The sequence below is a fragment of the Sus scrofa genome, chromosome 10 (genome assembly GCF_054392235.1).
Source record: "Sus scrofa isolate SSC_HxYL_T2T_F1_AM1 chromosome 10, Sscrofa_HxYL_maternal_Yorkshire_Landrace_v2.0, whole genome shotgun sequence".
Classification (NCBI taxonomy): domain Eukaryota; kingdom Metazoa; phylum Chordata; class Mammalia; order Artiodactyla; family Suidae; genus Sus; species Sus scrofa.
The window spans coordinates 66,822,235-66,966,413 of NC_139392.1; positions in this window are offsets into that span (position 1 = coordinate 66,822,235).

Genomic DNA, 144,179 nt, shown 5'->3' on the forward strand with positions numbered 1-144,179 from the left:
ATCTCTGCAGCATCAGGATGCAGGTTGCATCCCTGGCCCAGTACAGTGCATTAAAGGATCCAGCATTGCTCTAGCTGGGATGTAGGCTGAAACTGTAGCTTGGATCTCATCTCTGGTCCTGGAAACTCCATATGCCTCGAGGCAGCCAAAAGAGAAATAAAAGTCTTGGATGGGGCTGGGGGCTTCCTTGGTTCCATCAGAGTGGAATGTTCTGGTCCCTCTGCCTGGCTTCCCTTCGGCCTCTTCAAGAGCCCCACTGATCAACACGACTAGTATCCATGAAGATGAGGGTTCGATCCCTGGTCTCTCTCAGTGGGTTAAAGACCTGTCATTGCTGCAAGCTGGGGTGTAGGTGGTAGCTGCAGCTCTGATGGACCCCTGGCCTGGGAACTTCCATATGCCACAGGTGCAACCCTGAAAAAATAAAAAAGTCAGGTTTCCGGAGTTGATTGGAGTTAAGCGGGGGGTTTCTAGAATTTTGTTTTTTGGCTTTCAACAGCAAGTTAGGCCTGGAGTCAGGGTCCCAAGGCCCTGCTACAGCCCATGGTCCAGACCTTGGACAGGTTGTCACTGGGATGCTAGCTGGACCGATGTCAAAAGATGTTAGAAGCAGTAAATGTCAGATCTTGGCAGGAAGTCACTTGTGTTGACCTTCTCAGAAGAGTCAACAGGAAGGAGAGGGTGGGAAGGTGTGTCATGTCAAGGCTGCCTTGGGCAAGGGAGTGAGAACAGTGTTCCATAAACACTGAGGGGAGGCAGAGCTGCTAAGAGTCCAGGGCAGCTTCTGCTTTGTCCTGGCCTTGCTGCCCTCCTGGGTGTACTTAAGCATAAATCAAGCAGCCAACTGACACTCAAGAATTTTCTGAAGCTACCTAGCGGCGACCCTGTCAAGACCCACACTTAGCAGTTAATTTCCTATAATTTTAATTGCACATGTTAATTATGATAAAGATAATGAAAATGAGGTATCAGACAGACTTTGGAGTCTGTAGCTGCCTCATTTCTAATTTTTTTTTTCTTTTTGGCTGCCCCATGGCATATGGAGTTCCCAGGCCAGGGATCAGATCTGAGCCATGGTTGTGACCCATGTTGCAGCTGTAGCAATGCCAGATCCTTTAACCCACTGCACCGGGCTGGGGATTGAACCTGCTTCCTGGTGCTGCAGCAACACTGCCAATCCTGTTACACCACAGTAGGAACTCCCTTTTTTTTTTTTTTTTTTTTTTTGGAACTCTCTTTTTTCAGTTTCTGAGAATTGTGACATTGGTGATTACTATCTAAGATGGCCTTGGGAAGCTTCCATATGGATGCCTGGGGTAGAGCTTTCTGCAAGGCAGGACTAGGAAACTAGTGCTCTGAGACTGTCTTCCTTTTTTTTTTTTTTTTTTTTGCTGTTTCAGTACTGCATTTGCGGCATATGAAGTTCCCAGGCTAGGGGTTGAATTGGAGCTGCAGCTGCTGGCCTGCACCACAGCCACAGCAACACCAGATCCCAGTCGCCTCTGCAGTCTACACTACAACTCAAGGCAATGCCGGATCCTTAACCCACTGAGTGAGGCCTGGGATCGGACCTACATCCTCATGGATACTAGTCAGGTTCATAACCTGCTGAACCACAACAAGAACTCCGTGAATTTTTCCCTTTTAACTGGACTCAGACACAGTCGTTCACAGGGACTTTACTAAGCACTTATATTAGCCTCTTCTAAAGAGCATTCAAAGTGGTAGTCGAGTGACATAAGGGGGCCACGTGGAGGACTGTTCCAATTTTCTAAGAACAGAGGTTATCTATGGAGGTGAAAATGGGGGGCTGAAGATGGACAGGACTCTAGGCTCCTTCTTTGTGTTTCTGGATGTGTCTGTTGTAGATCTGCCGGCAAGTTTAATTTTGGGGACAGGGGACAGCACCTGCCATCCACGTCAAATTCCAAAGGGGATGATTACCTTCTGCCTCTTAAAATTCCCTTTGCAGTTTCATCTGGGGGCAGTGCTCTCCACGGCTGGGTGTCACCGCATAGTAGGGAGCAGCCACCATGCTTTACCCCCAAGTTGGCCTCAGTCATAGCTACTGTCAGCACCCCAGTTTGATTCTGGCCCCAGCCTATAGATCAGCCTGGGGTGTCTTGAGGTCAAAGGCCCTGAGCAGGGCTGCAAACACCTGCTTATTGGGGCACCGTGTGTCTGTGTCTGTGTCCTGTGAGTGGCTGGCACAACTGAGCCTGAAGAGTACAGTCAAATGTCCAAATTGTTTTTCAGAAAAGGAACTATTTTTGAGCAGTTTTTTGGACCAGTTAGCTATTGTCCAAGATCATGGTTTTGTGTTCAGGTAGAAAATACAGTTCGGGTATATTGTTCTGACCCTACAAAAAAATCATTAAAGTTAACTGAAATTCAATAGGTAAGACTTGAAATAATTCAGTTTGGTTTCCTGAAGGTAATTATTCTTTCCTCAATAGCAATGAGAGGCACTGTACATGGGATTAAAAAAAAAAAAAAATCCTTAGGGACAAAGAATAAATGTTGATTTAAATCCTTAGAACGGATCTTTGTAATATAAGGAAAATTAGCCAAGCCTGTTAGAATGAAACCCAGAGGAGTTCTCTTGTGGTGCAGTGGGTTAAGGATCTGGTGTTGTCACTACAGTGGCTTGGGTCGCTGCTGTAGCATGGGTTTGATTCCTGGCCTAGGAATTTCTGTATACTTCGGGCATGCACCCCTTCCCCCCACCCCAAAAAAGAAAAAAATAGACATAGAATGAAACCCGGGTGAAAATGTAATAACATGACTTTTCCAAATTTTTTGAAAAATAGATACTAAGATGATAATTACAATTCCCCAAGGGGACTAGGAAAACCTGGGCAAGATGTTGGTTTTATTAATGGTATTTCAAGCTGTTCCTGATCTTAATTGTGGCACAGAATGAAATGAAACCGTAGCCGTGAGTGGTGTGTTTAAAACCCACCGAGGGGTTTTAGCATGAGAGCGGAACCCGTGAAAGGAGGGAATCATTAATCATGGCAGTGACTGAAGTGGTTTAATAATTATGTCACTTCAGGGGAAAGAAAGGATCTGCCTAAAGTAGAAAGGGAAGAGAAGGACTGATAAATAGAATTTCTATCCTAGGTAGTCAGCTGGTGGAACTACTAGTGGGAAAGGTCTATTAACTAATTGATCTGCTAGACTTGATAGAGAAATCTAGCTGGAGATCAAAGGGAATTTTCTGCTACAAAGGCAGGCAGCAGCCTTGGACCAGATGTTTTCCTTCCAGCTCTGTCATGCTTGATAACTGTGGAGTGTGCTGAATCTGGCCATAGGCTTTGTCCACCCAACCATTGATCTGAAAAGCAAGGGCTATGTGTGCGTGCCCATATGCTTACAAAAGAGACAGGAACAGCTTCCATGTCACAAAGGTTCAGAGTTGAGGGTTGGTTTGAGAGCTAAGCAATTACTTTTCTCTTTATTTGCAAAGCAAAGGAGACCAAAGAATGCTGTCAACTGCCAACTTTTACAAAAGGGTCCTATACTTTAATTGTTCTATAGTTGCTGTTTATAATAACGTACATGAATGCTTTACAATAGACATCTGTTACAATCAAATCAAGGATATTTTGAATAATGGGTGAAATTACCAAGACTCAACGATTTCTCTTAGCTTACGCATTTCCTTTTATATTCAAAACAAAAGGGAGAGTTCAAAATCCAAACATGATTTTCCTTTCAGTCGCTGCCCTAGAATTGTTTGCTTACATCTGTTAGCTGCCTTTATCTTTTCCAATTCTAATTCTGTATTCTGGTTCTGGTTTTCTTCACATTTGGATGAGGTATTATTTATGAGGATGCAAAATACTAGATTTAGAAGTTTGTTTGAAATATATGTAGATTTCTCAGTATTTCTTTCCTATGCACTTTCAAAGATTCGTACAGTATTCGACATTTTGAAAAATGAGATGTCTAGAATTACCTTGGTATGGTTAGTTTGGTCTGGCCTATGGCCTGTCTTCAGATACCTCCTTGCTTCCTCTTGATCATAAATATCACCGAAAAGTCATTAGTTCATCTGATAGATGTATTGGGGTTCAGTGGGTGGGCAGACTATAGCCCTAAGTTCCAATAAACTTTTTTTGGAACCCAGTCATGTCTGTTTGTTTATATATCGTCTACGGCTGCTTTTGTATATGGTGAGCAATTCAAAATATTTACTATCTGGCCCTAAGGGGAAAAGTTTGCTGACTCTCTTGGTGCATCACGTTGACCTGAAACCTTGCTAACGCCCAGGTTGCTGGGCCCCCAACTCCAGGGCTTCTGGTTCAGTGAGTGAAAGTTTGCATTCCTAACAAGTCCCACGGGCTGCTGAGGCTACTGATGAAGGGACCACAGTGAGTAGCAAGGATGAAGACAAATCTGGATTTGCATTTTTGCTTTGTCCATTGCAGGTCTCTATGAGCTTGGACACATTGCTCCATTTTCCTAACTCTGGGTTGGTTCATTTGTGACCTGAGGGTGATCACAGCTCCTATTTTTTTTTTTTTTTTTGTCTTTTTTTTGCTATTTCTTGGGCTGCTCCCGCAGCATATGGAGGTTCCCAAGCTAGGGGTCGAATCGGAGCTGCAGCCACCGGCCTACGCCAGAGACACAGCAACGTGGGATCCGAGCTGCGTCTGCAACCTACACCACAGCTCAGGGCAACGCCGGATCGTTAACCCACTGAGCAAGGGCAGGGACTGAACCCGCAACCTCATGGTTCCTAGTCGGATTCGTTAACCACTGCGCCACGACGCGAACTCCACAATTCCTATTTTGGATCATGGTGAGACTTCAATGAGAAATGCATGTAAGCACTTGGTGTGGTACCAAGCACACAGAAATGAGTCAATGAAATGTTTACTATTTTTACGATAACTGCATACCTTGCCGAGGGGCTGATCAGGCATGAGAGATGAGGTTAGGATGTCAGCTGCTGGGAAAGTGAAATTGGAGTCCTGTCCCCACGTCTCTAGATCTCATACTTTGCATGAACCTTTCCCTAAATGGTGGAGCAGCAGAAAAAAATAAATGACTGACTTTAAATCAAGTTCCTTGAAATGAAGTACAGATTGAAAAGGATCACCAGCACTCTTGTCTTGATTGCTTACTCGTTTGCAGTAATTTCAAGTTTAGAAAGAAATATATTATTTTCCGCATGTGAAGGTACGTGGTAATCAATGGTGAGCCAGAGATGGGCAGAGGAAAGAGGTGGAAAATGAACACTTTTGTCCTCAAGGAATTTATAATCATCTAATTTCAGATAAGCTAGACCCTGAAGTTCCACGAAGTGCCAGGCACAGTCTAGCCAGACTCTGAAGAAGATGAAAGATGCGGGTAATGTGGACATCAGGGTATGGACAACAGGCTGGAAGAGTGAGGATTCACTTGAAGATCAGGTGTAGTTGGGTGAGGGGATCTCCCCCACGTGGCAGGAGAAATGCCTTGGAAAAGGCGTGACAGTGAGGAAGTGAACACAGAATGCTTTCATTTTAGCAGGAGTTGAGAAAATCAGTCACCGTTGAAAACTACGTAAGCAAGTAACTCAGAAGAGCAAATGCCATTTTTTTTTTCCTTTTTTATTTACGGCCTCACCCTCAGTAGGGGTCGAAACAGAGCTGTAGCCTCTGGCCTATACCACAGGCACAGCAAATCCAGATCCGAGAGGCGTCTGTGACCTACATCACAGCTCAAGGCAACGTCGGATCCTTAACCCATTGAGCAGGGCCAGGGATCAAACCTACATCCTCATGGATACTAGTGGAGTTCGTTACTCCTGAGCCACGAAGGGAATTCCCCCAAGAATGATTCTTACATTGTTAAATGAGTGAGAAAGATCCAACGAACTTTTGAGATGTGAAAATCATATGAAATTTAAATTCCCATAAATAGTGTATTACTGGACACAGACACACACAAAAATGTCATTTAAGGAGGGCTGGCAATATTCACTAAAATTTAACCCTGCTGGAGTTCCCATCATGGCTCAGTGGAAATGAATCTGACTAGGATCCATGAGGACACAGGTTTGATCCCTGGCCTCGCTCAGTGGGTGAAGGATCTGGTGTTGCCGTGAGCTGTGGTGTAGGTCACAGACGTGGCTCAGATCTGGCATGGCTGTGACTGTGGCTGTCAGCTGTAGCTCCGATTCGACCCCTAGCCTGGGAACCTACATATGCCGTGGGTGCAGCCCTAAAAACAAAAGCAAAAACAAAAATAAAATTAACCCAGCAATATCACTTTTTCCTGCAAAATGTTCTCACACACGTGTGTCCATATTTATGTACAGGGATGTTCCTTGCAGCATTATTTGTCATGGCAAGACGCAGAAACAACCTAAGTGTCCATAGGAAGTGGTCATTCACACAGGTGGTCACTATGTGAGCAGTGGAAGGGGGCGTGGATCTGAATAAACTGCTAAGGAGTAATCCTAGGTGTACTAGTTTCTTCTTGCTGTTCAAATGACCACACATTTAGCGGTTTAAAACAAACAACCTTGGAGTTCCCAATGTGGCGCCACAGGATTGGTGGCATCTCTGGATGCTGAAATGTGGGTTTGATCCCTGGCCCAGCACAGTGGATTAAGGATCTGGCATTGCTGCAGCTGCAGCTTAGATTACAACTGTGGCTCAGATCTGATCCCTGGCCTGGGAATTCCGTGTATGCTGCAAGGAGGCCAAAAAATAAAAATAAAATAAAATAAAATAAAACAAACAACCTTATTATGTTGAAGATCTAAGAAACCCATTTTGAGTTCCTTTTGTGCCTGAGCTGGTTAAGAACCTGACAGTGTCCATGAAGATGTAGGTTCAATCCCTGGTCTTGATCAGTGGGTTAAGGATCCAATGTTGCCATGAGCTGTGGTGTAGGTCGCAGGTGCAGCTCAGATCTGGTGTGGCTGTGGCTGTAGCAGAGGCTGGCCACTGCAGCTCCCATTGAACCCCCTAGCCTGGGAATGTCCATATGCTCTGGGTGAAGTGCCCCCCACCCCCAAATTCTATTTCTCACAGAATCATATCATTTTAGAGCAGTGAGGGTTGAAAAATAATTGGGTTCAAATCTCTCCTTTTAAAGATGAGAAAACAAAGACGGATATCGATAAGATGATGTCATCTTTGGTGACAAATAAAACAAATGAGATACAATCATTGTCCGTGGCAGGTCTGGTGCTGGGATCAAAGATGGTGGACGCGACCCACTTTCCAGGTGGGCGGGCCTCCAGCTACACGTCCCTGTCGAGAGGATGGATCACGTGACCTGGTTCCAGAGGTTGCATTTCTAAGTAAACCAGCAGCAGGGCTTCAGGTCTATGAGTGAAGCCTGATAGATGAGTTAGTGTTTTCCGGGCCGAAGGGACGGAACAGCAGGAGAACATTGGCGTCTTCCAGGGGCCCTGGATGTTTCTCTATCTGCAGAGGGTAGAAATTGAGGAGAGAGGTGGGGGGAGATTGAGAAGCAGGCAGGGCACGATCATGAGGGATCTTGGATATATTTAGACTTGGTTCTTTACCAGAGTTACGAGGGGAGACAAACTCCCTGCAAAGGGCCAGATAGGAAATATTTCGGGTTTGGCAGGCAATATACATCACTGCCATCTATTTCCTTTTCATTTTTCTTTTCTTTCTTTCTTTTCTTCCTTCCTTTCTTTTTCTTTCTTCCTTCCTTCCTCCCTACCTTCTTCCTTCTTTCCTTCCTTTCAGATAATTAGGGATGATGAGTGTCTTTTCATGTGCCTGTTGGCCATCTGTAAGTCACTGGAGACTTTTAAGCAGAAAAGGATATTATCAGATTTGAGCCTAGGAAGGAGTACTCAGGTGGCAGGCAGTGTGGCAGAGAAATTGGGGGTATAGGGAGAGTTAGGGCAGGGGGGATAACCATCACAGACCGGGGAGAAGTCATGAGGGCCAGGACCAGGGTGGTGGCGGTGATGTCACTTGCTTCTTGATGGCGCGGGGCTGGACCCGCATGTGCAGGAATGATGGCGCATGAAACGTGCTACCTTTCTCTCTTCCTTCTTCTCACCATCTCCACGAGACATCCTCTGTCCCCTTGGGGTGCCATCAGCTTAAGCTCTCTCTGTCCAGGCTTCAGCCTGGGGGACTGCGTACACCCCTTCCCATGGGCTCACCTTTCAGGTTCTCCTTCCTGCTGGTGGTAACCCCAGGGGATTGGAGCTATAGCAGCTGGTCTACACCACAGCCACAGCAACTCGGGATCCGAGCCACATCTGTGACCTACACCACAGCTCATGGCAATGCCAGATCCTTTACCCCACTGCACCCAGCTGGGGATTGAGCCCGCACCTCCGGAGCGACTGGAACCGCTGCAGTCAGATTCTTAACCCACTGTACCATGGAGGGAAATCCTTTTCTCTTCAAATAAGCATTTCTCTTGAGAATAAGCATTTTCCCAGAATATCTTATGACATCTGCCAGTTCCACTTTATTCTAATTGCCTGGAGTGCCAGGCAGCTCAATTGTGACCTGTTTCAGGTGTAAAAGATGGGGCAGGAGCAGAGGGACCCAGGGCAGGGTTTAACTAGGTCTTATCCCCAGCTGGGTGGCAGAGACAAGGTCCCTCCTTGTGGGAACAGGGCTGTTTCCCAACAGACACTTTATGTACATGGTCTTTGCATGTTTTTTGTCACTTAGAACCAGAAGCTTCTTAATGACATGCTGCCCTTTTATCCCAGCCTGGCCTCCCTCCCCTTATCTGCTGGCCCTCCTTTTTCTGTAAGTGCCTTTCATCTTCAGGGCTAGCTTTCTGCCCCCAGGACATGAATCTGTTGTTTGAAGATTTTCCTGCTGTTCCCAGAATAGAATACCTGCCCTTTTTACTTCAGTTTCTCGCTCAAATACTTTTTTGCAATTTCTTGAATTAGGACTTAAGCAGTGAGTGATTCATTTGGGTTAGGGTATGTTTTCAAATACTTCAAATATCGGTGACAACAGACTACATTTTCTCCTTTCCCTTTTTTCCCTGCGATTTTACTTGATAGAAATTTGCCATTGACTTTGGAGCTGTAAGTGGCTCCCCTTCAGCAGCACTTGATGGGGCTAGTTCTTATTTATGTAAATTAGTTCAAATGGGTGCTCTCATCTCTGCATGTTTTCACAGAGGAAGTTATTCCTTCTGCCATCACCGCTTTAGTCGGTGGCTCTGTTCTCTAGGCTTTTCTTTACTTTTTTAAAAAAAATCTTCTTATGGCTGCCCCCGCGGCATATGGAAGTTCCTGGGCTAGGGGTTGAATCAGAGCTGCAGCTGCTGGCCACAGCCACAGCAACGAAGGATCTAAGCTGCATCTGTGACCTATATATTGCAGCTTGTGGCCATGCCCCATCCTTAACTCACTGATCGAGGCCAGGAATAGAACCTGCATCCTCATGGAGACTATGTCAGGTTCTTAACCTGATGAGCCACAATAGGAACTCCTATTTTTTTTTTTTTGGCCACACCTGAGGCATTTAGAAGTTCCTGGGTCAGGGACTTGAGCCATAGCAGTGACTCAAGCCACACCAGTGACAACACCATATCCTTAACTGGAAGCCACCAAGGAACTTTATTTACTTAAAATTGTGTGCTTTGGGAGTTCCTGTCGTGGCTCAGTGGTTAATGACTCTGCCTAGGAACCATGAGGTTGCGGGTTCAATCCCTGGCCTTGCTCAGTGGCTTAAGGATCTGGCGTTGCCGTGAGCTGTGGTGTAGGTCGCAGATGCGGCTCAGATCCTGTGTTGCTGTGGCTCTGGCATAGGTCGGTGGTTACAGCACTGATTGGACCCCTAGCCTGGGAACCTCCATATGCCGTAGGAGTGGCCCTAGAAAAGGCAAAAAGACAAAAAACAATAAATAAATAAAATTGTGTGCTTTGTAAAAATCACTTCTATCACCTGTTTGTTGTTTTATGCATCTATCCAAATTTAGGACCCAGAGATTTATATTTGGACCTTAAACTCTTCACCTGAGATGTACAGGTGAGGTGGCGGACCTCTTACGTAGCCAGGTAAGTTCCACATTAAAATATTTTCCTCTACTGTTTTCATGGGGAGCAGCATTGGTGGTGGTCGTGGGGAAGTAGTGACTGTGATGAGGGTGGGGGTCATTGCCATTTTCTCTGACATTTGTCCCATGTCTACTCTGTGCCAGGAGCAGTGCTAACGTCCATTCATTTAATCCTCGCGGCAGCCTCCTGAATTACAGGCTTTTATCAGGTCATTTTATAAACAAGGAAGCAGAGATGAGTGAATTTACCCAGAGCTGGCTGACGGCACCAGTATGCAACAGTACTTATCAGGCCATTCGTCAGCACACAGGTCACCATGTATACAGATGCATTTTATTAAGGCATCCTCAAAGGATTTGCCGAGGCGTGTGGGTATTAGTTACGATGCTTGGATTTGCTTCGTTTTGTGTTCTCACCACTCACTGCTCCTAAGGAGCGGACAGACCTTGGAGATGGTTCCGGTTCGGTTCCAGACCATCACGATAAAGCAAATCCTGTAATAAAGTGAGCCACCTGGATTTTTTGGCTTTCCAGTGCATGGAAAATGCAAAGGATTACATTTAGAATGGATAAGCATTGAGGTCCTACTCAACAGCACAGGGAGCTATGTCTGCTCTCTTGAGAGAGAACATGATGGAAGATAATCTAAGAAAAGGAATGTTTGTGTGTGTGTATATATATGACTGGGTCACTTTGCTGAACAGTGGAAATTGGCACAACATTGTAAATCAACTGTCCTTCAACAAAAAAAATTGAAAAAATTATGTTTGAACTATACTGTAGTCTATTAAGTGTACAATAGCATTTATGTCTAAAAAAATCTCAATGGTCATAGCTTAATTAAAAAACTCTTGGAGTTCCTGTCATGGCTCAGTGGTTAATGAATCCGACTAGGAACCATGAGGTTGCAGGTTCGATCCCTGGCCTGGCTCAGTGGGTTGAGGATCCGGCATTGCGGTGAGCTGTGGTGTAGGTTGCAGACGGGCTCGGATCCCGAGTTGCTGTGGCTCTGGTGTAGGCCGGTGGCTACGGCTCCAATTAGACCCCTAGCCTGTGAATCTCCATATGCTGCGGGATCGGCCCTAGAAAAGGCAAAAAGACAAAAAAAAAAAAAAAAAATTCTTGGCTGCTAAGAAATGTTGACCATCGCTGAGCCTTCAGGGAATCGTAAAATTTTTGCAGTAGTAACATCAAAGATCACTGATCACAGATCCCTGTAGCAGATATAACAATAACGGAAAAGTTTGAATTGTCTCGAGAATTACCAAACGTGACACAGAGACCCAAGAGAGCAGGTGCTGTTAGAAAAATGGCCCCAAGAGACTTGCTTGAGGCAGGGTTGCCACAAACCTTCCAGTTTGTAATGAAGCCCGATAAAGTGAGGTCTGCCTGTCATTCAGGATTTCCACTGCTTCTGGGACTAGGCTTCTCTCTCTCTTTCTTCCTCTTTTTTTTTTTTTTTTTGTCTTTTTAGGGCCGCACCCGCAGCATATGGAAGTTCCCAGGTTAGGGGTCGAATCTGAGCTGCAGCTGCTGGTCTACACCACAGCCACAGCAATGTGGGATCTGAGCCTCGTCTACGACCTACACCCCAGCTCATGGCAACGCTGTATACTTAACCCACTGAGTGAGGCCAGGGACCGAACCCACATCCTCATGATTCCTGGTCGGGTTTGTTACCACTGAACCACAATGGGAACTCCTGGGATTAGGCTTCTCTTAAACTGAGGAGACAATGTAACCCTCTAAATGGATCACATGTACAACCAACAGCCAAGGCCAACATCTCCATCAGGAGGCAGAGTGCCCAGGGCCCGCTGTACTTTGAGGGGCCTGCAACAATGCTTACTAGTTTTTTAAAATCAGAAGGGAAAAAAATAAACTTTTAGGGCAAAAAAAATGTTTTAACATGCAGTGCTAATATATTTGCTCTTATGTCAATGCGATGGTTAACATAATGGTTATCAGAACCAGGCAAACAAAAATGTGCTTTCCAGGAGTTCCTATTGTGGCTCAGAGGTAGCGAACCCAATAGTACACGGGTTTGATCCCGGGCCTCACTCAGTGGGTCAAGGATCCTGCATTGCCAGAAGCTGTGGCATAGATCACAGATGCAGCTAGAATCTGGGGCTGCAGTGGCTGTGGTGTAGGCTGGCAGCTGCAGCTCTGATTTGTCCCCTAGCTTGGGAACTTCCATATGCTGCAAGCATGGCCCTAAAAAGACAAAAAATAAATAAATAAAAATAAATAAATAAATAAATAAATAAATAAATAAATAAATAAATAAAAATGTGCTTTATTTTCAGACAACACTGAACTCCTCCTGCCCATGAATTTTTAGCTTTGAGATCTTTAGAGCTCTGTGGGGTATGGATTTCAGATTGAGTAAACGGGTCTAGAATCAGGCTGCCCGGGTTTGGATTTTGAGTCAATCACTTACCAGCTTTGGGGCCTTGGGAAGTAAGTGGACCTCTCGGCTTCAACCTTCTCCTCTGTGCAGTGGGAGTATGCGTGGTCACTGCCCTCCCCGAGCTAAAGCAAGGAGAGCTTCTGGAATAGACCCAGCCTGTGTTGACCGCTCAGTGAATACCAGTTATACTGTTGCTATGATTTTGATCCACCAAGGAAAGAGCTGTGTTCAGAGGTTAGGCTTTCAGACCTTTCACTTTTCTTTCTACATCTGGTCATTTACCCATCACATGGGAGACATATGATGGTTTGTTTTCTCTGATATTGCTGATATCAGAGATCTGATTTCTTTTTATATCTCTGATAGTTCATTTTCAGTGACTTTCTTTGGAGAGCTTGAATCTAAAGACAAGTGCCTGGAGTTCCCACTGTGGTGCAGCAGGTTAATGATCCAGTGTTGCTGCAGCTGTGGCGTAGGTCATAGCTGCAGCTCAGATTCAATCCCTGGCCTGGCCTGGGAACTTCCACATGACTCAGATGTGGCCAAAAAAAAAAAAAAAAAAAAAAAAAAAAAAAGATGGGTGCCTTTTATCCAACAGAATTGCCATGCAATGCCCATGGGCCATCCCCCAACCTGGCTCTGAGTTGGAGCCACAGAGCAAGATTCTGGCTGACACAACCAGCAGGGGATTTAATGGATGATCTGGTCATGGAGGGTGGGGAAGTAGGAAACCACAGAGAACAAAAGGTCATAGGATCCATGGGATTTGCTTCTTGGAAAAGTTCAGGATCCACAGGTGCCTCAAAAGCCCAAGAAACAGGAAGATGCGTAACTATCTTATAAGTGGCACAGTGTGGCTGGACTTGGCCCCCTGTGTCCCCAGCTCTCCCTGCTGCAATAACCAGGCAGCCTTCCCCTTGCTCATGATTCTCTCGCTCACAATTCAGGAGCTGGTTGGCTGAGCTTGGGTCATCTCCATGCCTCTGCCTCCATCAGCTGTAGAAGGGAAAGTCAATTTCTATTCTCCCCAGCTTCTAGCTCCAAAGCGGGGCTCACTCTCCTTAATGCCCTCAAGAAGGGGAATGGATACTCAGGTTCCCTGCAGAAGAAGGGTCGCTCCTGTCTGCCAACATCATGTTGAGCTGGGTTTAAGAAAGAGGCACAGCATGTAGAAAACAGTATAGTTTTCTCAAGAAACTAAAAATAGACTTGCTCTATGATCCAGCAATCCCACTCTTGGGCATCTATCCACACAACAGTATAATTTGAAAAGATCCATGCGCCCCTATGTTCACTGCAGCACTATTCACAATAGCCAAGGCATGGAAGCAACCTAAATGTCCATCCACAGATGAATGGATTAAGAAGATGTGGTATATATACACAATAGAATATTACTCAGCCCTAAAAAAAGAATGAAATAATGCCATTTGCAGCAACATGGATGTATCTAGAGATTCTCATACTAAGTGAAGTAAGTCAGACAGAGAAAGACAAATGTCCTATGATATCACTTATATGTAGAATCTAAAATAGGACACAAAAGAACTTACCCACAAAACAGAAACATACTCACAGACCTAAAGACCAGACTTGTGGTTGCCAAGGGTAAAGGGGTGGGGAGGGAACAATTGGGACTTTAGGATTAGCAGATGCCAACTAGTATATTCAGGATGGATAAACAACAAGGTTCTACTGTGTAGCACAGGGAACTGTATTCAACATCCTATGATAAACCATAATAGAAAAGAATATGAAAAAAGAATGTATGCATAACTGAATCACTTTGCTATACTGCAGCAACGCAACATTGTAAATAATTATACAAAGAAAGGTGGGGGTTTCCTCCTCCTCGTTGACCCTGCTGTGCTGAGGGCTTGTGCCCTCCTAGCTATTGCCCAACTTCATTTGCTGGTTTTTGTTTTTTTCCATCTTCTTTTTTTTTTTTGGTCTTTTTTTGCTATTTCTTGGGCCGCTCCCATGGCGTATGGAGATTCGTGGCATATGGAGGTTCCCAGGCTAGGGGTCCAATCAGAGCTGTAGCCACCAGCCTACGCCAGAGCCACAGCAATGCGGGATCTGAGCCGCGTCTGCAACCTACACCACAGCTCATGGCAATGCTGGATCGTTAACCCACTGAGCAAGGGCAGGGACCGAACCCGCAACCTCCTGGTTCCTAGTCAGATTCGTTAACCACTGCGCCACGAGGGGAACTCCCCATTTGCTGGGTTTTGGTGGTAATGTAAGGAGGTCCCACCCCAGGCTCCCCAACCCCTCCCCCGGACACATGCAGGTTGACCCCAGATCTAAGAGGTCTTGAGAGTCACTGATCCTTTGTTCAGTGATTTTTGTCCTCAGGAAGCATAGTCACTCCATGGAGCATGAGTGCTTTCAGCTGCGGCTTCACACGGTCCCCTGTTCTGGCCTCACAGAAGGTCACCCCCTCCCTATTTCCAGAATCAATCTCTGTACAAACCATGTTTCCTGGCTACTTCCGAAGGGAGACTGGATTTAAGGGACGGAATCAGGGGAGCTGTAGTTCCTGCAAGGAGGGGATCAGAAGCTGGTTCTCTTTCTCCACTGGAAGCTGCAGGGGTGGGGGGGGTGTCTGCCTCTCTCCCCTCCCAACTTCTAGAGTGAGTGCTGGACCCCAGTGGGCTGGGGCTCCTGGACTACAAGCTTCTCTGAACCTTTCCTGTTGCTGTGAAAAAATTTGGCTTAGAGCCTACTGATTAGCGGCTTTTTTTTTTTAAAATAAAAGATTTATTTATTTATTTATTTATTTACTATGGTTGTGCCTATGGCATTCAGATGTTCCTGGGCCAGGGGTTGAACCCACGTCACAGAAGTGACAATGCTGGAACCTTAACCCCTAGGCCACCAGAGAACTCCAGGGGCTGTTTTTTTGGGTTTTTTTGTTTTTTAATTCCTCTTTTTAGGGGCATATCTGCGGCATATGGAAGTTCCCAGCCTAGGGGTCAAATCTGAAATGCAGCTGCTGGCTTACCCCACAGCCCAGCAATGCCAGATCCAGGCCGCATCTGCAACCTACACCACAGTTTGTGGCAATGCTGCATCCCAAACCCAGTGGGCAAGGCTAGGGGTCAAACCTGCATCCTCATGGATACTAGTTGGGTTTGTTTGTTACTGCTGTGCCACAATGGGAACTTCTCAGAGGCTGTTGTTTGGTCAGTGATTTTTCTTCTAGGAAAGATCTCCAAGCTAAGGAGAACGTGTGAATCCTAGCTTTGTTTGGATATGGTACTTTTTAGGGAAAATCATAGCATTTCATCTTAGTATTTGCATCCTTGGTCCCTTTCGGCTCCAGAGCAGCCCCTGTCTCTAAGTTTCAGGTACTTCCCTAGAATAGCTGAGCACCTGGGAGTCTAGGAAACACCCCAAGGGCTCCAGGTTAGAAGAAAGAGTAAATTTATCCTTTCTGGTTCTTTGCAAGGCTACAGGGGTTTGCATTTGAAATCTGGTCTTGGGAGTTCCCTTCATGGCTTAGGAGTTAATGAACTCGACTAGGATCCATGAGGATGCTGGTTCGATCCCTGGCCTCGCTCAGTGGGTTAAGGACCTGGTGTTGCCATGAGTTGTGCTGTGGGTTGCAGACACGGCTTGGATCCTGCATGGCTGTGGCTGTGGAGTAGGCCAGTGGCTACAGCTCTGATTCGACCCCTAGCCTGGGACTCTCCATATGCTGCAGGTGTGGCCCTAAAAGCAAAAAAAAAAAAAAAATCCGCTCTATTCCAGTCATTTAAGCAGTTGCCATTCCCCAAAGTGTTAGAACATGATCCTACTATAAGAAAGCAAAAATGTAGACCCCCAGATACACAAACATAAATGTCCTACGTTTCAAAGAAAAACACACGCAAAGTAGCAAGGGCTACATAATACTGGCCTGTGGACTCCATTTCTGGCTTCACTTAAATACTGTGGTATATATCTGGTCATCATTTAGCATATCGAGTCACCTCAAGCTACCAGGAAGAACCCTGTGGTCAAGGCAATTCAGTAAGAATGCAGGTGCCATAACCACATCATTCCGGACAATTAGGACAACTTGATCTTTAATGGGATTGACTGGCTCTCTTGGTTTCGTACTGAAACAGAAAAAATAAAATTCTATGTCAGTGTAAAAGGGTTTTTTTTTTTTTTTAAATCCAGTTTTCTACAGAACAATATAAATTTTAAGCAGAAGGGGAATTTTAGAGATCATCAAACTTAATGTCTATTTCATAGATGTGGAAATAGAACCCAGAGGGATTAAATTGCTTGTTCAAGGTCATAGATTGGCTGACTCCCAGAGCAGGACTTGAAGCCTGGGCCCCCTAAGGCCTAACCTAGTGCTTTTCATGCAGAGACATTCATATAATGACTTTTTTTTTTTCTTTTTTTGCCACCCCGCAGCATATGGAGTTTCCGGGGCCAGAGATCAGATCCAAGCTGCAGTTTTGACCTACACCGCAGCTGTGGCAACGCTGGATCCCTAACTCCCATATAATGACATTTAAGTTGTCCCCTCTTCTTTTTGCTTGTTGGATCATTCATTGTCTCTAATATTTTTTGGGGGGGAATTTTCCCTCTGTGTCTATTGCTGTTCCAGGCATCAGCTAGGATGTCTTTGAGATGTCACCTATGGTTAGTCATATTTAGTGGTATTTCGTCTGGTTTTATAGGTAAACTAAATCCCTAGAACCATAGTGTTTCCTCACTAGACTTTTTATAACAGTAAAATGTAATTTAAAAAAGTTCATGGGCATTCCCACTGTGACACAATGGGATTGGTGGTGTCTCTGCTGCATCAGGACATAGGTTAGATCCCTGGCCTGGCACAGTGTTGCTGCCGTGGTGGTTCGAATCAGATTCCTGGTGGCCAAAAAAAAAAAAAAAAATAGTTTGCATTTTTGAAAAGTTCTAGTTCTATTAAAAACTGCCCAAGATTAGATGCCTTTCCAGGGGATTTCCTTCCCCGTTTCCTGGGATATGCACAATGTGCTGAGTGCATCGCGGCCCTTGAGCTGTCAAATCTTCACTGCATACCCTTTGAACGTGACCTTGTCTTCCAGGCTGCTGGACATGGTCAAGGGGGAAGCTGCCAGCGGTGGCCTGCTTGTTTGAAGCTCCTCCCTCCCACCTGCCCGCTTCTCAGGCCCGTCCCAGGTACAAGAGTGTGTCAGTTCCATCCTGAGCTTCGGGACATAAAAGAAGGCAGAGGCCCAGGACCTTCAGATGGAAGCAAGAACTTGGGTGAAGCCCTAGTTCAGAGACTGGGTTTCTTATGTGTTGAAAGGGGACAGGGAGGACTAGCTGATGACTGACCACCATGCAGTCCTGGCCTCAAGGCCTTTCCCTTGTCTGGATACTGTATCTGGAGGTGTTTGGTTGTGGCGCATCTGGGACCTGGGTTTGCTGGGTTGGGATGTGGAGGTGCCTGAGAAACTAGCTGAAAACCTAATGAATGGATTGCAGGAATTTCCAGGAATACATATTCAATATGCCACTTTTTGTCGAGAAAGGAATAAATATAGCATGTGGGAATGAATGTAGCACTTAGCGGAGTGTTTCTCCTTTGGCAAAGAGTTTGTCCCGTATGTGTGCTTGGAGCCTTTGGGAAATAACAGGAACAAGGAAGGCTTTGTGAAAAACCGAGAACACGCTGCGATGCTTTCTGTGTATCACACGAGCGTCTGCATCATCGCTCTGAATTCGACACACAGATTGGGTTATTTCCAGGTTCTTTTTTTTTTTTTTTTAACTCGACATAGTCCTTTGACTTGATTTGAGACTTCAATTTCATGGCCAAAGCACACATCCTGGGGAAAATAGTGAACTTTTCTTTCCCCAAGACAAGGACGACACAGTATACTGGCTGCATCTTATATGTATAAAGGGACAGTTCCACATCTGTCCCTTTATACATATAAAGGTGGTTGTAAGGAAGGTGACGATAAAAACAAAAAGAAACGGGCGTATTTTAAGTAAAGAATAACTTCCTTTTTATTAGGTTTAACTTGAAACCAGGTATCACATTTATATAAATAGTGTGGAAAAGATTTAACCTGTTCATAGAGGTTAAGTAACTCACTGATAAGCTTTGTAGGGAAAGTCTGTTTAAATGCTCCCATTAGACTCAAACCATGCCAGGCAATTTTTCAAATTTTCAGATACACAGCCATCAGGAAAATGGAAAGACGTCTGAGGGAGGGGGAGAAAGAATTTCTGGTGAACAAATTCATTGCAGAAATTGTTGCTGCTTTATATATCAGAGAGTGCAGAGCAAGTTAACAAGTCAAAAGAACAGGATTTAGATGAAAGCCTTAATGATACAATTTAGTCTTCAGTAGAGGCTAAGATATAAATTCCTTCAACATCTGGCTAGCGGAAGTCAAAGGGTAAGCTATTTTAGCTGGTCTCTTTCTCCATAAATAATACATGAAATCATTAGAATAGCAAGGTTGAGAGGTCTGGAGGTATAAATGGAACTTCCGGGAACCTGGCAAAAGTGTTTATTAGGATAAAAATTAGGCAGTGTTACATTTGTAGATCTCTGAATAGAAGGATCTTATGGATAAGCAATGAGATTCTGCTGTGTAGCACTGAGAACTGTATCTAGTCACTTATGATGGAGCAGGATAATGTGAGAAAAAAGAATGTATATATGTATGTGAGACTGGGTCACCTTGCTATACAGTAGAAAATTGACAGAACACTGTAAACCAGTGGAAAAAATAAAAATCCTTATAAAGAAAAAAAAAAGAACAATCCTAAGTTTATCCTCCAACCAAGGAACTTTGAACCTGGACATGACTGGTTTTAATAACAGAATGGTGGGTGTAACTCAGGACCAGCCTTGGGACACCCGGCACAAACAGTCATCTTTCCTTTGAACCTGTCTTTATGGCTGACACTTGAAACAGAAAGAATTAAATAGGTTGTTATCTTTTGTTTTTGTTTCTTTGGGGAGCTAGGGGACTTTATGTCCATTTTAAAGGACTTGTGCTTTTTCTGCTGCATTGAGGAAAATAATCTTCTTGAAACCCTCAGACAATAAAACTTACAACTAAGGTGAAAATTTATGCACGTTCGCCAAGAAGTGAAAGACCACAGAAAAACTCATGACCCATGAGCAAAATTATTGCCTTTTTAAATCTACCAATTCCTCTCTCTTTTTCTTTCTTTTTTCTTCTTCTTTTTCTATCCCACGGCATTTGGAGTTCCCAGGCCAGGGATCAAATCTGAGCTGCACTTGCAGCATTGTCAGATCCTTAGTCCACTGTGCCGGGCTGGGTATCATACCTGCATCCTGGCGCTGCGGAGAGTCCGCTCATCCTGTTGAGCCACATCGGGAACCCCTAAATTCTTCTTTTCTTTTCAGTGATAGATCGATCGATCGATAGATCTATCGATCGATCTATCATCTATCTATATTTTAACATAAAGGGATCCTACTATACCAGTTGTTTAATAGCCTGATTTTTAGTCACTTTGATATTATTAATTTGTTAATATTATTAACAGTATGAATATCTTTCCATTCAGTAAATGTTATTTTTAGTAGCTGAATGCTTTTATATTAGTTCAAAAAGTATTGGAATTTATTTAACCAGTTCCCTATTTATGGACATTTGTTTCCAGTGTAAACAACACCATGTTAAATGTTTGAGGAGTTCCCGTCGTGCTGCAGTGGAAACGAATCTGACTAGGAACCATGAGGTTGCGGGTTCGATCCCTGGCCTCACTTGGTGGGTTGGGGAACCAGTGTTGCCGTGAGCTGTGGTGTAGGTCGAAGATTTGGCTTGGATCTGGCATTGCTGTGGCTCTGGCGTAGGCCGGGAGCAACAACTTCGATTCGACTTCTAGCCCAGGAACCTCCATATGCTGCGGGGATGCCCCTAAAAAGACAAAAGACCAAAAAAAAAAAAAAGCTTGGGACATGTATAAATTTTTTCATACTCATTTGATTATTTCCTTAGAATTTATTCCTTGAAGTGAAATTGCTGGATTACAGACATATATATGTTCCACATGCATACATATAAATATAGCACATATATATTTATATATATTATTTTGAATTTCAATTTTCTGTTTAGTAAGGTTTCACGAATTTATACCCAAAAAAGTAAGAGAATTGCTGTTTCATCATATCAGGGCTAACACTGGATATTAACAATTAAATTGTTTTGGCCAATATGAAATACACAAAAGAGCAGTTTTTTTACATTTGTAGGATTTTTTTACTTTTTAAATTAAAAAAGATTTTTTTGGAGTTCCCTGGTGGCTTAGCAGGTTAAGGATCCGGCATTGTCACTGCTGCCGCTCTAGTTGCTGCTGTCGTGTGGGTTTAATCCCTGGCCTGGGGAACTTCTGCATGCTGTAGGCATGGCCAAACACTCCCACCCCATTCTTTTTTTTTTTTTTTTTTTTGGCATTTTAAAAATTAAAGTATAGTTGATTTGCAATATTGTGCCAATTTCTGCTGTGCAGCAAAGTGACACTTTCATATATATATATATACATACATTCCCTTTGTTATATTATTTTCCCTCATGGTCTATCCCAAGAGACTGGATATCCATTCTGTATGTAATAGTTTGCATCGACTAACCAAAAACAATTTTTTTTAAAATTAAGGTATAGTTGATTTACAATGTAAAAAGCATTTTAATTTAATATCCATTTCTGAGATTATTAGTGAAGTGAAACATCTTTTATTTTTTATTTATTTTATTTTTTTGTCTTTTTGCCATTTCTTGGGCCGCTTCCGCGGCATATGGAGGTTCCCAGGCTAGGGTTCCAATCGGAGCTGTAGCTGCCAGCCTACGCCAGAGCCACAGCAACACAGGATCCGAGCCACGTCTGCAACCTACACCCACAGCTCACGGCAACGCCGGATCGTCAACCCACTGAGCAAGGGCAGAGATTGAACCCGCAACCTCATGGTTCCTAGTCGGATTCGCCACGACGGGAACTCCGTGAAACATCTTTTAAAATGTGTACTGGGAGTTCCCGTTATGGCTCAGTGGTAACGAACCCAACGAATATCCAATTGGATGAGGGTTCAATCCCTGGCCTCACTCAGTGAGTTAAGATTCCATGAGCTGTGGTGTAGGTTGCAGACTCAGCTTGGATCTGGTGTTGCTGTGGCTCTGGCGTAGGCTGGCAGCGGTAGCTCCAATTCAACCCCTAGCCTGGGAACTTCCATATGCTGTGAGTGCGTCCCTAAAAAGACAAAAAAAAAAAGTTTATTGGACATTGGCATTTCTTATGTGAGTTTCATGTGCTTATCCCATAGGAATCTCTGATTTTTCCAGGTCTCAAAAAGAAAAATTCGCAACACTCTAAGTCGGTGCCTCTCCTCAAGTCCTGGTTCTTAGCATTACCATCTCCTCAGAGCTGGCTTGCACTTTTCTCAGCTTCTCCCTCCCCTCTGACACCCAGTCTTGTTTATTTAATTTCCAAAATACTTCTCTAATTCGTCCCTCTTTTCCATTTCTTCAGCCATGGATCTAGTTCAGGACCTTCTCTTGCTTTACTTTAGTTGGCTCCTAACTGGTAATAAACGGCCATGGATGCTGCTGCAGATGTAGGCAGAGCCCTGAGGCTAGAGGTCAAGTTTTCCCTCATAAAAAGTCATTATTATGGGACTAGCTGGACTATTACTTATTCATTGTGATTTTCCTGGTGCCTGGTGGTGACACATAGTAGCTACTTGATACACAAAGACTGACGGAGGTCCCGTCGTGGCTCAGTGGTAATGAATCTGACTAGTATCCATGAGGATGCAGGTTCGATCCCTGGCCTCACTCAGTGGGTTAAGGATCCAGCATTGCTGTGAGCTGTGGTGTAGCTTGAAGATGGGGTTTGGATCTATGGCGTAGGCAGACTGCTGCAGCTCTGATTCAACCCCTAGCCTGGGAACTTCCATATGCCACGGGTGTGGCCTTGAAAAAGACAAAACCAAAAAAAAGAAAAAAAGACTGAAATGTCTTTTCTCCTGTCTGATGACTCTTCTAGGTTATTACCAGAATTCTCTCCCCAAAACACAAATATGATGGCCATCGTCTCGTCTGAGGTCCCGTTAGCTGTAGCTGGGTTTTTCCAGCTCAGTACTGTTTATATTTGGCCCAGATCATTCTTTCATGAAGGGGGCTGTCCTGTGCATTGCAAGATGTTTAGCAGTTTCCTTGGTGTCTACCTACCGATCTCAGTGGCAGCCCCTATCCCCATCCTCGTGTAGCAACTCAAAAATGTCTCCAGACTTTCACAAATATTTCCTGGGAGATGAGGATGAGAGTGGGGGGTAGGGGGGTTGGGGGAGGTGGGATTGTGCAAAATATCCCCTGGTTGAGAACCACCAGCCTGTAAGGAAAAGTCAAAAGTGAGTACGTGACATTTATGCTGTGTACCTGTCTAGCCTCTTTTACTGCCTTTCCTGAAAGTCCTTGGACTTGCTCTGTCCCTTAGCACCTGGGTGACTTCTGTGTTTTCAGCATTTTAGCAGTGAGGAAGCCCAACTGCTACCAGAAACAGACAAATGCATGTTGGCTCAGCCTTAAGAAAAGTTTATTTTTGTTCAGCAGCAGCACTGTGGGGCTGCAGCTCTGCCATCCTCCATGCACAGATTCCAAAATGGCCTGTGAAGCATCTCCAGTCTAGGAGATAAAGGAGAAAAGAGCACTGGGGAGGACATACCAGGAGGTGTTTGTGGCCAGAATTGAAAATAAGCCGCCTCCCTTTCACTCTCATCCTATTGGCTGGGACTCAGTCACATGGCCACACTTGATTGCAGAGGGTGCTGGGAAATGTAGTCTAGCCACATACTTAGGAAGAAGCAGATCCTGGATCTTTCCCTATGTACATGCTCTGCCACAGACAGCTTAGTTCAGCAAAATTACAGTTACCCTTGAAGGCTTCACTCACTCACTCCTAGAATGGTGAATTCTGATCTCTCCACCAGGACCTCTTTTATACACTAGTATACATTACAGTGTGATTGGTATGACATAAAAATCATTTTTTCTCATTAATATCTAGGATGGTTCCTGGTTCATGGAGGGTCTACATGTGTTGAAAAAGATGAATGGGTCATATGTAATTATATATTGTTTCATGTGATACCTCACCAACTTTTACTGAGGTTTTTTTCCTCTGTTTGTTTTCTGATCTCTGTTCCAGGAATCTGGTGCCAGCTGGAGCTTGGCACTTGCTGTCTGCCTCTACAAGGATTAAATCATGAACCGCTGCAGCTGCTGACCCTCAAAACTCTTCTGGAGGGAGCTCAGTGTGGAGATCAGGAGTGAGGCTCTCTGTGCTCTAGGAAAACTGGCAGAACAGGTCCTCAGACAGTTTGATATTTTCAGAAGATTTTATGAGCTTGATTCACGCATCTCCTCATATCTAGGAAAGCACTAAAACCCTTCATGGTGAGGTCTGTTCCTTGTGACCAGCTGTGATCCTCTGCAAAGTGTGTGCTTCTTGAGCGCACGTAACTCTTCTGCATCAAAATCACATATATGCTGACTTTCCCGCCTACCTCTTTGGAGCATTTTTCTCAGCACGCTCTGAAATGCTGTCTCCTGGGCTATAGTTCTCATTTTGCCCACAGGAAAATGTAACTCATAACTCTCACCTTGTGCATTGTTGTTGACACTGGAATACTAGTACAATTATGTCACTAAGACAAGGGGGAGACAAGATTATCTGCAATTTCATGTGGGACACTCGGCATCCCTTGAGGCTGAGGAAAAGGGAGTGAAAGATTTCTCTCTGATAATGCCTCATCCCTGGCCTCCCTGTGCCATTCACAGATCCTCTTTCCTCAGGCTTTCCCATGCTCTCTCACCCAATTCCTTGCGTTCAGTGACTTAATCCTCCCACCAGAGATTTGCATTTAAAAAGGGGTGATTGGGAAGTTCCCATCGTGGTTCAGCAGAAATGAATCTGACTAACATCCGTGAGGACACAGGTTTGATCCCTGGCCTTGCTCAGTGGGTTAAGGAGCCGGTGTTGCTGTGAGCTGTGGTGTAGATTGCAGACTCTGCTCAGATCCCGAGTTGCTATGGCGTAGGCTAGCAGCTACGGCTCTGATTTGACCCCTAGCCTGGGAACTTCCATATGCTGTGGTGTGGCCCTAAAATAGAATAAACTAAACTAAACTAAAATTAAATTAAATTAAATTTAAAAAAAGGGCAATTGGGAAGTTCCATGTGGCATAGTGGGTTAAGGATCCGGCATTGCTGCAGCTGTGGCACAGGTCACAACTGCAGCACCGGTTCGATCCCTGGCCCAGGAACTTCCAGATCCTCTGGGGATGGCCAAAAATAAAAATTAAAAAAAATTTTTTTTAAATAAATAAGAAGGGGTGATTGTTAATCATGAGGCATCATTGATGGATTCATTAGTTACATTGGAAAAAAACTTGGCATCCTGATTTTAAAAGGGCTACCGGGTTGTATTTATTTATAATCTATACTTTCAATGTGACATTTTCCGAGGAGACAAAAGTAAGAGTTAAAGGGAGAAAAATGCCTACCAGGTATAAATTCTAGAATGATTTTTTTACAAGTGGGAATTTTGTACCTGAGAAATAAACAAGTCTTCCTTTGAAGGCGGGCTATGTAATCGCCAAGGTAAACAGATGTCGAGGCCTGTGTGCCTTTGAAGCCTGTCATTCTTATGAACTAAAACTGGGGTAAGAATGAAAGCATTTCAGCAACGCATGTGCAAGGGGTTTGAGCACCCATTTAAGGCTGTCACCGAGCCAGAATTTTCCTTTTTGAGGCTACGCAGAATTTGGTCCACAAGCATGCACACAACAAGGAATGTTTCTCGTCATTTTTTTCTCAAATCCACCAGAGGGTTCCCACCGAATTTTCTGACACTTAGCCTCGCTGTTGCCTTTGGAGGACAAGGGAGCTTTTATGTAACATGCACGGCCCCCCGCCCCAAGTTCCTGACAATTCCAACCCTCACTTTCTCCTCTGCATCTGAGACGGGAGACCACAATTGCATAGCATTTTATAGATCCGCCTGATTAAAACCAGTTCTCCTTATAGGTCACATCATGTACGAGACACACGGTTTTCGTCAAGAGACCAGCTACCAGCAGAAAGGGTTTTGATGCTGTTGCAAGTAAGAAATTAGTAACTAGATCCCGGGTCTGTTTGAAGCCAACTTTCTAATTATACTGTTTCAGTGGTAAAACCAGACCTTTGAGCCAAGGGTAATTTAGAAATTCTAGATCTGTATTCTTTTCTCCCCCTTGCTTTAATGTTCATCTTTGCTGTCTCTCCATCTTCTGCCTTCAAACCTGTAATTTTCTTCCATTCCTTCCTCACCCCTGACTCCCTGTTTCTGTGACCCTCTGTCACAAAAGGACAGATACAGCCTGTACTCCTCGTGCTGGGATCTCCCAGGCCCACAGTCACGGCTGTGTTGGCACGCATCTCGTTCTGGAGATGCCCCTTTGGGGCGATGTCACCAGCGTGGCTCCCTGGTTTGCCCCTGGGATTGGAGATGAACTTGGGGCTTTATTCTGTGTGGCCCCGGGTAACCCTTCTTTTCTTTCTTTTTTAAAAACTTTTTTTAATTTTAAAATCTTCTTTTTCTTTTTTCGGGCCACATCCACGGCATGTGGAAGTTCCCAGGCTAGGGGTCCAATCAGAGCTGCCGCTGCCGGCCTACACCACAGCCACAGCAATTCAGGATCCGAACTGCCTCTGCTTCCTACACTGCAGCCTGTGGCAACGCCAGATCCTTAACCCACTGAGCGAGGCCAGGGATCGAACCCGAATCCTGATGGACATTAGGTCAGGTTCTTAACCTGCTGAGCCACAGTGGGAACTCCTTAACTCATCTTTTCTAAGACTAGGTCCACACTGGAGATGACTTCCTCCAGCTCTTGCATGCTTCCTGGTCCTGCCCACTTTTTTGTACTCAGAGCTCTTTTGATATAGGAAGAAGTATTAAATATTAGAAAATGAAAACCAGGGCTTCCCTGGGGACAATTTTGTAGTCTCGCTTGTGTTTACCATCGTGTTCTCTCTCCTTGTTTTCTCCCTTAACCCTCCTCTATTTTTTTTTTTTTTTTTTTCTGGTGCAGTTGTTTTTCTACTCTTTTAAGCTCTATTTTGGGATGGTTAAAAAATATCTCTTAAGTATACCTTGAAAGCCTAAATTTTCATTTTGGCTGAAAATCATCCAAACCATATGTGGTTCAGTTGAATACTCTTGCAGCTGGCTTCACTCTGTCCAGGACTACTTTTTTTTTTTTTTTAAATACCTGACTAAAGTTATGTGTGTATGTATGTATGTATGTATCTATCTCTTATTTGGGGCCAAACCTGGTGCATATGGAAGTTCCCAGGCTAGGGGTCGAATCAGAGTTGCAGCTGCTGGCCTGCACCACGGCCACTGCAGTGTGGGATCTGAGCCGAGACTGTGACCTACACCCCAGCTCACAGCAATGCTGAATCCAACTTGATAGTGTTTCTTCTCCAGAATTGTTGGCTTCTTCCTTTGACTCTGTCTCAGGCCCCCTCTGCTCTCCTACCAGGAGCCTGGCCAGCGGTTCAGTGTCTTTCAGTCTCTGTGTCTCTGTCTCACCAGCCGTGATCCTAGGCTGCCATGGGCTTGGGGGAGCAGCCAGAGTTCCCTTCAGAGACAGCTGCTTTCCCTTTTTTTTTTTTTTTAGTCTTTTTAGGGCCACACCAAAGGCACACAGATGTTCCCAGGCTAGGGGTCCAATCAGAGCTGCAGCTGCCGGCCTACACCACAGTCACAGCAGTGTGGCACTTGAGTAGCATATGCGACCCCATTGCACAGCTCACGGCCGTGCTGGATCCTTAACCCACTGAGTGAGGACGGGGATAGAACCTGCATCCTCCTGGGTACTAGTCAGGTTCATTAACCACTGAGCTGCGACAGGAACTCTGACAGCTGGTGTCCATTTCAGCAGTCTCAACACTGTGGCTTCATGGATGCCTTTTTACCTCCAGGTTTGGTCTCAATCGCAGCTGAAACATAAGCACATTCCCTGCGCCTCTAGGAGCCCTGCCTGAGCTCCACCGGCTGCAGCCTGAGCGCCCTGCCACTGAGATGCCACCAGAGTCCCCACAAGCCTCACGTCTTCCACCCAAGGGGAAGGGGGGAATGAAGGCCGTGTCACTGAGGCCCGCTGGGGAGGAACCTTGGTTGACTGAGTGATTACTAAATGTCTTTCCACATCTGCTCGTTCTTTTGGGGCTCGGGAGTTGGGTTGTCAGGGCCTTGCCCACAGATAAAGCCCAACCCACAGGCATCCTGTGAGCAGAGGGACCTGGAGGCTCTGCCTTGGAAACAAACCACTAGGCCTAACTCAGCAGGGCTGCCCTTTGGTGCCGAATGCAACCAATTCTTGCCTGTTTTAAGTGAAAACATTCAGGGATGGGAAAGTGTATTCTGAGAGTGGAATGCTTTGTAGTCACTTGTACTTGGGGGGCAGCGCAGCCTGTTAATAAATGAGAGTGCCACTTAAAAGCCTGCCCTTCCCGCTCCCAGGCTGCGTCTCCTCAGGGGGCCCAGTGATAAAGATCATTCCCGATTTTTCTGTAAGTAACGGAATCAAAGGAAGTGTCCTTATCTACATTGTCTGGATGCCAAATTAGGTCGTATACTTATGAACTCTTTGATCCTTTGAGCTACCAAGGAGCCTCTTGTATATATGCACACATATTTATATACACACACACATATGTGTATATACACATATATGTACACACACATAAATATACACATATATACATGTATATACGTATATGCTATACACACATATATGTATATAACATACACATATATGTACCACAAATATGTTACACAGACATATATACATGTATATACACAATATACATATACACACTTGTGTATATACACACATGTGTAAATACATGTATCTGTACACACCTTTGCACACATGTTTATGCATTCATGCACACACATATATGCATGTATATATGTACATACATATCTGTAAACACATATGTATATATGCATATACACACATACCGATGCACACATATACATGCATGTGTATATACATATATGTACACACATATACACAGGCACACGATACATGTGTATACATATATGTGCGCATGTATATACATATATGTACACATATACACATGTATGCACAATACATGTATATGTATACACATACATGTATATACACACATATACACATTATATAAAATATATATATAAGAAATAGGGAGGCTATGAATATACAGTCTCTCTGCTTTGTATATGTAAAAATGAAATCTCCTTGTGACTGTGCACCTGGCTGCATATGCAACCTGGCTCTGTAATAGCTGTATGATGACAGACATATCCGGTAATATCTCTGCACCCAGTTGGTTCATCTGTGAAATCAGGGAGTTGAACCAGAGGGTGTGTCCCGTGGGGGCAGAGAGGTGCTTCCGCTGTGATGCAGCACAGCTCTGGGCACATGCTGGCTCTCCGTGCAAAATGCTGTGCTGCTGTGCTGCAGGAGCCACTTGGTTGCTGAAGCTGTGTGCAGTCCTAACATTACAAGATTCTACTATTTTATATATATATACACATACATATATATGTATATATATTGTTCCTACTGGCTGGGTATTTCATATATATTTCTTTTTTTGGCTCTCCCGTGGCATATGGAGTTTCCAGGCCAGAGATCCGATCTGAGCCACAGTTGCAACCTCCACTGCAGCTGTCACATAGCTGGATTCTTAGCACACTGTGCCATGGCAGGGGATTGAACCTGCACCCTGGCTCTGCAGAGGTGCTGCAGATCCCACTGTGCCACAGTGGGAACTCCTTTACTAGTTTTAGGTGGTTTTGTTGGGAAGTTCCCAACAGTGGGTGGGGAAAGTGATTGTCAGATCCCGAGAGACCAGACAGGAGATTGGGTATCCCATCTCACCTGGCTTCATAAACAAGATGAGATCAGAAGGAATTTCTGTCTTCCTGGAAACCTAGGTTGGCCTGCGGGGTTCAAGGCTGTGGGCAGACTTCATCTAGCTTGACTTTAGTGAGACTTTTGACTCAGTCTTGGGCAACATGTTTATCGATAAACTTGGGTTGAGGCCCCTCCCCCTCACACCCAGATGGCTGTGTTCACACCCCCCTGTGCACCAGCAGCATCTTCAGACACAGGGGTCTCAGCTCAAGTATCTTCAATGTCATCCTCTTCTTTAAAATCCAAGCGTGGCCTCTCGATTGCCATCCTGATGATTTCCAAAGCCCTTGGCTTAGCATTGTAGCTTCCTTGGATTTCCGGCCACCCTTTCTTTCCCCCTTAATTTCTAGGACACACCCACAGCCCCACCTCTCCAGTGAAGAGTCTTATAATTGTTTCATTCCTCCCTGTGACAGCCCCACTCCAGTCCACCCTTGTTCTATCCTAGGGTGGTTGTGTCAAACCTGGAAGAATTTTTTTTTACAGCCTTGCTTGTGGCATATGGGAGTTCCCGGGGTAGGGTTTGAATTGGAGCTGCAGCTGCTGGCCTATGCCGCAGCAATGTCAGATCCGAGCCGCATCTGCAACCTAAACTACGGCTTGTACCAATGCTGGATCCTTAACCACCGAGCAAGGCCAGGGATTGCACCTGCAACTACATGGACACTATGTTGGCTTCTTCACCCACTGAGCCACAAGGGAACTCCTGGGAGACTTCTCTTATAATGCCAAGGTCTCCTCTCCCTATCCTAACCTTCTCTTTGAAGCCCAGATCAGGACCCACCTCCTCCACTGTGTACTCCCTGGTGGACTTTGGGGGAGGGAAGCGTCTTCCTCTGATTTCCCAGGTCATTTGTACCCTGCCTGCCACTGCCTGCCCTAGTTCCTACTGGCCGGGTACTTCACTGTGCTCCTGCAGGTGTCTGGTAGCACTGGAGGATGTCAGAGGAATCCAGGGGGCTGATACGAGGCTGGAAGCCGAGATGGCAGTAGGCTTAGAAGTCAAGATCCGGTGTTGTCACACCCTGTGGCGTAGGTCACAGATGTGGCTTGGATCCCGTGTTGCTGTGGCTGTGGTATATAGGCAGACAGCCGTAGCTCTGACTCCATTCCTAGCCTGGGAACCTATGTCAGAGGTGCGGCCCTAAAAAGGAAAAAAAAAAAAAGCATACCGATATTTAGATATCAGTTTCATAGCAGAAGTGAAAAATTCCTGCATTTCTCTTAATCAAGCTGGGAAATGAAAGCTTAACAGGTCTTGTGTGTGTGTATAGCGATTTATGGAATTTGTTATAAAAACAGAGAAGTGGAAGTGCTTGGCCAAGTCAATAAGGCTCCTTAAAAGGAGATCTTTTTATTATTGGAAATCACCTTTTTTGACTTGGATATTCTCTGGCTTAACCCTCAGGGAGGTTACAGTCTGTTGCTCGGAGAATATGTTGCGCTTTGGGTGGCATTTCTTTTTCTTTCTTTTTTTTTTTTTCCAAGGGCTGCACCCGGAGCATGTGGAAGTTCCCAGGCTAGGGATCGAATTGGAGCTATAGCCGCTGGCCTACACCACAGCCATGGCAACACTGGATCCGAGCGGCATCTGTGACCTATGCCGCAGCTTGTGGCAACCCTGGATCTTTAACCCACTGAGTGAGACCAGGAATCGACTCCTCATTCTCACGGATACTAGTGGGGTTTGTTACTGCTGAGCCACGATGGGAACTCCGTTGGGTGGCATTTCAAAGTGCTCCACCATCCTCTCTGACTGTCACCCGTTGAGACTCACCCACCTACATCTTCCATCTCTGGCATCTTCTTTCTAACTCAACTTGCTGCATGCTTGGGCCAAGTGTTCTCCATCTCAGTTACTTTGCCTTCTTTTTACAGGGAGCCCTCCTCTGAGATCAAAGACCATCTATAGCAATTTATGAGAAACAGAGGAAGTGGGGGAGGATGCTAAGCTGTTTTAAGTGGGGGGGGGGAATCTGAAATGGTGAATCAATGGTGAATCTCTCAGAATATCTGGCCTCTGCTGTACCTGCAGGAGCTGGGGCAAGACACTGCTCCCAGGTGTGGGGGGAGGGACAGACTTTCATCCCGTCTGATCTGTGGCCCTCATTCCTGACTGCATGTCCCTGCTGAGTCCCTGCCGTTCCTTTTGAATGAGGCAGATGCCTGGGCTCACGTAAATGATCTAGCAGGTCCCCAGGGAGTCCTATGCCTTACAGGTGCCTGAGGCTCAAACAGCAAAGGACAGCCACGGGCCCAGGTCTCATCCCTCGAAACACACTTATATTCTTCAAGAATCTGGTTAATCCCAACTCCAGTGCATTTACTGGTGAAGAACAAAGGGAAAATTCACCAAACACGAGAAAGTTTCAGAAATAAGACAACACGAATTATTTGGGAGACAATTTTTCCTTCTTGTACAATTTCCAGAGGGATTTTGGGAGTTGTGTGCTCTCGCACTCACACACACACACACACACACACACACACGCAGAGTCAGAGAGATGAGTAAACAGGAAGGAAAAGATTGACTTTTATTACTTGCTGGTTTAAACTTAAAATGATTTTTTCCTTTATATTTTGACTCCCTCTTTCTTCCTCCTTTAGAACTGCCTCTTTTCAAGAGGCACAGGTGGTTGGTTTGGGGGGGGGTGGCAATGAAAATCATGACATCACCTTGCTGGTTTGAAAGAAAGATGTCAGTTTTAGGTCAGCTTGGTCTGGTTGTGTATGAAGGCGCTGAACTGCGTCTTTTTCAAATTTGCCTTCACTTGGAAAGCTGTAGCCCCAAGCCATGGGGTACGATCTTATTTATTCAGAGCTAATTTGTAAACTTCATTTTCAGTTTAAGGTCTGGACGGGCTGGCTGTTCTTACAGGCAGCAACCCAGAGACTCTGCGGAGCATCTTAAAGGGGGTCAGATTTGCAGGCTTCTTCCCACGGGGTCCCAAGCCCCCCCATCCTCAAACCTCCAACTCCCACCCCCGCTTAATTTTAAGTCAGCTCTGGGCTATCAGCTTGGAAAGCAAATCCTTAACCTGGACTTGCTGCTGCTGATAAGGGCTCTGTGGAAGCCAAGAAGCAACTCACTCACTTATTTAGAATTCGCAGTGGAATCTTTTCCTGCATGGACGTTGTTGTCAGCAACCTCTCCCTGGAGAGGTTTTGAAATGTTCCCTCTGACCGCTAATATGTTTATAACATTTCTCCTCACTCCTGATAAACATTCAGCATTTTGAAAGGAGTCACCCCCCACCCCCCCGCACCTTTCCAACCCCGGAAACAAAAGCACACTTTCGAGCGCCTTATGGAAGAGGCTGCCGTTTTCTCAACAAACCCCGATATCATTGTTTTATTGTTAAAAGCAGCATTTCCCCCTGAGGTTCCTAACCTATTTATGGCTCTCTGATAGATGGTTCTTTTTTGGCAGCGGGAGATAAGTCCAGGTCAAGGAAACAGCTTGCACTTGTCTTTTCAAGTCTAGCTCGGCCTCGCCATATCATTTCATGATTTCCTCTCCTGTTATCTTCAAACATTCCCTCAGAACCGAGCTTGACAAGAACAGGAAGGTTGGCAAAGGTCTGGCAAGGAGGTTGTTTTTCTACGGGTTCGAAATGGATGCTTTCTTCCTCCCCGCATCCCCCCACCCCCACCCCATCCTCCCTCCTTTATTCCGGGCTGGGGGGTGGGGTGGAGTGGGCTGGGGGGGTCGCTCTCCAAAGCTGATGGAAAAAAAAAAAGTTAAGAACTCCTTTCCCTCTTTCAAAGGAGGGTCTCTAAGAGGTTTCTAATCAGCTCACTGTCAGCCTGTTTCCTCTGATCAGCTTAAATGCGTCCACTTAAAGTTCACAACTGCCAAAACCAGTGTTCAGACGGAAAGCACGGGGGCACTTGAGAAGCGCTTATGAATGTCCACCCAACATTATCCAGCAGGCTAAAGTCCCAGGGAGAGTGCGGTTTCCACAAACCCTTTCTTCTTGATTAAATTAGCGTTTCCCACTAACGGGAGAAGGCATGCCTCTTTCACAAGCTGATTTTTCTTTTCCACCCCCCCCCCCGCCCGCCTCCCCCGCCCCATTAACATGTAAACTTGATTCCTGCGTCCTGAGCAGGAGCCTGTGTGTGACCGAGGCTCCCCGGTAAGCCTGTCCTCAACATCTTGGTACAAATGAACCCTTGAACCTCTCGGGGATGGCTTTCCGTCGAACTTTATCCAGGAACAGAAAGCCCAAACAAAAGTCAGACACGTTATCTCAGCCCAGACACTGATGTGTGGGGGCAGGAAGCTGGTGGCTGCCCTGTGGGCAGCCCCAGGTCCTTTTCTGAGATTTTCCTGCTCCGTCTTCAGAAAAGAACAGCTTTGTTAACCATTAGCCACTGACAAGAGCGTGTCCACTGCACCAAAATTAATAAGAGATAGCATTTTTCTTCCTTCTCAATGGCCCATGTCGGTAATTAACATCGCCTTTCATGACTCAACTTGAAAGCTGCCTTCTCGGGCACCCTTGACCTTGCCCTGGCTTTGTTAAACTGTGGCCTCCAGCCCGTGAGAGACCTAAATGAAGAAAAAAAAAAAAAAACCAAAAAAACTGCCTGGGACCCTCACTGAGGTGCCTTGCAAGAATCATTTGACAAATATTTATTGAGTGCCCACTGCGAAGAGCTACCAAGCTGAATCAGACAGGGACCCTTGTGGAAGGAAACGGGGTGGGGGTGGGGGGGTAAAGAAGGGTTGTTGAAAATCACCCTAACCCAGCAGAAACTGATGATTTTGCGTCAAACAAGAGCAGAGCCAGTGAGGAGGGGGATGGGCTAAGAGGAGACCCAGGAGGCAGTTTTATGGAGGAGGTGACTTGGGGGGGGGGAGAGAGACCGTCAAATGTTAGTTTATTGCATTGAAAAGGGATGTAAAGTTTCAAGTGATCTTTCCTTGCACTTTCTTGGAGAAAAGGGACAAGAGTATTTTTATAGTGACTGTACCAGTTTAGAGCTCCAGAGAGAATTTTTTTCCCCCTTTGAAGGAAAATAACCCAGTTATTTCTCTGTATAGTTAGCCAATGAGCTGTTGACATTTTAAATACGGACATTGCCCTCTAATTTAGCCAACTCCCTCCAAAAGTGTAAAATATATTCCTGTCATTCTTTTCCCCTGTCATATCTGTGTCCCAGAAGCTTGCCTGGTCAGAGAGGTGGAAAGGTCACTTGGGGATGAGTTAGGATATGCTGTATACTGTTCACGTCTTTAACTGTGTCCTCCTTGCTTAACTGAGCCACCAGGAACAATTCAAAGGCTCCATGAGGGGGATGGTTTGAAAAAATTCTGTTGCATATGGGATGGGATCTAATTGCAACAATTATGGTGAGGCTTTTTAATGGTTTATGGAAAAGCAAGGGGCACGTTCTCATTTTTTGTGAAGAATACTAACATACACTGAGAAGTAAAGGCTAGAAAACCCAACCCTAAACTATTAATAGTGGTTATTGATGGGTGCTGGCAAAACAGATGATTTAAATTGTCTTCCCTGTGATTGTCAGTATTTTCCAAAATGCCTACAGTGTACAGGCATAACTTTTGTAGGCCGGTGAAATGCTATGCATGAATAAAGAGGCTGAGGGAAAAAGACATTCTTAAGGAGAGAGGATGAAAAGGGCTGACAGGTCTTCTTTCTCCCATCTTCTGCCACTTTGGACGTCGTCAGTGGCAAAAAAAAAAAAAAAAAAAAAAAAAAAAAAAAAAAAGGAAAAAGCATACTAATCCAGCAATCTGAGCCAAACGCAGGAATCCGTTTTAAATAATGATGCCTGGTATTCAATAAATCCAATGGAAGAGTTCTCCTTAGCTCCTTGGGTTGAAAATTGGTCAGTTGATTCCTTTAGAAATGTTTGCAGTTAAAGAACCATTTCTGTCCATCTGATGGAATTTAGCTCTTGTACACTCTGGGTTCTGAACGATTTAAGGGTCAAAAATCTGTGGCAAAGGTTGTCCCGATCGCTTTTTTGGGGAGGGGTGTGTATAAATCCTTTGTTATTTATTGTTCTCTTGTTCAAGCCTAATGAAATAAAAATCTAAAGGCCAGGTATTCACCTAGTGACGCCTTTCATAAACGCACAACGAACCTCTTTATTTTTAATCTATTATTTTGTAATTTTCCTTGACTCAAATTCCATGCGTCAGATAAGCTTATTTATTTCACAACTGGTGCTAAGGGTGCAGAGTATCTCAAGCAGGGATGCAGGTCTGGGAGCAGAGGAAATAGCTGCTGCTTTTATTCAAATCCGGTCTCTGATCATTTGCAATAGAAAAGCCTAGTTGGAGGGTGTGGGATGTGGGTGGCGGGGCTAGAGAGGAGGCAGGGAAATGGAAAAAAATGCAAACCTTTAGTTTAGGTTAAAAATGGGTTCCCAGCCTCTCTGGGCATTTTGTGTCATCCAAGCCTCACAATTTGAAGACTTAAAGCAACAACCCCCAAGGGGGCCCCTCCTCCAGAACTGAATTGTCTTTTAACGTCTGAGTCATTCAAAACTGTGGGGCCAAAACAGATAAACAGAACAAGAAAAGTTGTTTGCCCTGAGCACGCAACTTGAAAACTGTTTTGGGCCTTTGAGAGAAGGTTCCTCCCTCTTTTCCTCCTACAAACATTCAGGGGGAGGGAAAACAAAAAAACAAAAAAAACCAAAAAACCCCAAACCAAAAAACCCCCCAAAACAAAAACCTCCAGAAAATGCAGTCTTCGTGATGAAAGGCTTCAAGATCTCTCTGTCCTTTGTGGTCTAACAACAACCTAGTTGCCGGCTGAGAAGGGGAAAGCGGAACAGCCCCAGAACAGAGAGGCTGGTTCTCAGCACGGAAAGGCTGGCTCCGAACCTGGGCTGGGGGGCTGGGGGGCTGGAAGGTGGGGGGCGGGGGGCGGGCGGAGCTGAGGGACCTTGCCCTTCGGCGTCTCAGGCATTCAAAGGAAAGGTCCTTTTGAAATCTGTCATATACCGACTGGCGTCCTAGATGCTTTAGAAATATTTCCTCCTCTTCTGTGCCTTGCTTCTCAGGGGATCAAGCAATTTATTGCACATACAAATAAAGCATATAAAGAAAAGCAAACTCCGCATCGTGTAGGTGGGGAGAGACGAGCCAGAATAATGAAGTCGCTGTGGTTGACCGAGCAAGTTCACTCCCGAGTTTTCTGTCAACAGTTGCAGAATAAAGGCGGTGGGGGGAAGATACCAGGGGGGGGTGCCTATTTCCGGTTCCTGGTGAGGAAGAAGCACGTGACCGCAGGGACAGCACAACCCTCCCCACCCCTCAGTAGTGAAGAGGTTTCTCTCCTGTGACTTTGCAGAGAGGACCGTAGGAATGTGGCTCACAACGGACGCAAGCTCTTCTAAACCTTTTGCTTTTCCTTTAAAACTTCTGGCCTGTGTGGCCAGTTGCCTCCGTTATTAGGATTTCTTCACTGATAATTTCATCCTGGAGCTTTTCATGGAGATGATCAAAGCTACTAAATGGCTTAAACAAGCGGGCTCTGCGATTGAGGTGACTCTCAAACCTCAGCAGGTTAAGAAAGCAAATCCGAACCCAAGCTGGAAGATATTTCAAGGTCCAGAAACGTGTCCAAGGATACCTAACCCCAAACAGCCAATCAAAGAAGGCAAAACCTTGCCACAGCCAATCAAATAATTTGTTCACCTTGCCTCTGCATCTTCTCTGTAAAAGTCCTCCCTGGCTCCCCGGAGTGGAGCTCTCCTAAACCCTGCTGGTTTGGCAGCCTCATGAGAATTGATTTTGCTTAAAAACAAACAAACAAACAAACAAAAACAAAATAAAACAAAACAAAACCTCTGGAGTTCCCATTGTGACTCAGTGTATTAACCCTACCTAGTTTACATGAGGATGCCGATTGGATCTCTGGCCTAGCGCAGTGGGTTAAGGATTCAGTGTTGCATCCTGCAGTGTAGGTCGTGGATGTAGCTCAGATCCAGTGTTGCTGTAGCTGTAGCTGTGGCATAGGCCTGCAGCTGCAGCTCTGATTTGACCCCTGGCTAGGGAACTTCCCTATGCTGCAGGTGCGATCCTAAAAAGAAAAAACAAAACAAAACAAAACTCTTAAGAATTTTAATATGCCTCAGTTTATCCTTTAACAATACAAAAATCAATAATTTGTCTGCATACCTACAGTAGACAGAAGAGTGCCCCAAATAGTGAGCCCTACAGTAGACAGGGAGAATTGCAGGGTGCAATTAGTGAGCAGTTAGCAAGTTCTTGCTGAATGAATAGATGAAAAATTAGTAATCTAATGTGCTGTCAATAAATAGGGAATGCCATGAAAATATTCTAATTGCAATAGTAAAAAGAAATCTAGAAATAAACCTAATGTGAAGAAAATCATAACATTTTAATGAGGGACAAAAGAAAACTTGAATAAGCAGATACACACCACATTGGATGGTAGACCCCAAATTGTAAAGGTGTCAGTTCTTCCCCCGGATAATCCCTTAATTCAATGTGATCCTAAGAAAAATTGCAAGGGGATATTTTATAAAACTTGACAAGCTGAACCTCAAGTTTATATAGACTAGAAAATACACAGATTAATCAGAAGTTTATTGGAAAGGGGTGAACAGTGATAGGAGATTTATCTAATTTTATATCAAAACATACTTTAAAATGGTAGTAATTAAAACAATGTGTTCTTAACACAAGAATAGAAAAATAGATCCGTGGAACAAAGAGTCTATAAATGGTTCCATGTATGTTTATGTAGGAATTTAGTATTTAAAACAAAGCTAACGCTTCAAATTATGAATAAGTGAGGACCATTCAATAAACAGTGTCAGGATAATAAATGGTATGTCTTACCATATGTATAAAAACATATTTCACAAGGATTAGGGAGCTAACTTTAGAGAAAACCTATAAAAGTGTTAGAAAGAACAGCACTTTTGTTTTCTTTGTTAATTCTTAGATGGGTAATGTCTTTTTAATGTGAGATACAAAACCTAGAAACCATATAAGATAAAGTTTTTTTTAAAACTACATTAATTATTAAGCTTTAGTACAGTGAAATATATAAAACACAAAGAGCAATTTGCGGTAAAATATCTGTAAGGTACGTAATAAAGATGATAATTCATAATATATAAAGAACTCATACAAGTAAATAATAAAAAGAAAAAAGCAGAAACATAGGCAAAAATATAAACAGTTAAGTCACTGATCTAAATAAAAGTGACAGATTTACATGTCAAAAGATATTTAATCAGAAATAATGAATAAAGATCAAAATAACAATGATAGATCACGTTTTACCCATTAGATTAGAAATTATATTTTTATTTTTATTTTTTGTCTTTTTTTTTTTTCTTTTAGGGCCGCACCCATGGCATATGGAGGTTCCCAGGCTAGGAGTCCAATTGGAGCTATAGCTGCTGGCCTACACCACAGCCACAGCAAGACGGGATCCTGAGCCCCATCTGTGACATACACCATAGCTCACAGCAATGCCGGATCCCTAACCCACTGAGTGAGGCCAAGGATGGAACCTGCGTCCTCATGGATACCAGTCAGATTTGTTTCCCCTGAGCCATGATGGAAACTCCTAGATTATAAATTTTTAAAAAATTCTGTTGCTTTCCATGTTGAGGGAGTATAAGATGGTGTAGTCTTTTGGAGGTCAATTTGAAAGTACATGTCGAAAGTAAAAATCTCCTGCACTGTTGGTGGGAATATAAGCCGGTACAAGCACTATGGAAAACAGTATGGAGGTACCTTAGAAAACTATACATAGAACTACCATATGATCCAGCAGTCCCACTCTTGGGCATATATCCGGACAAAACTTTCCTTGAAAAAGACACATGCACCCGCATGTTCATTGAAGCACTATTCACAATGGCCAAGACATGGAAACAACCTAAATGTCCATTGACAGATGATTGGATTAGGAAGATGTGGTATAGATACACAGTGGAATACTACCCAGCCATAAAAAGAACAAAATAATGCCATTTGCAGCAACATGGATGGAACTAGAGACTCTCATCCCAAGTGAAGTAAGTCAGGAAGAGAAAGACAAACACCATATGATATCACTTCTATCTGGAATCTAATATACGGCACAAATGAACCTTTCCACAGAAAAGAAAATCATGGACTTAAGAGAATAGGCTTGTGGTTGCCGAGGGGGAAGGGGAGGGAGTGGGATGGATTGGGAACTTGGGGTTGATAGATGCAAACTATTGCCTTTGGAATGGATTAGCAGTGAGATCCTGCTGTGTAGCACTGGGAACTATGTCTAGTCACTTATGATGGAGCGTGATAATGGGAGAAAAAAGAATGTATACTTGTATGTGTGGCTGGGTCGCCATGCTGTACAGTAAAAAATTGACAGAACACTGAAAACTAGCTATAATGAAAAAAAAAAAAAAAACCCAAAAAACATTATTTAAGAAGTTAGAAAATAAAGTAAAAAATCTCCATATTCTTTGAACCATCACTTTCATTTCTGTGTTTCTGTCCAAAAGGATTCTTTCCACATGTGTATGGAGAAGCATCGATAAGGATTTTCAGGAGTTCCTTAACCCAGCATAGCGTCTGTGAGGATGCAGGTTTGATCCCTGACCTTGCTCAATGGATTAAGGATCAGGCTTTGCTTTAAGCTGTGGTACAGGTCACAGATGCAGCAACAATTTGAATCCTAGCCTAAGAACTTCCATATGCCACAGGTGTGGCCCTAAACAGAAAAAAAAAAAAAAAAAAAAAAAGGATAAAAAATTAGAAACCAGAGCATGATAATGTGAGAAAAAAGAACAATACATGTCTGTGTGATGGGGTCACCTTGCTGTACAGCTGAAAATCGACAGAACATTATAAACCAGCTATAATGGAAAAAATAAAAACCATTGTAAAAATAAATTTATGTGATTTTTACATAAAACAAAAAAACCCTCAAAAACCAAAAAACAAAACCGAACAACAACAAAAAGAAACCCTTGGAGTTCTTGTCGTGGCTCAGCAGAAATGAATCTTTTTTTTTTTTTTTTTTTTTTTTTTTTGCCATTTCTTGGGCTGCTTCCGTGGCATATGGAGGTTCCCAGGCGAGGGGTCGAATCGGAGCTGTAGCTGCCAGCCTACGCCAGAGCCACAGCAACGCAGGATCTGAGCCACGTCTGCAACCTACACCACAGCTCACGGCAATGCCGGATCGTTAACCCACTGAGCAAGGGGAGGGATCGAACCCTCAACTTCATGGTTCGTCGGATTCGTTAACCGCTGCGCCACGACGGGAACTCCAGAAATGAATCTTTCATCCATGAGGACCCAGGTTGGATCCCTGGCCTCACCTAGTGAGTTAAGGATCTGGCATTGCCATGAGCTGTGGTGTAGATCTCAGATGTGGCTTGGATCCCGAATAGCTTTGGCTGTGGTCTAGGCTGGTGGCTACAGCTCCAATTTGATCCCTAGCCTGGGAACCTCCAAATGCTGTGGGTGCGGCCCTAAAAAGACAAAAAAAATTTAGAAATCGTTTAATTATTATTATTACTATCATTATTAATATTAGCCTCACCTGCAGCATATGAAATTTCCTGGGCCAGGGATTGAATCTGGGTGGTAGCTGCAACCTATGCCACAGCTATAGCAGTGCAGGATCCTTTAACCTACTGCTCGGCCAGAGGATCAAACCTGAGCTTCTTCAATGACCTGAGTGGCTTCCATTGGATTCTTTTTTGGGGGGCGGTGGGGGCTGCAGGTGCAGCATATGGAAATTCCCAGGCTAGGGGGTTGAATCGGAGCTACAGCTGCTGGCCTACACTACAGCCACAGCAATGCCAGATCCGATCCAAGTCTGCAATCTACAGCACAGCTCATGGCAATGCAAGATCCTTAACCCACTGAGTGAGGCCAGGGATCAAACCCACATCCTCATGGGTCCTCAGTTGGGTTCATTACCACTGAGCCATGATGGGAACTCCCTGCAGTCAGATTCTTAATCCCACTGCGCCACTGCAGGAACTCCTAGAAACCATTTACATGTCCATAATGAGGGAAAAATTATGTTATATCTACTATTACATAATAATATGCAACAGTAAAAAAAAAGAATAAGGTAGAATTTGGTGCTCACATGGAAAGATTTATCAGATATATTTCTATGCGAAAAAAGGATAGACCACACAATGCATACACTTTAATCCTGGGCGCAGGCAGGCCTTGGAGCTGTTCCAAATCATTGCAAGAAAATGCATGTCACAATAAAGCAAGACCCATGAATTTTTTTAGTTTCCCAGTGTACAAAAAAGTTATGTTTAGAGTACTACTCTGTTAGGTGTGAAATGGGATTATGTCTAACAAAAAATAGTGGACATACCTTAATTAAGAAATACTTAGGGGGGAGGGAGTGGGATGGATACGGAGTTTGCGGTTGGCAGATGCAAAGTATTCCATGTAGAATGGATAAGCCATGAGGTCCTCCTGTACAGCACAGGGAACTCTCTCCAATCTCTTGAGATAGAACACGATGGAAGATAATATGAGAAAAAGAATATATATGTGTGTGTGTATATATAAAACTGGGTCATTTTGCTGTACAGCAGAAATGGGCACAGCATTATAAATCAACTATCCTTGAATAATAAAAAAAGAAATACCTTATTGCTAAGAAAAAATTGCTAACCATCAGTGAGTCACAGTTGTAATATTAAGCATCATAGATCACCATTACAAATGTAAGAATAATGAAAAAGTTTGAAATATTGCAAGAATTATGAAAATGTGACACTGAGACAGGAAGTGGAGAGATGCTGTTGAAAACATGGCCGGACAGAGATTTGCTTGATGCAGGGTCTCCGCCAACCTTCAATTTGTAAAAACTGATATTTTCACAATGCAGTAGAGGAAAATGCAATAAACGGAGGTATGCCTGTAATGCTGAATTATGCGAACATTTAAAAGACTGTATTCATGCTTAGCGAAGTAACTGAACATTGTTTTAAGAAGGTAACATATCATTAGCTGGTGCCCTTTTCATCAAGAAGACATTTTATGTAAACTAAATCGCTGTAAGGAATTCTTTGTCATGGGGTAAATGGAGAATTTTCTGCCCTCTTTTCTGGAAGGCACAACCTCTAGTCCTTCCTCCCTCCCTTTGTTCCTCCTTTTAAGGGTGAGACAGGCTCCCAGGAGAGGTCTTTCACAAACTCTGGAGTAAGGGAAGGATCAGGGGCCCCAGGAGAGTTTAAAATCCTCTGCTCACAGCTCCCATCTTGGCTGGCAGATTTCCGTCCTTGCTACCCAAGCTGATATTTGTATTTTATTTTATTTTATTACTCAAATGAATTTATCACATCTGTAGTTGTACAATGATCATTCACAGGATTTCCATCCCATAACCCAAGCACATCCCCCCACCCCCAAGCTGATATTTTAAAAACTGACATTCTTTCCTTTCCTCAGGGTGACATCGTGGTTCACAATGGGGGGAAAGGATTTAGGCAACTCACACCAGAACAGTTAGTTCCTGTGTGATTGAAAGTTGGCTAGTTGGATTTCGTTCTCCTGAAAAAAACACAACACAACACAGAAAGTGACATCTGGTGGTCTGTTACCTAAATCATTTTCCAACAAACCTCCCCCTCTAACAATGTGTAATGCTCAAAAAATGAGACACATTTGTAGGTCTCTTGGGTACCTCTGTTTGAATGACCCTCTTTTTTTCTTCCTGACCTGGACTCTCCACGCCATATATCAAAATCCAGAGGCTTTTTTCTTTCCCCCCACTTTGGGAAATTCATTTGGGTTTCCTTCATTCCATGGAAACCCTGCTTGTATGTCCTAAGTCGAAGAAAGAATGTAGTGTCTAAAACACGGCCCTTGGGCAGGACAGTGTGGAAGCCAATGCCCATCCCATCTGCCAGCCCGAGGTGTGTTGCTCTTACAGTTTATACACAGTTATTCAAAAGCAGAATGATCTGCTCTGAGAGCCAGTAAAGTCACACTTGATTTACTTTCCTGTGAAAATGCTTTCCCAACACCCCTTCAAATAAAATTTTAGGTCAACACTTTTGCTGGAGTTGGGGTATGTGTGTGTGTGTGTGTGTGTGTGTAATAGGGCAACTTCCTCGATTTTATTTTTTTGCTTTTTAGAGCTGCACCTGCGGCATATGGAAGCTCCTGGGCTAGGGGTTGAATCGGAGCTGCGGCTGCCAGCCACGGTCACAGCCACAGCCACGGTCACAGCAATGCCAGATCCAAGCCATGTCTATACTGCAGCTCCCAGTAGTTCTGTATCCTTAACCCACTGATTGAAGCCAGGGATCGAACCTGCATCCTCGTGGATACTAGTTGGGTTCTGTGACCCACTGAGCCATAATGGGAACTCCCTAGGGCAACTTCCTTTAAGCACATTGAAATAGCCATCATAGTTTGAGGCCATATGTGCGTAGATACATTATGAGGCCAACTGCATATCACAGAGAAAAGCCCATCTACTGTATCAGAATGAACACCTACATGCCTGATTATCTCTTGCTCTCTTGTCTGACTCACACTGTTCCTCCCTTTTAGGGCTTACTCTGGCCTTCTGTGTCATTTTGGTGGGTCAGTCAATTAAGTGCCTGCCACACCTCTCCCACCACAAGGTGACATGTGACCAGTCGAACCAGACAGAAACCTTTCTTGGAGACTGAGACGGATGCTGAGAGGGAGTGGTCTCTGTAAGGGAAACAAAATTGGAGCCAGCTTTCTGATCATGTGAGAATCTGCTTGAGAATGACCTAAACACAGAGGAAAGCAGAGCCAGGAGATACATAGACGGAAGGAAGGATGGATAGGTGAATGGATGGATGGATGGATGGGTGGAAAGACAACAGATGAATGGATGGATGGATGGATGGGTGGAAAGACAACAGATGAATGGATGGATGGATGGGTAGATAGATGATGGATGGATGGATAGACGGATGGGTAGATAGATGACGGATGAATGGATGGGTGGATAGATGATGGATGGATGGATAGATGGATGGATGGGTGGATAGATAGATAAATATAGAGCAATACCTGCTTCCCAGGTATCAAGTGATTTGTTCAGTATTCAGTGACTGAACCAAAGGTTCTAAATGAGGGAGATCAATCATGTAAGAAATTGTGCCCAGCAAGATAGTTCTTTACTGGATGAGACAAAGTGACCTCAACAGACTTCTCTTGGGCCAGCAAAGTCAAGCGCTATAGGTCTAGCACTCAGGGCGTTCTGCACAGCACCAACTCAATGCTATCTCAGTTGTCCCTGAAACTGAGGAACATCTCAGCCTTGGAAGCGCTGTGATTCTTATGCCATCTTGTTGCTGAGACTGCTTTTGAGTTGCCTCAGTCCCCAGTGTATTCCTAAAGGCAAGTCCTGTCACTAAAGATGATCTGTGTGTCTTATCCTTGCAACCTAACAAGCCTAACTTGGCAGATTTTTTTTTTAAATGTTTTATACGATTAGCAATAGTTTGTAGACATTGCCAAGTATGAATTTGGGAGAGATGAACGGTTAGCGGTGTAAGCAAATAGGGAGTCATTTGAGTACAGATCGTTACTGATGAAACACTATGGACACTTCCGCCACTTGAGAGAAGAAAAGTCAGCGGGGGAAGTTTTGAGTGAGAGGCGTGGGGTCAGGCTGAAGGAGCATAGAAAGAAACCCCAGAGGACCCAAGTTGTCCCATTCATGAGCTGTGGGACCTCTTGCTTGGCGCCAGCGTCAATTCTACTCTGAATTTCTGGAGTCCTTCTGCGGAGAGGCCCCTGTTTGATCAGGCCCTCCTGGAGGATACAGAGAGAATCAGGCTCTGCCCCTTCACTCAGGGTGGAGAGGCTGCTGCCGGCTTCCAAGATAAGCATGCAACTAAGTCGCCTTCAGGAAGGCAGGACTGAGATGCAGGCTCTGTTTGGGGATAAATTAAGGGCGACTGGGTGCCCATGATGACCGGTGGATCTTGAAGGGTTTCTCCAGCTCCCTGTGATATGGCAGCATTTTCTTTCTTCCTGCTGGAAGCAAGGGTTCTTTCCACCTGCTTCCTGACACTGTGGATGCAGAAGCCCCTCCAGGCAGAGGTCCCAGGACTGGAGTCTGTGAGATACAGTGAGTTTATGTTTGCATTCAGGCTAATAGAGCCTGAATGTGAAGGATGTACAGGAAGTTGGGGGGGGTGGGGAGGGGAGAAGAGGGGATGCGGGTAACGAGGATGCCCCTTTCAGAGGAGCTGACAGTCAGTGAAAGAACCCTCAGCAAGAACGCTGGAATCCTCCCTCGACTTAATGTGTTTAAAATGCTTTACGGCTTCCCTGGCCCTCTCATCTTCCGGTCTTCCTCCAGCCTCCTTATCTATTCTTCCCAGGGCTTAACAAAGAGAGACCAACAAACCTCAAAGATATAGGATTTCATCCCCTTTTCCTCCCGCACACTGGCTGGGTATACTTTTCTTCCCATACTGGCTCTACTGGAGTCTCTGCCTTCAGCTTCTGGCCTCTTCTCCCTCCCTCCCCTCCCCTCTCCCCGTTACCTCCCCTCCTCGCCCTCCCCGCCTCTATCTCTCCCTCCCTCCCCCATCCCTCCTCCCCCCTCCCTCTCCCCACCCTTTTCCTGCCCCTCCTCCTTTCTCCCCTCTTTCCTCCCTCCCTCCCTCCCTCTTTCCCTCTCTGTCTCCGATTCCCTCTATTTTTCTCTTCTCTCCTCCATTAGCCTTTGACTCTCTTTCCATGCACTGCCCCCTTTCCCTATAAATTACAAGATCTGAAAACCCAGATTATTTTAACTCTTAGATTTGCAAGATAGCAAAAGAATTTGATGCAAGAGAAAGAAAATGTTCTCATGTCATTTGTTTCAAGCTGCGCTGTATGTTCTCTAACATGCCTGGTACAGAGGAAGTTTTGATTTCTAACCAAGGGCAGCCTATATAACTTTTTTTTTTTTTTTTTGTCTTTTTACCTTTTCTAGGGCCACTCCCACAGCATATGGAGGTTCCCAGGCTAGGGGTCTAATTGGAGCTGTAGCCACCAGCCTGTGCCAGAGCCACAGCAACTTGGGATTCGAGCCACGTTGGCAACCTACACCACAGCTCATGGCAACGCTGGATCCTTAACCCACCAAGCAATGCCAGAGACTGATCCTGCAACCTTATGGTTCCTAGTCGGATTCGCTAACCACTGTGCCATAACGGGAACTCCCTATGTAACTTTTTTTTTTTTGTGACAATCCTTGTGTATTCCATCTAAATTTCAATCCATCCAAATGCTTCCTTTAAGCAAGAAAGCCAAGTTTCTCCTTAAAAGTCACCGTTTTTCAAGGGAGGGAGAGGATGCTTCTTCAATGGCATAGACTGATGGGAGAGATATTCTTGGTTCTGTTTTCTAGGTTATACCCTTGGGGTTTTGTTTGAGAATGAGAAAGGAAAAGCAAAACAGCAGTGAGACAACAGTTCCTTTCCTCTCCCAAAGCTGTGATAACTGGGTGTCTATCCCTTTAGGCAGATGGTGGGGCTGGTTCGCTGGATTCATCCATCCATTCATTAGCTGTTGGAACAATCATTTATTTAGTGACCGTGAAGGACAGGCTCTGGGGTACAGAGACATCCCCAATCACAAGGAGGCTCTTCTTGTTGGAGAGACAAATAATCAAATCAGAAAATGAATGGGGTGTTAGCATTGTGGCTCAGCGGGTTAAGAATCTGACAGAGTGTCCTCGAGGATGTGGGTTTGATCCCTGACCTCACTCAGTGGGTTGAAGATCTGGCATTGCTGTGGTGTAGGTGGCAGATGTGACTCAGATCTGGCATTGCTGTGGCTGTGGCTGTGGCTGATTGGACTCCTAGCCCGGGAACTTCTTTATGCCACAGGTGCGGCCCTAAAAAAGTAAAAAAGAAAAGAAAAAAGAGAGAAAATGAATGAACTGGATAGTCTTAAATGTGCTGAGAAGACAAGAAAAGAAGTGGATGAGACCTGAACGGGGAGTGGGATGTTATTTTAGAGGGAGGGGTAGGGGGCCTCTTGGCAGAGGAAACGGCACCCACTGAAAGCCTCTGGTGAGGGGGACCACTTACGTACCTTTATCTGGGTGAGGGATGGGTGATGGAGAAAACCAGGCATCCTTGAGAAAAAGTTCTAAGAGGAGTTGAAATGAATTTCACTTAAATTTCTTTGCTTTAGTAATGGTCCTTCTCTATCCTCCTTCTCCTTCCTTTTATGAGAGAGCCTCGCAAGCTGATAGTTACTCTCAGCCCCGACCGCAAAAGGCTGATTTCTGTTCTATTGCAACGTGGCCAGAGAGTCAGTTTCTGTTCCACGATCAGTGATCTTCCTGTTCTTTGCTTTCTTCCCAGGCGCCTGATAGCATCACAGTCCCTATCTTGAGGAAGAGACTGCAGTGGGTCTGGAGTGTACAGAAACCGAGTTTTCCCCCCAGGGTCAAGTGGATGTGATTTTCAAGATTATGGAGTGGAAAGAACTCCACATCATCTGTCTTGTTGACGTCTCGGAGGATTTTTTACATTTCTGTGTCTTTAATTGGCCTGAAAACATGTTGAGTGAAAAAGGCTTTTTCATAGGCTTTGAACCAGAATCAGAGCATTCCCTACACGTGGCTCTGAGAAGTTTATTTTGGGCTTCCAGCTGGCCAATGGTTAGCCTACGCCTGAACAATTTAATCTAAGAGGCACTTAAGTAATGGAGAGAGAATAAAAAACTAAAAGCAAATTACAGAGCATGGATATCAGGGCAGAGCTGGAAAAATGTGGCATTTTACCCTTCAAAGTTGGTGGAAAGCCTGGGATCAAGTTATAGGCTCTGTGTCCCTGCTGAATGGCTTAGAGTTCATGTATTAACCAGGTCAGTGTATCGGTCCTTAGTGATCACGTAGTTGGGACCTGATCTGACACACCAGACTTCAGGGCAAAACTAGAGTGTTTCAACATATGGGTAGAAGTTTCAGTCAAATAGGAAGTCTTGATTCTAAATATGTAGGTACTTAATCATATATAAAGCCACAAGTGACTGCTTTAGGGAGACATTTGATAATGTTTTAAAATAGGCCTCTTAGCAATTGATAGATCCAGTCAAACATTATCAAGGACGCAGGTGATCTGACAGCACCAAGCCGTAAATATACACACATACGTATATATGTATGTTTGTGTCTGTATGTGTGTATGTATAAACTGCACCTAGCTACTGGAAAATTACATTTTTTTTTTCAGGGCTGCACCCACAGAATATGGAAGTTCTCAAGCTAGGGGTCAAATCAGAGTTGCAGCTGCCGGCCTCACCACAGCCACAGCAATGCAGGATCCTAGCCACATCTATGACCCACACCACAGCCCACGGCAACACCGGATCCCTAACCCACTGAGTGAGGCCAGGGCCCTTGTCCTCATGGATACTAGCTGGGTTCATAGCTGCTGAGCCACATAGGAACTCTGGAAATTACACATTCTTTTTAAGCACACATGGACTCATGGAAAAATTTATGAATTCAAAGTTGTAAACCAAGCTTACAAATTTCAAAGTTCCTAAGCACAATACAAAAGAACTAGAAATTAACAAACGAAAAGATGAACTTACAAGGAAACTCATATATTTGGAAATTAACAACAAAAAAGGGCTTCAGTATTTTTATTATGGAAATTGAAAATAAAGTTGAATGATAATGAACCCAGGAACCCTATCTATAAGAACTTGGCAGGCATGGCTTTGACATGTAGCTTTAAATGCTTATGTTAGAAAAGAAGAAAGGGGAGTTCCTGCTGTGGCTCAGGGGATTAAGAACCTGCTATAGAATCCATGAGGATGCAGGTTTGATCCCTGGCCTCGCTCAGTGGGTTAAGTATTCGGCATTTCTGTGGCTGTGGTATAGATCCGCAACTGTAGCTCTGATTCAACCCCTAGCCTGGGAAATTCCATGTGCTGCAGGTGCACCTGTAAAAAGAAGAAGAAGAAGAAGAAGAAAAAGACAAGAGAGAAGACTGACAGGAAATTAGCTATGTGTCCATCTTTAGAAGACAGCAAAAGGACATAACTGAATAAGCCCCAAAATAATATATAGAAAAGAAATATGAGTAGAAATAGATAAAATGTTTTAAAAAACCCACAAAATTATCAAGGCCAAATTTGCTTGAAATGACAAACTTTGGACAGATCAAGGCAAAAAAAAGAAGTCACAAACAAAATCAGGATGAATTAAGGCCGTAAGAACCGATGCCACGGAGATTAAATTTTAAAGGGCGATTATGACCAAGTTGATGTCAAATACTTTAAAAAGTTCATGAAGCTGAAAAATGCCTAGACAAATATAAACTGTTAAAGCTGCCTGAAGAAGTAATAAACACCTGAAAGATCCTATAATTTTGAAAGAATTTGAGTCCGTAGTTAAAAATCTTTCCTCCAAATAAACCCCAGTTCCAGATGTTTTTATAGGTTGCTTCTACTGTATATCCGAGGCATGGATCATTCTAGGCTTACACAAACTCTTTCAAAGCTAGAAACAGAGGGAACCCTTATCACCCATAAGACTAATACCGTTTTGATGCCAAAACTAGACAAGGGCATTTAGCGGGAAGGAAAATCACAGACCAATCTGGCTGTGAATCTTGCCTCTAAGGCAAGAATCCTAAACAAAGTATGCGCTAACCAGAGCCAGAAACAATCAAGTCACATTTATTTCTGGAACGATTACTTTAATATTATAAAATATATTATGTAAAGCATCGTATTTATGGTTCAAAGGAGGAAAATCTTGTGATCAAAATAGATTCAGATAAACATTTGAAAACTCATCAACCACCCATGAAAAAAACCCAGCAAACTAGGTTTAGGATGGAACTTCCTTTATTTATAGCAAATACCTTTTCTTAGTGGGAAGTGATGAAAAGCCATGCTTTTAACATTAAGGATGGAACCGGGTGGTGGCTGCTTTTACCTCTGCTCATCAACATCGCTCCGGAGTACAAGCCAGGGCAGTAGGACAAGCAGTAACCATGTGAGGGTCAGAGAGGAAAAAACTAAATATCACTGTTTGCAATTTGCCGGTAACATGACTTTCTCTTTCCTTTCTTTTTCTTCCTTCCTTCCTTCCTTCCTTCCTTCCTTCCTTCCTTCCTTCCTTCCTTCCTTCCCTTCCTTCCTTCCCTCCTTCTTTCCCTCCTTCCTTCCTTCCTTCCTCTCTCTCTTTCTTGCCTTCCTTCCTTCCTTCTTTCTTTTCTTCCCAATGCCCCGGGAGCGGCCACGTGTTTAAAAAGAAAAAAGAAAAAGAAGCAAACAGTAAACACCCCAACTAAAAAAAGAGGCAGAAAATACGAACAGGTAAGACACAGAAGAGGTCTGAGTCACTGGTGAACACATGAAAAATGCTTGGCCTCTGTAGTTATCAGACAGCCTGCAATGAGCTGTCACCACGCATGCTCCAGTTAGCTCAAATTAAAACATCTCATGGTACCAAGTGTTGGTGGGAGAGGGGAACACAAGGAACCTTCAAACACTGCTGAGCCTGTGCAAGCTGGTGGGACTATTTTAGAAAACAATTTATTATAAATTAGTTCAGACACATGCATATCCTATAAGCCCATCACTTGAGCATGTCTTTCTTTTTTCTTTTTAGGGTTGCACCTGCAAGGCATATGGTGATTCCCATACTAGGAGTCCAATTGGAGCTGCAGCTGGGGCCTATGCCGCAGCCACAGCCGAGCAGCATCTGTAACCTACACCAAAGCTTGTGGCAACGCTGGATCCTTAACCCACTGAGCGAGGCCAGGAATCGAACCCACATCCTCACAGAGATGATGATGGGTTCTTAACCCACTGAGGCACAACAGGAACTCACGCAAATACTTTTGACTTACAAAAACAACAATTTCACGTGATTGGATCTAAGCCATAGCCTCAAGAAACTACTGTACTTCTTGATTGGAGCGTGTGTATAGGGTGATTCATAGCCACACTGCCTGTGACCACCTTGAAAGGAAAACGTCCTAAATCTCCAAGTCCAACGACAGCGTGATGGAGAAGCCTATTGGGGCGTGTTAGGTAATGGAAGACTTTAGATCTGCGGAAACGGTGAATCTGTACCCAACACCGATCAAGGCAAACACACAGTGTGTGCAAAAGCCAAAATAGAATAAGGCAAACAAAATACCAAAGTGTGGAAGAACTTTTAAACACAACTCAACACCAGGCAAAATTCAGCAGAATGTTATTGAGGAATGCCTTCACATCTGGGAAGATTTAGAAAGAAATCAAGGAGTGATTTCTCTAAAATGCACGAGTTAGGAGTTCCCGTTGTGGCGCAGTGGTTAACGAATCCTACTAGGAACCATGAGGTTGCGGATTTGATCCCTGGCCTTGCTCAGTGGGTTAGGGATCTGGTGTTGCCGTGAGCTGTGGTGTAGGTTGCAGACGTGGCTCGGATCCTGCGTTGCTGTGGCTGTGGTGTAGGCTGGTCGCTACAGCTCTGATTAGCCCCCTAGCCTGGGAACCTCCATATGCCGTGGGAAGGGGCCCTGGAAAAGGCAAAAAGACAAAAAAAAAAAAAAAAAAAAAAAAAAAGCAAGAGTTGCCTCTTGGAAGGCAGAAGGGGAAGGTGGAGGCATTCCTGGGGCTTCAGGATAATCAGTTTCTTAAGGTGGGTAATGGGTACATGGGCATTTGATACACGTGTTTTAAAATTATAGCTATTTATTTATTTATTTATTTTAGGGCTGCACCGCATGGACGTTCCCAGGCTAGGGGTTGAATAGGAGCTGCAGCTGTCAGCCTACACCACAGCCACAGCAACGTGGGATTGGAGCCTCGTCTGTGACCCACGCCAAAGTCTCCAACCTACACCACAGCTCACAGCAACGCTGAATCCTGAACTCACTGAGCGAGGCCAGGGATTGAACCTGCATCCTCATGGATACTAGTCAAGTTCTTAACCCACTGAGCCACAATGGGAACTCCAAAATTATAGTTCTTTAGAATGTGTTATATGTATTCTTTTGTAAATAGTATGTACACAAAACAAAAAGTGAAAAAAATAGCGATTACAAGAAGAAAAATAAACGCATCCATTTGCATTTCCTTTCTGTGTTGTAGTTCTTGAAAGGACTGTTCCTTCAAAGTCTTGTTTTCTTTGTGTTGTATTTTCTGGTATTTTATTATTCTTTACATGATTTGCCAAGATTTTGTCTTTCCCAGCACCTAGAACTGGGCTATAACATAGAAGACATTCAATAAGTGTCTTATTTATAAGTATCTTTTATTGTTGAATGAAGCAGCACGCTTGCCAAATGAGAAAAGTTTAATTTGCCTAATACTTCAAAGCACTGTAAGTCAAAATGAGGTGTCATTTTTACCTAGCAAACTGATGATTTTTGAAAAAGGATCTTTGGAAGAGTATGAGAAATCACATATCGTTGGTGGGAATGTAAAATGTCCGTAGTGGCTAATTTGATAATAAGTTTAGAAAGTTCTAAAAAAAAGTTTTTTTTTTTTTTTTTGTCTTTTGTCTTTTTAGAGCCATACCTGTAGCACATGGAGATTCCCAGGCTAGAGGTCTAATTGGAGCTACAGCTGCCAGCCTACACCACAGCCATAGCAATGTCAGATCCGAGCCGAATGTGCAACATACACCACAGCTCACGGCAACACTGGATCCTTAACCCACTGAAAGAGGCCAGGGATCGAACCTGAAACCTCATGGTTCTTAGTCAGATTCATTTCTGCTGCTCCAGGACGGGAACTCCAAAAATGTGTTCTTTGATGTAGTAGGTCTCTCTGTAAGGACTTACTATTGTAAAACCATCACGGATGTGTGTACAAATTTCTATTTAGTACAGTGCTTTATATAATTTACATCAAAGACATATGCTTGACAATCATAGTTTGTTTCAATAAGCTATGGTCTATCTGCACATTTATTTATTTATTTATTTATTTATTTGTCTTTTAGGGCCACACCAGTGGCATATGGAGGTTCCCAGGCTACGGGTTGAATTGGAGCTGTAGCTGCCAGCCTATACCACAGCCATAGCAATGTGGGATCTGAACCACATCTGTGACTTACACCACATCTCACGGCAATGCCGGATCCTTAAGCCACTAAGTGAGGCTAGGGATCGAACCCATATCCTCATGGATGCTAGTTGGGTTCGTTAACCACTGAGCCATGACGGGAACTCTGAGGATGGAAATTTTTAAAAGAAATGTGTTCACACTCAGATCCTGAAAGTGCCCCCCACCCTTTCTCTCTTTTGGCTGCACCTTCTGCATGTGGAAGTAAGTTCCCGAGCTGGGGATCAAATCTGAGCTGAAGCTGCCACCTATGCCACGGCTTTGGCAACTCTGGATCCTTAACCCTCTGAGCCATAATGGGAACTCCCAGTGCCTACTTTCAGGTTACTCTTTGACCAAAATTTAACTAGCTGTTTGCTCTTACAAGGCTGCAGACCCACATCGGCAGAGAGAGGATCTATAGATCCAGCTCTGAATTTCCAGCCAAAGGCTGTAACTGTCCCTTGGGACTGAGAATTTCATCGCAGGACACCCACTACCCCAACCCCACCCGAGGCTATGGGTCTCACTTAACAATTGGATGTTGCTGGGGTTGCCATCATGGCCTAGAGGAAATGAGTCTGACTAGTACCCATGAGGATTCAGGTTTGATCTCTGGCTCGCACAGTGGGTTAAGGATCCGGCATTGCCATGAGCTGTGGTGTAAGTCGCAGATGCGGTTCAGATCCCACATTGCTATGGCTGTGATGTAGGCCGGCAGCTATAGCTCCAATTCGACTCCTAGCCTGGGAACCTCCATATGCTGTGGGTGCAGCCCTAAAAGGACAAAAGACAGTAAAAAAATTAAAAAAAAAAAAAGAAAAAAAGGAAGCAGGAGTTCCTGTTGTGGAGTAGCAGAAATGAATCCCTCTAGGAACCATGAATTTGTGGGTTCGATCCCTGGCCTCCCTCAGTGGATTAAGGATCCAGCACTGCTGTGAGCTGTGCTATAGGTCGCAGATGCTGTTCAAGTGCTGCATTGCTGTGACTGTGGTGTATGTAGGCTGGCAGCTGCAGCTCTGATTGAAACCCTAGCCTGGGAGCCTCCATGTGCCTTTGGTGTGGCCCTAAAAAACCAAAAAAGAAAAAAAGAGAAAAGGAAAGCAGCTGTCTCTGAAGGGAACTCTGGCTGCTCCCCCAAGCCCATGGCAGCCTAGGATCACGGCTGGTGAGAGAGACACAGAGACTGAAAGACACTGAACCGCTGGCCAGGCTCCTGGTAGGAGAGCAGAGGGGGCCTGAGACAGAGTCAAAGGAAGAAGCCAACAATTCTGGAGAAGAAACACTATCAAGTTGGATTCAGCATTGCTGTGAGCTGGGGTGTAGGTCACAGTCTCGGCTCAGATCCCACATTGCAGTGGCTGTGGTGCAGGCCAGCAGCTGCAACTCTGATTCGACCCCTAGCCTAGGAACCTCCTTATGCCAAGGGTGCAGCCCTAAAAAAAAAAAAAAAGACAAAAACAAAACAATTGGCCATTCCTTTTTATGGCTGAATAGTATTCCATTGTATATATGCACAACATCTTCATTATCCATTCCTCTGTTGATGGACATGTAGGTTGCTGCCAAGTCTTGGCTATTTAAGTAGTGTTGCACTGCACATTGGGGTAATTGTATCTTTTAGAACTCAAGTAAACTCTTAGAGTCCAGTGATATATTTACTATTTATTAATTGTTTATTTATTTATTTGGTCTTTTGAGGGCTGCATCCATGGCATACCGAAGTTCCCAGGCTAGAGATTGAATGTGAGCTGCAGTTGCTGGCCTACACCACAGCCACAGTGACTTGGGATCCAAATTGTGGCTGCGACCGCAGCTCACGGCAACACCAGATCCTTGAACCACTGAGTAAGGCCAGGGATAGAACCCTTATCCTCCTAGATGCTAGTCAGGTTCACTACCCGTGAGCCACAATGGGAACTCCCAATGATAAATTTAAATTGGTGCCTCACAAATTCCTTTTAGAAGATCTATGAATTTTTAGTTATTTGCATAAGCATGGAATTACTTTGGATATTAAGGACATTTAGACAGCCTAGGGTAAAACACTAGCTGAAAAACACATTTGTCTTAGGAGTTCCCTGTGTGGTGCAGTGGGTTAATGGTCCGGCTTGTCTCTGTGGAGGCACGGTTCGATCCCTGGCCCAGAGCACTGGGTTAAGGATCTGTGCGGCTGTGGCGAGGGTCGAAGCTGCAGATTGGATTTGATCCCTGCCCTGGGAATTTCCATATGTGGCAGGTGTGGCCAAAACCAAAACAAAACACACTTGTCTTACAGGAAACACAAAGCAGTAGCACCAAGTAGCACCAGCACCCATGGCTGCGTCCACCGTGATAATTTGCTTTAGTGAGCTTTGGAAGATACGCTCTTGGAGTCTCACAGGATTCTGACAATCCGTGATAACAATTTTCAGGATGAGGAGTTCCTGCTTTGGCTCGACGGGATTGGCAGTGTCTCTGGAGCCCTGGCACACAGGTTTGATCCGCAGCCCCAAACAGTGGGTTATGGATCTGGCATTGCCACAGCTGCAGCAGAGGTCACAACTGCACCTTGGATCTGATCCTTGGTCTGGGAACTCCATATGCCTTGGCGTGGCCCAAAAAAGAAAAACATTTTTCCAGGATGAAAAACTGCATGGATGTGGCGAGGGGAGAACTTTCCAGTGGGTTTTAGTTAAAAAGCTAACAGTGAACAGATTATCTGAGCCCAGTCAAACATGTTGAAATACGGTTCCTACGGCGTCTCATATCTTTGTGACTCTTCGGGGGAATATAATTAAAGCCAGTTCATCCGATTACTGGGTGGGGCTCGCCAGAGGATGTTGGATGAGAAGACTGGCAACATGGAAACCTACAAGCAATCAACATTAGACCCAAGAAGTGCTGCTAAGGCATTAAGAAATGCGTATGTGCGCTCACGGGAGCCCTGCAAGGCGAGCAGTGATGCCTTGAGTAATCCATTTTCCTTTTCTGCAATGGGGCTATGTTTTGCTTCTTGTGGCCACGGATGGCTCATCAGAAAGGTGGGAGTCCAGGTTTTGCCTGTAGGCAGATATTTGCAGCCACATCTGGCTTTGCTTTGCCATATTGTTAACCCCCCTTTTCCCTGCCACATTTGTTTTCTTTTTATTAAATTTCCCGTCTGGATCCTTGCGTCTGCATTTCTAATGTCAACAACTGCTTTTATCACAGATAATAACTTCCTTTTACAAAAAGGCTGTATCATCCTACATGCATTTCAAATTACGTTTTATGAACAAACACTGAACTACAGTATTTGGCAGGGTGCGTAATTGAGAATATTTATAGTAATCTAAGTTTTGCGAGAGCCGAGAACCAAGTTGGTGGCAGTTTCCTTAATAATCTGATTTCTTGCGAGTGTTGCTACGTCTCACCAGAATTTAATTAAGTTCACATTGCGATGTTTATGAAGTAAATGATGCGGTATGCCCAAACATGCAGTAAAAACAATTATGCAAACAACAGCAATTCCTTAACACCCCAGAGTTTAACAACCACGGTCATAAAATGTTCCTAAATCCGTTTTTTGTTAATAGACAGGCCAGAATAAAATTATGAAAAAGCAAAACAAAACAAAGCCGAGGACGAGGAAAGAAAGCCTGACTTTTGCAGCTTTCAGGCACAGGACCAAACTAGTGTCAAGACGTCCGTTGTTTTGTCTGATTTATGGTCCCTTCATGATGTAGACACACACCGGGAAGGGTGCCAAGTTCAGGTTCTAGGCTCTGCCGCTGATCTGCTGTGGGTTATGCAAACCTGTCTGGTCCTTGTGGACCATTTGAAGACAAATAGGGGACAGTCAGGAAGCTGTTGGCCACGATGAGATTAAATGCATTTCCTGTTTCTTTTGCTGAAGGCGTGGAGTGTTTATCTATGACATAGCATCTTTAAACTAGTGAATAGTCCTCAAAACAGTGGGATGCTGCCTGGAGCCCACCCTGAAAACTGAGAATTAGATGGAAATCTCAAACAAGGAGTTTCAGATGTTTCCAGTTTCGAGCTGTGGTGTAGGTCTCAGAGGAGGCTTGGATCTGTGTGGCTGTGGCTGTGTTGTAGGCTGGCACCTGCAGCTCCGATTCAACTAGCCTGGGATATGGCTTGTGGGAACTTCCACAGGCCACGGGTGTGGCCCTAAAGAGACACAAACAAACAAACACACAAAATAAACCCCACAAACCCAAAACCTAACTGCCACTTCTGAAGAGCCAGGAGCAAAAGCAGGGTACTGTATATGACCCCCGCACCCCCAACATACACCACCACCAAAGGGGTGAGCAAACCACCCAAGCCACCCCTCTGGCCTGACCCCTGGACTCGCCTCTACTGTCACCCCGTGGATGGAACCAGGTCACTCTCCCTCAGGGAATGAGCAAGCAAGGGAACCTGTTACTTGTTTCTGCTCCTCCCACTGCAGCAGGGGCCCCAGGAAAGCCCTGCCTGAATTTCTTGTCTAGCCTCTTATCAATTTCTACTGATTAAGGAGGCCTAGAACTCTGGTCAGTAAAAAAAGGAGATGATTTATCCCATTTCGATAAAGAGTTTTGTTGAAGCTCCTAAATGTTGTTGGAGTTAAAAAGATGAACATGGCATGAAGCACTCTTGAGTCAAAGCTTCACAGGAGGGGCAGGCACTTAATGGATTTTAGCTCTTGGTTAGGAGCAGAGGAGGAAGTGATAGACTCTGGAGGTGATCTTATGCATCAAGAATATGAAATACGGAGTTCCCGTCGTGGTGCAGTGGTTAACGAATCCGACTAGGAACCATGAGGTTGCGGGTTCGGTCCCTGCCCTTGCTCAGTGGGTTAACGATCCAGCATTGCTGTGAGCTGTGGTGTAGGTTGCAGACAGACGAGGCTCGGATCCTGCGTTGCTGTGGCTCTGGCGTAAGCTGGCAGCTACAGTTCCGATTAGACCCCTAGCCTGGGAACCTCCATATGCCGCGGGAGCGGCCCAAAGAAATAGCAAAAAGACCAAAAATAAAGTAAAATAAAATAAAAAATAAAATAAAATAAAATAAAATAAAATAAAATCATGATCATTAAAAAAAAAAAGAATATGAAATACTATGAATGTGGGAGCTGCCATTGTGTGTTGGTTCTATTAGATTTTTTATGGAGTTCCCATCGTGGCTCAGTGGTTAACGAATCCAACTAGGAACCATGAGGTTGCGGGTTTGATCCCTGGCCTTGCTCAGTGGGTTAAGGATCTGGCGTTGCCGTGAGCTGTAGTATAGGTTGCAGACGCGGCTTGGATCCCGCGTTGCTGTGGCTCTGGCACAGGCCGGTGGCTACATCTCCGATTAGACCCCAAGCCTGGGAATTTCCATATGCTGTGGGAGCGGCCCAAGAAATGGCAAAAAGAGAGAGAGGAAAAAAAAGATTTTTTATAATAATAGAAATTATTCTTAACATCAAGAAGATGGGAAATTCTCAGGTGGGATAATGCCTATTTTCTATCAGATATTTATGAGGATTTGTGGATGTCCACAGACAGAGGAATGGATAAAAGAGGAATGGATAAAAGAGATACACACACACACACACACACACACACTAGAATATTACTCAGCCCTAAAAAAGAATGGAATAATGCCATTTGCAGCAACATGGATGGGCTTAAAGATGATCATATTAAGTGAAGTAAGTTGGGAAGAGAAAGATACATACCATATGATATCACATATATGTGGAATCTAATAAAAAATGATCCAAATGAACTTATTTACAAAACAGAAACAAACTCACAGATTTTGAGAACAGACTTACGGTTACCATGGAGTTCCCACGTGGCTCAGCAGAAATGAACCCAACCAGTATCCATGGGAGCATGTGGGTTCAGTCCCTGCCACCGCTCAGTGGTTTAAGGATCTGGAGTCACAGTGAGCTGTGGTGTAAGTCACAGACTTGGGTCAGATTTGGCATTGCTGTGGCTGTTGCTATGGTGTAGACTGGCAGCTGTAGCTCCAATTCAACCTCCAGCCTGGGAACCCCCATATTCTTCAGGTGCGGCCCTAAAAAGACAACCTCCCCCCAAAAAAACCAATTTATGGTTACCAAAGGGGAAATGTGGAGAGGGGTGGGATAAATTAGGAGTTTGGGATTAACATACACCCACTACTATATAAAAAATAGGTAATCAACAAGTACCTACTTTATAGCACAGGGAACTGTACCCAATATCCTGTAATAATCTATATGGGAAAAGAATCTGAAAAAAAATATACATGTGTATGTATATAGATTCACTTTGTGTACACAAAACTAACACAACATTGTAAATTGATTATAGTCCCCCCTTTTTTTTTTGTCTTTTCGCCTTTTCTAGGGCTGCTCCCACGGCATATGGAGGTTCCCAGGCTAGGGGTCTAATCAGAACTGTAGCCACCAGCCCACACCACAGCCACAGCAACGTGGGATCTGAGCCACATCTGCGACCTGCACCACAGCTCACGGCAACGCCAGATCCTTAACCCACTGAGCAAGGCCAGGGATCAAACCCGCAACCTCATGGTTCCTAGTCGGATTGGTGAGCCACTGAGCCACGACAGGAATGCCCCACTTCCTTTTTTAAAGGAATTTATGGAGTTATGAGTAACCTCATTCTCTGGTTATTTTAGATCAGAATCTGACCTTAGCTATTTTTAACCAATGAAATACCTTTACGAATGTGTGGGAGAAATCTCTCTTTTTAAATGTAGACACCATTTGAGGTTCTTGCAGTGGGTCTTTTTTTTTTTTTTTTAAGGTTAGGGCTAAAATGAAGAAAATAAAGTTGTGTTTTGAATTAGAAGATCTGAAGCAAGACCTGGGTGGTAGGTACCCACCCACACCCACACACACACACACGCACACGCACATGCACACACACATTTTAGCCAAGTTGTCAACACATTAATAGGATGATCTCTCAAAATGTTACATGGGTCCTCTTGTCAATCATCCAACAAGATTTATCAGTTTAGAAGACAGGCTTATTGATTGCCTTTGTGTTCATGGGGACACCGTGGACTCAGAACATTTCCTATGATGGGTTGGAGGTTGCCCCTTACAGAGCATTCGTCTCATGTTCTTGAGGCCATGTTAGAATAGGCGGTGAAGGCTCTTAAGGGCAGTCTGGGACAAGGTCTCTCACCAGGCCTGGGGACCATGGAGAAGCTGGTGCTTGTGTCTGATGAGAAGTGAGCATACTCTGGCTGCAGAGGGACACTAAGAGTGAAAACACCAATTTGGAATTGGCTGCTACTCCCGAGCTTCCCTGCTGGGCCAAGATGCAGGTGAAATTTGCTCCTTGTATTTGAAAAATGCAAAGGGAGACTGAGCAGTGGGAGCAGAGGAAGGATGGGGCCAGGAGATCCTGCATCTTCCTCTGATCTCTCCTGGGCTGATGTGAGTGCCTCAGCCTCATTTAATTAGAGAGGCAGCTGCCAAAATAAATAGTACTGGGCACACATGCAACTTCCTGATAAGAGCTGCCCTTATCTGAGAGCAAAGCTTCTCAGAGAAATGTGGTGACTTACTCACCGCTGGCGCTTGGGGCCCTGTGAGCCATGTCCAGTCTGCAGGGCCTTGTCCCTGCAAGCATTTTGAACTTGGTGCAAGTTCTGTTCTGTTTCTCTTCTCCCACGAAGGGCTGGGCAGGTGGTCTCCTGCATCCTAGGGTCACAATTTCTCAATATGCCTGGACTTGGATGGATCTGTGCTACAGTTTGTGTGGGTGTGGAATGCCATAACCACACTTATTTTATTTTATTTTTTCTTTAGGGCTGCACCTGTGGCATATAGAAGTTCCTGGGCGAGGGGCCGAATTGGAGATGCAGCTGCAGGTTTATGCCACAGCCACAGCATCACCAGATCCAGGCCGCATCTGTGACCTACAGCACAGCTTGCAGCTATGCTGGATCCTTAACCCACTGAGTGAGTCCTTGATACTAGTTGGGTTATTAACCCACTGAGCCACAATGGGAACTCCATTGTAGCTTTTAAAAAAAAATACATAATAGTCTTTACTTCTTCATCTTCTATACCTCTATTTCCCCCTGCCCTTCCCTCTCCCCACTAGTAACCACTCTGTGAGTCTGCTTCTTTTTTGTTGTATTCATTAGTTTGTTGTGGTTTTGGATTCCACATATAGGTGATATCATACAATATTTTTCTTTCTCTATCTGACTTATTTCACTTAGCATAGTGCTCTCCAAGTCCATCCACGTTGCTGCAAATGGCAAACTTTTATTCTTTTTAATGGCTGAGTAGTATTCCATTGTGTATATGTACTGCATCTTTATCCATTCATCTATTGATGGACACAAGTTGCTCTCATACCTTGGCAATTATAAATAACACTGCTATGAAGATTGGGGTGTATGTGACTTTTAAAATTGGTTGTTTTTTTTTTCTGGGACATATGCTACTTCTTTTTTTAGTTTTGTAAGGAACCTCTATATGGTTTTTCACAGTGGCTCATGTGAGGGGGAGATGGAGCATTGTCCTCAGGGAAGCATCAGTCTTTACCAGAACAAGGAGGAGCAAGGGGTATTTGGAGACTAGCTTGGGGATCTAGGGGATTCTGCTGTTAATGGTCCATGAATTTCAGGAGGCACAGTGGAAAGTTTGCAGGCATCAGGAATAGATGGGTCTTTGGGATGTGGGGTGGAGGGTGGGGTCACATGGGAAAGAAAGGGCAGGAATACAAAAGCAAAACACTTAGCCCGGTGTCTGCAAAGTAGTGAGTTCTCCATAAATGTTAACTTTGAATCATTTTGTCAGTGAATTATTAAGGAAGAATATATATCAGAAAAGGATCGATAGAATACTTCCAACTTGCAATCCGCATGCAATCGATGTTATCAAAGCCTGTGTTAGCTCAAAGGATTAGATAAAACTGTCTTCTGATCTACACGTTTCCCTTAAAAGAGCTGGGAGCTATAAAACGCAGGCAATATCGGTCTTTCCAATAATGCTTATATACTGACTTGCAAAAACAACATTAGAACATTTTAAAAAACTCACATTTTCCCATCAGGGTAAAGGAAAATGGTTTTATTTTTGCATTTCCCCTTGAGCAGATGTGATTTATTGATTTATTTTTATCAACCCACAACTTTATAAGGTTTTTGAGGAATACAAAAAAGACACGGCACTGTTATAATTCTTGGCTTCTGACATTATCTTCCTTTTGTACAGCGAACTGTGTCTTACCGTAGTTAATGTTATGAGGAGTAAATAACTCTCCAGAAATCTTTTCATATCCTTGACTCATAGCCCCTGGGCTCAGAATCTGATCTGGCATGTTTTACTACTTAAGTAAACCCTTAACCTCAAACTAAATAAGAGGGAAGTCTTTTGGATTTAAAACATGGATTGAAAGATCTTCAGGAGGGGATTAAGCTTCTCTCCATTGAGTAAAATTTCTGAGACATTTTCAGATCTTTAAGACACTGAAGCATTCTCTTTCTCCAATTAAGATTTCAGACTGCACATGAACATCCCAGCTAGTGTTTCTCAGAATAGGATGTCTGTCAATACTACCCAGCTCAGGGATGCAAAAGGTACTGCCCTAGTTAAGGGCATAGCATCTCTCTCTGGAAGGGCAAGTGACCCTTCATCTCACCTGACTTCTCTTCAGTACTGGGCACTGGGTACCACTTCTTCCTTCCTGGCCTTTGTGACATTAGTCTCTTGATTCTACTCTTATTTCTTCATTTTTCATCTTAGTTTCCTTCGTTGGACTTACTCTTCTTTTCCTTTTTGTCTTTTTAGGGCTGCACCCACAGCATATGGTAGTTCCCAGGCTAGGGGTCAAATCAGAGCTGTAGCCCCTGGCCTACACCACAGCCACAGCAATGCTGGATCTGAGCTGCTGGATTCTTAACCCACTGAGTGAGGTCAGGGATGAAACCCATGTCCTCATGGATCCTAGTTGGGTTCTTAACCGCTGAGGCATGATGGGAACTCCGGGCTTACTCTTCTTTAATTAACCCTTAGTCATTGCTGTTAGTCATTTCTTAATTAACCCTGTTAGTCATTGTTATGGGCTGAATTGTGTTCCCTCCACCACCAATTTCATACATTGGAGTCCTAACCCCCCAGTGCCTCAAATGTGATTGGATTTGGAGATGGGGGTCTTTCAGAAGGACAGTTACGTTGAAATGAGGTCATTAGGATGGGCTCAATCCAATAGGACTGGTATTCTTATAAGAAAAGAAGATGAGAACACAGACACCTACAGAAGGAGACCCTGTGAGGACACAGGGAGAAGGCTGGCCATCCACAAGCCAAGGAGAGAAGCCTCAGAAGAAGCCAACCCTGCCGGCCCCTTGATTTGGAGGTCCAGCCTCCAGATCCGTGAGACAATAAGTTTCTGTTATTAAAGCCCCCAGTCTGTGGCTCTTTGAGATGGCAGCTCTAGAAAATGAATACAGTCATTCATTTGAGAAATATTTATAAGGCCCTGATGAAAAGAGCCATGAGACATGGTGCATGGACAACATAAAAGTATTGTCTCCTGAGGGGAGACAGTTGTGTAAGGAGAGGGGTGTAATTCAAAGCTGCGGACCCTGGAGGCACAGAGAAGAGATGTGCTTTTCTGCTTTACCCTCCGCTCGGCTCGCCTCTCTGTATGTGTCTGTCTGTCCCATCTGTCTCTTTCTATCTATTATTTCTCTCTCTCATCTATCAATCATCTATCATCTATCAATCATCAGACTCCTAGTGGTCCTATTTCTGGCAAGAACCCTGACTGATACACCACCTGAATGACCAGTTCAAGGAAGAAGAGGAAACCCAAGTTTGGTTTCTAGCTAGGTTGGCACAGCATTTGGGTGCAAGCCAAAAACCGATGGTGGCAAGAGAAAATCTTCTCAGTGGGCAGAGCTTTGAGCACTGTATTTAATCTATCCACTTTGTGCTGAAGGAGAAGTGTCCTGAGGTGAGACTACATCCACATTCATCAGCAAAGGTCTAGAAAACAAAAAAGACTGGAAAGGTAGACAACGAAGTCTTGGTGAAGCCTGTAGATGGACATTGGAGGGGGGCATAAAGTCTGAATAGCTTTGACTCCGTGTTAATGGCCCTGAGAAAACATTCTCATGGAAGGGACGCAGAACAGCCAAGCAGACAAAATGACATGGCAAGTTGAAATTAGCCTGTCTTTGTTTTTTATTGAAGTCGAGTTGATGTACAAGGTCGTGTTCATTTCAAGTGTACAGCAAAGTGATTCATTTACAGATATTATATGTGTATATATATATATATATTCTTTTTCACTATATTTATTATAAGATATTGAATATTGTTCCCTGAGCAGTACAGTAGGACCTTGTCGTTTATCTCTTTTATCTGTAGTAGTGTGTATCTGCTGGCCTGTTTTTGGAATTGGTCACCCCAGAATGGCCAGTGGGGACATGGATGGGTGGCCATGGTGGCAGAGACAGAAGATACACATAAGCCCACCACCGTGGACTCCCACTTAACTAAGACTGATCTAGCTACTGCTGTCTCTGCCAGCAGCAGAGACCAACGCAGAGCTGGCAGGAAGGCCCAATTCTTTGAGAAAACCAGCCAACCACTTGGTGACAAGTTGTCTACATTAACTTTCTTCTTTCTTGGAAGGGCCGATGATTTTTTAGCACAAAAATAGGCACATATCTTGGGTATGAGGTTGCTTTTCCTTTTTATAAAAGTTCAGCCAACACCATTATCTGGTAGCTTATGGGATGGCTGATCTGCAGGCAAAGAATCCCATATAACATAACCTCTGTCAGGGAATAACTTCACAACAAAAGGAGCGCATGAGTGGGGCCCATGACATAGGATTCATTGGTCTCCTTCCATGGCACACTGTCTAAAGCTGCTGACTGGAGCTCCAGCTTGGAGGCTGTGCTCTGGGAGGATGGGGTACCATCCTTGCTGAGAATTCTAGGACCTACTGAGTTAGAGACCCTATCTGGCATCATGACCCCAGTAGGAAGAAAGCATGGGATCTGGACTTGAGGGGCAGGGAGCAGGAGCGGCCCCACTTGTCATCATTCATGAAGACCCACTGTGCTACTTTGTGTTTCTTATGCCCAGAAGTCTGGGCTCTTCAGAGTTAGAGGTTTCTCACTAGAGGAAACACCAGCGTTCTCATTAAACTATAGGCCATGGCTGTGCCTGGACCAAAAAAGGAGTTGCCATCTTGGTAGAGATCAGTGAGCCTGATAAAGACTGGTACCCAAAGGAGGCAGAGAAGAGCAGGTGTAGGACTCTGGTGAGTGACCTAGGTGCCTTTGGATTCTTCTTAGACCACTTGTGACCACGAATGGACAAGGGCAGTGATCCCAGTCTGGGAATCCTATGGTCCCCAAGGATGCCTCAGGAGATGACAGTGTGGCCCATACCAGCACGAAATCCACCAAGATCAGTGGAGGTAATAGTTGAGGATGAAGAGAATTCAAAGTGGATAATGAGGGAGTTCCTACTGTGGCTCAGTGGAAACGAATCTGACCAGTATCCATGAGGAGTCGGGTTTGATCCCTGGGTTTGCTGGGTAGGTTAAGGATCCGTTATTGCTATGGGATATGGTGGAGGTCACAGATGTGGCTTGATTCTGGTGAAGGCTGGCAGTTGTAGCTCTGATTTGACCTCTATCCTTGGAACTTCCATATGCTGCCCTAAAAGCAAACAAACAAACAAAAGTGGATAATGAAGGGGAGGAAGAAAGAGCAGAGGCCATCCTGAGGCCAACGGCAGTGATGGGACTGCAGCAGCTCCATTAACTCCCTCTTTTAAGTTTTCCCTTAAAAAGAGAGCTCCTCCTGGCGTAGGCCGGTGGCTACAGCTCCGATTCAACCCCTAGCCTGGGAATCTCCATGTGCCGCTGGAGCGGCCCAAGAAATAGCAACAACAACAACAACAAAAAGACAAAAAAAAAAAAAAAAAAAAAAAAAGAGAGCCCCTCTGGCCTTGTGGAGGCACTGTTCCTAAAAGGTATATGGAGAAGTAAATCCACACAATGCAGGGGTGTGCTGGGGCAGGCACTGGGGTGTGCTGCTCAGATATCCATTCAGGAAAGGGCATCCTGGTTGGATGCAGGCATGAAGGCAGCGGATGCTCCAGCCTCAGCAATTTTGAGGACCAAACTTCCTGGGCAGCAGCCAGGCAACATCTGAGCACAGACTGTCCAGTAGGTCACTTTACCCCAGGGGGTACCATTGAGTTGGTCAAAACTTTGTCAGTGCCCCAAGATCTGAGTCTCTCTTTTCTCCATCCTCTTTCCTGCACCCTTATGTTTGACAGGTGTCAGTTCTGAACCATGGTCTGAACCACAGGCCATCTTCAATCCGCCTTGGGTGTCTTTCCTAAGCATCACCCCACTCCCATTCTCTGGCCCTTCTGATTCAGCCTCAATGTCTGCTTTCCTGGGGCTGCATCAACATAACGCTCTAGTCAGTTGGTTGTTGTCTGTCAAGCCTCAGATGAAGGCAGTGCGATTGCAGTAAGCAGCTAGGAGAAGCATGCTAACACATGGAAATATTTATGGCCATTTAAACAGTTGATTCTCAAAGTAGTACCAGATTTCCTTATTACAAGTTTTTTTTTTTTTTCCTTAAATTCAGGGGCTTTTACAGTTAAAATATTCTGGAAGTTGAACAGGAAAACTAAATTGAAGATAAATCTAAGTTAATTACAGATGCACAATTTTTGATGAAATGCAAGTCCTCCCCCACTTCCTTCCAGAGTTAGATCTAGTGTGCCATGTGCTGCAGAACTCTTCTTGCTTATTATAAAATTTGCACTCTCTCTCTCTCTCTCTCTATATATATATATATATATATATATATATGTATGTATACATACATACATTTTTTTTTGTCTTTTTGCCATTTCTTGGGCTGCTCCTGCGGCATATGGAGGTCCCAAGGCTAGGGGTCTAATCGGAGCTGTAGCCACCAGCCTAAGCCAGAGCCACAGCAATGTGGGATCCCAGCCACATCTGCAACCTGCACTACAGCTCACAGCAACGCCAGATCCTCAACCCACTGAGCAAGGCCCGGGATCGAACCCGCAACCTCATGGTTCCTAGTCGGATTTGTTAACCACTGAGCCACGACGGGAACTCCTGCTTTTTATATTTTTGAATATAAATGCAGAGGCAACAAAACTAAACTGGCCTCACATTTAATTGACTATTTTATCTTTTTATTGAAGTAGAGTTGATTTACAACGTTGTGTTAATGTCTGCTGTACAGCACTGGGATCCAGTTACAAAAATATATATAGTCACACTTACTCTCATTTTTCTTCTTTTCTTTTTGCTCTCACATTTAGATTAAGCACCTTCTGTGGCTAAGCTACTTCGTCTTGAGTACTTGGTCATCACCACTAATTAAAGATGGTAGTGGATAAACTCGGCTTTCCATGGCAACCCTCTCTTGCCTTTCTGATTCCAGGTACTATTTGTGATCCCGCGGTCTTAAACATTGACTGGGTTCAGACAATGGCATTAAAAGTGGCTGCCACTTGCTGGGGTGTAGGTTATAGCTGAGGCTTGGATTCAGTCCCTAGGCTGGGAAATTCCATATGCTGTGGTTATGGCCATAAAAGAAAAAAAAAGTGGCTGCCACTTTTTTTTTCTATATTCCAGGTCCTTGCAATAGCTCTCAGAAGACTCTGCGTGGAGTTCCCGTGGGAGCACAGCAGTAATGAACCCGACTAGTATCCATGAAGACACGGGTTTGATCCATGGCCTCACTCAGTGGGTTAAGGATCCAGCTTTGCCATGAGCTGTGGTGTAGGCTGCAGATGCAGCTCGGATCCTGTGTTGCTGTGGCTGTGCTAAAGGCTAGCAGCTGCAGCTCTCATTGGACCGCTAGCCTGGGAACTTCCATATGCAGAGGGTGCCACCTTAAAAAAAAAGGACCGAAAAAAAGGACATTGCATGGCTGCTTATGGTAGAGACAAGAACGGGAAAGAACAGCTCTTTTTTCGGTTTCTTCTCAGACACTGGATGAAATCATTTTTCTAACATTACTTTCATGCAAAGAATCTTTTATCTCAGGTCCTTTCATTGACTTCCCATCACCTATTTTCTTTGTCCTTTAAATCTTCCAGCCATGGCATCTTGGTCCGTCCAGGCTGCTGTAATAAAATTCCATAGACCAGGTGGCTTATAAGTAATTGGAATTGATTTTTCACAGTCTGATGGCTGGAAGTCCAAGATCAAGGTGCCGGCAGAGTGGGATGAGGAGCCTCTTCCAGGTCTCAGACACCTTGCTGGGTCCTCACACAGTGGGAGAGGCAAAGGAGCTCTCTAGGGTCTTCTTTACAAAGGCACGGATCCCATTCAGGAGGCTCCACCCCTGTGGCCTCTCATTTCCCCAAGGCCTCATCTCTGAAAACCCTCACAATGGATGTTAGCGAAGGATACAGACATTTCAGCCCACAGCACAAGGGCTTTGAGATTTATTTCATTTTTATCCATCACACTCTTCCTTTTTTCTTTTTTTTTTTTATTCATTTCTTTATTTTTTGCTTTTTAGGGCTACACTCGTGGCATATGGAGCGTCCCAGGCCAGGGGTTCAAATCAGAGCTACAGCCACCAGCCTACACCACAGCCACAGCAACGTGGGATCTGAGCGGCATCTGCGACCTACTCCACGGCTCACGGCAATGCCGGATCCTTAACCCGCTGAGCGAGGACAGGGATTGAACCTGCATCCTCATGGATCCTAGTCCGGTTCATTAACTGCTGAGCCATGAAGGGAACCCCCCATTTTTTCTTTTTAAATGTTTTATTATGATTGATTTACAATGTTGCGTCAATTTCTGCTGTACAGCAAAAGACCTCATCATACATATATACACATTCTTTTTCTCATATTATCTTCCATCAGGTCCTATCACAAATGAGTGGCAACAGTACCCTGGGCTGTACAGAGGACCTCATTACTTCTCCATTCTAAAGTAATAGTTTGCTCTTCCTTTTTCCTTTTTTCTTTTTTAGGGCTGCACCTGCTGCATATAGAGTTTCCCATAGGGGTCGAATCAGAGCTTTAGCCAATGGCTGACACCTCAACCACAGCAACATCAGATCTGAGCTGCATCTCTGACCTACACCACAGCTCCTGGCAATGCTGGATCCTTAACCCACTGAGTGAGGCCAGGAATCGAACCTGCGTCCTCATGGATCCTAGCTGGGTTTGTTGACCACTGAGCCATGAAGGGAGCTCCTGTGAGTATTATACTGCTGTGGGGTGTCAGAATGAAGGGCTTTATTTAAGTTAACAAACAATTACATCTATCAGTAGTCAGAGTGCTGAGTCTAAGACATGCTAATATGACTTTGCTGAAGTGTTAACTGCAGTTTGTCCTGTAGTTAGGACACAGGGATGTGAATTTGGAAATCTCATTTATACCAAGCTGCTTGTATATGCCCACTTACTTATCTTCCACACCTCTAGCATGTTTTTTAGCCTCTTTTTTTTTTTTAAATTTTACAGTTCCACTCTCTCTTTTTTTTTTTTTTTCTTTTTTTTGGTTCTTTTGCCTTTTCTAGGGCCGCTCCCGTGGCATGTGGAGGTTCTCAGGCTAGGGGTCGAATTAGAGCTATAGCCACCGGCCTACACAGAGCCACAGCAACTTGGAATCCGAGCCGTGTCTGCAACCTACACCACAGCTCACAGCAACACCAGATCCTTAACCCACTGAGCAAGGCCAGGGATCGAACCCTCAACCTCATGGTTCCTAGTCGGATTCGTTAACTACTGCGCCATGAAGGGAACTTCCACTTCCACTCTTTACTGTATTTTATTTTTGGCCATGCCCAGGTGGAAGTTCCTGGGCCAGGGAGCGAACCTGAGCCACAGCAGTGACAACACTGAATCCTTAACTGTTAGGCCACCAGGAAATTCCCCTTTTCACCTTCCTTGTTCGTAGTTCTCAGTAGGGTTTGCCGTAGATTGAATATCTGCACCCTATCCCCCCCAAAAAAATAGTGTTAAAATAGAATCTTCAGGAGTTTCCTTCATGGCCTCCGGATGCCTGAGGGCCCTTCCTGGTTTGTTCTTCTTTTTTTTTTTTTTTTTTTTTCCTTTTTGCCTTTTTGCCATTTCTTGCATATGGCATATGGAGGTTCCCAGGCTAGGGGTCTAATCGGAGCTGTAGCCACCAGCCTACGCCAGAGACACAGCAACACGGGATCCGAGCCGCGTCTGCAACCTACACCACAGCTCACGGCAACGCCGGATCATTAACCCACTGAGCAAGGGCAGGGACCGAACCCGCAACCTCATGGTTCCTAGTCGGATTCGTTAACCACTGCGCCATGATGGGAACTCCCTTGTTTGTTCTTCTTTCAGTAAAGCGGTCCTAGTCAGCTCTGCACTAAACTGTTCTCTTTGCCTTTTGGCTATTGTGATAATCATGGCATTGGGTGAGGATTCCGTTGGACGAGTGTGCTGTGACATCTTTCTGAGCAGGGGAGGAAATGTTTCCGCCTTCCCTGGGAATCACCACTCTGTAAGTCACTTAAGGCTCTAGCAAAGTGAGGGAGAACCTTCTATAGAAGATTGTCTTAAACAGTGATCTTACTGTCCAGAGTATAATGTGGGTCTGTATTTTGCAGCCTTCAGGCTCCGGACTTTTTAAACTCTCAAGCCCCAAATCCTCATGAGACGAAATAGTCTTTTGTTTTTATACGTACGTAGAAGCTCTTCCAAATCTTTTAGATTTCATGCATCAGAAAATTTCCCAAAAAAATATTTTGAACATTTGCTTATGTTTTCTTTTGGTAGGGGGCAGGTTAGAACAGCTTAAAAAAAAAAAAAAATCACCAAACTTTTTTTTTTTTTTTTTTTCCTAGAAATATCTATTGTGGCAGATGTCGTTTCCTCCTTTCTGCTGGAAGAACTCCAGTTTTGTTTAGCAGTCTACCTCTCTCCCAGGTAAACCATCATTAAATCTTGACCAGTCAGTCTAGAGTCCTAAGTCCATATCCTTGACAGTGATTGGCTTAAGGACAGGACAGGCACATGACCCTATTTTGGACAGTGATTGGCTTAAGACCATTCTGTATAACCATGTGCATGAAGCCATTTTCCATTTGTTTCTCTCCATGCAGAACCATCCTTTTTTTTTTTTTTTGGTCTTTTTAGAGTCACACCCACGTAGTATGGAGGTTCCCAGGGTAGGGGTCAAAATGGAGCTGCAGCTGCTGGCCTATGTCATGGCCACAGCCACCTGGGATCTGCACTGCATCTTTGACCTACACCACAGCTCATGGTAACGCCGGATCCCTAACCCACTGAGGGAGACCAGGGACTAAACCTGAATCCTCATGGGGGCTAATCAGATTCATTTCTGCTGAGCCATGATGGTAACTCATCCTCTGTTTTCTTTCTGCCTTTCTAGCCTCTGATGGCTGCCCCACCACGCCTTTCTTGTCCACCAGCCTTCCCTGGGTCTGGCTAATGGAGGCATTGCTGGGAGACAAGAGTATTTCTTACTTTCCCACCTCTATGCCCTTCCTCCTGGCCACAACCCTGCCAGCAGCTTCCTTCCTCCTCTGAGGCACCTGTCCAGCTTCCTCTTCATCAGCAACAGTGCTCTGGATGGGCGTGGGAATTTCGTTTCTTCTTGTCCCTTTAGGATTGGAAGTAGTAATGGCTTCCTGCTATGACTATCCTTGGCACATCACCATCGTTTGTTGGTCTGTCTCCTTCAATCTTCTATTCATGGTATTTAGATAATTCTCCATCAAATTCACTTCAGTTACATTCTGTGCATGCGCCAGCTTGTGCTGACTGCTAAAGGGGACCCTTGGGAACAGTTCTTAAAAAGAGCTGTAGAGGAAGATCCAGACCTCTTGTACTGGGTTGGAGGGGGTGATTGTGTCAATTGGTGACCCAGAACCTTAATGACCACCATTCTGAACAGGGAACAGTGAGGGGAGCCAGGCTGAGGGAAACCAATGCTGACAGAGGGGAAGACCCCAGGGGCTTATCCTTGAAGTTGCTCTGCCTTTGAATGAACCAGTTCTGGAGCTACTTTGACTGCTATTGCATAAAGACGTTTCATTTCCTTATTTTATGTTTCAATTTATTTAAAACATTTTTTTTTTTTGTCTTTTGTCTTTTTGTTGTTGTTGTTGTTGTTGTTGCTATTTCTTGGGCCGCTCCCGCGGCATATGGAGGTTCCCAGGCTAGGGGTTGAATCGGAGCTGTAGCCACCGGCCTACGCCAGAGCCACAGCAACGCGGGATCCGAGCCGCGTCTGCAACCTACACCACAGCTCACGGCAACGCCGGATCGTTAACCCACTGAGCAAGGGCAGGGACCGAACCCGCAACCTCATGGTTCCTAGTCGGATTCGTTAACCACTGCGCCACGACGGGAACTCCTATTTAAAACATTTTTAATTACATTCTTTAAATTTAATTTTAGTTTTAATTTTAATTTTTTGTCTTTTTAGGGCTGCACCCACAGCCTATGGAGGTTCCCCAGCTAGGGGTCCAATCGGAGCTGCAGCTGCCAGCCTACATCACAACCACAGCAATGCCAGATCCGAGCCGTGTCTGTGACCTACACCACAGCTCATGACAACGCTGGATCCTGAACCCACGATTGAGACCAGGGATCAAACCTGCATCCTCGGAGTTCCTTTGGTGGCGCAGTGGTTAACGAATCCGACTAGGAACCATGAGGTTGCGGGTTCGGTCCCTGCCCTTGCTCAGTGGGTTAACGATCCGGCGTTGCCGTGAGCTGTGGTGCAGGTTGCAGATGTGGCTCGGATCCCGCGTTGCTGTGGCTCTGGCGTAGGCCAGTGGCTACAGCTCCGATTCAACCCCTAGCCTGGGAACCTCCATATGCCGCGGGAGCGGCCCAAGAAATAGCAACAACAACAACAACAAAAGACAAAAAAAAAAAAAAAAAAAACCTGCATCCTCATGGGTACTAATCAGATTAGTTTCCACTGAGCCATGACAGGAACTCCAAATTTTTATTTTATATTGGAGTATAGTTGATTTACAAAGTTGTGTTAGTTTCAAGTGTACAGCAAAGTGATTCAGTTACACATATATCCATTATTTTTCTGATTCTTTTCCCATATGGGTTATTACAGAATACTGAGTAGAGTTCCCTGTCTATACAGTAGGTCCTTGTTGATTGATTATCATATAATCCCAAACTCCTATTATTATTATCCCCTCTCCCCCCACATTTCCCCTTTGGTAACCGTAACTTTTTTTTTGAAGTCTGTTTCTGTTCTGTTAATAAGTTCATTTGTATCAGTTTTTTTAAAAGAGTCTACATATTGTTGATCTCATATGATATTAGTCTGTTCTCTCTCTGACTTCACTTAGCACGATACTCTCTAGTCCATCCATTTTGCTGCAAATAGCATGATTCCGTCCTTTTTTATGAAAGACATTTCCTTGTTGTTTATGCCACTTTGAGTTGTGGTCTTGTGTTCCAAGAGGCTGAAAATTTCCTTCAGTTTGATAAAGCAAATGAGTAGGTGCAATTACAAAATAATGGGGTGGGTGTGGGGAAGTCTACTTCAGTAGGATGAACAGAGATACATTTAGAATGATTTGAATGATCAAAAGGAAAGAGATGGTGAACAATGTTCATGAAGACTCTGCTCTCTGCCTCCCCTGCTCTCGGTCGCACTGTTGTGGTCCTGCTCAGGGCAGTGGCTTCTCCCCTGTCCGGCCCTCCAGGCTGGCTGGCTCTGTGCTCTCTGACCTGTGACTTTGGACTGGGGCTTCCCCCTTCTTCTCCCTATCCATCTGCCTGGCTTTGTCCCCTAGGCTTCTCTAGAGTGAAGATTCCCACCATCCTTGAATTTCCTTCTCAATCACTTTCATCTTGTTAAAGCCATTTTTTCAGAAAATATCAACATTCTAAAAGCCGTTCTTCTCCAATTTATTTCAACAATTTTCATGTCTAAAACTCTTGCCTAGTTATTGGTCCTTCTCTGTGAATGCTGTCACAGCTGCATAATGGCTTCAATTCCCTCTTCTTCTGGGCCCCCATCTTTTTGGTCCTTCCTTGTTTCTTTTCACTTCCTTGACTCCTTGCCTTCTCAACTCTGACTCCCTCCAACCTTTTCCTGCCAGCTCGCAGAAGGGAAGTGGGATGGAGAAACAAGAAAATAGAGGGATGCCAACATGCTTATTTTCCCATGAAAGCAGGAGGGACTTGAGAGAAGAGAGACGGTCTTTGAGGCCTGGTGTTTCTGTGATCCCATCAGCCTAATGTTGGATGGCAAGGAGGGCTTGTCATTTCTTCTTGGGTGAGCTATTTGCATGAGTGATGCTGGATTTGGAGGCTGTGGATGAAAATTATCCTATGAAAATGATAGAATAATCCCCTGATTTACCCAACCTAGTGGGTAAGTCAGGGAAAATGATCAGTTCATCCCTTGAAAATAAATTCTTTCCGTTGGATGATAGTAAAAGGCATAGGAAGACCCTGAATAAATGCTTTCTGATGGTGTGGGTGTGGGCCAAGAGCCACTGAGGTCTGGAAGCCTTTCCAGCTGTACAGTTGGAGCGTTTTTAAGCGAGAACACATGTGCTGAGAAGCCACAGAGTCAGATATTTTCACTGGGAGGAAAAGAAGTGAAAGGGTACAGCTCGAAAGTGATAAACTTGCGCCTTGCAATGTATTTGGCAAAATAAGGGACGGCCCTGAGGTCCTCAGTCAAAAGGGCTCCGATTTGGGTCCCTCCCTTTTTCCTGGCTTTGGAAAATGAGAGAATTCACTTAGCCTCTCTAAGCTTCCAGTATCTGTATAACCCTGAGCTTAATCAGTCCTGTTCTGCCCACCTCTGTTTTTACTTTTGTGTGTGACCCAGCTGCATGGCCGAGGAATGGGGGTTGGGGGTGGATTGTGAACTGTACTTGCCAGCGCCTCCTGCAGGGCTGGACTGGAACAGGTGCCTTCCTCCCCCCTGGGGAGCTTAACCTGGTGGGAAGAAACCATTTAACCAAAGCTATGCACCCAGCAGAGTTTAAGAAGGTGGTGGGGTGGGGAGCCTAAAGGCAGCTCAGCCAGGCCATTTATAGAGAGGCCTGCTTTTACTGACTTCCAGAGGACCCTAAATTGTATATATTTGGTAATACCTGGCCTTTTCAAATCAATGATGGCTTAAGAAAATGTTAAGCAGCTATCTTTTTGATTCAAAGTCTGTTGGTCCTTTTCAGTATTTCTTAAATTCGTCCACGTCTGTCCACCATCACCCCTGCTTATGCCAAACCCTCATCACCTCCCATCTTGATCCCTGCATCACCTTCTGGCCTTGTCTCTTTCCCTCCAGTCTTTTCCACCTACTGTCCGTGTCCCTCCAGCATCTTCTCTAAGATTCCAGTCTGATTGTGTCACTTCCTCATTTAACATCCTTCAGAATCTCCCTGTCACCTCCGGGATAAAGTCAGACTACCTTACCGTGTTTTACCGTGTAAAACTAAGCCCCTGCTTGCCTCTGCAGTCCCGGAGCTCACGAATGCCTCGTCCACATTCCAGCGGTCCTTAATATCCTCGGCCCCAGCCCTACCCTGCCTGGCTCCTCCCTGACCATCATGCAAGCCTCCTCTGCTCCGCTCTTCTTAGCCAGGTTTCACTCTTCCTTCCCAACCGAGTTCAGACTCCCTGCATCCCCGAGGCTTGGCTCGGCTGATCCTTTGTGCACCCCACGCCCCGACCCAATGCTCCCCAGGAGTTCCCCCTTCCCTCTCAGTGGACGCCTTGCTTCCGAGTTCTCTGAGGACAGTGTCTCTCAACTTCCTGCCAGATGGATGATCCAGGCTTTTGGTCTCCTCCTTCTTCCCTGTGGCTGCAGTTCTCAAAGGGTCCTTTCCCTGGCAAAGGTGGATGCCTCTGCTTCCGCGCCAGACATCAGCCCTCTCTGGTGCAAGGACTCCTGCCTTTATCCTCCTCTCCATCTTCAACCGCATCAAGTTCTCCCATCCTACTGGATCACCCCGAGTAGCATGTTCTTCTCCCGCCTTTTGAGGATTTCTAGCTACTAGTGCCTAGTTCTGTTTTCCATGCCTACAATTCTTCCAGAGTTGTCTGGGCATGCTGCCTCGCTGCCTCAGCTCATCCCCATGCCAGCCTCTGCTGTGTGGCGGCAGTGGCCCTGCCCGAGGTAAGTGGTGACCTTCCGCGCTGCACGCACAGGGCTCAGCTTCTGCCCTCCTCAGGCTCCTCCCTCCGAGGGGCTCATCACCTTGCCTGGACCACCTCTGGCTCCTGAGCATCTACCAGCCCCTCTAAGCCCTGTTCCCGTTCCCTTGTTCTTTCTTTCCAAGCTCTCTCTCTCTCTGTGTGTGTGGGGGGTCTCACCTGGACCCATAGCTTTAAATAACAGTTACTTGCTGATGATGCCTGAATTTATAGCCCGAGCTCAGGCCACTTCTATGAACTCCGGACTCGTGTATTCCACTGCTTGGTCCACATTCCCATGGAGCCGTTTCACAAGCAGCTCAAATTTACTCCGTCCCAGAATGGACTCTTCCTTCCTGCTGCTTCAGTCCCACCTTCCTCATCCCAGTGAATCACACCTTCACCCACCCAGGTACTCTGTCCCAAAACCTTGACCACCTATGTGTTTCTTTCCTTTTCCTTTTTTTTTTTTTTCCTTTGTATGGCTGCACCTGCAGCCTATCCAAGTTCCTGGGCTAGGGATTTAACTGGAGCTGCAGCCGCAGGCCTACAGCACAGCCACAGCAATGTCAGATCCCAGCCACGTCTTTGACCTGCCACAGCTTACGGCAATGCCAGATCCTTAACCCACTGAGCGAGGTCAGGGATCGAACCTGCATCTTCACAGACACTACGTTGGGTTCTTGACCTGCTGAGACATAGCAGGAACGCCTGCCTGTCTCTTCTTTTCAATTACCCTCAGAGTAATCTGTCAGACATCCCTGCCCAGCCCATCTCCCAAGCGCATCTTGAGCCTGTCACTTAGCTCCGCCCCTTCTTGGACCCACTGAAGCCCCCACCACGCTCAGCTTTGGAAGTGGTCTGACACTCCCATTTGGGGAAAGCAGCTCCAACCTATGACTACGTAGCATCCAGGGAAAGTGTGATGTCTGCGTAACAGCTTCAGTGGCTTCCAGCATGGTCTGGCTCTGGCCTTTCTTCGTGCCTCCTCTCGCCTGGTCCCCACCCTTCTTCAACACACACATCCTGTGGCCTCGCCCCTCGCGTCTGCTCCGTTGCTTCACTGCAGTGTACTCAGCCTCTGGTAACCGCCCCTGACACAGAGATGGCGCTGTCAAATATTTGCTTTGATTGCTAAATGTCTTGCTCTGTGCTAGATCCTGGAGTAACTCAGATGAACCAGAGAAAGTCGCTGCCAGACAGGAGCCCTCAGATAAGTGAATGACACAGCCGTGTACACAGAGAACATTTATCATTGGCTGGGATAGCCATGATGCTGAGGAGCAGCCAACTCTGGGGCCAGAGGAAGCTTAAGAAAGGCATCTGAGGGAGTTCCCGTCGTGGCGCAACAGAAACGAATCTGACTGGGAACCATGAGGTTGTGGGTTCGATCCCTGGCCTCACTCAGTGGGTTAAGGATCCGGCGTTGCCGGGAGCTGTGGTGTAGGTCACAGACGAGGCTCAGATCTGGCGTGGCTATGGCTGTGGCTGTGGTGTAGGCTGGTGGCTACAGCTCTGATTAGACCTCTAGCCTGGGAAACTCCATGTGCCACCAGTGCAGCCCTAAAAAGGACAACAGACAGAAAAGCAAAAACAAAAACAAAAAACCCCCCACAAAAACAAAGAAAGGCATCTCGGGAAGGGAATATTTGAAGCGACTTGATGAGCCTCTACAGAAATCTGAAACAGCATAACAAAATGATAACTTGGGAAGTAGGATAACAGAAAAAATAGGCTGAAATATTAATATAGGTGGCCTCTGGCTTTTAGTTGGGCGAAAATTTTTTTCTATTTTGATATTTCCAAATATCCCATCATGAATATATTATTATTATTATTATTATTATTATTATTATATTACTTTGCTTTTTAGGGCCGCACCTGTGGCACTTGGAGGTTCCCAGGCTAGGGGTCAAATCAGAGCTATAGCTGCCAGCCTACACCACAGCCACAGCAATGCCGGATCCTTAACTCACCGAGCCAGGCCAGGGATCGAACGTGCAACCTCATGGTTCCTAGTCGGATTCGTTTCTGCTGCGCCACAATGGGAACTCCAATGTATTATTTTTTTGTAATAAAAAAAGTTAAAAAAAAACGACTTGGCGGCAAACTTCAAAAATGAGCTTATGGTTACCAAAGTGGAAAAGTGGGGGTGAGAGATAAATTAGGAATTGGGGATTAACACATACACACTACTATATAAAAATAGACAACCAACCAGGGACCTTCTATATAGCACAGAGTGCTCTACTCAATATTCTGTAATAACCTATGTGGGAAAAGAATCCAAAAAAGAATGGATAGATGTATATGTATAATTGATTCAAAAAGAATGGATGGATGGATATGTATAATTGATTCAAAAAGAACGGATGGATGAATAATTGATTCACTTTGCTGTATACCTGAAACTAACACAACACTATAAATCAGCTATAGTCCAATATAAAATAAAAGGTGTTCTAGGCTCCCCCCCAAAAAAACCTTGGTGGGAAATAGTTCTTTGACACCAGTACAAGTACCGGTATCGTAACACAAGACAGCCTGGGTATCTCGCTCTCGGTTTTCTCATCTGTTTTTGGATGTCAGCTACATGTATTGGAAGTAAAACTTCTTCTCTGAAATAACATTTCCCCAAAGAAAAAAAAAAAGTAGAGGAAAAAAAAATCAGAAAAAGGATGAAATCCTTTCCCTCCATTTATGAGTTGAGCAGGGAGCTGCCAAGGAAGAGGCGGAGAAGAGAAAATAGGATTTTCTTGTCATGTTCCACTTGTAAAACGTCAGTGGATATTTTTACAGGTACTAGCTAGTCCTTCCTGACAATCCTCTAATGCGGACAGGCTGTGAAGCAGCAATAGGAAAGATAAATGCTTTTCTGCGGAGTAATTTTAGTGCAGGGTGGAAAATGTGAAGAGAAAAAAAAAGATCAAATGGAAAATCCATCCGCAGGCCAACCCACACCACAGAAGCGCTGAAGACTGTGTGTCCTAATTAGTCCCTGCCCCAGGCAGGGGCCTCTCTCGGCGAACGCCCCTCCCCTCGTGGCTGACCGCCTGGGGGATGGGGGGCGTGTGTGTTGGGACTGCCTGCCTTGAGAGTGGCTGTCCTTGCACCGGGAGCGGAAGTGGAAGCCTTGGAAAGTCTGAAAAACCAAGCCCAGGACGCTGTGACCTTCCTTCTCCCCGCCCCGCCCCCGTCCCCTCCCCCATTCAACAATGCAAGTGTATTTTTCTATAAGAAGTGTTCACAAGTTTTACATGGAGCATTCAGGATGCAGGCACTAGTGTGTGTGTGTGTGTGTGTGTGTGTGTGTGTGTGTGTTGGAGGGAGCTGCTTTGGATCTCTGAAAGCTTTCCAACTCGGCTCCTTTTTCTACTCCAGTCAACTCTTTCCTAGAGACTCCAAAGGTAGACGCTCTAGACTTGGGTCTCCTCCTCCTCCTGTTTTTTCCTCTGGGCTGAAATGATCCCCATGGAGTGCCCTTCTGATATTTAGAGTTTGCCGTGGCCCTCATGGCAAGTTTCTTGTGTTTCCAGTTGCCCTGACGTGGAATCCCCTGTAACTACTCCGCCTTGGGAAGCTGGAAGAGAAATGGTGCTCTGATGAGATAAACCCCTCGAGATTTGGGGTTCAGTGCTTTCTGCCCTCCCCCTTGTTCGCAAAGCTACTCTTCTCTCCCTAGGGCTTTCAGAGTTCCGGTTGCGGCTCAGTGGGTTATGAACCTAAACCCGACTAGTATCCATGAGGATGCAAGTTCAATCTTGGCCTCGCTTGGTGGGCTACGGATCTGGTATTTCAGCAAGCTGCAGTGAGGGTTGCAGATGAAGCTCAAATCCCACATGGCTGTGGCATGGGCTGGCAGCTGCAGCTCTGATTCAACCCCTAGCCTGGGAACTTCCATATGCTGCAGGTGTGGTCCTAAAAAGACAAAAAAAAAAAAAAAAAAAAAAAAAAAAAGGAGAGAGCCCGAGAACTGGAAATGACAAGACCATTCTGAAGATTTGCTGAGGGCTCTGTACTTGCATTTCCTCTATAACCTAAGAGAAATCAGGGGAACCAGGATTTCCTTTCTGGGACCAGGTGGCTGGATGACAGTCCTGCTCCAGCAAGGGTGGCCCACAGCTGAAAACAAGAGTCACATACCCAGAGCTTGGCAATTTTGAGCACCGAGGTGTTTTTCTTCTGGTTGAAGGAAATTTCACTCCCACACAGGCAATGAGTTCATTCTTTTTTTTTTTTTTCTAAATAATTCAATGAATTTTATTATATTTATAGTTGTACAACCATCATCACAATCTAATTTTAGAACATTTCCATCCCAAACCCCCAGTCCACCCCCCCCAATTGTCCCCTTTGGTAACCATAAGTTTTTCAAAGTCTGTGAGTCTGTTTCTGTTCTGCAAATAAATTCATTTCTATCTTTTTGTAAGATTCCACCTAGGAGTTCCTGTTGTGGCTCAGGAGACATGAATCTGACTAGTATCCATGAGGACGCAGGTTCAATCCCTGGCCTTGCTCAGTGGGTTAAGGACTCGGCATTGGTGTGAGCTCTGGTGTAGGTCACAGACATGGCTCAGATCCCACATTGCTGTGCCTGTGGTGTAGGCCGCAGCTATAGCTCTGATTAGGACCCCTAGCTTGGGAACTTCCATATGCTGTGGCCCCCCCCAAAAAGACGAAATAAATAAATAAAAGATTCTACCTATAAGTGATAGCATATGATGCTTCTCTTTCACTGTCTGACTAATTTCACTTAGTATGATAGTTTCAAGGTCCATCCATGCTGCTGCAAATGGCATTATTTCATTCATCTTTATGGCTGAGTAATATTTATATATATTGATCAGTACATTCTATATGTCATGATCAATACATTCTAATGGTTGATTCTTAAGATGCTAAAATAATAGGATCCATGGGAGAAAAGCCAATCCCAAGGGACTTAACCATATAGGAGGTGGTCTCCAGTTTGGTCTTAAGCCCCTACAGTACTGCACGCCAAAGCTCTTTTTGGGTGAGATTGTCCAGGCAGTAACTGGGAGTGTTTACTCCCCTGGCTTTTAACCCCTAGCCTAAGGGTATGCCCGTGCCTTTGCTTTAATTGTCATCCTTTGACAGCTTTAGTTGGGTCTTGGTTAGATTTAGAATTAAGCTGGAATATGGGTTGGAGGGGTTTTATTTTTTCACCTTGGCTGTAAGTAAAAATGGTACAAGGGGGTCAAGGCAATGCACAAAGATTGCTATTTTGTCCTCTTGTTGCCAAGACCCAGACTTTATAAAGCAGTGATTTAAGGTAATTGCTTCTGAAATCATGAATTTAGGGGAGCTTCCTTATAGAAAGCAGGCATAAATCTCAAGATGCCCAGAACCTACACCTACCTGTCCAGCTGACTTAGGGTCATGCTCTTCCTTTGCCTGGGACTGTCTCGGTTTTAAAAATGAAAGTCTTGGTGCTGTGGGTTAAGGATCAGGCTTGTCACTGTAGCAGCTCTGGTCATCTACTTGGGATTAAAGTTTGAATGAATTAAAGCAATGAGACTGGCAGGAGATACACTTTGCCTGCTGATGAATTTCTTGTAAACTAGGAAAACATGACACCAAGCAATGACCTCAACCGTAAAAAAAAAATGATGAGACCTGTTACCCTTGACATGGGAAGTTCTGGGAAGGCTTGTTCTCAAGTTGGCTTAAAGATAATAAAAATATATTTGAGACTATTAGGCAGCAATTGCTTCCCTGATCCAAAGGAGAAAGAGAGGAGTAGTTTCTAGTGTTGAATGTGGTTTACAACACGGTATTGCTGTCGATCTGCTTGGACCAGTTATTTCAGATCCTTGGTCTACACTCCAGAAAATGAAGGGGTCTATTGCCTGAGAAGAGAACACAGCCTTCGGAGCTGGAGTGAATCTGATGTCAAGACAGACCGCAGCCAGAATAAGAGAAAAGTGCCCTAAGCCAGACACGTTTGACACACGAGGACTCCCTGTGGAACCACAATGCAGAGATCCAACAGGACCGTTCAGAGTCTCAACTGTGAAATCAGAGCTCTGACTTATGAGCAGACGTGGGACACAGTTGAAAGAGTAGGTTCATTAATCTGGCTGATGCCCAGTTTGAGCTGTGAAACAAGGTTCAAATGTTAGGATAGTTTGGAGGTATGAATGAACCGATGCTGAGTTTCCAAGAAATTGCTAGGAACACATTTTGTTTTCCCTGTTAAAAAATCCAGCTATTTCTTAAATATGGGTAGTCTCAAATTTGTGTTTGCTCTGGAAGCCACTGATGATTATAGAGCAATGTCAAACAACTCATTTCAAGGATAAATGCTATGGCCCAGAAATAGAGCATTGAGCTAACTACAGGATATATAATCTAAAAGTGGGAACTACCATGGGATCTTACTGGAATTGGGTAACCCATGACCTAGAGGTGGTTCAAAAATGAGTGTTACGAAGACTTCGTTATGTCTCGAAATAAAGATGCTGAAGTTCCTGCTGTGGCTCAGTGGGTTAACAACCCAACATAGTGTCTGTGAGGATGCAGGTTTAATACCTGGCTTCACTCTGTCGGTTAAGGATCTGGGGTTGCTGACACTTACGGCGTAGGTCACAGATGCGGCTCCAATTGGACCCCAAGCCCAGGAACTTCCACATGCTGCAGGTGCAGCCATAAAAAGAAAAAGAAAATGTTACAGATTATTTGAAAAACCGAAAAATGTGAAAAATGAAGAGTTTTTGTAATGATTTGGTGGAAATAAGGCAAAAACCCCTGCCTAATTGGATATTGATGTAAAAGAATCCACAGAATTAAAATGACAATAGTTATAATAATAACGATAATAACATAACATACTGGCAGAAGAAAATTACTTTAAAATGAGCTTGACTAACGTAAAGGAATTTTTTTGGTAGTCTTATTATTATGACACGGGCTTATTACCAAATCGTTGTTGTGATTATTATGGGGAAAATGGAAAATTCAAATATCAGATGTTCTAAAATTTAAGATGCCTTTTTATGTGTTTTGGATAAATTGTTAACATAGCACTATTTAAAATATTTGATTATTAAATATAGCCCTAGATTGTGCAATAATAATAGATGTAATATTTTTTATAATCTTCAGAGGACTACTATCAAAAATATTTAGTTTTACCCACACAAACCCTGTAAGATTGGTCATGCAGACTTATCCTCTTTCTAAAGACGATGGAAGAAATTCAAGCTCTTAACTTGCCTAAAGCCGGGAGGTGCTGGGACCAGGACCAGTTTCTCTGGCCCCTGGATCATTGCTCAGTGTGTTTTGAAGATTGAAGAAGACACGAGTGGTTTGGATTGCTCTTGAATAAGACCTAAATCATTAAAAATGTTCTTAGCTCAGTTCCAGGTTACAAAATAACACGTCCTTATTCTTTGGCATTTCTCGGTGAACGAATGACCGTAAATCTTCATTTTAATCTACGCTTCATTTTAATCTCTAAATTCTAGGCACCATTTTGGGTTCTCTCTGTGGAACTGTCTGGTTCATTCCATTTGCTGTATTTCAACATGAAAGAATACATACATTGCATTTATGAGCAATAAAATGTTATCTGTGGGAGTCCCCACTACGGTGCAGCATAAAATAATTCGACTAGTATCCATGAGGATGTGGGTTCAATCCCTGGCCTCTCTCAGTGGGTTAAGGATTCAGTGCCAAGAACTGTAGGGTAGGTCGCAGATGTAGCTCAGATCCCATGTGGCTGTGGCTGTGGCTGTGGCTGTAGGCTGGCAGCTATAGCTCTGATTTGAACCCTAGCCCTGGAATTTCCATATGCCCCGTGGGTGTGGCCCTAAAAAGAAAAAAAAAAAAAAAAAAAAAAAAAAAAAAAGAAGAAAGAAAAAGAAGGAAAGAAAGAAATCTCAGTCACCAGCATTAATTGAGCATAGGCTGAAAACAGGTAAAGCTAAAGCTGGCAAAGAATGGAGAATGAACTTCATGTATTTAAAAATCTTTTAGAATAATGTATTTAAAAATCTTTATTGTGAAAAGGGCTTTTGGGGGAATTATTTGTTCTTTTCTTTCTTTTTTTCTTTTTTTCTTTTTAGGGCTGCACCCTGAGCCTATGGCAGTTCCCAGGCTAGGGGTCTAATTGGAGCTGCAGCTGCCATCCTGCACCACAGCCACAGCAGTGCAGGATCCAAGCCATGTCTGCGACCTACACCACAGCTCACGGCAACGCCGGATCCTTCTCCCACTGAGCGAGGCCAAGAATTGAACCTGCATCCTAGTCAGGTTTGTTAACTGCTGAGCCATGATGGGAACTCCGGAATTATTTTTTCATTTAAGGAGGATTTGTCAAATAGGCAGTGAGGTAGATGGGAGTATGGGGTTTGGGAGATAGGTGAGGTGGCGGCGTTAACTGGGGAACCCTCGGCATGGGCTCGATCATCTAGGGGAAAGAATGAATGAAGCAGGCAAGAGGAGTCTGAGAACCCCCGTCTGGCGCATGCCCTTACCATCCTCTCTCCAGATGTGCAGAATCACCTTCAAGATTGAAAAACATGGGCTGGTATCCTGGCTTCCTCCCCAGGGCTCCTGGCTCAGTTATCCAAGCATCAGAATGTTGCAGGCACTTCCAGGTGGTTCTAATGTGCAGGTGGGGTTAGAGAAGTTAGGAAGAGAGGCGTTCCTGCTGTGGTGCAATGGGATTGGTAGTGTCTTTGCGGGTCAGGAGGTAGGTTCGATCCCCAGCCCTCACAGTGGGTTAAAGGATGCCTCGATGCCACCGCTGTAGTGCAGGTTGTAACAGCAATTCGGATCTGCTTCTGGCCTGGGAACTCCATGTGCCATAGGGTGGCCAAAAAAAAAAAAGAAAAAAAAAAAAAGAAAGAAAAAAAAAGTTGGAAAGAGGAAGGGGAACCCTCAAGGAGATAGGGGAGAAATTAAAAAAATGGCATTTTGGGGAGTTCCCCCCTGTGGCTAGGCAGAAACCAATCTGACTAGTATCCATGAGGATGCAGGTTCGGACCCTGGCCTCACTCAGTGGGTTAACTGATACAGTGTTGCCATGAGCTGTGGTGTAGGTCTCAGACGTGGCTTGGATCTGGCGTTGCTGTGATTGTGGCTGTGGCTGGCAGCTATTGCTCTGATTCGACTCCTAGCTCGGGAACTTCCATATGCTTGAGGGTATGGCAGTAAAAACCAAGCAAGCAAACAAACAAACGAACAAAACCATCTTGGAAGCCAGGTACAGAAAATATTCAGGAAAGGCAGATTGTTCAAAGGTTCCCAGCATGGCTGGCACAACAGATAGGATGCGAATGCTGATGGTTCATTCTGTCAACTTGGAGGCCATTGTTGACCAAGGGGATGGCAGCCCCTGTGGCGTGGAGGGGAATGAAAGGCCAAAATAGATTCCTGAGAGCTTGAGAAAGGACGATATAGGCAATTTTTCAGAGAAGTTTTATTTTTATTTTATTTTATTTTATTTTTTTAGGACTCATATGAAGTGTGTGGTCATGAAATTAAGTGAGGAGTTCCCATTGTGGCTCAGTGGTAACAAATGGGACTGGTATCCACGAGGATGTGAGTTCGATCCCTGGCTTCGCTCAGTGGGTTAAGGGTCCATTGTTGCCGTGAGCTGCTGTGTAGGTCAAAGATGTGGCTCAGATCCCCTATGGCTGTGGTGTAGGCTGGCAGCTGTAGCTCTGATTCGACCCCTAGCCTGGGAACTGCCACGTGCTGCAGGTGCAGCCCTAAAAAAGAAAAAAAGAAAAAAAGAAAAAAAAAGGTCCAGACAGATGATCTGCAAGGTTCTTGATCGCCTGTGATTACTGCACATTTATTCTGAAAAGTCCAAGCTGTGTCCTCCAGCTGCAAGATCCAGTACGGATGGGGAGAGGGCCCTAGTGGGAATCTTGTCTAACGTAGAGACATTGGCCTGTCACCCTGCTGTCACTCCCCAGCACCCAGTCCATTTCTTTGCGGTAAAGGGCACTTCTGAAACACTGGGCTTGTGGCTCTGTGGGAGCTGTAAAACGCACACTCAACACCTGATACTTTTCATGAAGATGAAAGAACTCTCACGTTCAAGTGACAGAGCAGGTTGATATATGTTGACAGTCCTAACATGGTGCTTTTTGGTCTTCAGAAGAATTTTCCCTGACATTCAAACAACAGAGCTCGCGGTTACATTTCATCAGAAAATTTAATGACATTTAATAACCCCCCCTTTTGAGTATTTTTGCAGCAGCCTGGATTAACCTTTAACAAATGATGCTTTAGTTGCCACCCAGCCTCAAGCAGTTTCTCCCCGTGATGAATGTCTAAGTCTGCGCATCCTTGCAGACGCTGGGGGCTGAGAGGTTACGTCCGTAGTGTCGAGAGATTTCTAGGGCTCAGAAATCCTAATCACCCTCTACCATTGAACTCCCAGATATGGACGAAATCTGTTTCTCCAGATAATTAAATATTAGACACATCTAAACAGAATCATCCCCCAAAAGATTTCTTTTAAAATGGCCATCTATTGAGGAATTGAACAATGGCTTAGGGTGGATCACAGCCATTGGGGAGGGGGAGGAGTGAGGATGTGACTGAGTGGTTGCTGTTGTCATGGAAACTAACCCACATCATAATGAGACAGGGAAAATTGGATCCAAAGTGTCCCTATTTCTTGTTATGACTCTTCCCATCAATGTTATAAAATGATGCTTGTTTACTCTTTCACTGAAGATGGTCCAGTTGAACAGGCTTGAGGAGAATTTGAAAGCAAACCTACAGCAAGAACAGAGTCTTTTCAAATTGCTGCTCCATTTATCTCCTCCCCGCCTTTTTTAGGGCTGCACCTGCGGCATGTGGAGGTTCCCAGGCTAAGGGCTGAATGGGAGTTGTAGCTGCTGGCCTACGCTGCAACTACAGCAACACCAGATCCGAGCCGCATCTGCAACCTACACCACAGCTTACAGCAACGCCAGATCCTTAACCCACTGAGCGAGGCCAGGGGTCGAACCCGAGGTCTCATGGATACTAGTGGGTTGGTTACTGGTGAACCACAACGGGAACTCCTTCCCTCTGGTTTTGTTAGATGCTATTACAACGAATCCTTTTGTGTGATTTTGCCAGACTTCCCTCTGGGGATCCAAGAAATTTTGATTTCCTATCATTTTCATTGTGATGGTTTTAAAGCTCTTTAAAGGAAATGAATGTGGAATGCAAATTTTTGTTTTTTTGTGGTTATATTGGATAAGTACAAAGTTTGAATTACTTTTAGTCTCTAATTTTGAATGCTATGACTTTTTTTTTTTTTTTTTTCATTTTCAGGTAAGCCAAGCCTAGAAATTTATGACTGACACAACATGACAGTAACTATTTATTATATGCATCCATGTATCTGCATGATACACCATGTACTTTTATTAAATAAGAAGCTTTCTAGGGAGTTCCTTTGTGGCTCAGGGGTAATGAACCCAGCTAGTATTCATGAGGACGAAGGTTCGATCCCTGGTCCCATTCAGTGGGTCAAGGATCTGTCATTGCTGTGAGCTGCAGTGGAGGTTGCACATGTGGCTTGATTCTGGTGTTGCTGTGGCTGTGGTATAGGCTTCAGCTACAGCTCTGATTGGACCCCTAGCCTGGGAACTTGCATCTGCTGCGGGTGGGGCCCTAAAAAGGCAAAAAACAAAAACAAAAATGTTTTCTAGTATATATTATATAGAGACATAGGATATATTATATATATTCTTAACACTTCTTCGTTCTACCACAATTTACATACTGGATCTTATTCGCTAACAGCTCTTTCCTACCGCTGTATCTGTTGGAAATCAAGACCTCTGGCTTCCAGATATATTTTTAATTGAGAACAGATGCGCCCCTGGACATTTTGAACAAATTATTTTTGACTGTGGTGTGTGCTTCTCTCGATTCTGCACCCAGATGCCTTTTTCCTGCTCCCTCAGGGAGGTGACTGGTGAGTCTGAGGGAGGGGCCAGCGCAAAGGTCCTGAGGCCCCGGGGACCACAGTGACAGTTCAAGCCAACCACCCAGGAAGGCCTGTCCTCACAGCTGAGCAGACACTGGGGAGAGACGGCCCGGCCCTCCAGGGATGTGTACTTGTGTGTCTGTCCCTGTCCCATCTACCAGCAACATTTGCTGTGATGTAGCAGGCAGATTCCAGGAAAATCAGTCCTTGGGAGCTCCAGTTGTGGCTCAGCAGGTTAGGAACCCAACTAGTATATCCACGAGGTTTTGGTTCGATCCCTGGCCTTACTCAGTGAGTTAAGGATCCAGCACCGCCACAAGCTGCGGTGTATAGGTCACAGATGCAGCTCAGATCCAGCGTTGCTGTGGCTGTGGTGTAGGCAGGCAGCTGCAGCTCCAATATGACCCCTAGCCTGGGAAACTCCATATGCCGTGGGTGCGCTGTAAAAAGGAAAAAAAAAAAAAAAAAAAATCCGTCCATGTGTTTCCACACACATGCGTTTGGAGACATTGATGGCATGGCCTATACCCCCTGTTTTTCTTCTGTCCAGCCCTGGCACATCCCCTAGAAGGAAGGAGAGGGAGTGGGTGATGCTCTGAGTCAGCTGACTGAGAAGCAAAGGAAAACATGATCCGTGGAGATAAATCCTGGGATAATCTTCCTTCCTTCCTTCCTTCCTTCCTCCTTTCCTTCTTTCTTTCTTTTGTATTATTGCTGTTGTTGTGGCTTTTTAGGGCCCCACCCAGGGCACATGTAAGTTTCCGGGCTAGGGGTCAAATCAGAGCTGTAGCTACCGGCCTACACCAGAGCCACAGCAACGCAGGATCTGAGTCACGTCTTGCACCTACACCACAGCTCACGGAAACGCTGGATCCGTAACCCACTGAGTGAGGGGCAGCGTGGGAAGGGAGCCCTGCGGGGCGCTCGGCCCAGGTGCTCCCAGGCTCCTTCCCAGCCGCCCTGCAGGTGGTTCAACAGCGAGGAAAGTAAGCGCGGAGAAGCCCTGGTCCGGTTCGGCGGGAGGCGGTCACAAGTTGCCACGGGGATCTGGTCTGAGAGCGTTTGGAAAAGCCAAAGGGGAGGTGGAGGTGGACAGGAAGCAGTGACCAACACTGATGTGCCTTTGTGCCAGGCTCCCTCATTGGTGGCAGGGACACTCCCCTTGACCTTGCTCAAGCTGAAGGCTCCAGGATTCCAGAGATGCTGAAAAACATCCTCTGTGCAAAGAGGAGTATTTTAAACTCACAGGACCGGGGCTGCAGTTTTCTTTCAATTTTCTTCCATGAGAGAAAGACCACACAGGTGAATGAAAATATCATACCATTAGGAGTTTAGCCATGAATACTGTGTGCTTGTGATGCATTCTGGTTGAAGCAATGGAAATATTAAAATAAAGAAAAACTTGTCAATAATTGCAAATCTATATACACGCATGTTCATAAGCATACATATCTCAGATTTTTCTATATGTCCAAAAGCAGCTGCATTTAAATAATTTTTTTTTTTTTTTTTTTTTTTTTACAGATTAGCTATTTGAATGGTCAAGGGCAGTTAAGCTTAATTAATGTGAACTTAGCCCTTGAAGTTAATAAACTCTCCCACGGGGGCTGTGAATTGAGAGGGAGAAAGGAAGTAGTTTATTTGATAGCTAATTGGATGTCTAATGCTTTCCTACTGTATGGTTTTCTAGATTTTTCATACTAACAATGAAGTCTTACTTTGATTTCTTCACTTTTTTTTGTTTTCTAATTGACATACATCCTTTATGGAAGATGTGAGCTTTTTTTTTTAATTAGCTATTAAGGCATTTTTCTTGTGCCTCTAACCCAGAAAGCAAATGTCTTGCTATCGGATTAAGAACACTTTGAGTCACATACAGATTTTGAGTTATTTCAGCTAAAATGAAGAAAAGCCTCATAAAAGCGCAGGGAAAGCCCAGGTTCCTGGGGGCCTAAGGCTATTTTTAGTAATAAGAGGTTAGAGACCTGTAGCTGGTGGCTCTGCTTCTGTGCTTAATATTTGACAGAATAAGAAGTTTCTTTCGGGACCTAATTTCCTGCCAAGGAGAAAGCTTAAGACTCAAAAACTTAGGCATTTAAAAGTATCGATTAAAATCCAGTTGTGGAAGAATTTTGAGGATTCTTTTCATGATCATGTGCCTGGTCAGAATAAAACTTTTTTATTTTATTTTTTTTGGTCACTAAACATTTTTTATAACATTTTACTGAGGGAAAATGAACAAGTCCAAGTATAAAAAACTCAAAGATCTCAGGGAAGTTCCCCCTGTGGTATAGTGGGTTAAGAATCTGATTGCAGTGGCTTGGGTCGCTGGGTTCAAGGCATGGGTTCAAGCCCTGGCCCAGCACAGAGGGTTAAAGGATCTGCCATTGCTATAGCTATGGTGTAGGTTACAGCTTCAGCTGGGATTCAATCCCTGGCCCAGGGAACTTCCTTATGCTGTGGGCGTGGTTGTCATAGGTAGGCAGGTAGACAGACAGATGACTGCCACTGAGATCAAGACTTGGAGCCTTTCAGGAGTTATGGTCGTGGCTCAGTGGTAATGAACCCGGCTTCCAAGAGGACAAATGTTTGATCCCTGGCCTCGATCAGCGGGGTCAAGGATCCAGCATTGCCATGAGATGTGGTGTAGGTCACAGATACAGCTCAGATCCTGTGTTGTTGTGGCTGTGGCTGTGGTGTTGGCTGGCAGCTGCAGCTCCAATTCGACCCCTAGCCTGGAAACTTCCGTATGCCGAGGGTAAAGCCCTAAAAAAACTAAAAAAAAAGGAAAGGAAAAAAAAAAAACCCACTTAGAACCTTTCTGTCACTGTGGGAAGTTCCTTTTCTCATTCCTATCACCACCCCAATGTAGCCCCTATTTCGCATGTTTTTCACCAGAGATGAATTTGGCCTGTTTTCCAGCTTTAGATAAAAGGAATAGTACACTATGTTTTCTTGCAGAAGTGTATCTGGCTTCTTTCAGGGATGTGAATGGTTTTAAGTTTACATATAGTTGCATTCATTTTTTTCTATGTCTATAGCTCTATGAGTTTCAACACATAGGCCTGGTCCGGATGCAGCCCCTCCACCTCCCTTTAGGCTCAGATGCTCCTCCCCATTCCTGGCAACCATCCCTGGAGTTTTGCCTTCCCCCACATGTCCTCTAAATCACACATCCGTAACCTTGGAGGCTGGCTTCTTTCACTTGGCATAATGCATTTGAGACTGTTCCATGTGTAGTTCTAGTTTGTTGCTTTGTATCGTGCAGTACCGTTCCTTCGTATCATCATTATTCATTCTGCTGTGGACAGTCGTTGTTTGTTTATAAAGAAAAGTGTGGTGAACATTTCTGTACTTTTTTTGGTGGGCATATAGACTAATTTCTCTTTGCCCTGTGTGAGGGCCATTGCTAAATCATAATTTGAATGTAAGTTCCACTTAATTAGCAACGGCAAACCAGTTTTCCAAACTCATTATACCATTTTACACTCTTGCCAGCGAAGTGCGAAAGTTTCAGCTCCTCTACATCCTAACATTTGGTATCACCAACTTTTAAAATTTTATTGCTCTGGTGAGGCCCTTTTAATATCTCACTGTGGTTTAATTCATGTTCTTTAATGATGAAAGATTGAGAATTTTTCATGTACTTACTAGCCATTCTTATATTTCTTATGATTATCTTTTCACTGTTGATTGATAGGAACTCTTTGTAAATTTTCCATGCAAACTCTTTGTTAAATATATGTATTGTGAATGTTTTATCCCAGTCTATAGATTGCCTTGTCTCTCTCTCTTTTTTTTGTGGGGGGGGGACAAACCTGCAGCATATGGAAGTTCCCAGGCTAGGGGTCAAATTGAAGCTGCAGCTGCCGGCCTACACCACAGCCGCAGCAACTCGGGATCTGAGCCTCGTCTGTGATCTACACCACAGCTCATGACAATGTTGGATCCTTAACCCACTGAGCGAGGCCAGGGATCGAACCCATAAAATCCTCACAGAGACTATGTTGGGTTCTTAACCTGCTGAGCCACAATGGGAACTCCCCCTTGTCACTCTCTTAAGGAGGTATTTGATGAGCAAAAGTTTTACATATTGGTGAAATCTATTTTATCATATTTTTTTCCCACTTTATAATTAGTCCTTTTCACATTAGCCAAGAAATCTTTGCCACAATTTCCAGACACATTGTTCTATGATTTCCTCCAAAAAGCTTGATAGTTTTAGCCCTCACATTTCCATGTCCATTGAGAATTAATTTGGGGAGTGCATGCAGTGTGGGGTAATAAAAATATCCAACTGCTTGTATACTATACTGAAAGAGTTTTCTTTCCCTGCTGAATTTCATTGGTGTCTTTGTTGAAAATCAAATGATCATTTTGGGTGGGTGTAGTTTTGAACTTTATATTCTGTTACATTGATCTATTGTCTATTCTGATGCCAGTTTCACACACTTTTTTTTTTTTTTTTTTGTCTTTTTGCCATTTTTTGGGCTGCTCCTGCGGCATATGGAGGTTCCCAGGCCAGGGGTTGAATCGGAGCTGTAGCCACCAGCCTATGCCAGAGCCACAGCAACACCAGATCTGAGCCACATCTGCAACCTGCACCACAGCTCACGGCAATGCCGGATCCTTAACCCAGTGAGCAAGGCCAGGGCTCGAACCTGCAACCTCATGGTTCCTAGTCAGATTTGTTAACACACTGCACCACGATGGGAACTTCAGTTTCACACACTTTTAATTAGTGTAGCTTTATAGTATATTTTGAAATATGGTAGTGTAAATCCTCCTCCTCTTATTTGACTTCTTATTCCTTTTCCTCGTCCTCCTTCTCTTCTTCTTCAAGATCATTTTGGCTCTTTGGATTTTTGCATTTCCTATACAAAAATTTGTATATTTATTTTATTTTCTTTTATTTTAAATTATTTTTATTTATTTATTTTAGGGCTGCATTTTTGGCACATGGAAGTTCCTGGGCTAAGAGTGGAATTGGAGCTGTAGCTGCCGGCCTACACCACAGCCGAAGCAACGTCAGATGTGAGCCACGTCTGCGACCTACACCACAGCTCATGGCAACGCTGGATCCTTAATTCACTGAGCGAGGCCAGGGATTGAAACCACAACCTCATGGATCCTAGTCGGGTTCTTAACCCACAGAGCCACAGTGGGAACTCCTCCTTTTTCTTCTTCCCAGGTGAATGATAACCTCTTTGGAAGGAGTGGAGCTGGTGTAATTCCGTCAGGAATTGGCATAGGGTTTCTGGGAACCCCAAGTCCAAAAACTTCTTTCCTCATGTGTTTGTCTAGCAATTGGAGCAAAAGAAGCTTGAGTTTTGGTTTATTTTATGTTCCATCTAAGAGTAATTGCATAAATACTGGAAATTTTGTAGAGGAAAAAAAGCCATTTATACTAAATGATTAATCCTCATAGGTAAAAGATATTTGAACCCGTAGAAATTAAATTCGGATTCTTTTGGTATTAATGATCATTTTCTTTATCCATGTTACTAGGTTAAACACCAGGGCTTAAAACAAACCAAACCATTATTTTGGAAATGTACAATTGGGCTCTTTGGACTTTTTGCATGCAGAACTTTTTTTTCCAGAACCCCTCCCCAAAGTTTGGCAATCTGTTTCTGGTAAGAAATCTAGTTTTCAGACTAATGTCATATCTGCCTTATTTAAAAACCCCACAATATAGGAGTTCTCATTGTGGTGCAGCAGAAACAAATCCGACTGTATCCATGAGGATGCAGGTTCCATCCCTGGCCTCGCTCAGTGGGCTCGGGATCTGGTATTGCAGTGAGCTGTGGTGTAGGGCGCAGATGCGGCTCAGATTCCATGTTGTTGTGGCTGTGGTGTAGGCCGGCAGCTGGAGCTTCTGTGCCGCAGGTGCGGCCATAAAAAGCAAAAAACAAAACAAACAACCCAACCCACAATATAAAACATGATGGAAGATAATATGACAAAAAGAATGTATATATGTGCATAACCGGGTCACTTTGCTGTACAACAGAGGTGACATGACATTGTAAATTGACTATATTTTAATTAAAAAAATTAAAAACCCAACAAACAAACAACTCCCTCTCCCTAGCTGGATGCTTGCTGCAGCTAAAGGGATGTTTTTCAAACCTGTATAGTCAGCCCCCTGTATCTGCAGTTCTGCATTCATGGATTCAATCAACCTGGGATTAAAAATAGGTAGAAAAAAGATTCTAGAAACGTCCAAAAAGCAAATGCTTCAGGCCAGCAATTATTTACACAGCATTTGCACAGTGTTTGGTGTTATAAGTGATTTAGAGATGAGATGAGGGTACACAGGTTATCAGCAAATGTTGTCATTACGTATAAGGGACTTGAGCTGCATTGGATTTTGGTGTCTATGGGGGTCTTTGAGCCGACTGTATACACCTGTGCAAGCCCGGCCAACCCAGGAATGGGGGTTTAACTGCCCAGGCACCTCTAGGCAAAGAGATCTCCAGATAGAAAAACTCACCGTTGTTTTATGGGGACAGGAAATTGCAATATATGATGTTCGAACCAATAAGCTAAATTTAAGATTAGGAAAATGAAATCGAAAAAGGCTTTGGCAAACAACTTGAACTTTTTTGCGTAGGGGAACCCCTTGCATCCCCGGGGGATGGGGTTGGGGGGGTGCGGCCCCTCCCTTGAAGAGGCCAGGTGAGAACCTCCGAGGATCCGCAGGGCAGGCCTGGGCCCTGAGAGGCCTGCAGGGCTGGGGCCTGGGCGTGGGGAGCACCATCCAGGTCCTGGAGGGGCGCCGCTGGTGACAGCGCCCGCGCGGGGCTCGCCCACCTGAGCCAGCATCTCCGGAACCGCATCCTGGTCCTCCCGCGAGTGAGGCCTGGAGACCGTTTCCAGGGGCAGTTCCGTTTCAGCTTGTTTCTATTTTAAAGCCTGGAGACAATTAAAGGCCAGTGTCTGGTGCCAGTATTTTTTTCCTTTTTTTCTTTTCCCTTTTTCCACAGTTCATGCTATTCTTAGAAACCTTTGAGCCAGTGGTGTGCCGTCTGAAGGCTCTGGAATCTTTTTCCTTCGTGTGGCAACAACGTATTTTTCCTGTGGAGGCTCTGCGGTGTTTTCTTGGGCTCGGCGGTGCGGCTGATGCGGCTTGGATTTGCTCCTTCTTCGGGATCGGACACACTGAACCCTTTGGAAACCAAGCAGGAAGGACGGGGATCGGCGTGGCAGGCGGAGGAAAAAGCAGAGCTGGCTTTCCGTAGGCAACCGCTTTATTTATAGCTCCTAAAATGGTGTTTGTCCAACTATCCTGAACTTTGGTGGAAGTTCAAATGGGGCGACTGTGAGCATAAAGATGCTAAGTATACTTTTCAAAGTATTTTCAACCCCCTCTGGAGCTAAGGCGGCCAGTTTTGGCAAAGGACACTGCTTTTTAATTTCATTTTTATTTTCGTGTTATTTTATTGGAGTATAGTTGCTTTATGAGGTTGAGTTTCAGGTGCACAGCAAAATGAATCCATTATACATAGAATCTATCCACTCTTTTCAGATGCTTTTCACATACACGTTATTACAGAGTATTGAGTAGAGTTTCCTGTGCTGGTACAGCAGGTACTTATTGGTTATCTTTTTTTTTTTTTTTTTTTTTTTTAGCTATTTCTTGGGCCGCTCCTGCGGCATATGGAGGTTCCCAGGCTAGGGGTCAAATCGGAGCTGTAGCTGCCGGCCTACGCCAGAGCCATAGCAACGCGGGATCCGAGCCGCGTCTGCAACCTACACCACAGCTCACGGCAACGCCGGATCGTTAACCCACTGAGCAAGGGCAGGGACCGAACCCGCAACCTCATGGTTCCTAGTCGGATTTGTTAACCACTGAGCCACGACGGGAACTCCCTATTTTATATATATAGTGGTGTTTATATGTTAACGCCAAAGTCCTAATGTATACTCCCCCCCCATGTTTCCCCTTTGGTAACCACAAGTTTGTTTTCAAAAGTCTGTGAGTATGTTTCTGTTTTGTAAATCAGTTCATTTGTATGATTTAAAAATCAAATTCCACTTATAAGTGATATGTGATTATTTGCGTTTTTCTGACTTGCTTCACTCAGTATGATCATCTCTAGGTCCATCCATGTTGCTGCAAATGGCATTATTTCATTCTTTTTGAAGGCTAAGTAATATTCCGTTGTATATATGTACAACTTCTTTATCCATTCCTCAGTGATGGACATTTAGTTTGCTTCCATGTCCTGGCTATTGTAAATGCGGCTGAAGTGAACATTAGAGTGCATGTGTATTTTTGAATTGGGGTTTTCTCTGGATTTTCTCAGGAGTGGGGTTGCTAAATCATATGGTAGTTCTATTTTTAGTGTTTTTAAGGAAATTCCATACTGTCGTTCACAGTGGTTGTACCAATTTACAGTCCCACCAGCAGTGTTGGAGGGTTCTCTTTCAAAGTAAAGGGCTTTTAATATAGTCCCCCAGAATTAAAAAAATTTCTGCCAGATTTCATTGAGGACTTACGATATATGACACACATTTATATAAGATATGGTTTTTGTCTTCATGGAGAAGAAATAAGACTCGCATGGGGATTTCTATAATATAAATAACCAGGGACCATTACTACCCCAAAGCCTATATTAGAAAGGCCACTTGCACAATTGAACTAGGAACATTCCAGGATGATTCACTGTGAAGCCATGTTTACTCCTGTGTATGTTTGCAATTCTCCATAATAAAAATGAAAAGCTATAAGAAGGAAAGAAAGAATAATATATATATTGAAATAATTAACCAGGAGGGGAAAAACCCTGTAGAGTAATCACGTAAGTGATACTTTAAAGGAATATTTATCTTTTTTTTCTTTTTATGGCTGCACCTGTGGCATATGGAAGTTCCTGGGTTGGGGTCTAATCGGAGCTGCAGCACAGGCCTACACCACAGTCACAGCAACTCCTGATCCAAGCTGCAACTGCAACCTACACCACAGCTTGCAGCAATGTTGGATCCTTAACCCAGTGAGAGAGGCCTGGGATCGAACCTGCATCCTCAGAGAGACAGTGTTGGATTCTTAACCCGATAAGCCACAATGGCAACTCCAATATTTATACTCTTAATTGTGTGTATTAGAAAAAAAGAAAGACTAAAATCTCATGAGCTAAGTATGGTACATAATGCAGTAAAAACACAACCACAGGAATAAAGTAGAAGGAAGGAAATCATAAAGATAAGGGTAGCAATTAATGGGCTAGAAAACAAAACAATAATAGAGAAAATTCACCAAACTAAAAGTCAGTTCCTTGAAAAGAGTGCTAAAGCTGACTCTGGTGAGAATGGCCAAAGGCAGGTGGAAGGAAGGCATGAAAGAGAAACAGAAAACATCACGGATGGAGATTTCAAAGCCTACAGACATACTCTGAATAAGTTCTTGATGACGTGTTTGGAAACTTAGAGAAATTGGATTGTTTCCTAGAAAAATGCCAAGTGCAAAATTTGATGACACAAAAAGATGGACTATACCTATAACCTCAAAAGAAGTGACTCGAGGAGTTCCCGTCGTGGCACAGTGGTTAATGAATCCAACTAGGAACCATGAGGTTGCGGGTTCGATCCCTGGCCTCGCTCAGTGGGTTAAGGATCTGGCGTTGCCGTGAGCTGTGGTAGGTTGCAGTCGAGGCTCGGATCCCGTGATGCCGTGGCTCTGGTGTAGGCTGGTGGCCACAGCTCCGATTCTACCCCTAGCCTGGGAACCTCCATATGCTGAGGGAGCGGCTCAAGAAAAGGCAAAAAGAAAAAAAAAATTAAAAAAAAAAAAAGAAAAGGCAAAAAGACCAAAAAAAAAAAAAAAAAAGTGACTCGAGTTAATAATCTATAGCTTTTCCCTGCCCCTGCTTCTCTCCAGAAAATAAGCCAGACGAAAATCTTCAAAGAACAGATAAGCACTAATTTGTATAAATTTTTTCAAAGAACAGAGAAAAGATACCTCCCCAAAGCATTTTATAAGTATAACCTTGATTAAAAAAATTGAACAAGGAGTTCCCATCGTGGCTCAGTGGTAATGAACCCGACTGGTATCCATGAGGACTCGGGTTTGATCCCTGGCCTTACTCAGTGAGTTAAGGATCCGGCGTTGCTGTGAGCTGTGGTGTGGGTCTGGGATGTGGCTCAGATCTGGTGTTGCTGTGGCTGTGGTGTAGGCCAGCAGCTGCAGCTCTGACTGGACCCCTAGCCTGGGAATTTCCAAATGCCAGGGGTGCAGCTCTAAAAAAGACAGAAACAACAACACAAAAGCTGAACAAAGTAAAATAAAGCAAAATCAGACGTCATTGACAATTATGAATATGAAGGTCATGATCTGAAATAAAATATTAGCAAAGTAAGTTCATCAAAATATTTTAAAAATTCATTTTTGCGCAATGCATGTTTATCCCAGTGTTGCAGGATAACTTGCCTTAGGAAATCTTTGAATGCAATTTGCCACATTTGTACATTCAAAACTATGCAAACATTACTATATATTGCTTAAAGTTTTCTGTCCGTGTAAAATATAAAACAGAGTCAGGTTATTTTCTGTCTCTCGTGAAGTAGGTTCAGGGGAGAAGTGGGTGCTTCAACTGTCACTAATGTTTTATTTCATTTTTCCTTTTATTTTCCTTTTTGTCTTTTTAGGGCCACACCTGCAGCATATGGAAATTCCCAGGCTAGGAGTCAAATTGGAGCTACAGTTGCAGGCCTACACCACAGCCACAGCAATGCTGGATCCAAGCCACATCTTCGACCTACACCACAGCTCACGGCAACACTGGATTCTTAACCCACTGAGCGAGGCCAGGGATTGAACCCACAGCCTCATAGTTCCTAGTCGAATTCACGGGAACTCCATGTTTTATTTCTTAAAAAAAGAAAAAGAAAACTGAAACAGAAGTTCGGTTAAAGCTTTCTTTGAACCAGTGGATGAGTCCATTTTTTTTCATTTTTTTCTGAATTGTTAAACTGTTACACAACCAGACCTTTTTAACTTAAGAAAAAAGGAAAAATTCAGAACTTAAATAAATAATAACCTGCACTATTCTATTTATATTTTCCATTTTTATTCACTAACGTACTAGAAAATGCACAGTTTATAACTTATTTTGCTTGTAAAACCAAGATCCTGAAGGGGAAGTCTTGGCTTAAAATGTTTAATAAAATGTTTAATAGCTTCTGTGGTTAATGTTTTATTTTACCTTATTAAAATTTTTTTTGGAGTTCTCATCGTGGCTCAGGGGTAGTGAACCTGACTAGAATCCATGAGGACGAGGGTTCAATACCTGGCCTTGCTTGGTGGGTCAAGGATCTGTCATTGCTGTGAGCTGTGGTGTAGGTCGCAGACTTGGCTCAGATCCGGGCTACTGTGGCTGTGGTGACGGCTGGCAGCTGCAGCTCCCATTAGATCCCTAGCCTGGGAACTTCCATATGCCACAGGTGCAGCCCTAAAAAGAAAAAAGGTTTTTTTTGTTATAGTTGATTTACAACATTCTGTCAATTTCTGCTAAACAGCAAAGGGACCCAGTCATATGTATATATGCATTCTTTTCCTCATATTACCTGCTATCATGTTGTGGTTAATATTTTAGAATTCTTGTTTTCCACCTATGAAAACCACAAAGGGATACAGATGGTTGAAACAGAAACAAGACTAATCCCCTCATCAATATCTACCAGAACTCTACGCCAGGCACAAACTGTCCACTCTCTCTGCATTTTTACTTCCTTTAAGGCCCCCTGGCTCATCAAAGTGCTTTTGAGGCTGGCATTTGCTTCTCGCTGCTTTCTGATCCCACCTCGGAGTTCATCTGCTCTGTCACATCGAGGGTCCCCTTTCCTAATTATCTCAATAGGAAGGACCGATAGATTAGATATTATCACATGTATTAGAATAGATTACCCAGTTGTAGAAATGAGGCTTCTGGCAGGTACCTTTGCACAGGCCAGTGTTTGTACATATATGAGTATTACATAAAAAAGAAAATGGGAGTTCCTGCTGTGGTTCAGTGGATTAAATACCTAATATAGTGTCTATGACGATGTGGGTTCAATCCCTGGACTCACTCAGTAGGTTGAAGATGTGGCATTGCCACAAGCTGCAGCGTAGTTCACAGATTTGGCTCGGATCTGGTGTTGCTGTGGCTGTGGTACAGTCTGGCAGCCGCAGCTCTGATTCGACGCTCTAAACCAGGAACTTCCATATATTGCAGGTGTGGCCCTAAAAAGAAAAAAGAAAAAAAGGAAAATGAGCAGTTGGCATTGGAGGGATATGGCGAATGATAGGATGCTATGAAGATGATACAGTTATAGGATGCAAAGACTGGGCAGCACCATCTTTCTGAATGAAGAAAGGAAGGAAGACCGAATGATGATGGGAAAGGCCTTTGGGCTCAAGAATGAGCACAGCTGGGCAGGCAAGATGGCCTGGAAGAAGTTTGCTTGGGGGAGTTGGCAGTGGAAATAACAGGAACGGAGAGGGAGTTCCTGTCGTGGCTCAGTGGTTAACGAATCCGACTAGGAACCATGAGGTTTCGGGTTCGATCCCTGGCCTCGCTCAGTGGGTTAAAGATCCAGCATTGCCGTGAGCTGTGGTGTAGGTTGCAGACGCAGCTCGGATCCTGCATGGCTGTGGCTCTGGTGTAGGCCGGCGGCTACAGCTCCGATTTGACCCCTAGCCTGGGAACCTCCATATGCTGTGGGAGCAGCCTTAGAAAGGGCGAAAAGACAAAAACAAACAAACAAACAAGAGCTGAGACCAGGAAACAAAAGCACGGTTTGATCAAGGCCCTGGAAATAGGAGACCTCAGTGTTCTCCCAGAAAGCCCATTCTGTCTTTAGGTTAAATAACTCAATCTATTGAGCCCAAATCATTTTTGTTTTTCTTTCTTTCTTTTTTTTTTTTTTCTTTCTTGCTTTTTAGAGCGGATACTTGCAGCATATGAAAATTCCCAATTGAGGGGTCCAATCCGAGCTGCACCTGAGGCCTATGCTGAAGCCACAGCAATTCAGGATTCGAGCTGCATCTGCAACCTACACCACAGCTCATGGCAATGCCAGATCCTTTACCCACGGAGCAAGGCCAGGGATCGAACCCTGTCCTCATGGATACTAGTCGGGTTGGTTACTGCTGAGCTACAATGGGAACTGCCCTTTTTTGTTTTTTTAAAGTTGTATTGAAGTAGAGTTCATTTAGAAGGCTGTGATCATTTTTGCTGTACAAGAAAGTGATTCAGTCATACATGCAAACACATCCATTCTCTCTCAGATTCTTTTCCCACATAGACAATCACAGAACACTGGGTAGAGTCCTCTGTGCTGTGCAGCAGGTCCCTGTTGGCCGATCATTACGTATCCGTACCTTAGTGTGCATGTGTCAGACCGAACCCCCAGTCCATTCCCCCTCCCCTACCTGTCCCCTTTGGTAACCGTAAGTTTGTTTTCTGCCTCTCTGGGTGCATACTGTTCTGCAAAGATGTAGAACAAAATACCTGTGTATCCTTTCTGGGGATTCCACATATACGTGATATCATATGATGTTTGTCTTTCGCTGATTCAGGTTTTTTTTTTTTTTTTTTTTCTTTTTTGGCTACTCTGTGGCATACGGAGTTCCTGGGCCAGGGATCAGACACAAGCTGCCATTTCAGCCTGTGGCGACACCTGATTCTCAATCCACTGTTTGATCCACCGGGATCAAACCTGTGTCCTGGCGTTGTAGAAATGCCGCCAATCTCTTTGCACCACAGTGGGAACTCTGAGCTCAAATCTGTTTTTCTGAAGCTTCCTGGATCTAGTTTTGGAGACCACGAAGAGCCAGCTCCTTCCACAGAGAATGTTTAAAGATAGCTATCATGGTTTGCTATTCTGCACACACCATATTCTCTTGTCCGGACCCATGTAGCTTCAATGCTTCCTCGGAAAATGCTGTTTTCTGGCTTTTTCTGAATGCTTTCCAGTTTGCCATTTCTCTTTGTTACATCTGTCTTTTTTTTTTTCTTTTTTGGTCACCCCATGGCACATGGAGGTTCCTGGCCAGGGATCAGATTTGAGCCCCAGTTGCGACCTAAGCCTCAGCTGCAGCAAACGCCAGATCTTTAACCCACTGTGCCCGGCTGGGGATGGAACCTGTGTCTCAGTGCTCCCAAGATGCTACTGGTCCCATTGCACTGCATCGGGAACTCCTGCTGCATCTGCCTTCGAAAACGTAACACCTTGAAATGAGCAGAACTCTCTAGGCACCGGAAGGCGGAGCCACGTGATGCCCACCTCCATTTTCCCAGATTTTAAATATCTGTAATGACAACTGGAGATTGTTTTGGCTTTGAAGTCAGTGACATCACACTGGGAAGCAGAGCGTTTCCTGTCAAAAGGTCTGTTGATCGTTACTCACTTATTTACGTGTGATGTCTGTGCTAGGCCATGGTTAGCGTATATGATGTTGGCGTGTGAATTAACAAAAGGCACCCTCTCTAGGGGAGACTATTAGGAAAAAAGCACCCCCTTTGGGCCAAAGTGGGCAATGGTCACCACTTGACAAGCAAAGCAGGGCTGGATATGGACCCCTGCTTGCTCCCTGGCATGTTTCTGTAGTTCAAACCCATTCCAATTGGTGCAGCTCCCTCTTAACGTGTTTGTAAAATTTTCTCCCTCCCTTTCCTCCTCTCCTTCCTTACTTCTTTCCTTCTCTTCATCTTTGCTTTTGAATAAAAGTCCTCATCTTTCTGGGCATTCATTATATTTCATTTTGCCATAGCAGTCTGTTCTGCCTTCTTATTTGCATATGTTCATATTTGCATATATTTGCATCTCTTCTTCATCCTGTTACCTGTAAACCTGATGAACCTTCCTTTTCGTTCTGCTTCTGAGCTTCCCCTCTTTTTTTAAATTAAAAATTTTTCTTTTTTCTTCTTCTTCTTTTTTTTTTTTTGCTTTTTAGGGCCTCATCCATGGCATATGAAAGTTCCCAAGCTAGGGGTCCAATTGGAGCTGCAGCTGCCAGCCTACACCACAGCCACAGCAACATGGGATCCGAGCCGCGTCTGTGACCTACACCACAGCTCATGGCAACGCCAGATCCTTAACCCACTGAGTGAAGCCAGGGATCAAACCTGCATCCTCATGGTTCCTAGTCGGGTTCATTAACCACTGAGCCATGAAAGGAACTCCTGCATCTGTTTTATCTTTTGAGCACTATCATAAGTTTCTTGAGCCCTGTTAGAATTTTGTGCTCAAAGCCATGATGGGCTTTCTGGGTCTCATTCATCACTGTGTCATTATATATCTAGCCTGCCTCTTGGTCTTGTTTTCCATTCAAAAACACAGACTCCCTAAGAAAACTTCTTGGCTGAATCCCTTCAGCGCCTGGTACAGTGTTGTGCAAAGGGGGTGATTAATGAACCTCAAGAGTGGTTGGGCATTTCAGGCTCTCCTCCATCATAAGCTCATGCTTTCTTTAAACATAATCTCTAGAATTACTTATGTGCACCATAATTCATCTTCCATAGCAATGTGCAGTTTGCATAAAGCATTCCTCAGAGAGCCTATTCGGATAATAACCTGCTTCCGAGTCGCTGTCATTTTATTCATTTGATATGTTCTTGAAGACTTTGCTCATGAGCTGTTGAAATTTAAGAACTTGCCATAATTGAATTTCAAATCTTATCTCTCTGTTATGATCTGATATGGATTCCTACTGTGCTTTGGCTTCAAATGTAATAAAAAAAAAATCACACTTCAGAAACCCAAGTTTTACCTCAAGGGATAGCTCTGCTCTTGTTAATGAACAGTTTGTGTACATTGAACTCTTCTGAAAAAGTTTCGCCAAATGGTCCTCAAACCTCTCATTCTTTGAAAGCTCATTAGAGTAGACACTAAATACAAAGCAAACAGCAAATCCTTTGTTAGCAGAAATTCTCCCTGAGACCAAACGAAAGAGTCGAATATTTAAAAAACGACAGTTTGCCATTGCTTGAAATTCTCTCAGTAACACATTATTCACCTACTGTTTTCCCAGACAGCAAATATGACAGCATTCCCTTATTTGTACTCACATAGTAAAAGGACTACTTCTTTAAATGCGATCTTATCCCGGTTAACAGTTTAGTTAATAAATAGTGAGTTTAAACTCCTTCTAGCACGTAGCACTTGAGTTAAGTAGGTCCTTGGCCCCTGGACGTCTCAAGGGTATATCTGGAGACTTTCTCCCCAAACCCTAAAGTTTAAAAATGTCTAGGAGAGTTCTGTCACACATAAGCTTTTCCCCCCGCCTTTTCTTTTTAAAAGAATAACTCAAAGTTTGAAAAATATACAACTATGTGTTACATCTCCAAATTGCCTCTGCTTGTGTCAAGGACGAATTCTAAATACTTTGGTGTCTACTGTCCATAGTTGATAGCTTAGAAAAATTGTGGTTCTTGGCTGTGTGTGTATGTGTGTGTGTGTGTGTGTGTGTGTGTGTGTGTGTGTGTGTGTACCATATATTAAAGCAAATGAATTTGTACTGAATAGCTTCTGAACTAGCTGGAGATGTTAAGGATTAACAGGGCCAGGGAGTGAATTGGAGCCAAAGCGAAAACCTACACCACAGCTGGATCCTTACCCACTGCCCCGGGCTGGGGATGGAACCCAAAACTCAATAGTGACTAGAGCCACTGCAGAGATGATGCCAGATCCTTAACCCACTGCACGACAGCAGGAACTCCTATAACCTGTTTATTTTACTGTAACAACATATTTTAGAGCTTTTCCCTGGTTAAATACAAAGCTTGGGCTTTATTATTTTTTTTAATCGTCACATGGTATTCTGTGTTATGGATAAACCCTGTAATATTCAATTGTTTCCACACTGACTTTTGGTGATTAGACTTTTATTTTTATTTTTTCAATTTTTATTTTTCATTTTGTTTTTTAGGCCTGCACCCGTGGCATATGGAAATTCCCAGGCAGGTTAGAGGTCAAATCAGAGGGACAGCTGCTGGTCTACACCACAGCCATAGCAACCCAGGATCCGAGCCAAGTCTACGACCTACACCACACCTCAGGGCCATGCCAGATCCTTAACACATTGAGCGAGGCCAGGGATGGAACTTGTATTCTCAAAGATACTAGTCCAGTTCGTTACCTCTGAGCCACTACAGGAACTCCTAGACTTTTATTTTTATTAACCTGAAGCACTGCAATAAGCATCTTGTGTAGCCGCTATGCATGCTTCTCGTTTTTTCTAAAGGATAAAATCATACTAACATTCTATAACGTGCTCCCTAGTACACTATTTGACCTTATCTTGTTCTCCAACCTAAGAGAAATTCAGGTAGAACTTTAGATAATTGTCTATACAGCTGATGTTTGATTAAAAAAAAAAAAATTCTTGTCCCTTAGTGTCTAAGGGGTCACCAGATGGTAGAGTGCCTTGGACCGAATATGAGAGTGATCACATGGCCACGACATGGAAGGAGGGGGTCCTTTGCATTGGCCCAGATTCTCCCTGCATTTTTTTTTTTTTTTTTTTTTTTTTTTTTTTTTTTTTTTTGCTTGGAGGAGAAAGAAGCCTGAGAAGGAATTTCCTCCAGCATGAAAGCTGTGGTCTCCCCTGAACGCTGGCCAGTGACCTTCCTCCTGCATGAACCACTTGAGCTTGGGAGAAAGTCCCTCTGGTCTGTATATCTTGTATATATTTCATATTTGCGAGGACAGTTGGTTTTTGAACTTCTCCCTCCAATTTGTAGATGGTTTGGTAATAGCACCAGTGGATTTGCTGCCTGTGATTTAGCCAAAATGTATGTACAGATCCTTGGCTTCCTGTGGAATCTCATTTCCATGGAGCATCCTGTGTGTCTGCTCCACATCGTCACATCTGAAAATTCTCCAACTTTTCAACTTTCGCTGAAATTTTCTCTTATCCAGCCAAAACTTTTCCCCACTGGTTGGACCGCTTATTCAAGCAGTTCCCTAAAGTACTTTTTCTTCTACAATATAAAGGACACACTGGACTCCTTGCTGTCCTAGATCTGAGTTAACTTCAGAGGTTTGTACCTACTCTTTAATTATTGAAAAATCCTTGTTAAGACCATGACTTTCTTAGGTATCTTCTTCTCTAATTATCACTAACAGATAAGAACAAATTTATTAAAACTAGCTATTCGGCCATGTTTCTTCTTTAAATGAGGACAGTTTTATTTGCTTTTATTCTACTTCTTAGGGCTTTGCCAATCTCTGTAAAATACATGCCAACGTCTTTCATGTGGTCTTTTTAAAGAGTCATAGAATTGGAGAGCTGGGCCTTCTTCAGCTGAATCTCTGAATCTATAAAGACCCACAGGACAGGTATGGGAGAGGGGCTTAAGGGTGAGCCCCGAGGGGGCACCCTGGAGGGGGCAGAAAAAGCTATCCAGGCTCCTCCGGAGGCAGGGCATGGAGTTCTCCTCCTGCTCTCCTTTCTCTTTGCGGAAACATTAGAAGGGTTGGTGCCTTTGATGCCTTCTGGTTCCCACCTCTTCCTGCACCTGCTGATCACCCCAGGGAGTTACGTCACTGGTTTCCAGCGCAACGTGGCAGACACTCTGAGGTCGGCCATTCCAACAGGACACGCCCACTCTTTGGCTCCGCTGACCCTGATTAGATCCTACTGCCAAGTAGATCCAGGCAGTCAGTCGCCTTGCTGATGAAGGTTGGAGGGGTGCGTGGGACGTTAGGCACTTGTGCTCTTCCCCGTGGCGGTGGGGAGGAGTGGAAGCAAGAGGTGCTGAGAAAAGGAGGTAGAAAACAGCAAAGGATCAGGGGACCCAAGCACTGCTGGGGGTCCTCACTTCAGCTCCATCCCAGCATCCTCAGGACCCTTCCTCTGAGTGGGTTCGAAGAAGCCCCACAACTAGGCGAAGCTCTGCTTTCAGCGCTTAATGCTAAGTTTAGGGAGAAATGCAACATCCAGGAGAACTGGAAAAAGAAACACATATGTGTGTATTAGTGTAGATGTATATAAACTTTAATCTGTCCTGGGAGTCACAGTATGTGTGCATTTCTAGTCGATAACGACAATATTATAATGGCCCTGAAAATTCATTTTTCTCCAGAATGACTGTGGAAGGAAATTATTACTGGTATGACCTGATGCAGCCTCTCCAGTACCCTTTGCTAGGATCCCTATTTATTGTCCAGGCTGTAATCATCTCCATTGCTCTTGGGCAGGGAAGAGCTATTTCCCTCAGCCTAGAGCAATGGTTTCGGTGCGAATGTGGGCTAAACTTCAATGTTTCTTTAACTAATCTCAAACCCAAGGTCAGATTGCAAAGCATGGCCTTGGCTCTGACTTCTTCATTACTGAGTCTGTTTCCTGTGGCTCTTTGGTCCAGAAATACTCTCCCCCCCATTTCTTGTTCCCATTGAGTCTTGATGTGCAGGAAATAGTGTATCCTGTATTCACCAGTTATGGCTTTTGAGATACTATTTAAAAGGGAAAACACGGCTTTTCTGAGACTCAGGGAAATTCAGTGTATGGATTTGCCTTTACCATGTGGTGCCAAGGCTTTGATTTCTTGACCTTCGTAATTTTCAAATCCTGGCCCCAGATGAAAGTGATGAGCTTTGAGAGAGATAGGGATGGATGAGCTTTGAGAGAGATAGGGATGGAGTAAGATAGTTACATAGGTAGTTATAGAAGTCCCAACAAGGGGAGTTCCCGTCGTGGCGCAGTGGTTAACGAATCCAACTAGGAACCATGAGGTTGCGGGTTCGATCCCTGCCCTTGCTCAGTGGGTTAACGATCCGGCGTTGCCGTGAGCTGTGGTGTAGGTTGCAGACGCGGCTCGGATCCCGTGTTGCTGTGGCTCTGGCGTAGGCCGGTGGCTACAGCTCCGATTCAACCCCTAGCCTGGGAACCTCCATATGCCGCGGGAGCGGCCCAAGAAATAGCAACAATAACAACAACAACAAAAAGACAAAAGACAAGAAGTCCCAACAAGGGACCACAGATAGAGGGAAACCTAGGGAATTTTGGGAGATCTCTGTAAGTTAATAATTGCTCAAGAGGGCCATTGGAACAAGGATGAAGTCATGCTTGACTAGTGGAGGTATGAGAGATGCCTCAGGTAGTTGGGTGGGGATGGGGTGGGGCCTGCATTCAGGTTTAGACCGAGGACAGGAGTTTAAGGACCACCCTGCTGCTGATTTGAATAAACACCATGACAGTCCTAGTTGGACCTTACAAGGTCAAAGGCTCTCTTACTAGATACCAAGGAGGAGCCATTATCCGAAGAAAGAGGAAAAGGTGGTCTTTTCCCACCCCTACTCCCCGTGGATGATAAAACTGTAGCCCACCTAATCCTCAGGGCAGAGCTTCCTTGCCAGCCCACTTGCATCTCTCACAAGCGTCCTATCTTAACAACTTAATTTCTTGCCTACTCTCAATAAAAGCAAACCAGATAACTCAGCTTACGAATGCTGTATGGAAAGATGCAACCTTCTAGACTCACTGAAATCATTGCTGCAATAAGCACCGCATCTCCCTGGGGCCAGTGTCCTGTGCTTTTCAAATCCTGAGGGCTCACCATCTGGAGTGGCCTCAGGGGGATGGTTGCTAGATGGCAGATATTCTGATTCCTTTTCTGAGTTCCCTCAGGGCCCCTCTGCTCACTTGGAGGCGGCTACATTCGCTGATGTCTGCGACATCCTATGTTTACTGACATACAGGCCCTATTTTATTTCTCACAGAATTCTGTTCAGCATGGTCATGATCTAATTTGTAAAAGTGACCCTGTTCTTCTTGTATTTGGATCTAAAAGCCACAGGCATTCTAGAAGTTTCCACCCATTTCATGACATCCACAATTCCTTGCTGGCCTCTTGGTAGGAGACACAGGCTCCCTGGACCATGAACTTGGAAAGGAGATGACTCCAGACTGCAATCTGAGAACCCTTGACTGCGGCCATAAGATGAGGGCAGCAAACTCTTCCAAAGAGGGTAATATTGACATCACTGGGGCTCAGAGCGAGCTGCTTCCCTGAGGGAGGTTTTCACAGGCTGGAGGGATCATTGCCCTTCGTCTTGGTAAAGCTTTGGCTCCTGCTAGATGCTGTGTGACATACTGAGAAGGGGGGAGACCTTGGGATGCTCCTCTGAGCTGATCTGAGCATCAGCACATTTCTTTCTTTTTTCTTTTTTCTTTTGCTTTTTACAGCTGCACCTGTGGCATGTGGATGTTCCCAGGCTAAGGGCTGAATTGGAGCTGCAGCTGCCAGCCTACACCACAGCCACAGCAACACTGGATCCAAGCCACACCTGCGACCTATACTGCTGCTTGTGGCAACGCTGGATCCTTCACCCACTGAGCAAGGCCAGGGATTGAACCCACGTCCTCACAGACAATATGTTGGGTTCTTAACCCAATGAGCCACAACGAGAACTCCAAGCATCATTTCTTTATTCGTTAGGGCCAATGGCTACATTTGCTGTCCAAAACAATCCAGCCGTGTGGTGGCTAAAAAGACCAAGAAGTTTTTCTTTCATACACAGTCCAAGGTGAATATTCCAGGGGCAGGTTGCTCGGATCCTCACTTAGTTAAGGACATGTGTTTCTTCCAAGTCTTTGCTCTGTCCTTCCTGGAAGAACGGTCATCTGCACGATTGAAGCTCGGGATAGGCATGACCAAGCATCCACTTGGGAAAAAGGGACAACGTACAGAGGGGCATGGCCAATCCCAAAGGCTAGTCCCAGCCATGTGAATCATGGCTCTGCTCAGGGCCCATGGGGTTGGACCAATGACCCCTAACTCAAGGGTGGCTGGGAAAGGAATTCTGGATGTATGCTTGGTAGATAGCTAGTGCTCTCCATGGAACTTCCCTCTTCTCAGTTCTTGATATCTTTTTCCTTTCAGACATCAAGTCTCCACCAGAGTTCCGGTTGTGGCTCAGTGGAAACAAATCCGACTGGTATCCATGAGGATGCAGGTTCGATATCTGGCCTCGCTCAGGGGATCAGGGACCTGGCATTGCCATGAGTGTGGTGTGGGTCACAGATACAGCTCAGATCCCATGCTGTTGTAGCTGTGGTGTAGATAGGCAGCTGTAGCTCCGATTCGACCCCCTCACCTGGGAAATTCCATATGCTGCTGGTGAAGCCCTAAAAAGACAAAAAAAAAAAAAAAAAAGTGTTGGATCTCTTCTTCTTTTCCCTATTTACCTCCTTTCTGCCCACCTTTTTATTATTGTTTCAAAAATGTCAAATCCCCACACATAGGTTGAGTTGAACCTTGATGACAATTCCTATAGGGAATGACCCCTTTCTGGAAATGCTGCCCTCGCCAAAATGAGAGCTATTGAAGGCTTCCCTGGAACAGGGGTGGGGTGGGACAACGAGCCCCCTCACCATATCTTCAACAGCCGGAAACAGAGACACAACTAGAATGTTCTTCAGAGCCAATCAGCTGCATGCAGGCCCTGGAGCCGCTCATTACTTTGTTCCTATCATTCCACCAGAGCGGCTCCGAGTCCTGACAGCCAGCGAGGGTAATTGACTTGGAAATGCCCAACTCCCAGTGCCCCCGCTTCCCCCAAACAATTGCTGGATTGTTCCCGGACCTGTTGATGCAACAAAGCTCACTCTGAGACGTTTGCCCGGTAATTAGCAAGCAGTGGCTGTCAAGCCCATCAAATGATTTTCTGTGATGAAGTGAAGGAGACAAAGCATTTCTTCTCTTTCTCTGGCAGGGAAGACAGTGCGTTTTTGAGTGGAGCTGACACTTGTGTAAAGGAAACTAAGTGAACTTGGCTTCCAGTTCACACTCGTGCTTTCCAGGCTGTTATCGAATCGATGAGGCTCATCTCTCCAGCCTGGTCCCCTGGTGCTTGGCTGATGGGGTGGCAAAGTCTTGATGGAGCTGAGGGAAAGGAGGAAGGGATGAAGGCTGTGAGCCCCTTCTGCTCCACGCCTGAACAACCCTTCATAACCTCTGGGAGTTTTTAAAACAGAGACAGTGGGGCCCTCTCTCAACACAGAAAGGAAGCTCAGTGCCTGAAAGCTTCAACCTTGACACTGAGTTTTTATATTGGGGGAAATTTCAAATGATGGAGGATGAGATCAAAGTTACTGCTTGGGAGTTCCTGTCGTGACGAAGTGGTTAATGAATCCGACTGAGAACCATGAGGTTGCAGGTTCGATCCCTGGCCTTGCTCAGTGGGTTAAGGATCTGTCAATTGCCATGAGCTGTGGTGTAGGTCACAGACGCAGCTCGGATCCCATGCTGTGTTGCTGTGGCTGTGGCATAGGCTGGCATCTACAGCTCCGTCTACAGCTCTGATTAGACCCCTAGCCTGGGAACCTCCATATACCGTGGGAGTGGCCCTAGAAAAGGCAAAAAGACAAAAAAAAAAAAAAAAAAAAAAGTTACTCACTGCTTCAATGGCAGGTCTACAGTGAATCAGGAAGATAATTGACTGGAGAGCTGGGATTAAAGGAATTTTAGCTAGGAATTTTATCTTTTATCTACATTGAGTGAATGAAATCATACAGTTGGAAAGAGACAGTGTGAAATGGTGGGAAGAGGAAGACTTGTCGAACTTCCGTGGGTTTCAGCTGCCTCGCTTATGAGTTCGGAATTTCACTGGATAATCTTTAGACTCTTATCCAACTCCAAATATGTATGGTGAGATGGGTGCTGTCCTTTATCAAATACTGCAATAACGTAGTTGTCAAAGCGGTTTTAGGTAAAATCTCTCTCTTTATGTACCTATGTTAATATTTATATATTTATATACTTACACGACCTCTGAGAAAGCTTAAAGGACATTCTGATGCCTTAGCTATTTCCCGTATATACACATGCCAGTTAGAAACACATGAGTTCAAAACGTAACTCTCAGGGTTCCCTCTGTGGCACAGCAGGTTGATGACCTAGTATTGTCTCTGTGGAGGTGCCGGGTAGATCCCCAGCACAGTGACTCAAGGATCCAGCGCTGTCACCGCTGTGGTGTAGGTTGAAGCTCCAGCCTGGATTCAGTCCCTGCCCTGGGAACATCCATATGCCTCAGCGATGGGGGTGGGGGAGAAATAATGTAACTCTTATGTTCCTGAATTAAACAAGAAGGGAAACACATAGTTACTTATTACTTAGCATTTTCTCTACATTGAAATCCATATAGACATTGTTATTAATATCATCACACTTTTTTGGCTGGTGTCCCCAGCATGGGGAAGTTCCCAGGCCAGGGACTGAACCCGTACCACAGCATCAACCTAAGCCACCGTAGTGACAATGCCAGATCCTTAACCCGCTGCACCACCAGGGAACTCCCGTGTCGTCAGAGTTGTCACCATGACGAGGGTTATAGCACCATGAATGCGATATCTGAAAAGCAGCAATTCTGTTGACACTTTATGTTCGCTGAAGGCCCTGTGATGGGAAAACTTTTAAAATGGAAACATTCCTATTTGCTGTAACTCTCACTGTAGATTTAATGCTGAAAACGCCTTCAGCCAATTGTGTCATTACAGAATTGGGGAAAAATACACAGCGCATAATTGTACATTGCTTATTATAGTTTCCAAACCATGCCATCTCTTGGTGGGCTTTAAATTGTAACCAGGTGAAATGAAATGAAAGTGCTGGCATCAAGCGTAGGGGGGCACCTGTGAAATTAATTGAATATGAAAGTGTATTTGGGAATTTTGTTCAATTTCAAATTATCTAAGAGCACACAAGGGCAGCTGCTACATGGTCTCTGAGATAATATAGGGGAAAAAATGTTATTCAAAGAGCGTGACCTAATTTGTAGGTTAAAGGAATAAAGTTTTAATTTATCGCTATTCATTTTATAATCTAGACCATGAAGAGTCTTAATGGCAGAGGTGGGATGAGTTAATAGTTAGGAAATAAGCCTTTCTATAATTCTTTCCCCTTCCTTCCTTCCTTCTTTTCTCTCTGTCTCTTTCTTTCTTTCTTTCTTTGTCTCTCTTTCTTTCTTTTCTTTCCTGCCTTCCCTCCATCCCTCCCTCCCTTTTTCCTTCTTCCATCCTTCCCTTCCTTCCTTTCTTTCTTTCTTTTTAATGGCCATACCTGGGGCATATGGAAATTCCTAGGCTAGGGGTCCAATTGGAGCTGCAGCTGAGACCTCCTCCAGCCCCAGTAATGCCAGATCCAAGCCGCATCTGTGACCTACACCAGAGCTTACAGCACCACCAGATTCTTAACCCGCCCAGCGGGGCAGGGATCGAAACTGCGTTCTCATGGATACTAGTTGTGTTCATTACCACCCAGCCACAATGGGAACTTCAAAACAGCCTCATCTTGATGCTACCTCTGTGACTTTTGGTACCTAATTCATGGCTTGTTGGAAATTTCTAAGATCCTTTCCTGTAGTTGCTGGAAACAAACTGAAGGAAGGCTTGCATGCACATGTGAGTGTTTAAAAGTTAGGTGGGAGACCAGGCTTCCTTTTGGGTTCTTTGTCTGGTCTTTTCCTAGTTTCATTTTTTTTTTTTCCCCTTTTTACACCCCACCTGTGGCATATGGAAATTCCCAAGCTAGGGGTCAAATCGGAGCTGCAGCTGCAGGTCTATATCACAGCCATGGCAATGCTGGATCTGAGCCACATCTGTGACTTACAGCTGCAGCAACACTGGATCCTTAGCCCACTGAGTGAGGCCAGGGATCGAACCCACAGCCCTATGGACCCTGTGTCGGGTTCCTAACCCACTGAGCCACAATGGGAACTCCATTTTCACTTTATTTCATTTAATTTATTTTTTTCATTTTTTGGGGTTTTTTTTTTTTTGTCTTTTTGCCTTTTCTAGGGCCACTTCTGAGGCATATGGAGGTTCCCAGGCTAGGGGTTGAATCAGAGCTGTAGCTGCCCACCTATGCCAGAGCCACAGCAATGCGGGATCCAAGCTGCGTCTGCGACCTACACCACAGCTCACGGCAATGCTGGATCCTTAACCCACTGAGTGAGGCCAGGGATCAAACCCGAAACCTCATGGTTCCTAGTCGGATCTGTTAACCACTGAGCCACGACGGGAACTCCCATTTTCACTTTTTTTAAGGCATATTTTTTGGGGTTATTTTGTACGAAAGAGAAAACTTTAGAGGTATTTCACAGAAATATAAGACATGAGGTGAGTGTCTGGGGTGAAGAGAAATTGTGTCTGTGTGTATGTGTCTGAGTGTGTATGTGTGTCTGGAGGATACATGAAGCGATGGATTTGAAGGGACTAAGTATATTGCCTTTAAGGGATAGTGGTTAAAAAAAGATTGCAAATTTCCTTACATTACCCCCTTGAGAACTGGGGGTCTATGTTCTCTCCCTAATTCTGGGTGGGCTTGTGACGTGCTTGTAGCCAATGCAACATTGCATGAAAGGTTTACGACTTGGATGGAGAAAATGGCACAGCTTTTGCTTTGTTGATCGAAGGACTTGCTATCAGAGCCCTGAGCTGGCCATGCTGTGCAGAAGCCCAGGCCATGTGGAGAGGACACATGCAAGTGCTAGAGGCCCCAACTGATGCCAGCACCAACCCCCAGACCTGGGAGTGCATGTGCTTCCAGAAAATTCCAGGCCCCACTCTGTCATGTCAGCCCTGGCTGTGAGTTTTTCCCGGTGAGGTTCTAAATATTGCTGAGCAGACACAAGCAACTTTCTTTGTACTCTGACCAAATTCCTGACCCACAATTTGTGAACATTAACGAAATGGTAGTCTGGGAGTTCCCGTCGTGGCTCAGCGGAAATGAATCTGACTAGTATCCATGAGGATGCAGGTTCAATCCCTGGCCTCACTCAGCGGGTTAAGGATCTGGCAAGGTTGTGAGCTGTGGGGTCGGTCACAGACACAGCTTGGATCTGGAGTTGCTGTGGCTGTGATGTAGGCTGGCAGCTGCAGCTGTGATTTGGCACTTAGCCTGGGAACTTCCGTATGCCTTAAAAAAAAAAAAAAAAAGAGACCAAAAAAAAAAAAAAAAAAGAAATTTGTGCTGTGGAGCTGTTCAGTTTGGGGGTAACTGGCTATGTGGTGATTGTAGCTGGGGGTTGGGATGGGGAGAAGGATGGGAAGCAGCAGGAGGGAGGGAGGGCTGAGGCATTAACCCTCCCCCTCTTTTTTTCCTTTGATACCATGGGTTCTGCCGGGGATGGTTTTGCTCTGAACAAATACTGGGGCAAAGGGAGAAGACTGGGCGTAAGGATCCAGGAGGCCTGAGCTTCGGTTTCAAGGGTAAAGAGAAGGAGAAAGAGAGGAAGTCCTTGGGGCCAACAGCTCCAGGCAGCCATTTGCAGGCAACCCAGCCCCAATCCAGTGTAAACATGTCAGCGAGTGCTTCTACAAAAGATCCTTTATAAGAACCCAAGTTTCAGCAATGGAGCTTCTGATTTTGCAAACTCAGATCTATATCAGTATGCCAGTTTCCTGGTCACAATTTTTTGAAAAGGAATATTTCTACATGGAAATGGGCAATGGGTAGGCTCTTGAGGCTCTGACGGTGGAGATGAAAAAGCACAGATGGAATAAAACCAGGGATGCTCTTCCCGGGCCAAGAGGTCCATGCGGCTACAGCAGGAAGAGCGTCCAGACCCAGGGCAAGGTCCAGCTGTTGAGACTCAGGGACTCTGCTCCAGAACCCCCACCCCCCGGGAGGAGTGGTTTCCACAAGGCATCCAGATACCCAGCTATGAAAATAAAGCCACCATAGAGATGTGGTGCTCACTGGACCCAGTCTGAAGGGTTCCCCTAAGATATAATTTCTAGATTAATCTATTTTTTAAAATAAATAAAATGATCTCAACTGGGGTAGGAAGGCTTCCAACCCAGAAGGTTTCTGAAAATGTTCTTCTGAATAGACTGTTTTTCTAATTTCTGCCCAAAGTTTGTATATGATATATTATTACACCAGAATGCGAAACCAGCCAAATGAGCCCCAGGAAAGAAATATCGCTCCAAAGTAAATAGAGGAACTTGGTTAATACCACATGATCAGATAGCTTGCAAATAAGACACTCAATTAAAATATCATTGTCTAGGAGACTGGGAGTTACAGAGGGTATTAGATAGTCCCACCATGCTGCAGGGGAAATTGGATACACTTACTGAGCCTTGAGAAGCATTCTGGGAAAAGGAAGCTTTGAACCTGAATGGGGAGGAGAGGATGATCATATAGGAATATGGCTGAAAACTAGAGGACACAGAGGAACCAAAAGCGGCTCATGAATCTTTCATGTAGAGCAAATGTTTAGCCAACCGTTGTAGCTGCGGGAAGGGATATCATGTTTGTGGGGCTGGGGCAATTCTCGACTCTTAGCACCCATCAGAGCAAAGCAAACAGGTTAAATTCTATTAAAGAATAGACATATTTGGAGTTCCTGTCGTGGTTCAGTGGTTAATGAATCTGACTAGGAACCACGAGGTTGTGGGTTCGATCCCTGGCCTTGCTCAGTGGGTTAAGGATCCGGTGTTGCTGTGAGCTGTGGTGTAGGTTGCAGATTCGGTTCGGATCCTGAGTTGCTGTGGCTGTGGCTCTGGGTGTAGGCCGGTGGCTACAGCTCCAATTTGACCCCAAGCCTGGGAACCTCCATATGCTGTGGGTGCGGCCCTGGAAAAGGCAAAAAGACAAAAAAAAAAAAAAAAGTATATACTTTCTTAAAAAAAGTATATTTAAAGAATATTCTTGTAGAAAGGATGTTCAAAGTGAAACAAGGGAACTACTTATTTTAAGCCCAATTGGTGAAATGCCACTAAATGAAGGAATTAAGGATGGGATGGTATTTTAAAAAACTCATTATAATGTGGTTTTACCTTGCCAAGCACATACTTTAAGAGAAAATTTACTGCACGTAAAAGGTAGGAAAATGGAAATGACAAACCAAGAGACAATAAAACAAACTCTTAGAAAACATAGCTTAAAATCAGTCATTGCTTGGAGCTGAAAATTTGTTACTGTAAAGACTTACGCTGTGATATTACTTTATGTCAACGAGGCAGCTTAGACCACTTGGGAAATATGCTTAGATAAAGTATCTTCAAATAAAGATTATTAGGCACACAAAGAGATTCAAAGATGGCCCTAGAAAACCAGCCTGGCCTTTTTCTTTCTTTCTTTCTTTCTTCTTCTTCTTTTTTTTTTTTTTTTTTTTTTTCTTTTGGGGGAAAGTTAATGTAAATACATTTTATGGATAATGAACAACCTCGTTCTTTGCTTAGTGCAGAAGGGACCCTGTTCTCCTGACGTTGTGTGTTTTTATATTTTTAAGGGGCATTTAAGAGTTTTCTCTCTGTAAGTTCTCAACAGACGATTGACACCAGCCCCGCAAATTTGCAGACCCTGGTTTTAAAGGATCAAAGACTGAAATGGAGCTAATTTCCTACAATGATTCTATAGCCGGGCAAGTTCACTAAGCAGGAGGAGCCTGCCTATCACTATTAATTGACCTAATTAAAAACAAAAGCAGCTTTCAGCAAAGAGTCTATCTCAGAGCATGATCCTAATTATTATTATTATTTTTGCCTGGGAAAAAAAAAAAAAGAAACAGACCCTTCTCTTTTGAAGGTTGACCAGTGCTCAGTAAATTTTGTTGATTGGTTTATTAACTTTTCCACTTCTGGGATCATTCACATTCAGGCTTTCTTATGTGAGCTCACGTTCACATCCGTGGGTGACTGATGATCTCAGATTGGGTTTGCTCACTCAAAGGAGGAGAACTGGTGTTGGATGAGACCTTGAGGTTATCTGGTCTAGCCTTTGAACAGGTGTATTCTAAGCTACTAAATGAAGACACGTGGTGTTATTTGAGGGGGGGGTTGTGTGTGTGTGTTTTTTGTCTTTTTTTCTTTTTCCTCTTTCTTGTTATGGCCACACCCACAGCAGATGGACGTTCCTGGCCTAGGGGTCAAATCATAGCTGCAGCTGAGGCCTACACCACAGCCACAGCAACACTGGATCAGAGCCACATCTGTTTTCTTTTTCCTTTTTTGTATTTTTAGGGTGCACCAGCAGCATAGGGAGGTTCCCAGGCTAGGGGTTGAATCAGAGCTGTAGCTGCTGGCCTGCACCACAGCCACAGCTACACAGGATCCGGGCCACATCTGTGACCTACACCATGGCTCACGGCAACGCAGCATCCTTAACCCACTGAGCAAGGCCAGGGATCGAACCTGCATCCTCAGGGGCACTCTGTTGTGTTCTTAACCTGCTGAGCCACAATGGGAACTCCCTTGGCACATGGTGTTTAGACAGGGAGGTGGTTAAGTTGAGACCACAGGCCACCAGTGAGGTCATGGTGGGGGCAGAATCTTCTTGCCAAGCTTCACAGTCCAGAAATGTAACATTCATCTCCTACAACCATGCTGTGGGGGACAGGCCACAGACCTAGGTGCATATTTCCATCAGAATGGCAATTACTAGAATTGCATCAATCTGGAGAGTGCATTTTCAGTGACCTTTGATTGTACATGCCTGCTCTACAGCAGTTCCACTCTGAGGTCTTACAGGCCTTCTACTCACCCTTGATAGGAGCTAGTAGAAGATGTTTGACTTAGGTGATGCCCCAGCTGACCAGATCCCCTCAAAACCTCCTCCTTTTTTTTCTTTTTATGGCCACACCTGTGGCATATGGAAGTTCCCAGGCTAGGGGATGAATTGGAGCTGCAACTGCCAGTCGACTCCACAGCCACAGCAACACCAGATCCTAAATCACAGCTTGGGGCAACATATGCTCCTTAACCCCCTGAGCCAGGCCAGTGATTGAGCCCACATCCTCATGGATACTAGCTCGGTTCTTAACCCTTTGAGCCACAACAGGAACTCCTAGAAACCTTATATTCTAAATCTCTCAACATGTCATTGTTTGAAGGGCTTTATCGGTCTTGGTGAGTGGACAGCCCTGTGCAATGAAAGCACAGGCCTTTGAGTAAAGAGCCCTCTCTATTTTCAGTCAAGTTTCTCTATTTTTTGTGCTTTGCAGGGCCACCCCCATGGCATATGGAGGTTCCCAGGCTAGGGGTCTAATCGGAGCCATAGCTGCCAGCCTACACCACAGCCACAGCAATGCCAGATCTGAGCCACATCTATGATCTACACCACAGCTCATGACAGTGCCGGATTCTTAACTCACTGACCGAGGCCAGGGATCGAACCCACAACCTCATGGTTCTTAGTCAGATTCATTTCCGCTGCGCCACGACAGGAAATTCCTCAGTCAGGGTTCTTACATGGAACACTTTTTCATGAACATCTTCTGTTCTAACCAAGTAGCCCTGGACTCAGAAGTGAGGTTTTCTTAAATATTTGTACGGAAGAGAGAAAACCCTGGGACAGATTTTATCTGGCTCCCTGAATACTTTTGAAGTCTTGAGTAAGACTGGACATTTGGCAGGCTTTTAGATGAAAGCGAAACCCCTGCCTGCCTGGAGATGAAAGTTTCCAAACCAAGGCATGCCAAATTCATTGGAGAATATCGCCTCAAAGGCAATGTTTGTTTTCTTTTGAAAATGCATTATTATAAAGCCCATTGTGTCATTAGGCCAGATGTGTGATTATTGAGATGCAACTAAAAATAATAAATAGATACTTCATCAAAAACAATAAATGGATACTTCCTCCAAGGCCACCATAAATATAAATTCACTTATCACTGCATAAACAGAAAATCACTGGGTTTTTTTTTTTTGTTGTTATTGAAATTGTGATGTATATGTGTATGTTTATGTGTGTGCATGTGTGTATTTTTTTTCCTAGGTGTTTGGCTTCCTTATGAAAAGATATAATCTCTACCAGCAGTATTTCTAAGCAGGAAAGCTCGTGGGCGACTATGGCATGGAGAAAAGTTGGTTTTTTTGCTTTTGTTTTTTTTTTTTGTATATTCAGAAACACAGAAAATATATTATACTGGAACTTCAGAAGAAAGACCTATTCTGCTCTGTTTTTAGCTGGCCAGAGTGCTCCTGCCCTTTGATAAAGGGTAGAGTTACCTCATTAACCCTGTCTGTGCTCCTCTCTGGGCCAGAATCTCATTTTCAGGACTAAACCCTATGAGATCTTGAGACACTAAATCAATAGCAGGTATTCAGTCAGCCCTGGAAGGCAGTTATCAAAAAGAAGCACAGGGGAAGGCAGGTGACAGGTTCTGAAGTCTGATGGAGCATCTCTGCTATGCTCCAGAGCTTCCCCAAGTCCAATTTTGTGTCAGGCAGGGCAGTCAAAGCTATTGCTGCCGGCCTACACCATAGCCACAGCAACACGGGATCTGAGCCGCATCTGTGAACTATGCTTGTGCAATAACCCACTGAACAAGGCCAGGGATGGAACCCATGTCCTCATGGGTGCTCTTCGGGTACGTTACCTCGGAGCCACCACCAGAACTCCAACAACGTTATTCTTGGAACAGAAAAACACGTGAAAATATTCACGTCCTAGATACCTAGTCAAAGTGCATATTGAGCCCAAGAACGTTGCCCGCAATAAGAGGAAGAAAAATTCTGGAGTTCCCACTGTGGCTCAGCTGGTTAAGGGCCTCACCTAGTGTCTGTGAGGATGCAGACTGGCTCCCTGGCCTCACTCTGTGGGTTAAGGATCCTATGCTGCAGCAAGCTGCAGTGCAGGTTGAAGATGTGGCTTGGCTCTCGTGTTGCTGTGGCTGTGGCACAGGCCTCAGCTGCAGCTCATATTCGGCCCTTAGCCCAGGAACCTCCTTATGCCCCGGGTATGGCCTTAAAAAGAAAAAGGGGGGGAAAAAAAGAAATGCATTCCACTTCTCCTCCTTCCCTCCTAACGTAAAATGAGGACGTCAAATGTAGACACAGGGTTTTCAAAATACAGAACCTGTCCTTTGATAAAATATGTAAAGGAAGACATATCATAATAATAATCAAGGATTGAAGCTGAAAAGACTATTTCCTCCAAGAAGTCATCCTGGATTTGGCAAGAATAGCATTGGATTTTTCCCAACCACCATGTGTCTTCTATTTAATGCTGAAAGTTATAATAGAGCCTAAGAAGATGTATCAGAAGGGACTTGATTTCAAAGCCCCAGGAAGCCCAGAGCCTAAAACAGCAGAGAGGCCAGAGAATAGAAGCATTTTCAAAGGTCTGATAACTATCAGATCCAATATATCTACATGGGTAATCAAATTTCCCTATGGAAACAAAGCTAAGGTTGGTTTTGCCCTGTGCAGAAATACATAACAGAAAAATGTGCAAAAAGTTGTATATAAATTGAGTGTTCATAATTGCAATCACATTGTAAATGTCTTTGCTTTTTTAAAGGAATTCTGACAGCACGTGGAACTATACTCAATATCCTGTAATAACTTATACTGGAAAAAGATCTGCAAAAGAACATACATACATATATGTATATATATGCGTGTGTATATGTATAAATGAATTACTTTGCTGTACACCAGAAACTAACAAAAACATTGTAAATCAACCAGATTTCAGTTTTAAAAAAGAAGGGAAGTTCCCATTGTAGCTCAGCAGAAACAAATCTGACCGGCATCCGTCATGACGCAGGTTCTATCCCTGGCCTCATTCAGTGGGTTAAGTATCCGGCGTTGCCATGAGCTGCGGTGTAGGTTGCAGACGGGGCCTGGCATTGCTGTGGCTGTGGTGTAGGCCAGTGGCTACAGCTCCAGTTTGACCCCTAGTCTGGGAACCTCCATGCACCATGGGTGCAGCCCTAAAAAGACAAAAATAATAATATTAAAAAATAAATAAATTTTTAAAAAAGGAACTCTGTAATGATTCCTTCCTATGGAGAAGTATTACCTTATAATATGGAAATCTACCTTTAAAATATGTAAGGCTTTTTGTTCAAAACATGGCTCCTCTGTACCAAAGCTTTACCAATGGCTATCGTTCTTAATAGGTGGCAATTCTTTTTTTTTTTTTTTTTTTAACAATTTTTAAATGAGTTCATTGGATTTCCTTTCATTTTTATTTATTTTTTAACTTTTTTTGTCCACCCAGTGGCACACGGAGCTCCCAGGCCAGGGAACAGATCTGAGCTACAGTGGTGGCCATGCTGGATTCCCTCAACCCACTGCACCGGGTGGGGAATTGAACCTGCATCCTGGAGATGTAGAGACACTGCCGATCCCATTAGGGATCCCAGTGGGAACTCCTGACGTGGTAATTTTGATGTAGAGATACTGCTGATCCCAGTGGAGTTCCCAGTGGGAACTCCTGACGTGGTGATTTTTTTTTTTTTTTTTGTCTTTTTGCCATTTCTTGGGCCATTCCTGTGGCATAAGGAGGTTCCCAGGCTAGGGGTTGAATTGGAGCTGTAGCCACTGGTCTGCGCCAGAGCCACAGCAACATGGGATCTGAGCCACGTCTGTGACCTACACCACAGCTCAGAGCAACGCCGGATCCTTAACCCGCTGAGCGAGGCCAGGGAGTGAACCCGCAACCTCATGGTTCCTAGTGAGAATCGTTAACCACTGAGCCACGATGGGAACTCCAACATGTGGTAATTCTTTTATGTTAATTCCCTTCACTTGATTTAATGCCAACAGCAGTTTTGATTACGTTTAAGGCTCATCTCTCCTATGGCGGTCAGACAGCAGAGGCTGTGTCTTGAAGAAGCTTACGAATCAAAGGAAGCACAGCCCTCAGCTTCTGTGCTCAGTTCATGTACAAGTTTGTCTGCCTGTGTGAGATTCACACACCTTTGGGAACCAAAGTTTAATCTAGAAACTGTTATGAAAGAAAAGAGACACACACATGATTCAATGATTCAAACAAATATACCCAGATGGATTACCCACATTCAGACTGATAATTCTAGTGCTCTGGACTGTTACAGGATTTGGAGATGAAATAATTCATTCATAAGCCAGTGACTGTCAGATCACTGGGAAAGAGTAGAGACTGGTGCATCTTCCTCCAGCAACTGAAATTTTCGACTTGGGAAGGGGATCTTGGGAGCATTTCTTTTAAAAACCAGTGGACCAGAGTTTCCTTCATGGCTCAACGGTTAATGAACCTGACTAGGATCCATGAGGCTACAGGTTCGAGCCCTGGCCTTGCTCACTGGGTTAAGGATCCGGCATTGCTGTGAGCTGTGGTGTAGGTTGCAGATGCGGCTCAGATCCTGGGTTGCTGTGGCTCTGGCGTAGGCTGGAAGCTGTAGCTCCAATTCGACCCCTAGCCTGGGACCTTCCATATGCTGCGGTTGCAGCCTGAATAAAGCGAACAAACAAACAAATAAACAAACACCAGTGGACTGTCACTCCCCAGATGCATGAGGGTGAGACTGGGGAGAAAAGAAAGCAGGATCTTCTCTGCTTTGGAGAATCTGATGTGACGTCAGTGTCAGGGACCCAGGCCACTGGGGTGTCAGGGACAAAGCACCAGCCACCATGCGCTGAGCCTCCCAAATACGTGAGCCACCGACGCTCCAGTTCTGGGACCAGGACCCCAGAGTTTGGACCCTGCAGAGTCATAAGCGGACGCTCTGTAGAGTCACAACTGCCACAGAGCAGGGTTTGTCCTCTCAAGGGATTCTGGGTAGAGTGTGTGCCGTTCAATGGAATCTTAAAAAAAAAAAAAAAATCCAGATCCCGGTGGTAGGTATCGGTCATTGGTTTCCAGTTACTCAACATTTTTACAAGTCTTAAGGATCCTATAAACTTTGAGAGTTGTAGTAAAATATTTATAGAGCAAGTCAAAGAAAGGTATAAAACAGTAGTCTCGGCGAAATTTGGACGTGACTGAAATTCCTTTCTACCTCTCTGGGTTTTGGATCCGTGAGGGTCGAGGCACTCCTTTCACCCCAGGACCTGGACTGGTGTAATTTCCACCGCTGCTATATTATTTCATTTCTTCTCTTCCTAGTGTTTACTTAAGAAATCCAAGAGACGACTCTGATGAAAAAACGGCAGTCCACACTCACACCGGTGCCACAGCTGGCATCCCTCATGTCATTACCCTTCTAAATTTTCCCCAGGAAAGGGCTTTCGAATCACTTTTCCCCTGTGCCCGTGAAACCCTCGAGCGCTCACTAGATTTCAGTTTTTTAGGGCAGGTGTAACATGGAAGCCTGGCTAGTAAAACCTGCCACCCAGAGTCCCCCGATCCTCTCAACTCAAGCTGTCCTAGGATCCCGGTGGAGCTCGACCTGGAGAAGCCACACCCTGCCTTTGTGCCTTCACTTCCCAGCCAATGCTGAGGGTCGTTCCCTTTAATGACAGACAGGGTGCCGTGCAAGAGCTGCGGTGACGCCATCGGGGGCTGTGGGAATCAGTGCTCGGCAAAATCACGGGGGCTTCATAAACATGCTTGGGGTGGGACAATTCTAGCGCATATAACTGCGCGCAATATTATTCCAGGAAAAACATATGAATGTTTTGGAAGTCCTAAGGGATTTCCTAAATGGCTCTGGTACAAGGCAGCCAAGAGGGTTGTGCTCAAAGAAAGCCCAGGGTCATGACTGAATATGTGTGTTTCAGAGGCAAGAAAAAGTCAAAAACCACGGGTACAAGTCGTGGCTGGTTTGGTCCTGCCGCCTTCCCTCTGGGGGTGAAATGAAGGTCATGTCCCTTTAGGCGATGGTGGATTCTAAAGTGATGCGGTGGGTGCCTCAAAGAAGAGATGTGAATGGATCCATCTAAATAAATGTGGTCTTCCGATTAGCCACGGTACAAACTCTAATTACTGTGACATGTTTGCCTAAACCATTCTTTCTTTTCTTGAATCTTTTTTTTTTTTTTTAATTTTTTTTGGGGGGGCGGTGGGGGGAGTTCTTTTTGGGCTGTTCCTGAGGCATGTGGAAGTCTCCAGGCTAGGGGTTGAATCGGAGCTGCATCTGTAATCTACACCACAGCTCACAGCACTGCCGGATCCTTAACCCACTGAGGGAGGCCAGGGATTGAACCCGAATCTTCATGGACGCTGTTGGGTCCTTAACCTACTGAGCCACAATGGGAACTCCTTGCCAAATATTTTACAGGTAAGTTTTGTTTTATCCCAAAGCAGGGCCATTTAACCATTCATCTATATTCACCCGCTCTGTTTTCAAAGGATATTGGGTTGATTTTAAAGAATGCATCTTCTTGGTACAAAGATTTATAACTACTGAGGCTATTTTCAAAGAATGTGCTCTTGGCTCTGAAGGCAATTCCAAAGGAGGAATTTCCAAAATATTTTGAGCCATGACTGCATTGTGTAGGGATGCCCAGCAGAGAATTTTTTTTTTTTTAAAGCAGTAGAACCATTCTTTAAAAATGACTAAAAGTTACTGGAGGCTGAGAGATCAACTCACTATCAGGGAAACTTCCTTCATTTTGGGGGCAGTCAGCACAATTTGACTTTGCCCAAGAACATTCACTTCTGTAATGAAAACCATCATAAATCTGTCTCTAGATATTCTAGGCTGAGATGGGAAGAGTTCTATTTAATATAAAACTACTTTTGTTCCACCAAAAACAAAACTAGTTTGGTGGAACAAAACTACACTTGATTTATAAACCTGTATTGGGAGTTGTGGTGCACTGGGAACGAATCTGACTAGTATCCATGAGGGTACAGGTTCGATTCCTGGCCTTGCTCAGTGGGTTAAGGAGCTGGCATTGCCATGAGCTGTGGTGCAGGTGCAGCTTGGACCTGGCATTGCTGTGGCTGTGGCGTAAGTTGGGAGCCACAACCTTGATTCAACACCTAGCTTAGGACCTTCCATATGCTGTGGGTACGGCCCTAAAAAGCAAAAAAAAAAAAAAAAAAAAAAAAAATTAGAAATCTGTATTCAAAGAGATCCTGGCAGGGTCTTTGAATACGGATTCAGATTTTAGTGATTGTCACTGAAACAGTGCTGGGAGGATATGTGTGTCTGTGTATATATAGGTGTATGTGTGTGTTTGAACACATGTACATTCCATTAAATTATTCTTGTAAGAATATGGCAAAACCCAGAAGGTAGCCTGACTCCCCTACCTCCTCTTCACTGCACATGGGGGGGAAAGACTGGGAAGAAAAACTGAACCCAGCTGGCCTAGTACCATCTGGGTCAGAGCCCCAGGCTTGGTGTTATGAAGACCAGTGGATGGAAAGGAACTGAAACTGACAGCACATATGGCCTGAACTCGGCCAGAACCCAGATTGGGACTTGAACCCACAGTGTTAAATTAGAAGCACTCCTTCAGTGTCTGGACTTGCTGAGGTTCAGGGTCTTTGTGCCTCAGTGCAGAAGGAATTCAGTGAGAGACAACGTGATAGGCAAGAAATAGATTTATTAAGATAGGATGCTTGTAAGAGATGCAAGTGGGCTGGCATGGAAGCTCTGCCCTGAGAATTAGGTGGGCTACAGTTTTATCATCCAAGGGGAGTGGGTGGGAAAAGACCACCTCTTCCTTTCTGGGAGTAGGAGCTCCTCCTTGTATCTGGTATTCAAATTAGCGGAAGGGTGGTCCTTAAATTCCTGCCCTGGGTCTGAATTTGAATGCAGACCTCATCCCATCCCCCACCCAATGACCTGAGGCAAATCTCACACCTGCCTTGTTCTGATGGCTTTCTTGAGCAATTATTAACTTGCCTGCTCTCCTAAAGTTCCCTAGGTTTCCCTCGGTGTCTACGGTCCCTTTTTTTTTTTTGCTTTTTTTTTTTTTAAAGGGCTGCACCCACAGCTTATGGAGGTTCCCAGGCTAGGGGTTGAATTAGAGCTACAGCTGCCAGCCTAAACCACAGCCACAGCAACGCAGGGTCCGAGCCTCATCTGCAACCTACACCACAGCTCACGGCAATGCCAGATCCTTAACCCACTGAGCGAGGCCAGGGATCAAACCCGCAACCTCATGGTTCCTAGGCGGATTCGTTTCTGCTCCGCCATGATGGGAACTCCTATGGTCTCTTATTGGAACTTGTACAACTACCTGTGCCTACTCCATCCCTATCAGAACCATTGATTACTGGGATTAGTGTTTGGGGTCATGGAGACCAATGGCAGCTGATGGGTGATTTGAGGGTCCCTCTTCCAGGAAGCAGAAGATCCCTTTTCCAGGCCTCTTGGTGGCATAGTAAGCATCTGGCACTGAGATCTGGGGCTGCCGGCCTACGCTGGTTTCCGGGTGGGAAGGGGAGGCTGGGCTGGCTCAGTCACGGTCAAGTTGGCCAAGAGCTGTGGAGAAGGCCCGAGGTTGGCTTTTGGAGCTGTGAACCTCTAGGGTAACTATTTTAATAAGCATGTAAATGTTTCTCTGAGCTGTAATTGTGTCAAGCCCAAGGCTTCAGTAAAATTTTATTAAACCATCTGACTGTTCCTTGCTGTGCTTGGGGGAAGGAAAGGCAGCGCTGGGGTCTGCCTGGCTGTGGGGAGGGCAGAGTGGCCCCGGGGGAAGAGAAGCCAGTTTTCAGCCCCATCCAGGTGACCTACATGGCTTGGAGGCAGGGGCTGGAGGGATGACAAGTGGCCCCTGAGAGATGGATGGATCATTCAGCATTGCTCAGGCCTCTTCCAAAAGGTCCCTGGGGGAGAATCAGGGAGAAGATAACCTTTTTTTTTTTTTTAGGGCCTCACCCTCGGCATATGGAAATTCCCAGGTTAAGTGTTGAATCAGAGCTGTAGCTGCTGGCCTATGAGACAGCCATGGCACCACAGGATCTGAGGTGCATCTTCAACCTACACCATAGCTCATGGCAACATCGGATCCTGAACCCAATGAGTGGGGCCAGGGATCAAACCCATGTCCTTATGGATACTAGTCAGATTTGTTTCCATGGAGCCACAATGGGAACTCCCAAGAAGATAACTCTTGAGTCATGGGATTGGGCCTCAAAGCCATGGCAGGTTAGGTGATTAAGGAATCATGAACTCTTTGGCAATTATAGGTGGGTTAGGTCTGGGACCTACTGATTCTTACTGGAATGAGTGGACAGCCAGACAAGTTGACCACTTAGAAGGAGGCAGCATTCCTAGGTCTGTAAGGCACCTGCTATCTAAGAAAAAAGGTGCAGTTGAAACTGAGCAGGGCCCTGTGAGGCTCCTGGGCACACAAGCCTTTCTGTGTTCTCCGTTTCTTTCTTCCTTTCTTTCTTCCTTTCTTTCTTTCTTTCTTCCTTCCTTCCTTCCTTCCTTCCTTCCTTCCTTCCTTCCTTCCTTCCTTCCTTTCTTTCTTTCTTTCTTTCTTTCTTTCTTTCTTTCTTTCTTTCTTTCTTTCTTTCTCTCTTTCTTTCTTTTTGTCTTTTTTGCCATTTTTCTAGGGCCGCTTCTGAGGCATATGGAGGTTCCCAGGCTAGGGGTTGAATCGGAGCTGTAGCTGCCGGCCTACTCCAGAGCCACAGCAACGCGGGATCCAAGCCACGTCTGCAACCTACACCATAGCTCACGGCAACAGCGGATCCTTAACCCACTGAGGAAGGCCAGGGATCGAACCCGCAACCTCATGGTTCCTAGTCGGATTCATTAACTGCTGAACCACGACGGGAACTCCCTCTGTTTCTTATTTTTAGGGAACAAGCTTCAGCCTCCATGACCGTCCCTGAGTTCCAAAGGGCAGTTGCTAATCAGGGAAGGGAGGGGATGCAGAGACCTGGGAGGAGCCGTGCAGCTTTGGGGCAGAGTCCTTGTTCCTCCTCAAGGAATATACAGAAAAATATCTTTGAGCCTTTCTGCAGAACTAAAGCCCCCAACAAAAGGACAAACTACTTGATGAAGTGTGCTTCATTCCACGAAGCAGGAGGACCACCGGATCCAGTCCAGGGGTCACTAAACACCAGCTTTGAGAGACAATGCAAGCTGGCCTCTACCCTGATCCTTATCTATAGCCCCGTTTTCCACTCTCTGAACTATAAAATCACCTCCTATTCTCTCCCAAATGGGGCACAGCCTTTAAGGCATTAGTCTGCTGGGGTCCTCTTTGCCTGGCAAAGCAATAGAGCTAAACTTTTCTCCATCCAAAATTCTGTCTCTGCATTTTTATTTGGCACCCGATGACAGAGGCTGAATTTTGGCAACACTCTTAAGAAGGGAAACAATGGGAGTTCCCATTGTGTCTCAGTGGTTAACGAATCTGACTAGAAACCATGAGGTTGCAGGTTCGACCCCTGGCCTTGCTCAGTGGGTTAAGGATCCGGCGTTGCCATGAGCTGTGGTGTAGGCCACAGACGTGGCTCGGATCCTGCGTTGCTGTGGCTGTGGCGTAGGCCGGTGACTACAGCTCTGATTAGGCCCCTAGCCTGGGAACCTCCACATGCCGAGGGAGCAGCCCAAGAAATGGCAAAAAGACAAAAAAGAAAAAAAAAGGGAAACAATGCCATTCCTTATTTTACTGTATGAGGGATGCTCCTTAGGTTGGTGAAGTAGCCCCCGTTGAAAGGAGGAGCTGAGGTTTCAGGGCAAGGCTGGGCTCTCTCGGCTCTCACCCTCCTCCTCCGCCCTTCACCTTTCTCAGTCCCTCACATCTAGCCCATCAAGTCTATGGGCCAAAGACATCTCACAGCTGTCACTGCCCCCCAGGGTCCCTGAAGGGCAGTGGGGAGATTTTGTAGAAGGAGGGGCAGGTCACACCACTCCCTGCTAAGAACTACCCATGGCTCCCTATGGACTTAGGAAATAGAGCTCCAGACAACCCATGTCCTTCTACTTCCAGAAGATTCTGGGTCCCCCAATCCTGACATTCAGCCACCAGGCCTCTGGGGCTGCTCTGTTTTCCCATGAGGCACCTGCTCGGCTCTTTCTCCTTGAGGCAGTCATCTCAGGCTTCTGGTATGAACGGCTCCTGCCCAGTCAGATGTCACCTCCTCAGAGAAGCCTTCCTGGACCACCGCATCCAGAATCCTGCTTCCACCCCAGTCCTTTCTCTTGCATCTGCCTATTCAGAGACCTTGGCAGAACCTCAACTCCCCCATTCCTTCATCATGTGTTTGTCTGTCTCGTCTTTGTAAGTCCCACGTGTTCCAAGAGCTCGTCTGTCCTGTTCACTGCAGCATCCCCAACACCTTGCAAGAGGTTAGGTCATCACACGGGAGCTAAATAAATTAACTCATGAATGGGCACCGCATGGCAGTGGCATCCCTTACAAATAGAAAATCTTACCGAGAGAGTAAGTTTACACATGGGATGAGCAAAACATAGAACCCAGAAGGATATAAACACACACACACACACACACACACACACACACACACACAGCTCTTCACCTCAGGCTCCTCTTGTCCCCTGCAGTCCACTCAGAGTCCCCTTTGATGGCATCAGAAGGGCCCTTCTGTCTTAGTCAATGTGTCCCCATCTGTTCCTCGATGAACAACGTGGGTCTTTTAAAAAAATTTATGGATATACAGTTGATTTACAAAGCTGTGTTAATTTCAGCTGTACAGTGAAGTGACTCAGTTATACATATAGATTTATAATCATTTTAGTATTCTTTCCTATTGTGTTTTATCACAGGATGTCAAATATAGTTCCCTGTGCTCTGCAGGAGGACCTTGGTGTTTATCCATCCTATAAATACTAGTTGGCATCTGCTAATCCCAAACCCCCAATCCTTCTCTCCCCCTTGGCAGCCACACATCGGTTCTCCATGTCTGTGAGTCTGTTCCTGTTTCATAGATATGAAAAGTATGAGCCTTTATCGCACTCTTCTCCTCCAGCGCCCTGCTTCTCAGGATGGTCAGGGAGCCTTGGTCCCTGTGGTCCCCTGGTGTCTTACACCCTTCTGTCCACTCTCAACGCCCCTGCTCACCTCACTCACTGCTCCAGGTCTTCCCATCTTGGGCCTTCCTGTTGAATTCTCAGCTGTTCCCTTCCGTCTACCTGCCTAACTCCCTGCCCTGGATGGGGTGAGGGTTCAGCTTCATGGTTGGCTGCAAGGATGGGGTGACAGACAGCAGCTCTCCAGCTGGACTCAGGCACCATCCATCTGGCCTTTAGACTCTTCCAGTGGCCAAGGACATCTGCCTCCTGGCAACACTCTTGAGGGTGATAACACTCGGAGTCTCTTCTGTCCACTTTAAGTTGTTTTACAATAGCTGCCTGAGGGTGGCTGTCCAAAAGGAAAAATGCCTTCCACTATCCTGACCTCAACACAGAAGAGGATAACTTTTGATAACTGCTTCCTCACTTAAAAAAATGGACATAAACCTTGACCCCTCATGAATACCAGTAAGCACCATTCATGTTTTCGAAAACATCATCTGATACATTCAGCTTCTCCATATCTCCAGGGTACCTGGCAGGGCTACAGGGGGACTTCTCTCTTCCCCAGGCCCCAGGGAACTGACTCACCATGAATAGGTTATGTTTTGGATAGAATTGAGCCGGGAAGTATTGTTGGCAAGTTTCTAGCACATAGATTCCCAAATAGGGAGCAGTTTGTGTGTCATCTTACCAGTTGGATTGCATTACCAAATCAGACATCTTCCAGCCTATTTACATTGATTATTTAAAAATAATATGCAATTCACAATTTAGAATAACCAAGACATGGAAGCAACCTAAATGTCCGTCAACAGAGGAGTGGCTAAAGAAGATGTGGTACATCTATACAATGGAATACTATTCAGCCATAAAAAAGAAGGAAAGAATGCCATTTGCAGCAACATGGGTGGACCTAGAAACTGTCATACTAGGTGAAGTTAGTTAGATAGTGAAAGCCAAATATCATGATATCACTTATATGCAGAATAAAAAAAAAAAAGAGAGAGAGATACAAATGAACTTATTTGCAGAACAGAAATAGACTCAAGGACTTTGAAAAACTTATGGTTATTGAAGGGGAGAGGTAGGGGGCAGGGGTGGACTGGGGGCTTGGGACTGGCATATGCACACTGAGGTCTACGGAATGACTGGCTAATGGAGACCTGCTATAAGCACAGAGAATTCTACCCAATATTCTGTGATCATTTATGTGGGAAAAGAATCTGAAAGAGAATGGGTGTGTGTACATGCATAATTGAATCACGTTGTTGCACAGCAGAAATGATTACATTATAAATCAACTATACATTGACAAAACTTAAATCATCCATATAGAAATGGGAAAAAAATAGGCAATTTAAAAAAATGTTAAATGTACAAGACTGTTTTTGAGAAAACTGTCCTGGGGAGGGGTAAGGAAGCAGGTCTGGAATGATGCCTGGTTCCTGAGGTGCAGGAGGAATTCACGGTGCCAGGCTGTGGTCTGGGATGAGGTGGGTGGAAGGCCTCATTAATGGTGACGTCACACTCCCAGCCTTCTGACGTTCTTATGTCCTGATTCCCGGGAACACCAACTTCATAAAAGTATTCCTCTCCCTGAAACCTCCCATTAACCTTTCTGTGCTGGCTAATGATTAATGTCATTAGCTTTCTGGATGGGACGTCAGTTCTCTGAGAAGGTCTTGTGCCCACAGGAGGGTAGGTCATGAGGTCTCTGCAAACCTTGCCTGCTGCCCTCATCTGTCTGGGCGTGGAGATAATGGTTTTACCCCCTCCATCAGCGTCTTTTATTGCTGTCATAATTACGCATCTGATCAGCCAGCTCCTGCCCTACTGTTGGGGAGAGAGAACCCAAATAACAATGCCAAGTTGACCAGCCCCACCAGCGACGAGGAAATCTCCTCTTTAGAAACTAACGTCTCTTGGGGCTGATGGACAGCCAACCACATTTTCTTTCTTTCTTCCTTTTTTTTCTTTCTAGGGCCGCACCCATGGCATATGGAGGTTTCCAGGCTAAGGGTCTAATCAGAGCTGTAGCTGCCAAGCCAACGCCAGAGCCATAGCAACGCGGGATCCGAGGCTGGTCTGCAACCTATACCACAGCTCACGGCAATGCTGGATCCTTAACCCACTGAGCAAGGCCAGGGATCGAACCCGAAACCTCATGGTTCTTAGTCAGATTCATTAACCACTGAGCCATGATGGGAGCTCCATTGATGGATCCTTAACCCACTGAGTGGGGCCCGGGATCAAACTCGCATCCTCATGGATACTAGACAGATTCATTTCCTCTGCACCACAGCGGGAACTCCAAGGTCTTTTCTGATTTCTTTTATTCGTGGCATGGTTCTGTCAGGTTATCAGGTGATGTATGAGACTGCCATTTCCATGGGTCAAAAATTGGCCAAAGAGCCTTGGGAGTGGCCCTAAAAAGACAAAAAGCAAAAAAGAAAGGCCAAACATCAGCAATTTTATAGGGTTCAACCCACTATGCTTTGTTGTCACTTCTTCTGGAGCAGTTCTGTAAGTCACTGGTCAAAAGTAGCGAGCAGGAAGAATAAACTTAAGTGAGAGAAACGTCAGAGTTATGGGTAGTATATTTTCTTTTCTTTCTTTTTTTTTTTTTTGGCCTCACCCATGGCATGTGGAAGTTCCTGGGCCAGGGATCGAACTCACATCACAGTAGTGACAAAACTAGATCCTTAAGCTGTTGCATCACAGGAGAAATCCAGGGGTAGAATTTTCGATTCTAAATTACCCTAGTGAAAATAATACGGTTGTCCTATACTTTTGCATTAATATTATATGCAGGTAGTTTTTGAACTGTTTCTACTTCTTGGGTTGAGACCTTTGAGAGAACGAATTCATAAAGTTTCATGTCAGTCTTGTGCCTGAAAATAGTTTTCATGGTTGTTTTCCGTGAGTTAGGAAGGATGAGGAGGTTGTATTTACAAAAGGAATGACTGTGGTGTTAGAAATCACGTGGGACATTGCCGATGACAAAGGGTTGACTGCAGTCAGGAAGTCTTGCTTGAATTCATCGCAGGTGTACTTTGAAGCCATAGACGTCACTGCCTGTCCCAGATGTCTAGTGATGGGTAAGCGAAATGATGAAGAAACAGCCAGCCCTGCCCACCTACCAGGTGACAAATCTTAACAGGGATTCTGTCTTTCCATCCTCCTAAAAGTCCACTGGAATGGGCATTATTATCCCTGGTAGTGATCGATGCTCTGACCTTCTCAAATAAAATGTTAATATCCATAATGCTAAACATTGGCAGAGCCAGAATTTATACACAGGTCCATCTTTTTTTTTTTCTGAATTGAATTTTAATTTGTGTTACTTCATTTTTTTATTACTCTATCATTTAAATTTGTATATTTCTAATTATTAGCACATTTCAACATTTCCTTATTTTTAATTTTTTTTTCTTTTGTTGGCTGCCCCATGGCATATGGAGTTCCCAGGTCAGGGGTCAGATCACAGATGCAGTTTTGACTTATGCTGCAGTGGCAGCAATGCGGGATCCTTTAACCCACTCTGCTGGGCTGGGGATGGTCCTGTATCCTAGTGCTGCAAAGATGCTGCGGATTCTGTTGTGCCACAGTGGGAACGCCAATATTTCCTTATTTTGATATATTCTCTTTGTGAATGACCTGTTCAGGGCAATGAGAATTTGACAGTATCATTTCAATAAATAGTTAAAATTAGTAGTTAAAACTATTAGCTTGCATTTTCTCTCAAAGCTGTGGCTCCAGGCCTGGTTCTGGTGGTCCCCCTTGTTGCTGGAATGAAGAATGCTTCATCAACTAGTTCTTCCATTTGTTGGGGGATTTAGTTTTTCAGAAAGCCAAGGTAGTGCCCTGTGGGCTTCTAGGCACACAAGATTTTTTTTTTTTTTTTTTTTGTCTTTTGTCCTTTTTAGGGCTGCACCCATGGCATGAGGTTCCCAGGCTAGGGGTCCAATCGGAGCTGCATCCGCTGGCCCAGGCCAGAGCCACAGCAACGTCAGATCGGAGCCTCGTCTGTGACCCACACCACAGCTCATAGCAACGCCAGATCCTTAATCCACTGAGCGAGGCCAGGGATTGACCTCACAACCTCATGGTTCCCAGTTGGACCCGTTTCCGCTGCGCCATGATGGGAACTCCCACACAAGCTTTTTGTGTCCTCCACTTCTTGTTTTTAGGGGATAAGCCTCAGCCTCCAGGACCTTCCCTGAGTTCCAAAGGGCAGTTGTTAATCAGGGAAGAGAGGAGATGCAGAGACCAGAGAGGAGCCATCAAGAGGCTATAGTGCAGCCTTGGGGCAGGGTTCCAGTTCCTCCTCAAGGAATTTACAGAACCATAGCTTTGAGCCTTTCTGCAGAGGCCAAGCTTTGGCAACAATAAGGCTTGAACTTGAAAGTGCCAACATGGATAGGGTCATCTCATTTTCTAATCATTGAGGACACAGCTGAGACATCCAAGGAACAGATAATGTTTTCTTCTTCCTGGCCCATCTTAGTCAAAGCCTCACCACTGCCTTACACCTAGGAAGACTGGGTGACCTGGTTCCTGAGATGGTCTGGGTTTATGCCTTCGGTGGTGGTGTACTCAGAAGTGTCCCTGTTTGGGACTGTGCACATGGCTGGCACTGTCCTGTCTCACTGGTCCACTTGGCAGGGATTAAACAGGTCTCCCTTAGGGTAAAGCATAGCGTTTTGAGTTGCGATAAACATTGCCTTCAGGCACTGCTGTTCCTGGAGTTATCACTACTCTGGAGAGAGCTGGAAACATCACAGTCAAGGAAACACATTCTTTTTGCAGTGGCTCCAATGGCCCTGGTAGCTGCATTTTCTTGTCAGAAATCCAGGACAAAGAGGATGTGCAGCCTACACCGCGGCTCATGGCAATGCTGGCTCCTGAACCCACTGAGAGAGGCCAGGGATCGAACTTGCATCCTCATGGATACTAGTTGGATTCATTTCCACTGAGCTACGATGGGAACTCCAAAAAGGATTTCTTAATCAATTTTGTACAAGACGAAATGAAGCAGGGTTTGAACCTTCAACCACCAAATTCTTGTGAGTCATGTGATTACTGTAGGTTAATGAGCCATTAAATCAAGTAACAATTATAGCAGGTACTTGAGAGGGAGGTTGGGAGAGAGGGAGTAAATACTTTTGATGCTGGCTTTTACTGCTGTGTTGATTCTCAGAGTGATTCTGCTTTAATCATCTCCCATGGTAAGGGTCATGGATAAAGACTACTTGAAAGCATACACACAAGTACAGAACTTGGGAATAATGGGGACTAATGCAGTAATTGAGTACCTATTAATCGGTTTGCTTATTTATTCTGCAGCTGTCACAGCCTATAAAATCCACCATCCTGGAAACGGCTAATTCTACCCTGTGGCTGGACATATGACAGAGAAATGCCAAAGAGAAGGCATGGAAACCTACTGGTCCTCAGATGGGAAGTAGCTCCTTTCTTGTTGACAGTGGAATGTCCCTTTAAAACCATGTGGGACCCTGTGGGGTCCTTCCAGGTACAAATCCTTTTTGAGTCCCCCTACCCATTTCTTGTTTGTAGGAAATATGCATCTCAGCCTTCTGGACCTTCCCTGAGTTCCAAAGGGCAGATTCAAACACTTGCTAATGGAGAAGTGAGGGACCTGATGAAACAAGGGCAGAACAATCAAGTCACAATAGTGCAGAGATTAAATGGGGACCTGGTTCCTTCTCAAGGGATACCCATGACCATATCTTGGCAGGAACCAAAGCCCCTATCCCTGTGGAGGATGGTAACTTCAGGCCAGATTCCTGGAGCCCCGCCCTGTGACCTCACTGCCAACCAATCAGAAGAAAGATATACACCCTGCAGCCCTCATCCCAAATTTTGCCTATTAAACTTCTCCCCCCAAACCATCAAGGAGTTCAGGATTTTTGAGCACAAGCCACCTGTTCTCCTTGCTTCTCCCTGCAATCAACATTGCTTTGCTCTGTTGTTTTGGTTTGTTTGGCTTCACTGTGTGTCAGGCACATGAACCTGTGTTTGATGGCACCCCCTCCTTCTATTTGTGATAGAGTCAGCTGTGTGCCCAGAATGTTCTCCTATATAAAGTAGCATTCACTCTACATTTGGGGCCATTTGCTCACCCGATGACTAGGTGTCACAGGCTCCAGTGGTTTCATTCAAGGATACGGAATCTAATAGACCCGGGTTACACACTGGCTCTACTATTTACTGCCCAAGCAACCTTAGGAAGTTCAACCTTCCCCACCTTCAGCCGCAGTCCCCTCATTTGCGTAATGTGGATAATAATACCTCGCTCTAGGTGTTCTTGGAAGGATGAAATGAGAGATATGTAAGCAAAGGGCTTAGCACAATGCCTGGCACATTGTTAACAATGCTACAGAAGTTGGGCACCATGAATTATGAGTGTGGGAGTTCTCATTGTGGCTTAGCAGGTTAAGAACCCACCTACTATCCGTGAGGATGTGGGTTTGATCTCTGGCCTCACTCAGTTGGTTAATGATCTGGCATTGCCACGAGCTGCAGCATAGGTCACAGCTGCTGCTCAGATCCGGCATTGCTGAGGCTATGACATAGGCCTCAGTTACAGCTCCGATTTGACCCCTAGCATGGGGACTTCCATATGCCATGGGTGTGGCCCTAAAAAGACAAAAAAAAAAAAAAAAAAAAAAGACTTGTGAGGGAGACAGAGGCATCGGCTTCAGGGGACTAAGAAGGTCTGAGCCGCATTTGTGACGTTTGCCACAGCTTGAGGCAATGCTGGATCCTTAACCCACTGAGTCAGGCCAGGGATGGAACCCACATCCTCATGGATACTAGTCGGATTCTTAACGCACTGAGCTACAATGGGAACTCCCTGATTTTATTCTTAGATGAGAGATTGGGAGAGAGGGGAGGCGGCAGCCTAGGACCCATGGGATGGCCATCTTCAACACAGGAGATGGAGCACTCATTCTGGAGCCACATGTGAAACCTGGCTTTACTACCCTCAGGCTGTGTGATCTTGAGTAAGCTACTTAACCTCTCTGAGTCACCGCAAACCTTATGATTAAGTAGGAAACATATTTGAAGAAATAGAGTTTCATCAGTTGCATGAAAGGTACTAAAGCTTCTGTGATGTCCATAAATGCGTATTATCTGCTGCTTCTTATTGTAAAAGCAAACACTGAATCAGAGAGGGAGGGAGGGGGAGGGGGAAAGGAGGGTCCCTAGACACAAAGGATTTACTTTAATAGAGGAGCTGAAACATTGATCATAAAATGAGTCAATTAAATCCACTCTTTATATACCGAAGTAATAAAGGGGCAGATTGTGTGGTACAAAGCCGAAACAAAGAAAAAGAAAATCTGAGTAGCTGGTGGGTGGGGCTGGCTCTAAGGATGTAGTTTCCTGGTGCCTTAATTCTGAAGGAAGATCAGCTCTGATTTGACCCCTAGCCTGGGAACTTCCATATGCTGCAGGTGTGACCCTAAAAAGACAAAATTAATAAATAAAAATTAAAATAAAAACATAAAAAGCAGGGAATGATGTATTAACAAAAAAAAAAGAATGAAATCATCAAAGGATAACAAAACTTCTGCCTGTGGATTGAATTCAGCCTCAGGAGCTTTCTTAACACAGTGCACCGGAAAGCCACTACCCATTAAAGGCAGTTGGCACAGAGATGAAACTTATTCACCACCCTTGTGTAAGCCCTCGTGTTTCAGATGGAGAGGAATGGCGCCTTTGAGTTTGATGAGCCAAGAAGCAGAAGCTGCTCTTGGTCAAGGCTCCTTTCCTCCCAAATTTTAAGGTCTGTGTTCTTTTGGGCAGGATTTGAGGCTTGTTCTGGTGCTCCAGATCAAAGCGGAGGAACTTGGGGAGGGGGAGGAGGGGAGGGTGGCAGGGTGACAGCAAAGGAGAACAGTCCCTGGCTTTCCAGGCACTATCTTCGTGAGATGAGGGGAGGGGCAGAGTGGGGCGGAGAGGCTGGGGGCGTGGAGTGGGGTTGGGAGTGGAGGGTGGTAAGGGGTGGGGGAATGACCGAAGCCAGCGATACTGCCTTCAGCTCCAGGGCTCAAGGCAGCCCAGTGAAACTTGACGTCCATCAGGCCTGGAAAGCTGTCTCTGGGCCACTGAAAGCCAGCGCAGGAAGAAGTAAAACCGATCTGGCAAAGAGGGAAGGTTGGCCCTGCTGCTAAAACGTGCCAGCCCACAGTGGACCCAGAGATGGGCACTACGTGAGTCCTGGGGTAACGCTCCAAGGGTCCCTGGAGTTTGCATCATTCAGGCCCGTGGACCCCCGTGTGTGCCCATCTCCCTGCGGTAATGTGTGTGCACGTGGCATCAGTAACAGAAAGCGCGGAGCAGAGCCAAGGGCACCCGGGTGGGGGGGCTCAGCTGAGGAAGCGCTGGGCTAGGCTAGGCTGGGCCGGGCTGGGCTGAGCGCCGGGATGGGGACCGCGGCCCTTCCCCTGAGGTTTCCGCAGAGAATTAAGCGAGAAGGAGCAACAGACCCGCGTATTCATCAGCTCATGTCACGGGGAGGTCGCTGGAAGGCCTTGGCTCAACCACCATTTCATTTCAGGAAATGCTGCCCCAGGTTAGCTCAGCAAAGCTGTCCCTGGTACCCACACGCGTAAATCAGGGGCAGTCGGCAGACCGCGAGCAAGACGCCCGCCCGCTCTCAGGTTCCGGATCTGCCTGCTTTTGTGGTCCGTCCGGGCTGCCTTGTGTTTGGAGGTGCAGGATAAGAGGAGACGCCAGAAATGGGGCTGTGCGGTTTCTCAGAGCTGGTCTGGGCCAGGGACTCAGCCTGGGGATTCAAATGCTTCCTTCCCCCTTCTCTCCCCCGCCCCCGCCCCCCCAGTTCTTGCCTTCAAGGTGTGTCAGGCATCAGGATCACATCAAAAGGAGCCTGAGGGACTCTGTCACCTGCCTTTGCGATTAGACTGAGTGATGGATAATCCTTTGCTTGCTTTACAAGCCCTTGGGCACGTGGTCCCGGCTGCAGGGAGCAAACCTGTAGGATGGAAGGTGTGTGTCCGTGTTGGGAGGGTGGTTGACTGACTGACATCCTTCGTTTGTGGTTCTCTTGGAAGCTAAATATTGTCCATAAATATCTGAAATTCCCTTTGTTTTCTGGTACACGAGGCCGGATGTGCTTCTTATGTATCACGTGGATCTGATGCCCACTCCAGCAGAAAGTGGGAGGGTAGCCGTGGTCCAGGGAGGCTGGGAGAGGATGACGCCAAAGGGGTGCTGTGCACTGTTCCCACTACAGCCCACCCAGCGGGGAGGCTGCTGTGAACCACACTTCCTGCTCTGGGCTGCCTGGGAGGACAGTGCCCTTGTGTGACTTAGAATAACCTCTCTGAGATTCTACCGTGATTCCCTCGACTTTGAATGAAAGCAGTGTGTTAGCTTACAGGACTTTAAGGAAAGAGCACTGTATCAGGAAGTCATCCTGGTCTGTCCTATTGTCTCTCGAGGTCACCTTGGGTGTATGAGCAGGATCCTTAAATCTTCTGGGCTACACACACACACACACACATGCACACACACACAGACACACACACACATGCACACACATAATACAAACGTATATGTACATACATGTATATGTAAATTTATATATATATACATATATCATACACACATAAACACCAATTGTAACTACTACATGAAATCGCTGACTGATTGGCAATTAAAGATTAAGACATTTATAGACACGTGTAATGTAAGCAACATTATCACTGTGTGTTGGGAATTGTGACTTAGGGATGCTCATGATTAGTAATAGAAATCCAGGTCCCCAACCATCATGTTTCTTTAAGAAAAAAAATTTTTAAGGCCACCCCTGCAACATAGGGAAGTTCCCTGGCTAGGGGTTGAATCAGAGCCATAGCTGCCTGCCTACACCACAGCCACAGCAACACTGGATCTGAGCTGCATCTGTGCCCTACACCACAGCTTGCAGCAATGCTGGATCCTTAACCCACTGAGTGAGGCCAGGGATCCAACTCGCAACCTCACGGATACTATGTCCGGTTCTTAGCCTGCTGAGCCACAGCAGGAACTCTCTAAATGTTCTTTTCTTCCCAGAGATTAGTCAGAGGCCAGTAAACTTCTAGGGTGTCAGTAAAACATAGCTCAGTAAATCTTACTCTTGAATTTCCAGGGGAAGTCGTTGCTCTCAGGCTGGGGGAATAGAATCCCATTTATGAGTCAGATAAACCTGAGCTCAGATCCTGTTTCTAATGCTCATGGCTGTGTGACCTGGGGCAAGTCACTTGACCAGTCTGAGCCCAAGGTTCCTTACCCATGAAATGGAAATGATAACGCTTAGCTCTTGGGTGTTTGTTACTGAATTCTGTCCACGAAGAAGTGCCCTGTATAGTTGTGATTCCTTGCAGTCACTGGGATCAAGCTGGCCCTCTCATTGCGGATACACAAACATGCCAAGGACTGAGGTTCCTGATGATGTTGAATAAGCCAATCCTGAAGCCACTCAACTTCTTCTTCTTCCTTTTTTTTTTTTTCTTTTTTCTTTTTAGGGCCAAGGCATGCGGAGGTTCCCAGGCTAAGGGTCAAATCGGAGCAACAGCTGCTGGTCTACACCACAGCCACAGCAATGCCAGATCCGAGCCTCATCTTCAACCTACACCACAGCTCATGGCAATACCAGATCCTTAACCCACTGAGCGAGGCCAGGGTCTGAATCCACATCCTCATGGATACTAGTCAGATTCGTTTCCGTTGCATCACAACAGGAACTCCATTTTTTTTTTTTTTTAAGAATTCTTGATGCAGCCAGTGGAATTGGTGTTTCTTTCAGCTAAAGACTTCCTAATGAATACAACCCCAAATAGAATAACTTAATCTTAAATGAAAATTGAGACCTTTCTACCACCAGAGCCACAAACTAAGTAGAAAATGTTGCTAAATGTAGTGAAATTTGGGCCAAACCCAGGGAGGATGTGTAGGTACATTCTAGATAACACTTAGGAGGTAACAATTGAAGAATGGCTCAGGAGTTCCCGTTGTGGCTCAGCGGGTTAAGAACCTGACATAGTGTCCATGATCCTTGGACTTGCTCAGTGGGTTAAGGATTTGGGGTTGCCACAAGCTGCAGCATAAGTGACAGATGGGGTTCCGATGCAGTGTTGCTGTGGCTGTGGCACAGACCTCAGCTCCAGCTCCAGTTCCACCCCTAGCCTCGGAACTTCCATATGCCGCAGGTATGGACAGAAAAAAAAAAAATGAAGACAGGCTCAAAGGATGCTCTTCCAAGGGGAGGAACCACAGAGGCAGTTATCTTTACCTGTTTCAGGAAGCCCTTAAAAATTTTGGATGAAGACAGTGCCACATTTGGAAGTTTTTGTCTTTTTTTTTTTTTTTTTTTTTGCCATTTCTAGGGCCACTTCTGCAGCACATGGAGGGTCCCAGGCTAGGGGTTGAATTGGAGCTGTAGCCGCAGGCCTACACCACAGCCACAGCAACACAGGATCCCCAACCCCCTGGGCAAGGCCAGGGATCGAACTCTCAACCTCATCATTCCTAGTCAGATTCGTTAACCACTGTGCCATGATGGGAACTCCACATTTGGAAGTTTTTAGAGTGTTTTGCTCCTGAGTTGTCTGCAGTGAGTGAAGATTCCCCTCTTCTAAGTCTCGTTTGGCTGGGGAGTCAGGACATCTGCTGCTCAGTAGAACTGGAAGGATGGCTTCTGCCTCCCCAGTAGATGTTGAAGGACCAGCCTCTGATCAACCAATTTTTGGAGTTCCCTGGTGGCCCAGTGGGTTAAGGATCTAACATCATCACTGCAGCAGCAGAAGCTCAAGTTCAATCTCTGGCCCAGGAACTTTCACATTTTCGGGTGCAGCCAACACCACCCCTCTCCAAGAAAATCCCCCGGAACACGAGTTCCCACCGTGGCACAGCGGGTTAATGATCCAGTTTCTTTCTGTGGTGGTGCAGGTTCCCTTCCCTGGTGGGCACAGTGGGTTAAGAATCCGGCATTGTCACAGCAGTGACACTGTCACCACTCCAGTCGCTGTTTCGGTGGGCGTTAGATCCCTGGCCCCAAAACTTCCATATGCCACAGGGGCAGCCAAAACAAACAACAAACAGAAAACCGAAAATAAACCCAAATTGTCTAGTCAAATGGATGATACCTAATCCGAACCGTGAGTCCTACTGAAACGAGTGCAGTGATGGTTGACACACAAGGTTGCTGGGACTACACTCTTTTTTTTTGGGCAACCCTTTCCTATTGAACTTGACTCAGTGTTAATGAGCAAAGCACCTTGGGGGGTTGTTGGCTCTGGAAGCCCAGCACAAACGCCAGAATTGCTGGTGAGATGCTTTGGTATAAGTGCCAGCTCTCTTTTGGGGCTTCTGAAGAGTTTGAATCCTGTTGGTATTATCAGCTCTGCTCCTGATCCTTGGGATACTGGCTGTCCAGTTGGTAATGGGAAGAGGGGGAGGGCTGGTCACACCCCCACATCCTTAAGGATGAGATAAATGAGAGAGATGGGAAACTGAGTTATTACAGTTGCTTGTTTGCAGAGTTGATTGAATCTGATGACCGGATGTCCATGAGCCTTTGGGTGGTGAGCTACTAGGAGTAGGAAGCCCCCTTCTTCTTCCCTAACTTCTCCTGCTCCCTAATCTGGGAAAAAGTCTATGAAGAAGTGGAGGGCACGTAGAGGGCACACTTGACAGAAGGTTTCAACATGGTGATGTAAATAACTAAATAATTATACTCTCCCAAGTCACTGTTAGACTGGTCCTATATGGACAAGGCAGAACTTTTAGTTTCTTTATTGATGAAACAAATTTTCTTTTAGCAGGCAAGCTTCTTGAGGCCAGAGACCAGGCCTTTCTGTTCTTTTAGGGCCATGACAATCACGATTGCTGTTCATGCAATAGTTGGGGCGTTTTCCCTGACTGGGCACATGGTTGGATTCCAC